This window comes from Sorex araneus, chromosome 1 (genome assembly GCF_027595985.1).
Source record: "Sorex araneus isolate mSorAra2 chromosome 1, mSorAra2.pri, whole genome shotgun sequence".
Lineage (NCBI taxonomy): Eukaryota > Metazoa > Chordata > Mammalia > Eulipotyphla > Soricidae > Sorex > Sorex araneus.
In genome coordinates, this window is record NC_073302.1 from 66,158,332 (window position 1) to 66,302,510 (window position 144,179).

Here is a 144,179-nt window from a genome sequence, read left to right on the forward strand (position 1 = left end):
GATAAGGTGGTGTCGAAGTCTCCAACTACTATTGTGTTGCTAGCGATGTCCTCTCTAAAATCTGTTAGCAGTTGTTTTAAGTATTTCGTTGGTCCCTCATTAGGTGCATATGCGTTTAGGAGTGTGAGTTTTTCCTGCTGTATGTATCCCTTGATTAGTAAGAAATGGCCTTCACTGTCCCTTCCAATCTTTTTCAACCTGAAATCTATATTGTCAGATACTAGTATGGCCACCCCGGCTTTTTTGAGGGAGTTGTTTGCTTGAAGGATTGTTTTCCATCCTTTGATTTTGAGTCTGTGTTTGCTCTGAGCATTCAGATGTGTTTCTTGTAGGCAGCAGAATGATGGATTCAGTTTCTGAATCCATTTTGCCACTCTGTGTCTCTTGATGGGTGCGTTTAGACCATTGACATTGAGAGAGATTATTGTCGCGGAGTTTTGTGCCATCTTTCTGTAGGAGTTTGTTGTGCTTGTAGGGTATTTTTTTTTCTTACAGCAGCCCCTTTAGTCCTTCTTTTAAGTTTGGTTTTGAGTCTATGAAGTTCCTTAGTTGTTGTTTATCCATGAAATTGTGTATGGTTCCTTCGAGTTTTAGTGAGAGCTTGGCCGGATAAAGTATTTGTGGTGAGGCGTTCATTTCATTGAGTTTTTTCACTATATCCCACCATTGTCTTCTGGCTTGGAGGGTTTCCTCTGATAAGTCTGCTGTGAATCTAAGGGGTGCTCCTTTGTATGTGATTACTTTTTTTGACCTTGCTGCTTGCAGTATTGTGTCCCTATCCGTAGCATCCATCATTCTGACTATGATATGTCTTGGGGTCTTTTTTGTTAGGGTCTCTTCTAGCTGCCACCCTTCAGCTCCTAGGATGTGAACATCTGCATTATCCAGCTCTGGGAACTTTTCAGCAATGATTTCTTTAACTGTGGCTTTCTCCTTAGGGTTGCCTTCCTGTCCTTCTGGAACTCCAATGATTCTTATATTATTCCTCTTGGAATCATCCCCTGTAAAAAACTAAGGCACACCGAGGGGCGTGTGCACTCGCGGGCTCTCCGGGCGGCTGTGTCTCACCGCTCTCATTCGGTGCTCTGGAACCGCTGTGTATGGGCTGGATTGGGACAGCCCTTGGCCAAGGACAGGCGAAGGAAGAATGAGGACCAAGCTGGTTGCTGATTAGTTACCGTTTATTCAATCTTCCATCTTTCTTGTTTCCCGCACTCCCAGCTTCGTCCTCTCTCTGGATCTACTGCAGCGTCTCTCCCCTTGTCTCTCCTCTCTCTTTTTCCTCTCTTGCTCTTGCGCCCAGGTTACACACTGCTGGGTAGCAAAATCATCATAAGAAAGCCCTTCCTGAGGGCTGGCATTCCAAAGTCGTTCCAGACTCTTAAGGTGTTTTTCTCCTTCCCTTAGTCCAAACACTTATTAACATCTTAATACTAGTTATTTTTGTCTGGACATAGCAAGAGATACATTGAGGCTTGCAAGGCAGCTCCCTGGGAACATCTTGCCACAGACACAGACTACAGCACTCAGGCCAGATTAATCATTCCTCACCCTAGCAGGGTCCAAATCTAGTTATCACTGTTTGGATCATGACAACATTTGTCCATGATCAAGCTCTTAACTTATAGTTAAGCATTAGGCACTTTGGCCAGGCCCATCTCAATGCCAGGGTAGCACACAACTCACCGCTTGCCCTGAGTCCGTCTCGTCCCTTGTCGGGACCCTGCTTTTGGGGGTCCTAGGAAGTAAGGGCAACTGAGGCTTAGGTCGAGGGAACAGATGCCCAGGAGGAAAATACCATGTAAAGTCAAATGACTCCCAGATTACAAAAGCATGGCATTTGCTAAGTCTTCCTGTGTCCATACAAAAAGGACATGGCTCTGAATAAACTATGCAAAGGACTCAAGGAGAAGAGAAAAACATTATTTACAAGTCAACAGAACACTAAGAAAGAAGTTACAAATAAACACAGAGAAATGAGAGCACTGTGATGGGAGTAACCCAATAAACCTAAACTATCTGAGGCTATGTAATCCTACAATCCCCTAGTCTCTGAATTGCCCTAGAGCTATTTTAAGGTCTTTTCCAATTGTTTGTTGTAGCCTGTGGGCTTTCTGTTGCTCATCTTCCAGCTCACTAATTCTATCTTCAGCTGTAGCCATTCTACTGTTGAGGGCTCCCACTGTGTTTTTTATTTCGTCTACAGTGTCTTTTATTCGTGACATTTCTGAATGTAGCTTTCCTATTTCTTCTCTCATTTCTTCCCGTAACTTCTTCACTGACTGCTCCACCCTTTCTTTAAGTTTGATGAACATTATCAGAATTTCTTCTCTGAATTCCTTATCAGCGATCATATTTGTGGGAACCCCCTGCTGAGGCTTCTGGACTCTTTTCTTCGTCCTGTCCGTGCTGTGGGGATTTGCGCTGCTTCTTCATGCTGTCACAGTTTTGTGGAGGTGGGACCTTCTAGTTCACTAGAGCTAATCTCTCTTTTAGTGAGTTTTCGATATTTTGGTGCAATTAGAGTAGGCTAGTGGTTAATTTAGCCTTTTGTGCTTAAGGTAGCTGGGAAGATCTCCACAAAGTTAGTTAATGGGGGTTGAGACATCTGTCAAGTATACTAGAACAGGGGAAAATAACTGCAGGCGGCCGCCCCTGAGATCACGCCCACTGCAGCGGAGGCCATGCCCACTACCACAGAGGCCACGCCCCTTCTGGCCACTGTACATTGGGTTGAGATCGGTCCCTGTTCTGACCGCGGAGTGCGGGCTGGGATGCTCAGTGAGGGGATCAGGTGCACCTGGATGAGGAAGCAGGAAGCACAGGGTCAGCGGTGGTGAGGGGAGGGGGCCCCTGCCCGTTGGACGCTAGCTGGAGATCTGGTCTGTGGGCCCAGAGCGAGGGGACACCGAGGGCTAGGATGCTCAGTGAGGGGATCAGATGCACCTCCGTACTTTTCTTTCAACACTCAGCTCCTATTCAAAGGAAAATCAGGGACCAGGAGGATTGTCAATGGAGGTATACTTATTTTTACATAAGAATTTCAGGCTATTGAATCATTTTATGATAAATCAACATGAACACATATTTTTACAAAGTATATTTTATTCAAGAATAAAAACTAATCAATATATTTGGATACTTAATATTTTTAGTATATCATACAGATGCATATGTTCAGATTTTTATATTTTTCAAAGGGAACAATATAATTTTTGGCTTTACAGTAAAATTATTGATGAAGTAATGAAAAAGGGATTTGTCCTCATATAGTCATTTTCAGCCACTTATCTGACATTACACCAATAGTTATGTTCAATAAGTTTTAACAAATTAAAAATTAAAATCCTGTACTTTCAGAAGTCTTATTATAATACTTGTAATAATACCTATAAGTATTATTATATATTCTAATTTGAAAAATTTAGGTATCGTGATGTTCAATGCTGTTAATGATAGGGTTTAATGCATACAGTGTTCCAACACTCCATCCTCTACCAGGGTGATAATTTCCCTCCACCATGTCTCAGTATTTCCTCCTCTTCAACCATTCATGTCATTATATTTATAATTTTCAGTTATATTTATAAAAAAACATAGTTTGACAAGTATATAAGGGTTCATCGATCCCTGTAATTCAGTGTTTTATATGTCATATGGCCTAATATGACATATAATTCATTGTTTGTATTATTGACATTGTAATGTTAACCCTGTGTCCCATCTTGGGGCTAGTAGCTCAGAGAAGTTCTGGCCTCACTATGGGACATGAATTCCTTGGAACTGAGATGCCCCAACATAGGTGGCTAAGTGATTTTTAAAAAATGAGTTCTTGGGGCTGGAGAGATAGCACAGCGGGTAGGGCGTTTGCCTTGCACGCGGTCGACCCGGGTTCAAATCCCAGCATCCCATATGGTCCCCTGAGCACGGCCAGGGGTAATTCCTGAGTGCAGAGCCAGGAGTAACCCCTGTGCATCGCCAGGTGTGACCCAAAAAATAAAAAAAAAATTAAAAAAAATGAGTTCTTGCCATTTTGGATGTCCATATGGCATTTGCCTTGCATGTAGCTCATCTGGGTTCGATCTCCAGCATCCCACATGGTTCTTCAAGGTTCTCCAGGAGTAAGGTGTCGCCCAAAACAACGCCCGGACAACAAAAAAAGTTGTTTATTGGCAAAATAAAGTTAGAAAACACATGGGCTTAGAACACAGAGCTGTAGTTACCAGAGTTGGGGAGGGATCTAGTGGACTGTGGGAGAGGGAAATTCTAAAACATATTCAGTTACGTCAACTCATGTTATCCAAAATTGAAAAATAAAATAAATAAAACTATTCTAATTTGGTAACATATGTCAGTAACTTCAATTGTATGTTTGAACAAAATTTATCTCGTTTTCTAATGTAAGAATATAAGCCATAAAAATAAGACACATACATAACGGAATATCAATCATCCATAAGAAGAATTATTTAATTTTTTAAAAATTTAAAAAATTGGGGCCGGAGTGATAGCACAGCGGGTAGGGCGTTTGCCTTGCACGTGGCCGACCCGGGTTCAATCCCCGGCATCCCATATGGTCCTCCAAGCACTGCCAGGAGTAATTCCTGAGTGCAAAGCCAGGAGTAACCCCTGAACATCGCTGGGTGTGACCCAAAAAGCAAAAAAAAAAAAAATTTAAAAAATTTTTGGGTCACACCCGGCAGTGCACAGGGGTCACTCCTGGCTCTGCACTCAGGAATTACCACTGGTGGTGCTCAGGGGACCATATAGGATGCTGGGAATTGAACCCAGGTTGGCCACGTGCAAGGCAAATGCCCTACCCACAGGCTATCACTCCAGCCCCAAGAAGAATTCTTTTATATGTCAGAACATGGATGACATTGTGGACATTAAACCAAATGAAATGCATCGCATACAGTATGATCTCTACAGTATGTACAGCATAGAAACTGCAGTTGACAACATTAAGCTGATGACTGCAACTAACGATACCATAGTGTATAGCTGAGTTTCTGAAAGAGTAGATATCAAATGTTTTTAACAAAACAGTGACCAAAAACCAGCAGTTATCTGAGGTGAAGGATGTGTTGAGTAACTTTCAGAAGCAATATTTTTTAACATATTAAATAATCATATTTGTATACCTTAAAAGGATGCAATATTGCATATCTCTTATATCGCAATAAAATGTCTATGCTCTGAGTGGAAAAAAAAGATATGAAAATGAGAATTAGGGGCAGGAGCGTTAGTACATTTGCCTTGCACACTACCATCCTGCGTTCAACCCCTGGCATCCCATATGGTTCCCCAAGAACTGACAGGAGTAATTCCTGATTACAGAGCCAGCATGAACCCCTGAGCATCACTAGAAAAAAATTAGAATTTAAGAAATAAAACTAATAAAATAAAATTATAAATTTTTACGAGTTCTGCTTTTCTGTTTTTCTTTTTTTTCCTTTTCTTAGGTGGTGGTGGTGGGTAGCGTGTTTAGGCCACACTGGACAGTGCTTGGGGCTTACTGCTGGCTTTGTGCTCAGAGCTCACTCCTGGTCATGGTCCATATGTGGTACTGAGGATTGAACCAGTCTGCCATGTGCCAAGCAAGTGCCTAAACCCCTGTACTATCTCTCCAGTCCTGACTTGTTATTCTTAATTATGAAAGTTTTCTTGCCATTTTGGATGTCTATATTATGTTATATAATAACCCCTGACTAAAAGAGTTAATACAAGTATAGCGTAAAATGTCTATGAACAAACTTGCCATTTTATTCCAGTTGTGAACATCTGTTTGTCTTTTTTATCTCTTTTGTTTATTGCTGGTGGGGCTCAGTGGACCATATGCAATGCTTGGGAGCAGGCTTGGCTCCTCTCTCTTTCTCTCTTTTTTCTCTCTTTCTCTCTTTTTTTTCTCTCTTTCTCTCTTTTTTTTCTCTCTTTCTCTTTCTTTCTTTCTTTCTTTCTTTCTTTCTTTCTTTCTTTCTTTCTTTCTTTCTTTCTTTCTTTCTTTCTTTCTTTCTTTCTTTCTTTCTTTCTTTCTTTCTTTCTTTCTTTCTTTCTTTCTTTCTTTCTTTCTTTCTTTCTTTCTTTCTTTCTTTCTTTCTTCCTCCATATCAGAGCAAGTACCACGTCATAGCAAATACCCTACCCGCTGAACTTCTGCTCCAGCCCTATTTGCCTTTTAATCATCCACATTAGTATTGGAGCCTGTTGTTTGGAACCAGGGGAAACTGTTTCCTGTGTAGTTCTTTAAATGGATTTTTAGCTAAAGTGATACATGGGCTGGGCCCTTGCTTCTGTGTAGAAGTCTCAGTCTTAACTATAAAGACCTCAATCTTTAGCCTAAACTGAAAGTTGAAAAAAGTAAAGGCCAGTCTGAATCTCTTCAGGATGTTGGCAACTCCTTTTTTTTTTAAATCAATATCCTTTTTAATATATTGCTACGTATGTTTAAGATACAGTAATTCAGAGAGAAATAATAAATATAACCAGGGCTGGGGAGATGGCTCAAAGGTCTTGCGCACATGTTTTGCATGTGGGAACTGATGACTTTATCCTCAGCAGCACATGGTCTCCTGAGCCCTACCTAGACTGACCTCTGAGTAATGTGCGGAAAGTAACCATTAGGCACTGACAGGTGTGGTTCAGAAACAAATAAAACTAAGGAAAATAATTTATACATAATAAAAAAAATGTTGTCCTGCTAGCTAATCACTTTGTTTCCCTTAATTGGTATGTCTCTTACTTAGCTTATCTCTCATTCTTTTTTCCTTGGGCTGCTCCACCCATAAGCTGCTATATTATGCTAGCATAATATACCCATATAATGCTAAATCTTAGGGATATCAGAGATCCTAGAGATCTTAAATACAGTGTTCATTTCCATAGTTTCGTCTTCTTTTTTAATTAGAGTAAGTTGATTGTCCTTTACTCCTATGTACACTCCAGGATTGTTCTTGCATTCAAACTTAACGAATGGGAAGGAGTTCACATGGAGATGAAAGAGCGCCTGGTATGGCAATGACTCTGCAACTTCTTGGAGCTGAGGAAACAAGATTCAAAAGCAGTATGTGAATGGAAGATTCAGAGTCAAATTCACTTCCCTGTATTAGAAACCACAGAAGAATAATTATTTACAACTTAGCAAACATGCTTACTATGTAGGGGATTTGTTAGGGTTAGAACAAAGATATGATTAGAAGGGCAAACTGGGGAAGTCATTTTTTTTTCCCACTATAACTCAGAATGACTGAATCTGGACACAGAAGTTCTGGATTTGTACTCCTCTTTTGCAATGTTTAATGTTAATTTTCTTTTTTTGCATAATTGAATTAGATAACTTTGTAATTTTGAGTATTTATAGAATTTATTTTATTTATTATACTCATTTATTTAGGACTGGAGCAATAGCACAGTGGGCAGGGCGTTTGCCTTGCACGCTTCTGACCCACGTTTGATTCCTCAGTCCCTCTCTGAAAGCCCAATAAACTACCAAGACTATTCTGCCCCCACGGCAGAACCTGGCAAGCTACCCATGGTGTATTCAATATGCCAAAAACAGTAACAATAAGTCTCACAATGGAGACTTATTGGTCCCCACTCGAGCAAATCGATGAACAACGGGACAACAGTGCTACCAGTGTTACTCATTTCTTCATTATACTTTCGGAGAGCGGGCAAGCTACCCAGAGCATCCCACCCACACGACAAAGCCTGGCAAGCTACCTGTGGTGTACACGATATGCCAAAAACAATAACAATGACAGTCCTCATCCCCCTGATCCTAAAAGAACCCCCAATATGCCATTGGGCTACACTAGCACATGACAGGGACGAATGGAGACGTTACTGGTCCCCGCTCGAGCAAATCAATGAACAACGGGATGACAGTGATCTAGTGGCAGTGGTTATACTCATGTTTCTTCCTAGCTTCCACCTTAGATTCCTCATGACCAGTCTACTAATGACATACACAGGCTGGAGGACAATATGCAATGAATCCTGTGACCAGAATGTGGATTATTATGATATCTATCAATCTTAGTTATGAGAATGTTTTTGACCTTACATTTAGCAGACTTAGAGTATAAAATTGCTTTGTTTTCTTAAGAACACTATGTTTTGTAGACATTTACTTCCTTTATAGAAAGAACATAGTGGTTCTTAAAGTCAAACAGAGAGGATTTGAGATCATTCTATCTAAGCAGTGCCTCTTAAAGTTTGATGAATCTGCTGGAGATTTGCTAAAATACTGATGCCGATTCAGTTGGGGAAGAACCTAAATATTCTGCATTTCTAATAAGTCCCAGAATCTGTACTGCTGCCAGAGACCAGATTTTGATTAGCAAGTCTATATATGTCAACCCCCACCCCATTTCTCATGCAAATTATTAATAGTCACTGTTTTATTTACAACAGCACCAAAATATGTCCTTCTTCAAAATATCCCAAACACCCAAATTTATGCAATGAGTGGAGTCAGTTATGGCAGTTAAATCTATTTCTCTTTACCTTGACAGACTGCTCCTCGTCATTGGTGTCGGCATGCAGGAGGAAGCGTTTGTGTTTTTCAGGGCTCAGGCTTACTATGGACCTATGGCCATCAACAACATCACCTTATAATTAAAAAAATGTAAATTATAAAGTTAATAGTGTACCTCATCTTAATTTAAATGAATGTGACACCAGGGGAAGAGCTCAAGATGTCATTTATTTATTCACATCTTCATTTACTAGTCTGGATCTTAGAAACATTGTCACCAAAATAAAACTAAAGAATCATGGGTCCAGGACATAGCGCAAGAATTAGGGTACAAGCCTAGCATGCATCCCTCCCCCTAAGGTTTGTTTCCCAGCACCACATGGTCCCTGAGTATCCCCAATACTGCAGGACTCAAGCAGCACAGTTTATTCGAGCCTTTGCACTGAACTAAGAATCTAATTGCAGGTGGAGTCCAGGGACCCTGTGAACACTGCTTGGGAGGCCTTTTCCTGCCCGAAAGTCATTAACCAGCTAGAGATAATTCTAAGTTCCTCGAAGAAGATCGAGTTCATTTTCTTCTATGCTTCCTACTGGTGAACTGTGACTCTCCTGGAGACATACTTTGAATGCTGGAAGCCTGGGTTCCAATTTCAACACTGTATGAGTAACCCCAGAAACACCTCTAGAAGTAACCCCAGAAAACAGTGGGGAGTAGCCCTTCAACACTGTCAAATGGGATTCTAAAACAAAACAACAAAATTCTGGTTTACTGCATGTTTGGGGGGGTATTTTGGGGATAACTTCACTGTATCCCTGTAAAGTCGCTGATAGTTGTTTCCTAGTACCCAGCTCCTCTAGTGTAATAATTGAGCATTTCCCACCCTGACTTACTGCAGTTAAGAGGAGCAAAGAGAATGAGTTTTTGCCAATGTGAAGTGAGTGGAGATGTGAGAAATACAAATTCTACCTTGTGTCTTTAAGCGGAAAGAAATTTATGCATTTTTTATCTTTTGCATTTGCTCATTGGACATTGCCATGGTTACAGTCTTGAACCATTTAGATGTGGACAAAGCCACAAAGCAAAAGGAGCCAAGAACCTAGAAAACCCTATGAGTATATCTACCATTTCAGCTCCACTAACAGAAAAAAAGTTTTGTGTAGCTTAAACCACTGCTGTTTCTGGATCTCTGCCAAATGTAGCAAAACTTATGTTGTATTAAACCACAAAAGGGATGGGATGACATCGATGCTCCTTGAATCTGAGATTTCACCATGTGCTTGGGTTGAAGAGAATCTCCTTACACTGGCTTCCTTTTTTTTTTCTTTTTGGTTCACATCCGGCATTGCACCAGGGTTACTCCTGGCTCTGCACTCAGGAATCACTCCTGGAAGTGCTCAAGGGACCATATGGGATGCTGGGGATTGAACCCGGGTCGACCATGTGCAAGGCAAACACCCTACCTGCTGTGCTATTGCTCCGGACCAGACTGACTTCCTTTTTTCATGGGGCATTTTGACTTACCTTTACCCAAAATTTAGAAATTCAAGCAGTATATCCACTTATCTCTGTAAATTACCTGATTCAATTGAGGGTTGAAAACAGTAGTAAGTGAGTAACACTTTGTCTGAAAGAGAACACATAAATTCATTTGGTGAGATATTATTTATTAAAATATTTCCCTACTAACACTAAAATAATGTCACAAAATACATTTCTCTTCTAATATATATATATATCAATAATAGCAAAAAGCTTTTTATGGCTTTGGGAAAGTTCAAAAAATGTTTGAATATGCTCTGATGGATTTTCCAATACAGTTGTTATTCAATATTATTCATAGCACTTATATATTCTTTTTTGGGGTGTGGGGGCACACCAAGCATTGCTTAGGACTTAGTCCTGGCTCTGCTCTCACGGATCATTCCTGGAAGAGCTTGGGAAACATATAGAATGCTGGGAATTGAATCTGGGTCAGTCACATGCAAGGCAAGCTCTCTGCCCACTGTACTATCTCTCCAGTCCCTAGCACTCATACATTCTTCATTAGAAGTTTTACTTTGGTGATATTTATAACTCTGGAAAGATCTAGTGGGTAATTCAGTGATAAGAGCATGTGATCTCTTCTTCCATCTTCCATTAAAACAATTACCACTCAATATCAGCATTCTTCCCTGATGAACTTTAAGCTTCTGAATCTTTCTCAGCTTGTAATATTCAGGCATCCAGTGCCACTGCATTAGAATTAGCATATTGAATCTACAGGATGATTTTTTTCTCTTTACTAGTTGTTATTACAACATAACAGACAAAAATAAATATTTTACCTTTTTCTTGTTCTGTAGTGAGGTCTCGAATATAGATCTCAGAATCTTTATTCTCACAAATAAAATAAACAAGCTGGTTGTCGTAGGTTCTTAAGCAAGCAGATTTCTCTGTGACTGGTAAAAATTCCATCATTAGTAATTCAAAATGCTTGTTTCCACGATCAATTTAGCAACCTTCTAAAAAATATCTCACTAAGTTTTTCCTGGAATTTTTGTTGCTGTTGTTATAATAGAGCCACATTTTATTTGTTACTGTTAGGTTGGTGAAAAATTGTTGTTCTTTTAAGTAGATGAAAACTTTTGGTCCAAACTTTATTAGCTCAAAGGATGAACTAATCTAAATGAGATTTAAAATGATGGTGTCCTCTCTGAAGGTCATGGGAGGCTATATTAATGCATCTATGGTATGTGGGGAGAAAAAAGCTGAAAGAGTGACAGACATTGCATGAAGAAACTTCTATTTTCTGACTCCATATGGTGTAAATTATCCGACTGCTGAGAAGTTACAGTATTTACTTTTTTTTTTGACAGGTTAAAATATTTTATTTGTATTTATTTTACATTTTATTTTAGGCACTTTGGTTTACAAAACTTACTAGTATGATTTAAATAAAACTAGTAGGGTTTAAATAAAACTAGTAGAGTTTAAATTAAACTGCAACTATACTCTCCACCAGAGTGTCTGTCTGCTCCCTCTACCAATGTCCCAGTGCATGCTCCACTTCTCCTCTGTTCTCAGTTTCAGTTACAGTATTTTCATAGGTATGGACAAATCATTACTCATATATAAAGAGACTGTCAGCAGTCCTGAGGTACACAAGCATGAGCCCCTTTTATCCTCTGGCTAAATAATAGTACTTAGATCAGTACTCCATCTTTTAAAAAATGTCCAATCATGTATGAAAAGTGACAGTATCTTATAGCATGCTGGGATGAGCTTTAGCATATTTAGACACCATCTACATGGGTTCTGAAGAATTTTTTTCTATGTATTACAAAATAATGCTTAAAAATATTAAGCAATGTTAAATATTGAATTTGTATATTAACTCCTGTACTAATAAGAAACTTTAATGTCTCTGGGAACTTAACATGTTTATATCAATAATGTTTGAAAGGGCAACATGCAATTCCTGATCAAGTTTTCTTTCTTTTTTTTGGGGGGGTCACACTCGGCAATGCTCAGGGGTTATTCCTGGCTTTGCACTCAGGAATTACTCCTAGTGGTTCTCAGGGGACCATGTGGGATGCTGGAAATCAAACCCGGGTTGGCTGTGTGCAAGGCAAATGCCCTACCCGCTATGCTATTGCCCCTGATCAAGTTTTCTTAATGGCGATTTTGTCACTTCCTGACAGTCACTATCAACATGAACTCTGTGCAAACAGCTAAGACTAATTTAAAATTACTTTTACATTTTTTAAAGATGTATGAGTTGGAAATACATTTGAAAAATAATAATAGCTCTTTTATGTTTATTGTTGAAACACTGAGATTTTGGAGAATGTTTTCTCCTCAAAAGATAATATAGCTATTTTTTGTATAAGTAACGTACATGGTATTTGAATTCATAGCAAACAGTTCAAAATGCTGGTAATTTTCTAACAATAGAAAGTACATGCATTGTAAGAGCAGCTACTTGCACTTAGTTTTGGATATGGATAAATGCACAAAAAAAATCATCTGCAAATGGGACAGAAATTTTGGATATACATGAAGACATATACTTAGAACTGCTTTCTGGAGCAGCACTTGCCGGTAACCTATGTCTTGTCCTTAGTCCCTTCCACCCCCTTAACCACTTATACCTTTGCTAATTCGGATACTTGTATCTGTTCTAGCACTTCTCTCAGCGGAGTTCTTCATGGCCTGTTTGGTTTTCTGTTTCTTAGGAGAGGGTGTCTGGTCACATTGTCTAGCTGCAGGGCATGGGCAGAGGTAGGCATAGATAGTCAGTCTTCACTCTACTCAGACAACAACATTGATTATCTGAAGTGATCAGTCCCTCTAAGCACTTTTATGTCCAGTAGTGCAAAACCATTGAAATCCAGCAGCAAGAAAGCTAGTCATCTAGGTCTTCACCACCCAAAAGCAACGGCTACGAATGTTTTAGTTTAAATACTTTAAATTAATATATATTTATAATTTTGTATTCTTTGTTTTCACATAGCATTATAGGATAACACTTTCTCTTATACTATTTAAAGCTCTTTTGAAAATGACTAAAAATTAGTTCATAGTCTTTACAACTTTCTAAGAGGAAAATTTGGGTAATGAAAAAATATGTGGTCAATGAAGACAGATAAACACCCATCATCATATTGATAAATTGCTAGTTTATATAGTTTCCTTATTGTTTTGGTGAATACCTCTTGGTGATTTCTTTCATAAAGTGATACACTTTAGAATACTTAAAGAGTGTAGCTGTTTTTGGATTATTTCTTTGGTAATCAGTTGGGAGTCTAAATAATAAAAAAATGAGTTTCCTTCATATATTTATCCCTTTATGAAAAGAACAATTGAGGGAGGGATTTTATGATCATATGACTTCTGAGTATATAGTGCAACTATGGGGACCAGTTGCATTTCAAAATTCAAAAATTTGGTCTTTGTTCATTGCAGTGTGTAATAAAATGATCAGGATTAAAAGTAGTCCAAGTGTCCAACATATGAATGTAGAACGAAGTTGTGGAATTTTATGCTGTAAAGTAAGATAAAATTACACAGATGAGTCAGAGGGGGAAGACAAATACTGGATGCTCTCACTTATCTGTGGAATACGGATAGAACAAACAAGAAAATAGACAGATGGAACAAATGAAAAGCTCCTTGCCTTGTATTACAGAATTTATTAACAAACCATAGGGAGTTGGAGAGATAGTACAGTGGGTATGGTGTTTACCTTGCACATGGCTGACTCGGGTTGAATCCCTGGCACCCCATGTGGTCCCCTGAGCCCCACCAGAAGTATCCCTGAGTTTAAAGCCAGAAGTAAGCCCTGAGAACAGCTGGGCATGGCCCCAAAACAAACAGAAACTGTGAAGGAAAGAGTGAACCAGAGGTGATATAAGGGACAATAGTGGAGGGTAGTGGACATTTTGGGTGGTGGTAGTTTACAATAATTTTGATTTAATACTACAAATTTTATTGTAATAATATGAAACTATAATAATTTAAAAAATTTAGATGTTTTGATATTAGAATTGTGTTGTAAAGCAAATATATATGATATATTTTCCTACACTATTTTATATAAAATTCATAGCAGAGTGTAGGAAAGAAAACATTTATATATGTAAAACATTCCTAGCAGAATATAGGAAAGTCTATCATAAAAATGATTTGTCTAATTAGTAAATCCTGAGCACAAGAAACAAAAACAAAATATAGCAAAAATATTTAACTGTCAAATGAGTTCAGATTATATTTTGCTGTCAAATGAGTTGTGAATAACTTTAGATCATTAGACAAATTTTGATTTTTGCAATTCTATATAAGAGAAAATGTTCCTTCACCAAATACATATCAGTCTTCACATAATTGAGGGAAGGGTTTTTAATGATCATATGATACTCATAATCACTTATCTATAATATACACATATATACTGATACATACTGGTTTTGAAGCCATATCCAGCAGTACACAGTGGGTAATCCCAGGGTCCTTGGGGGTAGCTCCTGGAGTTGCTCAGAGAACTGAACCCGGGCCTCCTACCTGCAAAACATGCACACTAGTCCTAGAATACATTTGTGATATCTCCCTAGTCTTAGAATATATTTTTAATAATGTTGGAGGGACAGATATAGTCTATCAAGGTTTTTGATATTAAAACATCTACCATTTACTATCTATAGTGGGGCATGCATTGTACTAATAACTTTATGTGCTATTTCATTTAGCTTTTCACAATTATTTTGCAAGGTAAAGGTTTTGGGGGGTAGGGATATTTTCAGGTACAGATAATGATCTAAACTTTTTAGCAGTCAGGCTTAGTTTCCCAAAGGTATAGGTCTGGTGAGAAGGTGTAACTCAAGTGTCTTTAATATCAAAGCTATTCTTTCTACTACTCTTAAGATAATATTGCATTGTAACTTTAGAGGCTAAAATGACAACAAAATAAAAATTCAAGTAATCATTTGAAATAGCAAAGCTAATTATTAAGAAATCCTTTCTTTATTGAGTCATTTTTAAATATTATTACTTTTCTGGGTTTGAGGGCCACATTGAGTGATGCTCAAAGTTACTCCTGGCTCTGCACTAAGGAATTACTCCTGGCAGTGCTTGGATGTGGGATGTTGGGGATTGAACCTGCTTCAGCTGCCTGCAAGGCAAGCATCCTACTCACTATATTATCTCTTCAGTCCCTTTCCAACCATTTTAAAGAAAAAATATGTATTTCATATTTAAAAAATTAGACATCATATCCAGAGACATGGTGCAGTAGTAAAGTATGTGCCTTGTATGTCCTGATTTTCATCACCAAAATAGCAATGAATAGAACATTTTTTTCTCTCAAAAGAAACATTTTAATTTATTGTTTGAAAACTTTTAAGGTTTTCAGAGTCAAATAGAAAAGGATCTTGAAATACTCAAGTCATTTAAGAAAATAAATCATCAGGAAATTTGATTATTATAGCCAAGTTTTAGTTATTTATAAGTGTTTAAAAAGTAAAATATTGTGAGTTTGCAATCTATTCTATGATTTAAAAATGGGGGGTGTGAGACTGTACTTTCTTTTAGGTTTACTTTTGGCTTACTCCTAGCTCTGAACTCAGGGATCACTCCCAGTGGAGCTTTAGGGGTCATCTGGAGTTCCCGGGAATGAATCAGCTTGGCCATATCCTATCCACTGTACTGTCTTTCTAGTACCTACAACTTAATATTTTTTAATTCTTCAAAATATTTACCTTACAAATATGCCTTTCAAAGTCAAGGGATATTCTCTCTTATTAGTCAGTTTATATTTTGAATTATCTCTATTTGCCTCTTTCAAATGGACATTTACCTTTAAGTATTTCAATTGTCTTCCCAGGTAAAGTGCAGATGATAGTACTCATATTCTTCCTGGCACTTCACAATTTTGCATCACAATTTTGAAATATCAACTGTAGTATTTTACATTTATATGTGCTTTTATAGTGACAAAACAATTTATAAAACTGTGCCACAGCCAGCATAGATCTTGGACTCCTAACAACTAATTTAATACTTCATTAATTGTAACACATTGTCTGTTCAGGGATAGAGGTATAAAACAATACTATCAACATGTTTGTTCTATATATGCTCTTCTTTATGAGATGGGGAGACAGGAACAGCATAGAAACAGTGGTAAAGGACCATTGGCACTTTGGTGTGAGGTGTAGTAGCACTGGATGCCTAAAACATTAATATTGAATATTATTCTAAGTTATGATACCTCAATAAATAATTTTAAAAACTCCATAACTTCCCCTTTCCCCAAAGTCCTTTCATGGTCATGGGGAAACTATAGGAGAAAGTCTCTGCTGAGGTCAAAAATCCACCTTCAACTTAGAGGGGGTTATTGCCACTAGGCAGTCTCCATCCTGCTTGCTTTTTTAGGGCACTGTCTCATCGTAGCTCTTAGGGGAATGTTCACAGTGAATTTCACCATAGTAACAGCATGATGAAATCCTTCCGGCATTTCTGGTGAGTTAATAGGAAGGGGCCCAGACACCATTAATTAGATTTGTCACTGAGAAAGCCAGTGACTAAAAATGAGGACTACGAAATTAATCACTTCATTTTTAATTTCTTCCCATCACTGATTTCACTCCTGTCTATTTTTCCTATATCACTGTATCACTATCATCCCGTTGCTCATCAATTTGCTTGAGCAGGCACCAGTGACATCTCCATTGTGAGACTTGTTACTATTTTTGGCTTATAGAATATACCACAGGTAGCTTGCCAGGCTCTGCTATGGGGGGCGGGATACTCTCAGTAGCTTGCCGGGTTCTCGGAGAGGGGTGGAGGAATCAAACCCAGGTTGGCCTTGTGCAAGGCAAACCCCCTACCCACTGTGCTATCACTCCAGCTCTATCTGTCTATGGTACTTGACTTATGGGACCTCATCTTTACTTGTACCCTTCTTCCCTCTTGTCACATCATTCAATTTCTTTGTTTCTTTTTTATTCTCTCTGATAAGCACATTCTTGTCTTTTGATTAGTTTTTCCATGTCTGCTTGGTTAGTTCCTCCCTATATGCCTCCTTCTAAAGTGTTAGTATTCCAGAGGACCTTTTACTTTTTCCCTCTCCCACTAGACATTTTTTTTTCTGGACAATCTTTCCTGCTTCAATGATTTCATTTGTATCATTACATGCAGGTGACTCTCCAAAGGTAACTCTTTCTTCAGTCTCCTGCTGAGCATTATGTCCTGTTTCTCCTTCTCCACAGGCATTTAGCTTTCAGCTACCTTATAGCATCTACATATGTCTGTTGAGTATCCTGAATTCTGAACCTCTTCACATGAATGGCGTGTGTCTATCTACAAGATAATAAGAAAATCATCTTTTATTTTTTTGGTTTTTTTGGGTTACTCCTGGCTCTGCACTCAGGAATTACTCCTGGCGGTTCTCAGGGGACCATATGGGATGCTGGGATTTGAACCCGGGTCGGCCGCGTGCAAGGCAAATGCCCTACCTGCTATGCTATCACTCCAGCCCCAAGAAAATCATCTTTGCCTTTCTCTACCCCAACATATCCCTTTCATTTTTAGTTACCTTGACAACTAGTATTGCCTACCCAGTTGTTACATTAGAGAACTGAAAATCATTTTTTCTCGGCACCCTTCAAAATATTGTCTTTGCCTTATTGGTTTCACCCTTAAAATGTACTGAAATTGAGTCCTTCCCTTCCGTCTGTTGTTGGGTCAGGATCACATCAATCCCCTAGATAAATTTCGTAGACCTCTGATTTACTTCTATTCCTATTCTTGTCTCCTCACTTTCCCTCTCTTGAACCACCACCAACATGCTGTCTCTAACATAAAAGTATCTCGTGGTTCTAAAAATTCAATGTTTTAAATGATTTTCCTCTGTCCATAGGATAAAGTCAAAGTTCCTTCATGGTAACAGAAGATCTATGGACAGAATCAAACTAAAGCAGCGAGCTTTACTCAGTCCTACACTACTGTTGCCATGATCTTCCAGTTTTTAAAGAGAAGTGATATATTTGTATTTTAATGCAAAACCTACCAAATGTAAAATGCTTCTCGAATTTTAAAAACATCAGTACTGTGCAGAATAAGTGAAATACTTCTATTAGATTGATGGACTATGAGACCCATACTGTGAACTCTGCCTAAGTCCATAAGGAAACTGGATTGTCAAGGAAGGGAATGGAATGATGGATATGAAGAAGAGTAAGTAGCAGTAAAAGAATGGCCGGGTCCTGAGGAACAGTTTCCTAGAAACTACAAAGGGAATAATTTGGGTAGGGACTTTTTTTCAGCTAGTAAAGTAGTGTATATTGTTGAAACTAAGTGCAAAATGCCATAATGGTGACCAGAACTCATGTGGAACCAGATGTAGTGATTGTATACTGAGTTCTGTGGCTTTTTAATTGTGTTAGATCCTGCTAGCCTCCAAAGAGGAGAAAAACTTAAAATGAGCTTTTGTTTCTTGTTGCTTTGAGAGCTCAGCATAGAATATTTAGAAAAATAAGATTTGACATTTTTTTGCACCTTGAGTTTTGAGAAATGACTCATGCCTGTCACACAACTCAGATGCTTCGAATTTTGTGCCAGGTGTGTTTAAATAATAACAACCTTAGTTAAGCCTTAGTTTAGTTTAGCCAATATTATTGTGAAGGAAGATTTGCCAAGGGACAATTAAAATAATATGATGCATTCCAAACACCTACATTATTTAGGAATTATTTTTTATCACTCTTTCTCTAAATTATTTAAGTAAACGACTGAGATAATGTATCTTAAGGGTTGAATTTTAAATTTTGCATCACTGCCAGTAACTGTGGCATGAATTCTAGCCTGTCCCCTCTCTCTCATATCTGTGAAGAACTTGCATCTTCTGGGTTACAAAGAAAATGCATTTTTTTTCTTTAAGGTTTAATTTAGGGATGCAGAACCATTTCCACTAAGTTACTATTGCTTCACATTTAACTCAGCAACAAACAAAAAGACTAATTTGAGTTCTGAGCCATTTAGAATCTATAGTCAATTTTTTTTTCTCTGATAATAAAGAAGAACATGAGTGGACTGGAGCCTCAGAAAAGACAAAAGTGATGTTCTTTAAACACTTTTAAAAATATTTTATTTTTAGATATATTCAGGGAAGTGTGACCTAGAAATTCCACTTCTTGGCACCTATCTCCCAAATACAAAAACATTAATTAAAAATATATGCACATCTATGTTCATTGTAAAAAGTAGGACAATAGCTAGAATATGGAAACAGCTTAACTGTCCAATGACTAATGAATGTATAAATAAATTGTGATACACACACTTAAATGTTATGTAGCTGTAAGAAAAGATGAAATTGTACAGTTTGCTGCAACATGAATGGAACCAATGAGATCATTTTCTATGATGTATTAAACAAAAGTTACATATGGTGAGATGGGGTTTGTTTTCTTTTGTTTTTAGGTTTTGGAGTCATCTGAAGGCATCACTAGATCCAATGCCATTAAGTGTTTTACCTATTTTTTTCAATATGATCTATGAAATTAAGTATGATATCAAGGTCCTTAATCCATTCTCTTTGACTTTTGAGGATGGTGTTAGATAGGGACTTCAGTTTATTTTTATCTACAAATGACTGATAAGTTATCCCTCACCATTTACTGAGGCTTTCATTGTTCCACTTCATACTTATTTTTCTTCTTTATCAAAAATTAACTGTCCAGATACCCTAGGATCTATTTTTTAAGACTCTCGATTCTTTTCCACTGATCTAAGAGTCTATCCTTATTCCAGTACCATACTGTCTTGCTTACTGCAGATTTATAGTATAATTTGAAGTTGGGAAAAGAAAAGCCTCCCTTCTACCTTTTTCATAGAATTACTTTGACAACTTGGCAGGAGTGGGGTGGCATTTAAATTAAACATAAAGACTCAACAGCATTTGCTCTATCAAGCTACCGAGAGTATTACGCCTGCATGGCAGAGCCTGGCAAGCTACCCATGGCATATTCTTTATGCTAAAAAACAGTAACAACAAGTCTCACAATGGAGACGTTACTGGTGCCTGCTCGAGCAAATCGATGAACAACGGGACGACAGTGCTACAGTGCTACATGGGTATTTTAGTAGAACTGCACTGATCTGCACTCTCTATCCCTCCCTCACTCCCTCTCAGTAGTACTCAGAATCTGAATGCAAAGCAAGTGCTCTAACTCCAATATTATCTCTCCAGTTCATCTATAATAAGCTTAAAATAAAAGAGTGTGTGAAGCTGAGTGATGACTTCGTAGGCTGGAGTACATATTTTACATGCTGAACACTGGGTTTGATGCTGGCACTGTGTATGGTCCCTCAAGCACCACAAGGAGTAGCCCATGACCACCATGAGGTGTGGCCCAAAAATGAAACACCAAAGTCAAAGTCAGACACTACTGTGTTACACACTTATTAGACATTCCTGAACACATCAGCTCATAATTCTTGTGGCTTTTATGAGGTGATAGTAAAACTTTTAACAGATAAAAATAGGCTATGAGTAGTGCATAAAAATTTCTTAACTCCTTCTCAGATTAGGAAATTTTTTTAGGACAGTACCACCTACCTAAAATATTGTTCTTTTCTGGAGAAGTTTTCTTGGTTGAAAGTTTTAGTAGTTTAGTCTTTATTTCCAAGTTTCTGTTGAATTAAAATATTAGTTAAGTAGTTTCAGCTTGAAAACAACAGTGACTATCACTATAAAATCTATAACATACAAACAGAAAATAATTATTTCAATGAAATTTGAACATAGTATTCACAATATATAGCTATACTGGAGTGTAGTTGAAGGACAAAAAGAACTGCAAAGAAATATAAAACTTTACTAATTAATAGAAATAATAAGTACATTATTGGTATAGGATTTTTCCTGTAGGGTAAAATAAGTACAAATAAAAAATAAAAGACATCGGGCTTCGGAGATGCTTCAAAGGGGTGACATGCATGCTTGAAAAGGAGATTCTCCCTTCAATCCCTGGCTCCTCCCCACCATCCTCTTCCTCCCCCCCCTAAGAAAAAAGATGTCATGGGAAAATCCCTTTAGTGTTTGTGACTGGGCAACACTTATACAGCAGAAATAAAAATGATCATGTTTCAGTGGAACTGAAGTGGCACACATGCCCATACTAGTTATAGCCACTGCCATGGCACAGTTCTTCAATGGTGGCACAGCTCAGAGCTCCCTGTTTTGATCCTAGGAGTGAATGTCATCGTCCCATTGGAGTGACTGCTATCTTCACTGAGATTGAGATTCTTACCAATTTTCCCATCTTTATTTAATTCTTCTGCCTTTATTGATCAAGAATATTTAGAAGCGGAGAATCTCAGATATCATTTTAGTGGGTCCGTAACTCAGGAGGTTAAGTCTGAAAGATTAAGTGCCTGTGTGGGATCACAAAAGCAGAGCTGGAAACAGAATTGGGTCTCTTGTCTTCCACCTTTATGCCAGAGCTTCACCACCTGTCGCCTCCACCTCATTCATGCCCACCACTTTCCCAACAAATGTAGTCAGGAAAAAAATGATCAAATCTGGAAATTTAACTTCAAAATCTTCATCTTCTACTTCTTTGAAAAAAATTATAAATATTATATAATTATTAATAATCTTTAATAATAATATAGATAGTGCAGTTAGGTACTCCTACTGTGGTCATATTTTAAATTGTACAGAAAATAGTTTAAATAGTACCCTAGACATGATAAATGTTCAGGTAGCACTTAGTCAATAATAAGCAATATGTGTTTCTAGATATATTTGTTCTGTCCTTTACCTAATGATCCTTATGTCCTGGACACAAAATCCTTGACATTAAAAAGTTTCACTGTGTTGATATAGTGTATTGCCATATCAGTGCAAGAGGAAAATCATATTAGCATATCAATAGTTGAAGAGAAAGAATTTGCCAATATCCAGTAACCATTCATGGTTAAAAATGCTCAATAAAATGAGGTAAAAGAAAAATTTCTCAATATAGTTAAAGTCACATACCACAAACCTACAGCTAACACCATACTGAATAGGAAAAAATTGAAAGTCTTTCCTTTAATATCAGGCACAAACTGTTTACAATAGCCAAAATCTGGAAAAAACCCGAGTGCCCAAGAACAGATGACTGGTTAAAGAAACTGGTACATTTACACAATGGATTACTATGCAGCTGTTAGAAAAGATGAAGTTATGAAATTTGCATATAGGTGGATGAACATGGAAAGTATCATGTTAAGTGAAATGAGTCAGAAAGAGAGGGACAGACATAGAAATGTTGCACTCATCTGTGGAATATAAAGTAACAGAATGGGAGACTAACATCCAAGAATAATAGAGATAAGTACCAAGCTTGGAAGCCAGCCTCAATGCTGGTGGAAAAGGCAGCTCAGATGGAGAAGGGAACACCAATTAAATGGTGTTTGGAGGACCTGCTCAGGATGGGAAATGCGTGCTGAAAGTTGACTAGAGACCGAACATGATGGCCACTCAATAACTCTATTGCAAACCATAACACCCAAAAGGAGACAGAGAACAAAAGGGAATTGCCCTGCCATAGAGGTGGGGTTGGGTGGGTGGGGGGTTGGGGTTGGGGTGATGGAAGGGATACTGGGATCATTGGTGGTGGAGAATGGGCACTGGTGGAGGGCTGGGTACTCAATCACTGTATGACTGAAACGCAAGCACAAAAGTTTGTAAGTCTGTAACTATACCTCATGGTGATTCACTAAAAAAATATTGTAGCACTGTAGCACTGTCATCCTGCTTTTCATCGATTTGCTCGAACAGGCACCAGTTATATCTTCATTGAGAGACTTCTTACTATTTTTGACATATTGAATATGCCATGTGTAGCTTGCCAGGCTCTGCTGTGCGGACGGGAGACTCTCGGTAGCTTGCCAGATTCTCTGAGAGGGATGGAGGAATCAAACCCGGGTCTGCCGCGTGCAAGGCAAACGCCCTACCCGCTGTGCTGAGTCTAGAGGTATCTTCAATAATTCAATGCCATTGCCCAAGCAAATGGAAGCGAAGATAAACAAATAGAGTTACCTCAAATTCAGAAGCATTTGTACCACAAAAAGATGATGATAAAAAATAAAAAGACAATCCACAACTGGGAGAAAATACTTATTGACCACCCTTCTGACAAAGGAATGATATCCAAGATATATAAGGCAGTGATAAAAGTTAACAAAAAGTACTAAGCAATTTCATCAAAAAGAAGGAAGAAGAGATGAACAGAAACTTCCTCAAAAAATATACCAATAGGTACATGAAAAAATGTTCTACTTCACTGATATGAGGGAAATGCAAGTCAAAGTAACATTGTGATATCATCTTGTGCCAGTGAAAATCACACAAATGAAAAAGAATGAAAACAACCATTGTTGGCATGCATGAGTGGAGCCCTTGTCTACTACTAGTGAGAATGTTGATGTGTTCAACTTTTTTGGAGAACAATTTTTAAAAAAACTAATAATTAAGTTTCCACATGACCCAACAATCTCACTTCTGGGCATCAAATTCAAGGGTCCAGATACTCTGTTCAGAAAAGGCATTTGCACTCCTGTGTTCATTGCTGCACTATTCATAACAGTTAAAATCTGGAAACTACCCAAGTTTCCCAGAATAGATGACTGGATAAAGAATCTGTAGTATATCAAAATGGAATACTATTTGAACATAAAAATTTTGCAATTTGCTACTATTTGGATAAAACTGAATGGTATCATGCTGAATGATGTAAGTCACATGGAATCATCTCTCTCATGTGTGGGATATAAAGAAGCATATCACCAGAAGTTACAAAACCCAAGAACTGGTCTATAGTAGTAGTCTATAGGAGAGTTAGAGATCACCGTGATAGTAAGACTTGGGGGTGGTGAAGAGGGAGATCCAGAGGTGGGGGGTACAGAGAGGAGATCCTAGTACTATGTGGAAGGAAATGGCCCCCTGCTGTGTAAGGTGTAGAATGTTGTATACATGAAACCCATCATCAACACTATTGTGAAATTGTCAAGCATAGTGAGAAAAAAAAAGACACAAAGATGATGGTGGAGGGAAACAGACACTCTGGTGGGGATGCCTTACTGGAACATTGTATGTATGAAACCTAATCATTGACAATATTGTAAATCATGGTGCCTCAAATAAAATTTTGTTTAGAATTTCATTCTCAAATACATTTGGATATGTTTTACTCTATTCTGCTTTCTGGAAGTCAAAACTCTCACTGGTCTAATGTTGCTAAGCCTTTGTTGAAGAATAGTGAATAGCCTTACTTAACTAATAATTTCCAACAATTATTTGATCTTGTAACCTCTCCACCCCATCTACTAACATCTTATGAACTATTTTTTGGGAATACAGCTTTTCCAAAAATGAACATTTGCTTGCAGAGTTAAATAAAGTAAGTGAAACATTGACAGATCACATTTATGATGAAGTCATTGCCACAAAAAATTTCAGCTGCTTTCTAAGAATCTCATGAGAATTTAAGAAATATGGTCATAGAATTTTGAAGACAAAGCGCTTTTTAAAAACAGCATACACATATTTTACTTAAAAATATAATTCTTTTAACCATTTGTTTAGACTTAGAATTTATTTTTTACTCTTATTTTAAATCAGAAATATTTCAGAATCTATGGCTGCATAATTGTCATTAATTTTTACAACTACTTTTCCAGTAAAGTATGGCAAATTTTTTTCGCATTGGTTTTTATACTCACCTAAATAATGAATAAAAGGGGGTAATCTCAAATGATAAAATTTTCAGTAGTTAGCACTTGGTTGTTGACCCAGTTAAATGCTAGCTCTACTTATATATACACACACTCACACACCTGAGCTAAGCAAGTCATTTATAGCATTTGAAGAATGAGGTGGTGTTACTAGAACTTGTTGAGTGGGTTTGATTATGAGGGAGCATATCATATTCCTGATCAAACTCTAAACAGCTCTTAGATTGTTTAAACTATGGCACTTTCACTGAGTTATACTTAGTTAATCATTAATTTTAATAAAACTTCATGACATAAATTCTCTGTAGTGTCTTTTACTCAGTACATATCATAAAAGGGCACAAAGTATTTGCTTTTCTCTTTTTCACATAAAACAAAAAATATTTTTTAAAATTTAATTTTATTTTTGTAAAGTTGTTCACAATAATTTATGACACTCAATATTCCAACACCAATCCCACTATCATCACACCTTTCCAGGACCGTTATTTCAAATTTTCCCACCACAACTCAAGCCTGGACCAAAGGCAGGTCCTAAATAATAAGAGATACTATACAGACCTATTTTTAATATTGAGCCACAAATTCACATTATACATTTTATTTTGTTAGCTTAAAAAAATTACAATTACTGCATTATGCACATTTTCACATTCTGGAACATTCTTCTATTTTTTTTTTTTTTTTTGGTTTTTGGGTCACACCCGGCAATGCACAGGGGTTACTCCTGGCTCATGCACTCAGGAATTACTCCTGGCGGTGCTCAGGGGACCATATGGGATGCTGGGAATTGAACCCGGGTAGGCCGCGTGCAAGGCAAACGCCCTACCCGCTGTGCTATTGCTCCAGCCCCATGGAACATTCTTTTAAAGCATTATAAACAGCATCGAATCACATAGGAATAGCATACCTACATTTTAGTGATTAATTTTGTCATTCCCTTTCTTTTGTTCTACTACCACCATTGTTGCATTCAATAACTCCCTTTATGTTGTGATTTTTTCATAAACCTCTATTAGTTTATTGATACCATAAATTACCAATAGTGTGAATAATTGTGAATCCAAGTGAATCAAAGTTTATTTGTACTTTCAGATAGATATTATACCTATTTATACTTATGTATTATATCTAGTATTACATCTAATCCACATAGATATTATACCTATTTCCAGAGGTGTAGGATAACATAGCCTCAGGTAGTTTAGGTTTATTGGGTTACTCCCGTTACAGTGCTCCTATTCCTCTTTGTTTATTTGTAGCTTCTTTCTTAGTGTTCTGTTGACTTGTAAATAATGTTTTTCTCTTCTCCTTGAGTCCTTTGCATAGTTTATTCAGAGCAAGTCCTTTTTGTATGGACACAGGAAGACTTAACAAATGTTATGCTTTTGTAACCTGGGAGTCATTTGACTCTACATGATATTTTCCTCCAGGGCATCTGTTCTCTTGACCTAAGCCTCAGCTGCCCTTACTTCCTAGCACCCCCAAAGCACGGTCCCGACGACGTGGGACATGAAGGACCCAGGGCAAGCGGTGAGTTGTGTGCTACCCTGGCATTGAGATGGGCCTGGCCAAAGTGCCTAATGCTTAACTATATAAGTTAAGAGCTTGATCATGGACAAATGTTGTCACAATCCAAACAGTGATAACTAGATTCGGACCCTGCTAGGGTGAGGAATGATTAATCTGGCCTGAGTGCTGTGGTCTGAGTCTGTGGCAAGATGTTGCCAGGAGAGCTGCCTTACAAGCCTCAATGTATCTCTTGCTATGTCCATACAAAAATAACTAGTATTAAGATGTTAATAAGTGTTTGGACTAAGGGAAGGAAAAAACCTTAAGAGTCAGGAAGGGCTTTGAAATGCCCTGCCCTCAGGAAGGGCTTTCTTATGTTGATTTTGCTACCTGGCTGGGTGTAGCCGAGAGGGCAAGGTGGGAGAGACAAGGAGGAGGAGAGAGGAGAAAAAAGGCTGGAGTCGATCGAGAAAGAGGATGGAGCTGGGAGTGCGGGAGATGAGAAAGATGGAAGATTGAATAAACGGTAACTAATCAGCAACCAGCTTGGTCCTTGTTCTTCCTTCGCCTGTCCTTAACCAACGGCTGTCCCGATCCAGCCCATACACAATGGTTCCAGAGCACCAAACTTGGGCGGTGAGACAGAGCCGCCCGGAGAGCCCGCGAGTATGCGCGCCCCTCGGCGAGCCTTAGTTTTTTACACAGAGGCTTATGTTGCTTTATAATTAAAAAAAATGCCAAGTGAGTGATTCCCCTGCCCCTCCCATTGATTTAGTACAATGGCAGTATTCCTTTAAAATATCTGAAAAAGAACGGAAACTCTCTCATAGTTTCATATTTTATTTCTTTTACTTGTAAAGATGTTTTCTTTAATTTATAAGATATTATGTAGGATTTAAAGACATTTGTTGTGAAAGTCCAAAAATTACTATATGTATAAATTCTTTGTAAATTAACAAATTTGATATATGTTCTTCGGGGGAGCCACAATCCAATTGTGCTTTGTGCTCAGGAATTCCTCCTAGCAGTGCAATGGGACCACTTTCAGTACCCAAGATCAAACCAGTATGTAAGGCTGGTTATCTCTTGTACTTTCTGCCAGACATCACAGAAAATGGGTGCAGCTTTGGTCACAGCCCCTCTAAGTTTTTCCCCCGAGATCACTGTCGAGCAAGCGAACCGAATAGTTTGGCTCGCTGCTGCAGAAAAGTTAGTTCGAAAACAATTAAAATTAGCACATATAGTGCCTTCTAATTCTCCCAGTAACTCACTTGTTTTTGTAATAAAAAAGAAATCTAGCAAATGGAGACTGTTACAAGATCTTAGAGCAGTTAATGACACACCAAGGAATGAAAAACAGCCCCACTTTGTGTCAAAAGTTTTTAGCTAAATCTATTCAGCCTGTAAGAAAATTATTTGAGCAAGTCATGATAAAACATTATATGGATGATATTCTTGTGGCTGCCAAAACTAAAGATTTAATAAAAGAAGCATATACGGTCTTACAAGATAATCTTAAGAAATGGGGACTTGTAATAGCACCAGATAAAATCCAATGGAAAGCCCCCTATGAATATTGGGGTTATAGATTTTTACAAGACCAGATTGTGCCACAGAAATTGCAAATCTGGAGAGATTGTTTGAAAACTTTAAATGATTATCAAAAATTACTTGGAGATAATAATTGGATTCGACCTGCTTTAAAATTAACCACTGGGAAGTTAAAACCTCTTTTTAATTTATTGAAAGGAGATGCTGATCCTTTATCCCCCAGGGAACTCCTGAAGTTTCCTTGGCATTAGAAGCTGTAGAGGAGGCTTTTCAAGTGGCTCAGCAAAAATACTTGAATCATAATAATCCATTTTATTCATGTATATGTCCTACCTTTGGGGACTGCTGAATGAAGGTCATCAGATGGGAATATGGAGAGTGGCCTTATTCCGCTCAAACAAAAGGACTATAAATAATATCTGGACAATGTAGAACAATTGAATTCTCCTACTGGAAATCAGAATGTACAATTCTCTCTGGGTATGGGTGCTTTACAAACTGATGGGTCTGTTAAAACTTGTGTACTGCTCCCCTGGGTTTTTATGTTTGGATATGCTAATATTACTTATATGTCAGGACTCTGGAATGTAACATGGAGTCATTGTATGATTTCTAAAACAACCTTCTTTTTTATTGATTCCTACCAATATCATGGGTCCTTGGGATGAAGAAAAATCACTGATGGCATTGCAAACTCTGTATGAACTAATTAGACCTAAGAGAGTAGTGGGATTAATTGTAGTTGGAGTTTTAGCCTTGATTAGTGTAATTGCTACTGTCACTTGGGCTGGAGCGATAGCACAGCGGGTAGGGCATTTGCCTTGCATGCGGTCGTGCACGCGGTCGACCCAGTTTTGATTCCTCTGTCCCTCTCGGAGAGCCCAGCAAGCTATGGAGAGTATCCTGCCCGCACGACTGTGACGTATGAGTATGCGTTATGCCAAAAACACTAACAACAAGTGTCACAATGGAGACTTTACTGGTGCCCACTTGAGCAAATTGATGAACAACAGGAAGGGACGACAGTGCTACAACAGTGATACTACAGCAGGAATTGCTTTATCACTTTCAATACAAACAGCTCATGTAGTCAATGAATTGTCTAAAAATGTGAATACTGGGGCTGGAGCAATAGCACAGCGGGTAGGGCATTTGCTTTGCATGCAGCCGACCTGGGTTCGATTCCCAGCATCCCATATGGTCCCCTGAGCACTGCCAGGGGTAATTCCTGAGTGCAGAACCAGGAGTAACCCCTGTGCATCGCCAGGTGTGACCCAAAAAGCAAAAAAAAAAAATTGAATACAGCTTTAAGGCTGCAAGAAAGTAAGATAGGAAGTTGGATGAAAAAAATAAATACCTTTTGGGATGTAGTCAAAGTTATGGGTAATGAGGTACAGGTATTGCAGGCACGAGGGAAATTAAGATGTCATCATACCTTTACTTGGATTTGTGTAACTAATGCTAAATACAATAATACCATGTATCCATGGGAAAAAATTAAGAAGCATGTTGAGGGTCTCTGGCATGTTGATAATGATAGTCTGGATCTTTTAACATTACATCAAGAAATCTTAGGCATACAGCAAGCTCCAAAAATTAAAGAACCAGACATTAATCCAGAAGAACTTTTGAAAGGTCTATCTTCATATGTTAAACCTACTAACTCACTGAATACTGCGTATGGCATTATTGGCTTTATTATTTTTTATATGCATGCGATTTGCTGTGATACCCTGTCTTATAAGAATGGTACTGTGGCAGTTAAAAAACATGTGGTTAATGATACATCAGATGCACTTAGCTACAGGACAAGGTCTGCCATTATAAAATAGAAAAGAGGGACATGTTGGGAGCCTGTGCTAGTTAATATTAAGAAAATTCTTGTCCTGGGGACATGTTGTCTAAAGACTGGTTTATTAGAATCCATTGTCTTGGGGTTACACAATCTAAGGGCTGACTTTCTTGTTTTTTCTAGCAGGATTTTTCGTTCTTACGGCAGAACATGTTGCTAAGACGTACCAATATATAACCAAGGAACGGTGCCAGAGATCAAACACAGGTCAGCCCCATGCAAGGCAAGTGCTTCACCTGCTATACTATCTCTTAAGCCCTTAACCAAGGAAAATATCACGGAAAAGATGTGATTATAGAAAAACATCATTGACATCTAGAAGCCCAGTACATACTAATCTTATGTATCCTGAACATTCCTGTATTTTTTTAAAATGTGTGCTTCCTTCTAGAGACCTATAAAAGTCTGTTGCTTGTTCAATAAAGATGCTGCATGAGCATTGCTTGTCAGCCCTCCTTACGCTGTTGCCTTCTCCTTCTGCCTCAGGGACCATGTTCAACTTAGCCACGTGGGACGTGGCAAGTAATAATACCTAATTTTTAAAAATTTGTTCACTACTACTTTAACTATAAAGAGTAAGTTAGGAATTTCCCTCCTGCTTCCCAACCCCAATGCTTATTCCAGCCACATTTATAATTCAATTTAAAAAAAGTGAAGTTCTGTGTGTTATGTTGGAATTAGTATATAGAGAACTATGGATACAAGAGTACGGAACTTGAATTTTATCTCATAGTAAACAGAATGTTTTCACATGAGAATATTACTAAAAAGGTTATTTTGTGTGTCTAAAGGATCATCAGAAGGAAGGAAAAAAAGGGAGAGACTTTAAAGGCTAGATAAAGACTGAAGAGATAGTATAGCAGGTGAAGCACTTGTCTTGCATGGGGCTGACCTGGGTTTGATCTCTGGTACCTTTATGGTCTTCAGTCCCCCCAGGATTGATTCCTGAGCAAGAACCAAAAGAAAGTCCTGAGCACTGCTGGGCATAGTCAAACAAACCAAAACAAAACAAAAATTACTTAGGAGGCAAATTAAATAGCCCAGGCAACATCAGTGTGGAAGTTGGTGAGAAAAGTCAAAGAGAAGGAAGGGATCAAGGATACAGACATTATTAGGAGTCTTTAAGAGTCTGAGGGTCCATTTTAGAGATTACACAATTGGGCTGTAATAGGATTTGAATCCGGATTTCAATCCCATTCAGGGTCGTGAGAATTCACAACAAATATAAATATCCCCCACTTTTTCCTTTTTTGGTTTTATGAATTCCAAACTGGGGTCAGGGAGCAGTAAAGGGAATGGAAGATGATACCAGGATAGGAAACTCATGAGTTTATTGGCAGGAATGGGTAATGAATGTGAGATGTAAGGCAGATAGAGTTTGAGACACTTGTGGAACTTTCAACAGGGACTTGGAGCTGGATTGGTGACTTCTGGATTGAGGAGACAAGGGGCAAAGACCTTGACAATGGAATTTATAGTGTTTTTGGAACCTTGAGGGTTAGTTTGGCTGGATGTGAATAGGAATGGGATAGACTACAATAGGGTCAGAGATTGAAAGAACTAGAAGTCATGCAGTCTGAGGGTATGGTGGAATCATACAAATAATATCGCTGGGAACTTGAAAAAGACTGATGATAAAAAACACCATTCTTCACTGGTTCTGGCTGGTAGAGGAAGAGGAACTGGGGTCATGAGAAAGCTTAACAATGCTATAAGGTTCATTTTGGGAGAATTCCCGGGCATCAAAGGAAGAGGGTGAGACGTGAGAATGCTCACACAATTCTTCTGCTGGATGTGGTAGTTTTACTTCTTTCTAGACTTCTTTCTTGGAAAGAATCAAAGTGAGTAATTTACGCAACAAATGAGACGCTGCTTTTTCCACCTAAATAAACCACTTCTCATTCTCCACTTATTTTTTAGTCTGGAAGAACCAGTATGGAAATTATCAGATCCTGGAGAGATAATTTCTTGAAGGGAGAGGAAACTGTTTTAAAGAAGCCTGAGAAATCAACTATGACTCAAGCCCAACCTCTGTGAGAGGAAGGGAGGGATGATAGAAATTCCCCGGAAAAGTTTCTTTTCCTTCCTCAAGTGAATAACATTTAATGTTTAAAAATTTTTTTTTTATCTTTCAACCACAGCCTCTGTGAATCACTTGAGATAATGCTGTCCTTCTCACACCTTGCACATTTTAAACACTGCACTGTTTATCATTAACTTCACCATGCAATTTCATAGATCTGTGTTTCTCTTCTTGTTGAGAGGCCTTTTCCCATTTGCCTGGGAAACTTTGCACTCAATTCAAATGCCTTTGTTTTTCTAACTAAGTACAAACAAGCAAGATTTACTGCTTCCTCTGTAACTTGCTTATCATAATCAATTCTGCTTATTTTCCTATTTTTTTTTGCACAACACTGGAATTTATTATGTTGAGATCACTAGTAATTACATAGCAGTTACTTTATTCCCAAATCCATGATGTCCACATGAACTTTTTCAAGTAAGAAACAAATGGCATGTTCAAAACTATAAGGAAATATCCTGATACCCAGGTGAAGACTGGGTAAGTGAGTCTGCACATTTACTGCACATTTATTTCAGGCTGTTGAAGAGTTTGTGGGCCACACAGTGGTCCGGTGCATGCAAGAAGTCAAAGAGCTCCTCAGTGCAATCCTCCTCTGTTTGTGACTTGAATGATACACGCTGGTCACACATCTCTAATCGCTCCCGAGCCTTTACACATTTTTCCAGTTGCTCGCACTGCTCTCTTACTTTTGTTAGGGGATCCACTAATTCCTCCTTCTCTTCCTCCTCCTGGGGGTCTTCGGACCCCGTCAACATCCTGTGCTCGTCCTCCAGCCCCATGTCTGGCGTCGGTTCCGAATTCCACGAGCTACACTAGCAGACACAACTCCACTTCAAGAGCCATTTTCCTATCTTTTCAACTAGACTGGTGGCTCCTTGGGTAGAGGAGTTGTACCCCAGATACCTTTCTACCACAAGCAGTTATCCATAGCAAGGACTCAGTACTTTGGATCAATCCTTGCAAAACACCCTGTAAATTAGCTAGGGCAGGAATCACCCACTGGACAGAATCCTTGTCTAACTTGCCTAAATCCTAAAGAACTACAGAATAGTAGAGCAAGAACCGTGACTTTGGCTGTATGAAATTGGCACAAAATTACATTTTGACTTACCAAAATGAGTTTTATATGGCAGTATAATGAACTCATATCTTCTTATACTGGATCAGTGCTTGTTCAAAGCACTTAAGGAAAATTGATTTTATATTTTTCTATAGTCTAGTGTTTTTATGTCATCAAATATTTTTTAACTATTCAGTTCAGTTTATTTGTCTTATTCCCTATCTTAAGTCTTCCCCTATGTTTCACATTCTAGCAGTGAGTTGGATTAAATATTCAGTGATTTTTGAAGAAGTGCAGGTAGATTGATTTCATATTAACCAAGCTTTAAAGCCAGGACTTGCTCCCTCCTTATTGGAACCTTCAATTCTCCAGATCTCAGTTTACTCCTTTCAAGAATAAAGAGGATTTGCACAAGACAGGGACTTTCTATTTTTTTAGACTCTTCCCAGTGCAACTATCTAGGTTCTTGATTTGGTCTCTTCCTTTCTCTTTTCCTGGGTTCAATTATTTGATTATTTTTATGAGGTAAAATTGGTTTACAACATTGTTTACACCTTAGAAGTATAATTTGACACCTCTTCAAGATATATGTTACCACATCAAGCTCACAACCAAAGTACTAATATATCTCTGCCACAGTTCACTGGACCCTCTTTATTCATTTATCCTGCCCCTTCACCTCTGATTTTCTGAGAGGTGGGGAATCCTCAGTTCTTGGTCAGAATCTAAGACTTGTTTTATTGTTTGGCTTTTTTTGTTCTTCTTTTATTTCTTTCTATACCACATCTGACTAAAATAATCTGGTATTAGTCTTTTTCCTTATGAATCTGTCAAAGGTGGCAGGGTTGAGGAAAAAGAAATGAGAAGGGACCTAAGAACAGTGGTGGAGGGATACTAACATGATGGTGGTAGGTGTGGTGGAATAACATGAATGCCTAAGGTGCAAATATTAATGCTATCCTAAAAAATTACACCTCAATTTAAAAAAGTAAATAAATGGTGCTGGGAGAACACATATAACCACATGAATGGAAGTTGCTAAACCACTCTCATGCTACACAAAAAAGTCAATTAAAATGGAATAAAGACTTGAATGTCTCACCTGACTTTTTAAAAAAATAAACACAATTAATACACTGTACAGTACTGATTTCAGTGATGTATTTGGGACAACAGCAAGGGAAACAAAAGCAAAAAGTAAACAAATGAAAATACATTATATTGCATGGAAGAATATATTTATATATCCTACATCTGACAGAAGGCATATATATAATATATATAAATATATAAAATATATAAATATATTTTATATATAAAAAACTCACAAAACAGCAATTAAAGGGCAAATAACTGCCTCAAAAAATTGAAAAAAATGCTGAACAAACACTTCTTCAAAGAAACCATACAGATGGCAAATAGATCTATAAAACATACTTATCATCATGTAGTATCAGGGAAGTATAAATCACAATAACGATGGATACAGCCTCACACTTGTGAGAATGACCTATATCCAAAAGGCAAGAAGCAACAAATTCTGAAAAGGGTGTGGTGAACTCTTATGCACCACTCTGGAAATGCAAACTTATCTAGCTTGTAGTGAAAATGCCACAGTTTTCTTGAACAGTAAACGTAAATTCACCATATGATCCAACAATTAACTTATTTATAATTGGTCTATGTGGAATGTCCATGTCTTTCTGATTGACTCTTGAAAGGGTATATATAGATCTAATTTTCTAGATTTTGAAGTTTTATTTTTTTTCTAGATTTATGAATTTTTCAGTTTATTGGCTTACACCTATCTTTTTTTCCTAGTAGGAATCTAGAGTGTTGGAGCCCCTAGATGATATTCTATCTGTGAGTAGATTTTCTAGAAGAAATTCCCCTGAAGGATGGGCTGTTCATTGTTTATGTGAATGTTAAACCACAACTCTGTGTAATTGCTGTCCTCCAACACTTCACGATTTTTCTATAATAATGCTAAGAGATTTTGAATAAATGACCACTGATTATCAACCACGAGTTACCAGCCTGTGGCCCCCGTTCCATCATCCACCTACTAGGGTGACAATCATCAGCCCCAAACTAACCAGGGGACCTTCAGATCACTGTGGGATGGTGACAATGACAATATCCCACAAATATCCCACAAATTATATCCCATAATATATTTTATATCTCACAAATATATAATATGTACCATGTATATTATAGCCCACAAATGAATGCAGTCATTCTATATCTATCCCTCTCCTGATTAATTTCACTCAGCATGATACTCTCCATCTCCATTCATTTTTAAGCAAATCTCATGACTTCATCTCTTCTAACAGCTACATAGTATTCCATTATGTAGATGTACTATAGTTTCTTTATCCAGTCATCTGTTCTCAGGCACTCAGGTTGTTTCAGGATTTGGGCTATTGTGAACAGTGCTGCAGTGTGCATAGAAGTGCAGATGATGTTTCTACTGTGTGTTTTTGGGTCTCAGAAGTGGCATTGCTGGGTAAAATGGCAGCTCAATTTCTAGTTTTTTGAGGAATGTCCATATTGTTTTCCAAATAAGGCTGGACCAGTCAACATTCCTACCAATAATGAAGGAAAATGCCTCTCTTCTCACATCCGCACCAGCACTGGTTGCTCTTGCTCTTCTGGATGTATGCCAGTCTCTGTGGTGTGAGATGATATCTCATTGTTTTTTTTGATTTGAAATTCCCTGATGATTATTGATGTAGAGCATTTTTTCATAGTGCCTTTTAACTATTTAACAATAGTTTCATAGTGCCTTTTAACTATTTAACAATAGTGCCTTTTGACTATTCAAATTTCTTTGAGAAAGTTTCTGTTCATTTCTTCTCCCCATTTGTTGATGGGATTGTTTTTTTTTCTTGTAAAGTTCTACCAATGCCTTGTATATCTTTGATGTTATCCCTTTATCAGATGTATTAGCTAACTAACTTTTCCCATTCCATGGGCTGTCTTTGCATCTTTTGAGGTGCAGAAGCTTCTTAGTTTAATGTAATCCCACTTCTTTATCTTTGCTTCCACTTGCTTGGTTAGTAGTGTTTCATCTTTGAAGATGCCTTTAGCTTCAATGTCATGGAGGGTTTTGCTAATGTTTTCTGCTGTGTAGCTTATGGACTTAGATCTGATATTGAGGTCTTTAATCCATTTTCATCTGGTTTTTGTGAATGGCTTTAGAGAGAGGTCAGAGTTCATATTTTTGCATGTAGCTGTCCAATTTTCCCAGAACCACATGTTGAAGAGGGTTTCCTTGCTCCATTTCATATTTATTGCTCCTTTATCAAAGACTAAATAATCATATATTTGAGGGCCTGTGTCAGGACATTTGATTTTATTCCATTGATCTGTGGGTCTATCTTTTTTTCCCAATACTATGCTGTCTTAATTACTACAACTTTGTAGTGCAATTTGATGTTGGAGAAGGTGCTAACCTGCCATATTTTTCCCCCAATTATTGCTTTGGCTATTTGTGGGTTTTTTATTGTTCCATATGAATTTCAGAGGTGTTTGATCTATTTATTCAAAAAATGCCATGGGTATCCTTATAGGGACCACAATGACTCTGTATAATGCTTTGGGGAATATTGCCATTTTGACAATGTTAATTCTCCCAATCCATGAGCAAGGGATGCATCTCCATTTCCTTGTGTCCTCTTATTTCTTGAAATAGTTTTTTTGTAGTTTTCTTTATACAGGTCCTTTACCTTCTTCATTTAAGTTGATTCTGAGGTACTTGATTTTCTGAGGTACACTCATGAAAGGTTTTTTTGTATCATTTTCTTCTTTTTCATTATTTGTATATGAAAAACCTGTGGACTTTGGGGTATTGATTTTATAAACTGCCACTGGATTATACAAATCTATTGTTTCTAGGAGCTTTTTGGTGGAATATTTAGGACTCTATGTATAGTATCATGTCATCTGCAAATAGTGAGAGCTTGACTTCTTCCTTTCATATCTGGATGCCCTTGATATCTCTTTCTTGCCTAACTGCTATATGCAAGTACTTCTTGTACTATATTGAAAATAAGTGGTGAGAGTAGGCAATCTTGTTTTGTGTCTGATCTTAGAGGGAAGGCTCTTAGTTTTTCCCTGTCGAGGATAATGCTCGCTGTGGGCTTGTGGAAGATGGCTTTGATGATACTGAAGAAAGTTCCTTCAACTCTCATTTTGTTGAGAGGTGTTTTTTTTTTTAAATCACGAATGGATACTGGATCTTGTGAAATGCATTTTCTGCATCTATTGATATGATCATTTAAATTTTTTTTCTTTTACTGTGATGGTTTATTATGTTGACTGACTTGTGAATGTTAAATCACCCTTGCATCCCTGAGATGAAGCCTAATTGGTCATGATGTATGATCTTTTTGATAAATTGTTGGATTCTGTTTGTTAGTATTTTGTTGAGGATTTTGCATCTGTGTTCATCAGAGAAACCGGCCTGTAATTTGTTGGGGGTGTTTTTTTGGGTGGGGGGAGGTTTCTGTCTGTTTTTGGTATCAGGGTGATAGTTGACTCATAGAAACTGTGCTATTTCTGTTTCTTCAATTTCCAGGAAAATCTGAAAAGGATTGGCATTAGGTTCTTTTTAAAAGTTTGGAAGATTTCACTAGAGAATTCATCTGGACCTGGGCTTTTGTTTTGAGGAAGACTTTTGATTAGCATTTTAACTTCCTCGATAATTATAGGTCTGTTCAGATATTTCAGATCTTCTTGATTTAGCTCTGGGAAGTTATAAGAACACAGGAATTTATCCATTTCGTCTAAGATTTCTTGCTTTGTGGCATACAGATTCTCAAAGTAATCTCTGATGATCTTTTGAATTTCTGTGCTTTCTATTGTGATGTCCCTCCCTTTCATTTCCTATTTGGTTTATTAGGGTTCTCTCTCTCTTTCTATGTGTGTGTGTGTGTGTGTGTGTGTGTGTGTGTGTGTGTGTGTGTGTCTTGCTTGTTTTGAGTGGTTTATCAATCTTATTTATTTTTTTCAAGAACCAGTTCTTAGTTTCATTAATCTTTGGAATTTTTTTTTGGGGGGAAGGGATTCTGGTTCATTAATTTCTGTTATAAGTGTTATTCTTTCTTTTCTCCTGCTTGGTTTGGGTTCCTTTTGTTGGTCATTTTCTAAGATCTTAAGCTGTGAAGTCAAGTTATTTATGTGGGCCCTTTCTTCCTTCCTGATGAATGCTTTCAGAACTATAAACTATACTCTTAACACTGCTTTTTCTGTGTCCCACAAGTCCTGGTAGCTCCTATCTTCATTCTCATTTGTTTACAGGAATCTTTTGATTTCTTTGATTTTCTCTCTAACCCACTGGTTGTCCAGCTGTGATCTGTTTAACTTCCAGGTGTTTGATTTGATTCTTGACTTCTGTGTGTGCTTTACTTCTATTTTTAGTGCATCATGGTCTGAAAAGATAGTCAATACCATTCTTATTTTCTTGATTTTATGGAGGTATGTTTTGTAGCTCAGCATCTACGAGAATGTCCATGTGCACTGGAGAAGAATGTATATTTGGCTTTTGGGGGATGAATAGCCCTGTATGTATCTACTAGCTCGCTTTCTTTTTATTTCTTCCTTCAAAGCCAGTATTTCCTTACTGAGTTTTAGCTTTGTTGATCTATCAAAAGGTGACAAGGCCATGTTGAAGTCTCCAACTACTATTTTGTTGCTGCTAGTGTCATCCTTGAGGTCTATTAGTAGTTTTTTTAAGTATTTTTGCTGGCTCCTCACTAGGTATGTATATGTTTAGGAATGTAATTTCTCCCTGATGTACATATCCCTTGATTAATAAGAAATGGCCTTTGCTGTCCCTTCTAAACCTTTACAGCCTGAAATCTATGTTGCCGAATACTGGTATGGTGACTCTGGTCTTTTTGAAGAAGTTGTTTGCTTAAAGGATTTTTTCCCAGTCTTTGACCTTGAATCTGTGTTTGTTCTAAATATTCAAATGTGTTTCTTGTAGGCAGCAGAATATTTGGTTCCATTTTTAAATCCATTTTGTCACTCTCTGTCTTTTATTTGCTGCTTTTAGTCCATTGACATCGAGAGAATTATCATGGGGTTTGGCATATACCTATTCTTAATCTCTTATGATCCTTTGTAATTCTGTGTTGTTTGCTGTACTTTCTCCCTTTTTATTCTGTATTGTATTTTTTAGAGTTTCTAATTTTTTAATAAGTGAGTCTATCTAAAGATCTGTCAATTTTGCTTATATTTTTGGAGAGCTTTGTATTGTGTTCGCTGACCTTTTGTGTTGTCCTTCTGATTTCTACTTTATTTCCAATCTAATTTTTATTATTTCCTTCTAACTGTCTTATTCTTTCTTCTTATTTCAGTTCCTGTAATGTGTGAGGTGAGGTTACTTGAGATATCTCTTATTTCACAATTAGTTCTGTATTGCTCTAAATTTCTCTTAGTACAGTTTTTGCTTCATCCATAGGTTCTTATTGCCCATGCTTGTTTTCATTTTTCTTAAATTTCCAGGTACTTTAATTTATTCTTTGATATTGACCCAATAATTATTTGGCAGTATATTATATATTATATAATAAATATTATATGTATTATATGTTACTGTTTTTGATATATCGAATATGCCACAGGTAGCTTGCCAGGCTCTGCTGTGCAGGTGAAATACTCTCAGTAACTTGCCAGGCTCTCTGAGAGGGATGGAGGAATCAAACCCAGGTCGGCCACGTGCAAGGCAAATGCCCTACCCACTGTGCTATTGCTCCAGTCCAGATCACTTTATCACTGTATCACTGTCATCCCGTTGCTCATCGATTTGCTCGAGTGGGCACCAGTAACGTCTTCATTGTGAGACTTGTTACTGTTTTTGGCATATCGAATACGCCACACATAGCTTGCCAGGCTGTGCCATGTGAGCAAGATACTCTCGGTAGCTTGCTGGGCTCTCCGAGAGTGTCAGAGGAATCGAACTTGGGTCATCTGTGTGTAAGGCAAACACTCTACCCACTGTTCTATAGCTCCGTAAAACAAAATTAAAAATAGAATTCAGTGATTTCCCAGCCCTGAGTTTGATCCCTAACACTGCAAAAGAAAAATAATACATAATTTTTTTTTGGGTCACACCCGGCTATCGACAGGGGTTATTCCTGGCTTTGCACTCAGGAATTACTCTTGACAGTGCTCAGGGGACCATATGGGATGCTGGGAATCAAACCTGGATTGGCCACATGCAAGGCAAACACCCTACCTGCTGTGCTATTGCTCCAGCCCCCAGAAAAAAAATATTTTTAAAAAGAGAATCTTAGGGTCTGGATAGATAGCAGTAGGGTGCTTGCTGTGCAAGCAGCTGACCTGGGTTTGATCCCTGGTATCCCATATGATCCTCTGAGCACTGCCATGATTCTTGAATGGGGCCAGGAGTAACCTCTGAGCACTGCTGGTGTGGTCCCTCAAACAAACAAGAATTCTAGTTAGGGCCTGGAGTGATAATACGATGAGTAGGACTCTTGCCTTGCACACAGTTGACACAGATTCAATCCCTGACACCCCACATGGTCCCTTGACAATGGAGATGTTATTGGTGGCCACTTGAGCAAATCGATGAACAACGAGATGACAGTGCTACAGTGCAGTGTTGTATTATATATATATATATATATATATATATATGTATATATATACATATATGTATTTGGCAGTATATTATACATAGAGGTTTTTATATTTTTCATTTTATGGTTTATTTCTAACTTTATACAGTTGTAATCAGGGAAGATGCTTGATATGATTTCAGTTTCCATGAGTTTTTGAAATTTATTTTATGTAAACTATTACATGTGGTCTATCCTTAAAAATGTTACATGATCTGCCCAATGGTGAGAGTAGGATATTGAAATTCTACTTTTGTATTTCTATTGATGCTTTTTTTAGGTGTCCCAAATGGATGCTTCATTTGGCGTAATATTTATTAGTGAGTGCTAAATCTTCTTGACGGATTGATATCTTAACTATTATAAAATGTTTACCCTATCTTTTGTTATCTTTTTAAGCAGGAGGAATATTTTATCTGATCTAAATGTGATAAGTTCCTGCCTCTTTTTTGAGTTATCATTTATTTATAAAAAATTGTTTCCCAATATTTTGCTTTAATGTCATATTTATTTTGGGGGTTCAGTTGTGTGTTCTAGAGCATCCAAAATTTGAACTTTATCAAAAATAATCATAAATCATGATCATATGAGATTCATTTGAGGTTTATAAGGATAGTGCATTATACACAAATAAATTAATACATTATAGCACATCTATAAAAGTAAGGATAAAATTCATATGGTCTTATCAATACATGCAGAGAAGGCTTTGATAGGATTCAATACCCATTAATCATAAATGAACTTACTAAGATGGACGTAGTAGGAACTTACCTCAATATAGTATAGGCCATATAGAGCAAGCCCGCTGCTAGCATCATCCTCCATGATGAAATAAAATTCTCCTCTCTAAAAGCAGGAACAAGGCAAAAATGCCCTTCTTTTATGCTGTAATTTAACATAGTATTGGATGTCGTAGACACAGCAACTAGGGAAGAAAAATAAAGATATTTTAATTGTTATAGAAAACATCATATGACATAATAATATGTCATATTATTTCATTAACATGAAAACCTTAAAAAGTCCCTAAGATACTTTAAGAAACAGAAGTTAGTACAGTAAAATAGCTGACTTAAAAACCAACAGAAAATATCTATTGCATTTTTGTATACAAAAGATACCATTTTTTGGAGAGTGCACAAATTCTGACTTATCTATGTACCCTCTTCCTCTCCTTTGTACAAACTTAACAGCAGGTGGGTGGATAAGGGGGGAATTAATAAACCTGGAGTCATGTCTTAGGTGGAAGTGTATCTGAAAATCAGGTAAAATATGGAATTGCCTGCATTTTGTCTTGCAGTAAAATTACAGTGAAAAGGAATATCTATTAAAGCTCCCTATTTGATTTTGTTGTTATAGATTCAGAAATGTCTCAAGTGCTAGAAGAAAACAATATATGGAAAAGAAATACACATATAGATCTTTGGTTTTAGTTTAATACTGAAGCTTAAAATTGAGATCATTTTTATTTTACTTTTAAACTTTTTTATTCAGCAATTTAAGTTTAATAAATGTAGATAGTTTCACATGAAAAGGCTCCTAGGCTTTTAGGAATAATTTTGTACATGTTAAAGGTAACCACATCTCTGAAACATTTTCATCTCTGCTTTTAAAAATATGCATAAAACAAAAGTTTCCAGTTTCAAAATGGCAACAGATGCTGAGGAAGTTCATTTTTCATCTGCTTGCTAATGACCTTCATATATCTAATTGAGAATCATCTTGAACTATAAAAACATAAAGATGTTTATCATTTGTATAGAAAAGTGAACTCAAAGGGGGATTCTGTTGGCAGATCCAAGAGTCAGCCCAGTAGCTCACAGTGAATGCTGAGGTTCCAGATCCCCTTCCTTTCTCTACCATCTACACTTTTTCTCCTTGCACACAGGGTCCAATGTTGAATCTATCACAGAGAAGGTACAGTAAATATTTTCTGACTGAATGAATACCTAAAACAATGATGATTTAATTTGCCTTGGCCTCCTTTGCTTCTTTTTCTCATGATTCTTTATTGAACAGGTGAGATTTAGGTAATTATCCCCTAGGTCCCTGAATTGTAAATGATAATTAAGACAAATCAGAGAAGCCAAATTAGGGTGGTATTTTGAACAGGAACAATACAAACAGGCTCTGGGGGTATGGTGTTGCCAAAAGATCAACCTGTACCTGCAGGATGAGTGCATCAGCAGCCTAATGATGCCTTCAGGCTTCCTGACACCCTAAAATTGCCGCTGTGCCTTTGGCCGGACCCCAACAACTTGGGTCCAAGTTTATCAAGAAATCCACTGTCGCTTTTTTTTGGACCCGGCTGTGGAGCGAACACGATGGAGGGGCCCGAGGGAGCGCCCCCGGACCCCAAGCAGCCCACTGAACTAATTCCGGCATGGGACCAGAGACCCTACGGCGTGCTGAAGCAGTGGGACCCGGGCATCCCCCAATTCTTTTAACCTGTCTCTCTCTCAACTCCTCCCTCCTGAGCACAGCGCAGGGGCCGCGGTTTTCCTGAGCGCAAAAGGGAGGCGCCGATCCAGCCAAAACAGGACGTGAGCGCGCTTGCGGGAGTCCCCAGGGGGCGGGGGCGGCGACCCCCGCCCACCGCAGTTAGATACTTAAACCCACCTCCCCCACGTGTGCTTCCTTTTGGACCCGGCTGTGGAGCGAGCATGATGGAGGGGCCCGAGGGAGCGCCCTCGGACCCCAAGCAGCCCACTGAACTAATTCCGGCATGGGACCAGAGACCCCACGGCGTGCTGAAGCAGTGGGACCCGGGCATCCCCCAATTCTTTTAACCTGTCTCTCTCTCAACTCCTCCCTCCTGAGCACAGCGCAGGGGCCGCGGTTTTCCTGAGCGCAAAAGGGAGACGCCGAGCCTCTCTCTAGGTTTCTCCATCTTATGAGCACCATAAAAGGGTAAAAGTTTGTAGTGATGTTATTTCTGGTTGTACTTTCCCTGGACTTTATACAGAAACCCAAAACCGCGCGGCCGGTTGACTTAATGTCATCTTAGTATGAGCAATATGTAATGGTTCCTTTCTAATGGGGCGGACTTTTGTGGGAGATCCTAATAGTAAGTCTGTTGCTGAAATATTGAAGGCAATCAAAGTGGTAGCCATCTCACTAGACTGAACTAAGCTATATCCCCACGCTGGTTGAGAAGAAATTTTCTTCTTTCTCGGGAAGAAACGCGGTGTGTCATCAACTAGAGTGTGATGTCCATTAAGCAAGCAGACCTGGTGGCGTGGGAATGGGATATAAGGGGAAAAATTATGTACAAGGAACAGCGGGACGCTGGTGGAATCTCGAGCCGGAGCCGATACCAGCGCAAGACCTTCGGGTCCAGAGACTGCTTGGAGACACTCTACTAGTCTATCAACTAAGCCAGAGCCCCACGCCTGCTGATGACGGGAAATAACCATCCTTTTCGGTTTTTTTCCCTTGTCAGGCAGCGTGGCGATTACTAAAACAGGCGTGAACTCGGTGGCGCGGGGCAAGGGGGAAAAAGAAAAACTATGTAACAAACAGCGGGACTTAATATCTCTATATTCTTAGCAATGGAGAACTATCAAATGCCTCCTTGGCAATAGGACTGCTTTTCTTTTTTGGGGGAAACCCCAACAACGGTAGTGAGTTGTGTGTCGAAACATGGAATGTAATCGAAATAAGGCGTAAACGAAGTGAAACATATCATGTGCAAGGGTTGGGACTGGGGAGGTGGGAGGGGGCGGCAGGTATACTGGGGGGGTTGGTGATGGAAGATGGGCACTGGTGAAGTGAAGGGTGTTTGAGAATTGTATAACCGACATAATCCTGAGAACTATGTAACCCTCCACATGGTGATTCAATAAAATTAAAAAAAAAAAAAAAAAGAAATCCACTGTCACTGTCACTGTCATCCTGTTGCTCATCGATTTGTTCGAGCAGGCACTAGTAACATCTCTATTGTGAGACTTATTGTTACTGTTTTTGGCATATCCAATATGCCACGGGTAGCTTGTCAGGCTCTGCAGTGTGGGCGTGATACTCTCAGTAGCTTGCCGGGCTCTCCGAGAGGGGCGGAGGAATTGCACATGGGTTGGCCATATGAAAGGTGAACACCTTACCGCTGTGCTATCGCTTCAGCCCATCAAGAAATTAAACAGCCAAAGTTAGGTATGTGAGGAGAGTCTTGCCTACAAACCACCTCCGGCTCAGCTATACAAGCTCAATTATTGGCCTTATTTCAGAGACACATAGATAAATCTCAAAAGAGATCAAAAGCCACAGTTAATGCCAGCCCAGCACATGGCTGAACAGACTGGGGTAAATTGGAGGGGGGCAGGTTGGCCTGTGCCTACCCAAGGAGAGCCCCCAGCAGCTGCTTGCTTCCACAATCCAAAATCACCACCAAACTCCCGGCCTAACTCCACCATTTCCGAACAGACATCACCAAGATATAATCTGCTAAAAATTAGGGTATGCGGGTTTTGTGACTGAAATCTTTAGGCTTTCACAGAGTTGGGGTGGGCTACCTCTGGCACTTCCCAACACACATGGAAACACTGGCAGTCACCCCAAGAACCAACTCCAGCGCCATCCTGTAAACTCTATTACTGGCTTTGCTTCAGAGACTCACAAATAAATCTTGAAAGAGAGCAAAAGGTAGAGACACAGCAGCAAGTCCTGGAAGACATCATAGAGCCAGAGATCTTTCCGAGCCCCATACCAAGCCAATTTCACTGGGGCACCCAAGATGGAGCAGGTGCAGACTCCCCGCCTACTCCAGATGGAATCCTGGCGACCAAGAGTTTCCACAAGCAAGGCCCAGGACTAAATCTCCATGCCACATGGTGGTAGAGGTGTCAGCTGTCCCTCCCCAGCTCTCTGCCCTCTTGTTGGCCTGGCTGTCACACTCACAATGTTCCTTGGGGCTCCATCTTAGCACACCAACAGCCCTGATCCAGAGATTTGCAATTGAGTCCCAAAATGGATTAGTGCCCTACAGAAATGTCTTTGAACTCAATCATCTACAATCTAGGATTCCAGAATCACATGACTGTGCACCCATGATATTCAAAATGAATAAAGAGCAATAAATGATCTAGCATCTCTCCCTAGCAGGCAGGCTTGAATGGTGGTGGGAAAGTTAGAGTAAAACATAATGCCCCAAAATAGAGACAGAGTAGTGGGGAAATTGCCTGCCATGGAGGCAGGGTGAGGACTGGGATGGAGGGGGATATACTGGGGATACTGGTGGTAGAAAGTGTGCACTGGTGGTGGGATTGGTGTTCAATCATTGTATGGCTGAATCTCGAACATGAAGGCTTAGTAACTGTGTTTCACAGTGATTCATTAAAAAAAAAGTAATGTGGAGTTCAAGCCCAATTCAATCAGCTTAATCAATGGCTGAATAAATATCAGTACTCCTAATTTTTTTTTCTTTTTGGGTCACACCCAGCGATGCTCAGGCTTACTCCTGGCTTTGCACTCAGGAATTACTCCTGGCAGTGCTTGGGGGACCATATGGGATGCCGGGGATCGAACCCAGGTCGGCCGCGTGCAAGACAAATGCCCTACCCTCTGTGCTATCGCTCCGGCCCCAGTACTCCTAATTTTTTTTTAAAAAAATACAAGCAGGCTCTGACATAATAGGCCCTTTATATTGTTCACCTACTCAAAACAGTTGCCTGGAATCTCTATTTGTTAATGACAGGGAATCATTACTCTGGAGAGGATACCATTGGAATTACAATTAAGTCCTGTGTTGCTATGACTCAGTCACACTAAGTGTCCTCTGCTAATAGCAGCGTAGGTGAGGTGGAGTGCATAACAAAGTCATTCTCCTGCATGTTACAGATCACGGGCGGGTGTGCAGGGAGGGAGGTGGGGGGAAGGCAGCCTTATTTGGCAGGATGGTTGTGCAAATGGTAAGATATCAAATAAGGATCATGACTGCTATTTATATTGAAATAACAATAATAATAATTTAAAAATCAAGTCATTATGCCAGTGCCTTGAACGTTGACAAAAAAGTTGATGTTAGCGAGCTTGCTGGATCAGGGAAGCAATATGTAATAGCAACTGCTGTTTAAAAACCATTACTCCCTTCAATTGCTATCTTCTTCATTCATATATTTTTGGAGGCATCTTTTAAGGAACTACAGTGATAGAATCATTGTCAGTGAAAGAGTAAATGTCAAAGGCCAAGCCTGCTTTCTCCATGGCAGGATGCCAGTGTAAAAGACAGTACAATACTTATTCTATTTCATATAAGGTCCATTTGCTTATATGTGAAAAATGCAAAAAATTTATATATTTATCAATTATTCTATTTTTACTTTCTTTTTAAAAAATTAATTTTTTAAATTGAAACTTAATGAAATATAGTTACAAAGTTCATGATTGGGTTTCAGTCACATAATATTCCAACACCTGTTCCTTCACCAGTGTGAGTTTCCCTCACGAATGTCCCCAGTTTCCCTCCCACTACCCCCGTTAAAATTTACTTAAGTACAATTGAAAATCGAAAGAGCTATCACGTTTCACTCAAGTGAGGGAAGGAATCCGGAGTTCTGACCTCCGTCGATGGTCAAGTATCAGGGACTCTGTCTTGCTTGCCAAGGAGTCAAAAATCAGATGGGCCACACACGTAATGAGTTGTTACCGACTGAATTCCACGGGACGTCAGGGGAAGACTGCATGGCCACCCATCTACGAGATGGTCAGACTTCTTTGTCAAAACCCTGAATGAACGGTTTGAGGCTCTTCCTGTTCCTGGAGCGAGCAGATATCATTGAACTACACTAGCACACGGCAGGGATGAATGGAGACATTGCTGGAGCAAATCAAAGATCAATGGGATGACAAGTAATACAAGTGATCCATGTCATACTAAACTATAGGAAATGTGAAATGTTTATTCAGAGAAGTGAAAAATAATTCATTGCCCTTTTCAAAATAGAGCATAAGAATATCCACAGGGAGTATCTAAAGCCCAACGAGTTCCCATACTTATGTAGGAGCAGAAGGTTTTGGAGATCTATGCTTATGATTGTTCACTTGTATCACTTGTATCACTTGTCATCCCATTGCTCATCGATTTGATCGAGTGGGCGCCAGTAACATCTCCATTCGTCCCTGTTGTGTGCATGCAGGAGACCCAGGTTTTATACTAGCACTGCATGGTCCCGATTGCCTCCAGGAAGTGACCTCCTAGAAGAAAGTTGAAAGTAACCTGCAAACAACACTTAGTAGGTTCAAAACCCCCAAATAAATTTTTTAAAAAACACATACTACCCACTTACTTCTTAAAGTCTAAGATGGAAAATTAAACATAAAATTATTTTAGGTTGATAGTGTTCCAAGAGAAATGAGAAAGGAAAACAAATTTTATCTTTTGGGGTTTGTGTGTGTGTGTGTGTGTGTGTGTGTGTGTTGTTTTTGGCTCACACCAGGCCATGCCTAGATCTTACTCCTGGCTCTGTATTGAGGGGTCACTTCTGATAGTGCTTATTGCTGGGGACTGAATCAGGGATAGCTGTGTACAAAGCAAGTTAAATCCTATACTATCTCGCTTGTACATACCATAACCTTATCATAAAAAAAACTCAGGTGCAGCCCAAACCATAATGTATTCACTCAGGAAAATTTCTAGTACAAATTAATAGAGTCGAGGTTTTGAAGCAAATAATACTAGACACCATGGTATTAATAGTGATATGTTATCTCCTTCTCAGAAGATGACAAGAGGAGATGACAGCAAAAGCTAGTCTGTAAAGGCTACATGTACTAGTATAGGGAACAAGAAATGAAAAGTATTAATTAAAATTAGGCTCCTAATTTCATTGATTAAATAGCAGATTCCATATAGGTGAAGAGTGTCAGTAAGTTAGGAAATTTATCAAAATGTGACATTTAGTTCTTCTGGCAAAGCTGGCCATGATTTTTTTTTTTTTTAGCTATTTCTTGTCTGTGAAGTTTTGTGTTAATCCTTGAAATTTCAGCAATAGCTTATTTGGCTAGAGTATTTAAAAAAAATTTTTTTTGAGTCATTGTGAGAAACTGAGTTACAAAGCTGATCATGGTTGGGTTTCAGTACAGTGTTACAAAACCCATATCTCTACCAGTGTACATTTCCCACCACCAGTTCCCCAGTTTCCCTCCCACCACCCTCCTCCCAGTCTATCTATCTCTATGGCAGGCACTTTCCTTCTCTCTCTCTCTCTCTCTCTCTCTCTCTCTCTCTCTCTCTCTCTCTTTCTCTCTCTTTTTTCTCTCTCCATTATTCTTGTTGGTATATATATTTCACCCAGCATAATGTATTTGTTATGTCCAGCCACTCTCTTCTGACCTACAGTGTTTCATTTAATAGGTATTTTGTGATTTTTATGGGATTCTTTATATGTAAGTTTCTCCTTTGATCTCGCTTCTCTCAGAATTCTATCTCTCTTTGCTTTTTCGTCATTTTAATTACAACATGTCTTTGAGTTCTTCTGTTTGGGTTTATTTTATGTGGAGCTCTCTGAGCTTCTTGGATCTGATGTCTGACTCAGTTCTCGGGTTGGGGAAGTTCTCAGTGTGACCCAATACATGTAACATTTGATCTCAACTCTCACTTTTTTCTTCCTTGGGGACTCCCACAATTTAGGGGATATTATTCCTCTTCAAATGGTTGCATAATTCTCTGACATTGTCTTAATTTATTCCTCATATTTTCCCTTATTCTATTCTTTATTGATGCTTTCTTGCATCTTATCCTTCAGCTGACTTAGTCTTCAGATTCTGTCCTGCATCTCAAGCCTACCAGTAAGTTTCTTTAGTTTATCTACCATGCTTTTTGGTTTAGTGACTTCCGATTCAAGTGTTCTCATACTCTCATACTTTCTTTTTCTTTGTCTTTTCTACCATTTCCTTCAGTTAACTAAATGGCCTTATCATTACTACTTTGAATTTGTTATCTAAAAGGTTAAAAAGCTGATAAAAGTTACTGAGTTACTCTGCTTCTTCGCTATGTTTACTTTGAGGTAAGAGCTATGAATGAGGCTGTCTCTGAAAAGACATAGGTAGCAATTTAGAGTTCATATTTTCCAATTCCACCCAGAGCTTATACTGTTGTGTTTAAGCTGCATCCCTCCATTGTTGAAATTTAGCAGCACAAATAAGCTCTGACTCCCTGTCCTGACAGTTCCTGGCTCCAGGCACATCTAGCTTGATTCCTTCTTTTCCTTTATTTTTTTTTGGGGGGGTGGGGGGTCACACCCAGTGATGCTCAGGAGTTATTCCTGGCTCTATGCTAAGAATTACTCCTGATCATGCTTGAGGGACCATATGAGATGCCAGGGATCAAACCCTTGGCCACGTGCAAGGCAAAGGCCCTACCCACCATACTATCTGTTTGACCCTGCTTGATTATTTCTTGAATCAGTTTCTTTTGAGACTCATATACTTTGGGGAGAGGGTTGGTCTTTATCTTCAACCTGGAATACCTGAGATGTTTTTCCCCTTCCCGCTTTATTTAAATACCATGTTTTACAAAGTTGTTCATGATGTTTTTTTACAGTCATTCACTATTCTAAGATCAATCCCACATCACTGTCACCTTCCCTTCACCACCACCATGTAAGTGCATCTACTGGCTTTGTTCCAGAGATTCATAAACAAATCTTGAAAGAGATCAACTGACTGCAAAACTTTCTCAGATACCCTGTGGGAGACTGCCTTGACCTTGGCATCCAGAATGGATGCACACTTCACAGAAAGACAAAATGATTAGTCAATTAGAATTCACCTAGTGAATCAATAAAGAATGTGTGTATGTGTGTGTGTGTGTATGTGTGTATGAGTATGTGCACGCGAGGAGGGGGGAGGAATTGATGGGGAAATGCTCGAGATAAAACAAGATGAGGTAAATGGGGAAGAAGGCAAAAGTTAAACTCTTAATAAACTCTTGGTCATTTGTCACAAGAATCTTGAACTTTTATTAAATCATTTGAATTGCAAAAAAAATAGAATGTTAAAGAACGAATGTAGCTAACTGTATTAAAAATATAGCTAACCATTTTTTGTTTTCATTTTTTCTCACACTAATCAATTGGTTGTTTGAGTATCTTATTGCTGTTTAACTGTCACTTTCCTTGTATAACTACTTAACTCTTTGTTTCATCTTTTAACCATCTAAGTCTTTATTAATCACTCAACCACTTGACTGTTTAACTACTTACATTTTAGTTCTTGTTTTACTAATTATTTTTGGTTTCTGTGTTAATCAATGAATTGTTTAATTAACTGCTTTTTGGCTTCTGTAAATTTGCTTGCTTGCTTAAAAAAATTCCAAGAAAGTGGTTTGGCCCTTTAAGAAAACCTTGGGACACTGGTGCTAGGAAATGTCCACTGGTGTAGGAATGGGTGTTGGATTACTGTATGACTGAAACTTAACCATGAACAGCTTTGTAGGGATATAATTCACAGTGATTCAATTAAAAAAATCTTGGATAATAAATAAATCTTGCTTTTTAGTCTCAGGGGCTGCCTCTGTCATTTAGGCTGGGCTTGAGAGAGCAGTCACAGACCAGTTAATAAAGGCTCCATGATTTGAGATATAATTCTGACTTTGTGGAGCATTTTTGGAGTGCCTAGCCTGTAACAACTCGTTCCCAGCTGAGACCTTCAGGGGATTCTTGACAGGGGGTCAAACCAGTTCCCCACCTACCAAAGCCCTGGCAGCCACTCCCACACCCGAAATCCTCGACCATGCCTCTGGCTGGACTGTCCACTTAAATATTCTGCATCTTCTGTACCATGCATCCACATTTGTGGCTGTGCAACATCTTCAAACTCTACCACACTGAGGCTTTTTACTTGCTATCTCAGCCTCAAGACCTGTTGGGTTACTTCCTTCCTGGGGCTACAGGTGTAAGCCCCAATACAATTGCTGGTCTAGCATCCTAGCCCCAGATCTGCCCACTGAATCTACAGTTCAGTCGCTATAGATTCATAAGGCTGTGGCCTGTTCAGATGCCTACTGTTTGGAAAGTACTTGTGGGAAAAGTCTCCCAGAGCTCTTTGCTGGTTAATTCTTCACACTTTCTCTCTGAGATTCCTTGTAGGAGCCTTTGATCATTTCTGTGTTTTACTGCATTTTGGATCCAGTATGATTTGATAGGGCACTCTTCTTTGCTATTTTGGCCCTCTAGGAAATGCACTTAAGTATATTCTTTGGAATAAAATGAATACAATTCGGGAACACACATAGTGGAGACTGTGATAAGGGGGTAAGAGACATAGGAGACATAATAAAATAGTCTGTTTGTCACCCTGGAACTTTAGAAGGAGATAATGATATAAGAAGGAAAAGAAACAGTATTTGAAGATATGTGGATGAGAACTTTCTAAAATTATTGGAAAGTTACATGAATCCCAGCAAGTTAAAATACAGAAGGAAGTCCACGTTTTAGTATTTTAGTATTTCAAATGTGAAATTTCAGAACACTCAAAAAGGGGGATTATAATATTAGTCACTAAGGACATTGAAAGCATATGGATGAGCAAAAGTCAAATTTGATTTGTCATATGGATGAATATTTAAACTTAGAATAACCCCAGAATATTTGAAAACAACACTAGCTATTTCTAGAACCACCAATGCATCTCTTGGTTTACCAAGCACTGTTAAAAATTGCAGACCTGTGGCTAGAGAGATAGTTCAGGGGACTGTAACACATTCTTTTTCTAATTTTTATTTATCTATCTATTTTTTATAAGAGCTGAAACACAGTCTTTGCAGGCAAGAGGCTTGTGTTCTATTCCTGGCATGGAATAGCCCTTCAAGTCCCTAAAGAATAGGAAGGTAAATTCGATGATGAACCAATAGTTGAAGAAATAACAGATAAGAATTTCCCAGAGTTGAGGAGTACAGGCAACCAGATTCAAAAAGTCTGAAGTGTCCCAGTGAAAATGAACCCAAAAAGAAAAACTACAAACACATTATAATCAGAATGACAAAAACCAAAGACAGAGACAGAATAATGAAAGCAGCAAGATCAGAAACTTATGTACAAAGGAAATTCATAGCAGAAATTCAAGCTGTGTGATTCATAGCAGATCTCTCAAACAAGACTCTATGAGTCAGAAGAGCATGATGGGATATAGTGGGGTAAAAAAAACCCTCAGTGAAATAAGCACCACAAAGAGTACTTGCCAAGTTATCATTCAGATTTGAGAAAGTGATACAGAGGTTTATGGACAAGCAACAGCTTAGAGGATTCAAAGCCTTGAAACTAGTTTTTCTGGAAGCATTAATGGACCTTCTGTGGGGAAAGAACAAACTTCCCAGCACATGGAACTAAGTTTAACACTCACTCATAGCACTTATGGTTGCTCTCTACCAGATTAAGAAAGATTTATTTGCTCCTTGTTACTTGCTGAAAGATTTTATTCTTTTAAAACAATGAATTAATGTTTCACTTATATTGAATGTTCTATGTTTGTTCCGGTGATTTTTTTGCATCCATAGGAATTTTTATCCTAATCTTTTACTTATTAATGCAGATGCTTAAATGTTATCTATAACAATATTTTCTAATCCAAAGTCAGTATTCTCTCTTTTGGATAAAACAACACACTTTTTATATTTTTATAGGCCTATTCAGAAATCTCCCTAAAATTTTCTTAATTCTTCTCTCCTCACTCTTACTAAATTGTATATTTATAAAATATATCTATTTCATGTAAATGTTAAAATATGTCAGTGGAGAATTATTTATATTATTAATTTTAAATGTATATACCATTTTTAAGAAAAAATTCTTGAAAAATTTTTAATTAATTTATCACTGATATATCGCTTTGTGAAATTTTAGGAGTTTAGTTTTATTCATCTAGGTGTGTGAAAGAGTCAGCATCTTCACAGTAAATTTTAAAATCTCTCTCTCTGTGTGCTGAAATTAGACTAAGGACAAAACATGATGGCCTCTCTGTATCTGTGTTGCAAACTATGGTGCCCAAAAGTAGAAAGAGAGTAAGAAGAAAGGTGCCTGTCACAGATGCAGCCGATGGGATGGGATGGGGGTGTCGGAAAGGATACTGGGGACATTGGTGGTGGAAAATGTGCACAGGTGGAGGGATAGGTGTTCCATCATTGTATGACTGAAACTCAATCATAAAAGCTTTGCAAATGTTTTTCACAGTGATTCAATAAAATTTAAAAAATCTCATATGTGGGATGTAAAAAATATTAAGGTAACAACAAATCATCATATAAAAACCATATTAAGGTAATAGCCAAAGTCTTAAGAAGTGGGGACTTTGACTATAGAGCTGAACTTAGATGAAAGGAGGGGTGACTGAGACGGGTCCTTGGGACACTGTAGAGGGAATCTCTCTGGCAATAGGTGTGATATTGGAATGATGAATGCATGAGAATCATAATTGAACAGTATTATAAATCCTAGTACCTCAGTAAATGCATTGTAACACTGTAGCACTGTTGTCCCATTTTCCATTGGTCATCAATTTGCTTGAGCGGGCACCAGTAACTTCTCCATTGTGAGACTTGTTGTTACTGTTTTTGGCATATTGAATATGCCATGGTAGCTTGCCAGACTCTGCTGTGTGGGCAAGATATTCTCAGTAGCTTGCCAGGCTCTCCGAGAGGGGCAGAGGTATCGAACCTGGGATGGGCACGTACAAGTAAACGCCCTACCCGCTGTGCTATCAATTCAGTCCACCTCAATAAATATTGTTTAAAAAAGGAAAGTGCAGGGAATGGTTTCAGTTTAACAAAACATTTTGATGTATCTTCTGGCTCATGTATGGACTTTAATATCTTTGAATATATTCTTATAAAAAAGAATATATTCTTATACAATACAATGCTGTGATTTCTAGAATCCAATTAAACTGCTCACTTTTGAGGGGTGGGGATGGATCCTTGATTTATTTCCTAATAGCTTGTAAGAATATATAAGGATAGTGTGAGAAAGGTTTTAGAATAAGCAGTTAAGACAGTTAGAGAAAACTAATTATAACATATCATTTTGTAGAATTTGGTAAGATTTGGAGTGATAGTACAGCAGGTAGCTCAAGGGCAGACTTGGGTTAGATGCTCAGCATCCCATATGGTCCCATGAGCACTGCTAGGAGTAATTCCTGAGTGCAAGCCAGGAGTAACCTTTGAACATTACCAGTTGTGACACACAAAAATCAAACAAAAGAAGAGTTGGGGTGAAATTTCTCACCTTTGATAAGGTGAGAAATGCACAAGGAAGAAACAGGTGCCAAACCAACGAACATGACTATACCTTAGTTATTAGGTTAAAAAACAGCCCTCAAAATTGGAAATAAAGTTCTGTCTGTTTGGCCTTATTTCAGTGCTCTTGGAAGTGCTTTAGGAAGCTATACTTCCTAAAACAAAAATACTTAGATGCACAAAGAAAGATTACTTACAAGGGAAGGTAATGCCAATATATTAAATTATCGTCTTTGTTATATGATAAGATAATAGATTAATCTATGTATATGTATGTATGGAATAGTTATTTTTGTGTCTTGCCTAATTCTACAGATATATATGGCAGTAGGTGGGAATGCATCTGTAATCAGAAACAATATAAGCAAAGCAGATTGCTTAACTGCATGTAGTATGAACTTGCCTATTCATGTTAGCTAACTCTGGAACAGTCTAAAGGAAGAATGTTTGCTTTGAAAGTGTGTTCTCTTGTGTAACTCAAGTTTAAGGGAAACTAGTGGTTACCCCATATCAGTATAATATATTGGTAGAAATGATAAATAAAACATATGCTTTAGGGGCTGGAGCAATAGCACAGCGGGTAGGGCGTTTGCCTTGCATGTGGCTCGACCCGGGTTTGATTCCCAGCATCCCATATGGTCCCCTGAGCACCGCCAGGAGTCATTCCTGAGTGCAGAGCCAGGAGTGACCCCTGTGTATCGCCAGGTGTGACCCAAAAAGCAAAAAAACAAAAACAAAAACAAAAACATATGCTTTAAAATTGAAGGAGAAGCACACCTATCAGAATACTAAAAATAAGGAATACTGAAAATACTAGTTTATTTACAAAGGATTTGGCACAACTGTAATTCATACACTACTTTGAACAATAATTTGGTGATATTAACTAACCCTGAATTATAGGTATACTTTTGGCCCAGCCATTCTATTTGAAGCTGTATACTCAAAATAAAGTTCTAAAGAAGTATTAGTTCTAATCATATAACTCCAAGTTTAACTTCAAGATGAACATAAATGTTCATCTATAGCATATTGGATAAATTGTGTAATATTTACTTAGATGAATTCTAATCAATAAAGAGAATAGACAAGTTGCATATGTGTGTGAGAACACAGATATGTCTCACAAATACAACATTGAATGGGTATATAAAGCTTGCATTCATTTATAAATAGTTTTTTATTCGCATCATCACTGTATCACTGTCATCCCATAGCTCATGGATTTGCTCGAGTGGGCACCAGTAAAGTCTCCATTGTGAGACTTGTTGTTACTGTTTTTGGCATATCGAATACACCATGGGTAGCTTGCCAGGCTCTGCTGTTTGGGCAAGATATTCTCGGTAACTTTCAGGGCTCTCCGAGAGGGCTGGAGGAATCGAACCCCGGTCTGCCGCATGGAAGGCAAATGCCCTACTCACTGTGCTATTGCTCCATGATATTAGAATCATAATAATGACTGTCCTTGAGATAGAGAATAATTTCTAGAAGAGGGCATGAGGAGGAACCTGGAGTCCTGTGCACTGCTATTTCTTTATCTAGTTATATAGTTTTATAATAGTAACAATTTGTTAAACTATACAGTCATGATAAGCACAGTTTTCTGTGTATATGCTATATGTTAAAAAATTCTCAGTGAAAGCTAAGAGACTGCTCATGAATTACAAAATATATGTGGTGGAACAAAAAGGATAACTGATAGCTGATAACTGATAACTGATAGAATTAAGTATTTCTGCAGGGTTAAAGATGTTACAGGCATTTCAATGTCTGTTTTTAAGGATGAATTGAACAGACTACAAGATGGTCAAATTGGAAATGAACACATTCCCCCCTGCCATAACATGAAATAAGTGCCTCTGATATGTCTGGTCAAAGACTTAGTTTTCTATTCTGAACGTCTGGAAAATTAATTGAATTAAAAAATATTTCAAAGGTTTTTTTTTTTTTTTTTGCTTTTTGGGTCACACCTGGCGATGCACAGGAGTTACTCCTGGCTTTGCACTCAGGAATTACTCCTGGCAGTGCTCAGGGGACCATATGGGATGCTGGGAATCGAACCCGGTTGGCCGCATGCAAGGCAAACGCCCTACCCGCTGTGCTATCACTCCAGCCCCTCAAAGGTCTTTTAGACTAAGGTAAAACTCTCAGATAACTTGAGTAGATCCAGTATTTTTGGGTAATTATGGTGGATAATGGTGTTTGGGGTCACACTTGTGATGTACATGCTTATGTACAAAGGAAAGCCTGTGAGATTCATAGCAGATCTATCAAATGAGACTATGAGTCAGAATAGAATGATGGGATATAGTGGGGAAAACAAAACCCCCAAGAATATTCTATCCAGCTAGGTTATCAGGGTCTTGCACTTTGTTGATGTATGTGGGGGGAGCACACATTTAGTTGTAGTGGCAGGAGTTACACACTTTGTTGGCTAAGGGTTGCACTTACTGCGCTGCCAGAAATCACACTCTCAGATTCGGTGATCAAACTTGGGGCCTCCTGCACGAGAGGCAGCCACTCTATCACTGAGTCACATCCCTGAGCCCCTCCAAATTAATTTTATTGAAGTAACATTAGTTTAGACATGTATATGTTTTCCAAGTATACATAATTACAAACATGCTTATATGCTAGCTTGTGCTCACACTAGATATAGAATTCTATTCTTCACCATACAAATTGGTCATTCAAGGCAACTTTGAGAAGAGTTTTACTGTCCATCTAAGGCATGAACAAGATGTCCTGAAATACCGAAAATGGTTGAAATTCCACAGGAATTAGATAATGTTGGGTGTTACCTAGGATGAATTTTGTTTCATAACATCTTTTATTTCCCCAAAGAAAAATGAAAATTAGAACTACAGAACCATAAATATAAAACTTTAAGTCAATCCTATTTCAATCCACCAGTAAGGGGGAGTGAGTGGACATATGATCCAAATATTACCAATAAACTGTGTATCTCACTGCTATTCAATTAAAAAAATTTAAACCCTTTAATATGAATTAAATTATATATGGTCTTTAAAAATATCCAAATATTACCAATGAGATGAAAGGGAAGGTGTAACTGAGGCATCTGGGAAATGTTTACTCTTTAAAAGTACTTTTCTTTGAATTATTTAGGGAAACCACAACCACAACTTATGGTGTTTGGCCCCATGCTTCCCCAAAGGCCATTTTTTTCATTAATTAAGAAAGATAGGATTTATAAGAAATATTTTTCCCAACTGTCTCATCATAGTATAAATAACCTAAATCTTCTAAGTACTAAGACTTATTCTATTGTTTTCATAGAATTGAGGAAAAATCCTTTCACTTGGTATAAACTATATGAAGCTTAAGTAAAACAGTAAAGAAAAATTATGCACTCTTTAATATAGTAATGCTCAATATACATTCAGGTAATATGGATAAAATACACATCACAGTGAGGCGGAAAAACAGATGCTGAAGATAGCTTTAGAGTGAGATACTTTAGAGTGAAAGTTAACTATGTGGTTGAAATTTAAAAAATAAAAGAAACAATTTTTTAAAAAGAAGTTCTGCATTATTCATTTGGTGATGGAATAAACACTGAGGAAAATTTAAAACTATTACTACTACTAATTTACAATATGATGCAGGTATGCTTGCTACTGATAAAGTACTGCTTAAACAGGATTATTAAAGAATGTGAGCAAGTAAAAGATATATGTGTGGGGCTGGAGCGATAGCACAGCGGGTAGGGCGTTTGCCTTGCACGCGGCCGACCCGGGTTCGAATCCCAGCATCCCATATGGTCCCCTGAGCACCGCCAGGGGTAATTCCTGAGTGAAGAGCCAGGAGTAACCCCTGTGCATCGCTGGGTGTGACCCCCCCCCAAAAAAGATATATGTGTGTGAAAGAGTGTAAAAAATAAAACACCAGTAAAAAATTGAAATTAACAAAGTCAAGTTTAAGAAAAAGTGTACCTGTGTGTAATAAGCCACTAGGTTATGGGAAAACACATATTTTTCTCTTCAAAAAGAAAATAGAAGCCAGAGATAGTACCGTGGCTAATAGGCTTGCCTTATTTGTAGCAGATCAAGGTTAGATCCTTGGCACCACATATGGGCCCCAACCCCCACCAGGAAACATCTCTGAGCACAGGTCTAAAAGTCATACCTGGTCAAAGCCAGGTTTGACCCAAAACCAAAAATAAATTTAAAAAGAATTAAGAGAAAAACAAAACAGAGGGCTAGGGGATATAATACTTAGCTTAGGGTATATTTCTTGTATGTACCCAACCTACCCTGGATTAATCTCAGGCACCACATGGCCTCCTGAATATCATGGGGTATATATAGCCCTAACAGAACCCAGCACCATAGGGCTGGCCCTTATGGTCACTGATGCTGCAGCAGTGCTGCTTCCTTGGGGCTTAGCACTGAACCATTAACCCAGCTAAGAATTGTCCCCAGACTTCTTGAATACAGCTTGGGAGACCTCCCCAGGATAAATAACATTATTTCATTCTGTGTCATGATAAACTCTTAAATTTGATGTAGTCCCATTTATTTTTGTTTCTTTGGCCTTTGCCAATAGCATCATATCATTGAAAACACTGTCAAGATCCAAGTCTTGGAGCATTCTGCCTATATTTTCTTCATTGCATTTTATGGATTCTGGTCTGATCTTGAGGTCTTTAATCTACTTTGAATTGACTTTTGTGTGAAGTGTTAGATATGGATCTAGCTTCAGTTTTGTTTTTTTACATTAGGTTATCCAATTTTTCCTGTACCATTTGTTTAAGGAACTGTCTCAACTCCACTTTATGTACTTAGTTCCTTTATCAAAAACTACTTGACCATAGATCTGGGGATTTGTCTTTGGACACTCAGTTCTAAAAGTAGCTAGGTTATATAATCAACCTAGGTGTGTCCAATTACAGACAAATGGATAATGAAGTCATGATATATATGCATATATACATATATGCGTGCATATGTATATACACACAATAGAATGCTGTGCATATGCAAGGAATGATTAAATTATTCAGTTTGCTGCAATCTGGATAGAGCTGGAAGATTTTTATGTTAAGTGAAGTGAATCAGAAGAAGGACAAGCACTGAATGGTCTCACTTATCTGTGGTATATAGAATAACAGGATGAAGGAATTTAAGTTATCAAATGGGAATGTATAGATTACCCTTGACCCTTGAGTATGGAAATTAGAAGTTCAGAGAAGGGAAGAAATTGGAGAGTAAGAAGATAAGGACAGAAGGGAATGGGCAGGGGTGAGGGATCTCTGTCACATCCTTAGTATTAAGATATAGTATAGGCATATAGATATAGATATAGTATAGTATATATACTATATAGAGAGATATATATAGATATATGCTATATATAGATATAGTATAGTACAGAGCCAACAACACTGAAAGCATGAGATCCAAATCACCACAACCTAACTTAAAAATGTAGCTGACTGGCTGGAGCAATAGCACAGTGTGTAGGGAGTTCGCCTTGCACGCGGCCAACCCGGGTTTGATTCCCAGCATCCCATATGGTCCCCCGAGCACCACCAGGAGTAATTCCTAAGTGCAGAGCCAGAGGTAACCCCTGAGCATTGCCGGGTGTGACCCAAAAAGCAAAAAAAAAAAAGTACCTGAGGGAACCTGTTGGACACTAGTAGAGAGAAGTTGCCTTTGGTGGTGGTATTGATACTGGAATATTCAATCCTGGAACAACTGTGAATAGCTTTGTAAATTATGGTATGTTAATTAAAAATTAAGTTTAAATAAGTAAATAAAATGAAAAAAAATAGAGCTGAGGATGTGACTAAAGAGTACTTGTCTTGCAAATGTGAGATCCTAGGTTTGATCCCAGGTACTGTTTGACCCTCTTGCTGTAGGTATGGCTTTGGTGACCCCCAGGCTCTACCAGCCGGGTGGTGTGCCTAGTAACCCCAATAATATTTTTTAAAGACAATAATATAGAAGCTATTTTAGCAATATTTCCTGAACAACTGCTATGGACAGAGTCAGTAAGCTAAGAATGTTAGGGTGGTTGAGATTTGAACTCGGCAGACATGAAACCATGAAGTTCTATTAAAGCATTTTAAAAAATGATTCAATCTTCAGTAGAATCAAAAAGGAAAATAATGAGCAAAACATTTTTATAGCTGTGAAAGATCTCAGATGCACTAGTATTACTAGGGAAAACTGTAATGATCCTTGATGAGCTGTGCAAAGTGAAGAATTGGATGCAGACTGGAGTGCTGACTGAAAGTAGGAGACCCAGCCAAGTCTGTGGGTGGACCCCTTTTGGTTCTGGCAATATTTATGAAAGTTCAGAAGAAAGTTGTATAAGAAAATGGCATTGGCAGATCCCTTTTTCTTGATGGCAATGAATGCCATCCTCAAATAAGAGGATGTTTTTATTGCCCTCTCACTATTTTAGGTTTAAAAATAATACAACTTTTGTCAGGCTGGATCTTCAGCAGCACGTGGCCTCCTGGAAAACCCCGAGGTTCCATAAGCACTGCTGCAGTATCCCTGGTGTCCCCAGCAGCACTGCATCCCCAGACCCTCGCACTGAACTCCTGGTCAGGTTGACTGTGTATTGCTGGGAGTACGGGAATAGCCCTGTTGGAAGCACGAGCCCTCCTCCTCGGGGAAAAAAAAAAGGTAGAAGCTTGAACAGAAAGTTTCTTCACAAAGAAAATAAGAGACACACTAAATAAGGTCACTTGGAATATTTTCTTCTTGATTATTTTTCCTTCTGGACTTGAATCTGTTTTGAAATGGACTTATTGTATCATCTGGGGTGAGGACAATTTTTTCAAATCCCACGGGCTCATTTTATAAATGGAGAAGGTAAAAATTTTTCCACAGTATTGGGGAGATAGCTCAAAGGGCTAGTGTCCATGCTTTGCACGTGGGCGGCCCAGGCTCTATCTCTAACACTGTATGGATCCCTGTGTACTCCCAGAAGCAGCCTCTGAACACCAAGCTGGTGTAGCTTCTGTGTAGTGAAAGGAATGGTATAAACAAACAGAGGTTCTGTAAGGATTAAATGAATAATGCAGAACTTTTTTTCATATGTAGTAAATATTCAGTGATTAGTATCTTTAACAACTGCTAATTTGTTTTGCCTTCATAAATCATCACACCTCTGTAGGTTAGATTTTCCTTTTTCTCTATCTCCCTCCTCCTCTTCATGCAGAATTTTATTTTTGTGTTCCTCCTCCTTCTTCTTCTCATTTTACACCTTAAATAATTCACACTCGGAAAAGTTAAATAAGATCCCCAATCATGTAACTAGTCAATGGTAGATGGCACATATGAGGCCAGTGGACTAAAAATCTATTTTTTGTTATTGTTATATCACATTCTTTAGTTAAAACAAGCAAACAAAAATCTTTACAGATATAACATGACAATAACAAGGACAGCATGTGACAGTGACAGAAGTCTGTGAGAGGGAGGAACTCCTTCGTTATCACACCCCTGACAATGAACTCTGTCTGTCTTAACAATGAAACTCTTGTTTCTTTTCATGCAGTATCAGCACCAGTGAACCCAGCGGGCCAAACCCAAAATAGACTAGAAGTTCTATCACAATTTCTGAAGTCCCATAGCAAGTTTTTGAGGTGAATTGGGGTTCTTTCTGCTATTCAAGGAGATTGTTTTTGGTCTTAATATTTCCAAATGTCCTGGATGAAAATTTAGATAAAAGAATAATAATTCTGGCTAATACTCTCAATTCCTATTAGGAATTTTTTTACAGGATGTTCACTATGTTGAGTGAAAGGTACATTGATTTTTGGCGCAATCACCCTAACATATGAAATTTAGACCTTATATTATCAGATTTACTGACAAAAAATTTTGCTGATACTTTTATTGTGTGAGTGCTGCCTCCTCTGTAGCACTTCTGTGTAATGATTTAATTCTTCATGAAAATCTCCAAAAATTACTTCATTCATTTCCAGACAAAAACAGTCTTAGGTATTCTTTCTTAATACTTCCCTCCCCAATCCTCATGGCTATCTAAGCCCTCTAAACAACTCCCCAATACCCAACCCCTGTCCCTATAATGATGTAATTCTTCCACAGGGAAGAACATTTTACAACTGATGGTCATGTATATTCCTTGAAGTTAGTCATAAACCCTTTCTTTAATCCTCTACAACCTTGCTCAGGAGAACAGCTCCTATCTCTGAATCATATTTCCTTTATTTCCTACCGTGTTGTAACCACGAAGTAAAAGCTCTCAGAATTCTTCTGTCTCTATAAATAGGAAGGGGCAGCATGTACATTTTTACTAAAGATATTCTATGTTAAACAATGATGAAGAAAAATGAACATAAATTATTTTGCTAGGTAATATTAGTAGGAAATTTCAGCTCCTTTTGTAGAAGCACTCAGAAAATGTGAAAACTGAGTTATAAAGCGATGCCTGTGCTGAGTGAGAGTGAGCTGTTTCAGAATATGGCCTGACTGTGTGATTCAGTTCAAGCACACCAAACTTCAGGAAATAGAGGATTATAAGATTTTCTGAACACAGACTATACCTTTTTTAGGATAAATTTTAAAAGGAGCATAGAATATTCAAAAGACAACTGTGAGATGCAATAGATGAGGATGTTGAGAAAGCATAGGATCGCAGGGCAACAAGAATTACCATGCTAAAGATAGATTAAACGGTAGATTTGGCCTTGCCAGATTCTTGACACTTCATTCTCAAATTTCCAAAGACCTTCTGGAGTCAACTTGTGTGCAGTTCCAATGCTTTTATATTTTGTGTCATTAGAGGGTAGGAATGTTGGGATTGAGGGCTACACCATACACACATGGACTATTGCTGGCTCTGTGCTTAGGCCTGACCCTTAGCGATGCTGAGGGACCATATGACATACCAGGGATTAGAACTGAGATTGACAGAATGCCAGGCCAGCATCTTAACCCCTGTGCTATCTCTCTGGCTCCACATTCTCTCTCTCTCTCTCTCTCTCTCTCTCTCTCTCTCTCTCTCTCTCTCTCTCTCTCTCTCTCTCCTTCTCTCTCTCTCTCCTATGTAGGATAACATTGGTAAGTTCAATCTGCCTTGCCACAGGGAGCTTAGGTTTGTTGGGTTACTCCCATCACAGTGCTCCTATCCCTCTGTGTTTATTTGTAACCTCTTTATTTGTGCACTGTTAACTTGTAAATATTGTTTTTCTCTTCTCCTTAATTCCTTTGCATAGTTAATTCAGAGCAACGTCCTTTTTGTATAGACACAGGAAGACAGTTAATATTATGCTTTTGTAACTTGGGAATTAATTGATTCTGAATGATATTCATTCCTGGGCATCTGTTCTCTTGACTTAAGCCTCAGTTGCCCTTACTTCCTAGCACCCCAAAAGCAGGGTCTCAATGAGGGACTGGATGAACCCAGGGCAAGCAGTGAGCTACCCTGCATCAAAATGGGCCTGGCCAAAGCACCATAATGCTTATCTATAAGTTAAGAGCATGGTCATGGACAAATTCTGTCATGATCCAAAAAGTAATAACTAGATTCGGACCCTGCTAGGGTTAGGAATGATTAATTCAGCATGAGCACTGTAGTCTGAGTCTATATCAAGATGTCCCCAGGAGAGCCACCCTACAAGCTCAATGTATGTATCTCTTACTGTGCCCATGCAAAATAACTAATATTAAGAAGTAGAACTAAGATGTTAATTAAGATTTTATTAATTTATTGGACTAAGGTGAGGAGAAACACCCCTAAACACCCCTAGGTGATATTTCCCTCCCTTGAGCCTAATCAGCCCTCAGGAAGGGCTTTTGATATGCTTATTGTGCTACTAGATAGGGTGTGTTGTCTACCCTGAATTGGGGGAGTTGGTGAGAGACCGGAGAGAGAGTAGGGCAGCAAGATGGAGCGCAAAGACTCTAGAAGGGGGACAGAGGGAGAAGAATGTAGGGGAAGAATGCAGAAGTAGGCATGTGGAGAGATGAGAGACCTGACTGCAAGAGGGAGCATGGAGAGATGAGTGGGAGAGACAGGAGGAGACAGAAATGAGGAGCAGTGTGAGACTAGAATGGGGAACTTAGTAAGACTGAAACAGCAACTGATCATCAATCAACCAGCCTGGTGACCCTCGTTTTCTTCTTTGTCTGCCCATGGCACTGGCCGTCCTTCATGGGGAAGTGGAGATTGGAGATTTCTCTTTCTATCTCTTTCTCTCTCTCTCTTTCTCTCTCTCTCTCTCTCTCTCTCTCTCTCTCTCTCTCTCTCTCTCTCTCCCTCCCTCCCTCTCTCTCTCCTTCTTTAACTTAAGACCAGAAAAAACATATATATCCACATGTTGTAAAAAAGGCAAGACTATTTTTTTCAAGAATTATTACAAGATAGACAAGTAACAAAGAGAATAAAAGACAAAAAAATTCTCTAAAGAATAGTAGTAAAACCAATACACTTTTGAATGTACCTAATTAGTATATAAATTCATTGGTTTTCACAAATAGTTTTTTAGCAGAAAATTTTGAGAAGTGACACCTCTCAGTTTTTCTTTCTTCTCTTGTAAACTGAAATCCACTTGTAAACAGCTGTTAATTTTGTCTTGGATAAACATTTAGACTATGAGGTAGAGCTATGAACATGCTTTTTAAAGTTTCATGACGGGCACACTTTATCATAAAGACAGCTCACAATAAATATTAAGAATTTAAAAATAAGTTTAAAATCAAAGGAAAGCAAAATGGAATTATGTCCATAAAAATTGTCATCAATTTTATTCCTATTGTTAGTAATGACAGCCTAAACCTTCATCATCACAGAAATAAAAATACAGTTCTCCATGGTTCCTAACAACTTTGCAAAACCTGACTAAAAGTCTACCAACATAATTTCTGTCTTACCTTGTGATCTTGTTTTGAAGTTTCCTGAACAGCTGCAGCTCTGTGTTCAGCGAACTTGCAAACTATTTATTACTAAAACCTTGGCAGGGAATCAAATTTATGTAGAAGGGAGGGTCTGAGTGGGTGAGCTTCTAACAGGACTTTCCCCGAGTTTAAAGAGGAAATAGAGTCACAATTTTGTTGACACTAAAGATGCTTTGTTTTTTTTCCCTCCCCATCTCCACCTTAATATTCAATCCAGCAATTCTGAATTAAGATATTAATTAACTAAGGCGAGAAACACCCCTAAACATCCCTAGGTGATGTTTCCCTCTCTTGAGCCTAATCAAAGCCTACAACTGAACTTCTTCAACTTTTCCCACTCAGTGTTATGCTCAGTGTTTTTAATTTAGTTTAATTTTATTTTATGTTTGTATCATTGAATCCCCATGAATAAATGACAAATCTATAAAGTTATTAGTGACCCCCCCACTTTGGCACTTGTGATTTACAATGCTAGTACTGAAAAGGTTTCTTTCAGCACCCAGTTCTGATCCAGAATGACCACCTCCCCCTGTCATTGTTCTAGTGGTCCTTGGGGTTTTAGTTTTTCCACTACCATGTTTCTCCGTACCCTGCAAAGTTTGTTTGTCCCTCTCCCTCTGACTCATTTAACTCTTCTATATATTTTTAAATGTCAGCTCATATCAAATCTGCTCATCTATTCAGATGAGGGTTAGGCAACCCTCATCTTCACCTGGTAGGCGTGGTGCTGTAGTGTTGTAAGCCTAAAAATATGAATATTAATACTATAATACTATTGAAACTCAAGATACCTCAAATTTTATTTAATTGGAAAAAATGTTCTAAATCACAGCCTTATCCCCTAATCTTCTCTCTCACACTTTCTAAGTTGACACTCTTCATCCTACGGTCATTCATTTAAAGGAAGTTTGAAGTTTGCTTTGGTTTGTAGTGAGATACTGTGATAAGACTGTTAATATACTTTAATTAACATTAATATTATGACTTTAATTAATATACTTTAATTAACTTTAATATACTTTAATTAACATAATAATATTATGACTACCCAACTGGAGCGATAGCACAGCAGGTAGGGTGTTTATCTTGCACACGGCCGACAAGGGTTCGATTTCTTCGTCCCTCTCAGAGAGTCTGGCAAGCTACCGAGAGTATCCTGCACACACAGCAGAGCCAGGCAAGCTACCCGTGGCATATTCGATATGCCAAAAACAATAACAACAAGGCTCACAATGGAGACATTACTGGTGCCCGCTCAAGTAAGTTGATGAACAATGGGACAACAGTGCGGTGCTACCCAATCATTGAGTTTAGAAAAGGTGAGAAAGAGATGGAAAATATATTTTGAAATTAAGTAACAGGAACTTTAACTGACCTTGATGAACTGAGGGATACCATGTTAGGATTCTGAAATGAAGGAGTGAAGAGGAGGGCAGGTTAAGGGTTAAAAACTTCTGCTAACCGCTGAATTTGCCCTTTGTAACTGCTTGGCTGCTTTGAAAGATGTTTTTGCGACCTACTTTCTTGCGACTGGGCAGGAAACTGTCACCAAATGGGCCAACAAACTGCCCTAGGAACTGTAAGCAAACATTTGTGAAGAAACAGTTAACAGTCAACAAATGTTGAGATTCGCAAATTAAGTGACATAGGTGTAATTCCCTTTGATCCAATAGGTGTGATTTCCTTTGATCCAATATGTGTGATTCTCTTTGATCCAATATGTGTGATTTCCCCTTTTTTCTTCCAAAATGGTACAAAAACTGTTTGGTTTTGGGTTCTGGACCCTAGGCTCTGTAGTTGTAGGGTCCCGACATGTTGGCTTGAATAAACCTCGTGCATTTGCAGAAAGAGTTGCCTCGGTCTCCCTCCTCTCTTCACACCTCCCCAGGTAGAGATCTGCTTGAGGTCTCTTCGACCTTAACAGGAGAATGGAATCCTGAGATGGTTATAGATGCCTGATTGCACTTTGGGAAATGTAGAGATCAAGTGCTCCCATGAGAAAAAAGGCCGAGATACTCTGAGGATAATTGAGATCTGTTCTCTGTTATTCAGCTATTTCTAGTTTGTGCAACAATACCTTTCTTCATCCCCAAACCTGAACAAATGGCAGTTGTCTGCTACAACTAAACTTCTTCAACTTTTCATGCTCAGACCTCAGATTGATAAGTAGTTGTTTTTGAATTGATCTTTTGTCCTTGCACATTTAGAAAACCTTTAAAGTTGTCACATTTTTTTTCAGCCCCCACATTCAGTTCTCCAGAGGGGGTGATGATGTTAGATGTTACAAGATAGTGATTGTGAGGAATAAAACAAAAATAAAACCAAAATTGCACATCTAGTTTTAGTTCACACATATTTTAATTGTGGTGCTTTCTACTCTTGGGACAGTCAAGAAAGAAGACATGCTGGCAGGGAACCAAGATGACCAGTGCTAATGGGAAGCCAACTTGTGTGGTATAAGTGGGAGGGAAGGAACGCAAGAAACAAACAACCAAGGGAGTGTCAGCACTCTGCATCCTGGAGATAAATGGAAATACTGAGATTAGCAGAAAGTGTGATTAGTGATGTATATCACTTCATTATTATTTCCCTTTCTATTCATTTTTAAAGTATCTCTGTAACCATTATAGCTTGACTGACATTTGTCCTTGAACTGAAACATAGAGTCTATTTTCATATAATCACTGATATACTTGGATTTATTTCTACTACTTTGCTTATGTCTCTATTTTGTTCCCCCCTTTATGTTTCACTTTCTTTTCATGATTCTTTCCTGTTTAATCACACAAAAAAAAAAAGATGATGATCCTCGGGTGGCTGCAGCTTCTGCTGGATACCTGTGTGTGTTTGGTAACCCCGAGATGCCTCCCCACCTCCCCATCTCCCCAGGGCCCCCCAACAAAGACACAGAGGGACAGGGAGACAGGGAGGCTGGGGACTACAGTCAGTGGGTGAAAATGCAGAGTTTAATGTATTTTAATGTTTAATGCAGAGTTGCTAGCATACTTATAGAACATCTGAAGGGGGGTTGAGGTAAGGACTGGTATGCTGGTCATTTACATAGACAAACATTTGGCTGAGGAAATCCTCTTAGGGAGATTACTCAAGGAGACAGACTGTCTCCCAGGGACAATTACATTGCTTTTATGTTTCCCTCTAATTGTAAAAGTTATTGATACCTGCAGTTGTTTGGATAAACACAGTAAGAGACAAAGATCCCAACACTTAGTTCTCTGGGCTGAGAGCAAACAAGGCTTTAAACACTTGGTTGTCTGGGCTCTGAGTGCAAGCAAGGCTTTTACCATAAATCCCAGACTAAGTCCTCAGGCTAGTTCAGCTAGTCCTTTCCCAGGGGGTCCTGTCTCTAAAGTTCTAACAGTTTGCATGAAAACCACGCATTTATGCTTTCTAGAATGTCCCATTTCGTTGCCGGGTAGTTTTGCCACTCGCCCTAGGTTCATCCCAGTCCCATGGTGGGACCTCCCCTTTGGGGTGTCAGGAACTAAAGAAACTGAAGCCTGAGTTATGATCAAGTAATTATACCCAGGAGCATATATATTTCAGAGTCAATCAACTCCCAAATATTAGAAACATAGCAGTAATGGTCTTTCTGTGTTTAAACAAAGAACATTGCTCTATGGTAACATATAAAAAGACTATAGGGGAAACAGAAAAGCAAGTACAAATATACAGCATTTCAAATACAAAGCAGTATCAATACAAATTCAGAATTACCAAAAAGTTTTGTTTTACAAGCAATCGAGATTAACATGGGGGACTGTGACAATTCGAGGTAATATACAAGGGAAAGATTACAAATAAACTTTAACTAAATTAGGGATGCTAGCAAGGGTAATATAAATTCCTCTAGGAGGAGGAAAGGAGACAATACACTGATTAAGCCTAAAGCACTTAAGGTTAATATCCAACACAAAAGGGAGGTTGAGGACAGACTTTGGCTAAATTAAGGATGTTAGCAAGGGCATGGTAAGCTTCTCTGGGAGAAGGAAAATGGGCAATTCACTGATAAAGCCTAAAGCACTTAGGGTTGATATCCAACATTTCCCGTTATATATTATTCAAATTTCCCATGACAGTTATAGTTCCCTTGATTATAACTCTCATTTCCTCGCTAGATTAAGAGCAAGAAAACAAAAATGCTGCCAAAATTTCAGCCCTTCTAAGAGACTTTACTATTCCCCCCTCTCCCTTTCTGCTATTGTAAGTATAAACAACGGCCAGGGGTCACACACACTCAATTATGGCCCATGGCAGGAGTTGCACACCTAGCTTTAGTGCTCACCCATATTTTGATTGTGGTACTTACCAAAGACTACACACTTGTATCACCCATATCTCAATGGCTGCGCTCCCAGGATCACACCAAGCATGTGGAATGGTGCTAGAGATCAAACTCAAACTTGTGGCCTTGTGCCCGCAAGGAAAACTCTTGCCACTGAGCCATAGCCCTGGGGCCCTTTCTGATTTTAAAAAAACAAGAAAGCGGTGCTGGAGCCATAGCACAGCGGGTAGGGCATTTGCCTTGCACGCGGCTGACCTGGGTTCGATTCCCAGCATCCCATATGGTCCCCTAGCACCGCCAGGAGTAATTCCTAAGTGCAGAGCCAGGAGGAACCCTGTGCATCGCCGAGCGTGACCCGAAAAGCAAAAAAACTAAAAAAACAAAAAAACCCCAAAAAACAAGAAAGCAACCTCCACCTCATTCCACTGCTTAGTTTGGAAGATGTTTGGAGGAGGTGGGGGATTTTTTTGTAGGTCAAATTCAGTCTTTTTTTTCCCCTCTGAGCTGTTGGCCCTTCAAACATTCAATTTTGTCTCATCATCCCCATTAGACTACCAAAGGTTCTGACTCCTAGCACTGGCTTTCTGCCCAAACAAAATCCAGATTTTCTGCCTCTTGCTACTCACAGAAAATTGGGAAATATCTCAGAAAGAGAATAGCTATAACTGTGACCTCATCTTTCCTCAGATTCTTGGCTCCTATCATAAATTCTTCAGCAATTTTCTTTCTCCTCTCTCCAAACTTTTTCTTCTTGGTACTTTTTCTCTCCTTCCTGTTTATTCTCAGTGGTAACAAATGGACCCCTCTAAATTTTCCCAATTGACTGAACATAAAAGTTCCTACCTATTCAAGTTAAGTTCCTAACTATTCAAGTTAAGTTCCTAGCTATTCAAGTTGAATGCAAATGAAAGCCTGACTCCAGTTGCCAGGGCATAATAGATTATTGGGGTTTTTCCCAGTGTTACCATTGGTCAAATGACTCGATTATCATTCAAACTGTGAAACTTTTTTTTTTCTTTTTGGGTCACACCTGGCAATGTTCAGGGGTTACTCCTGGCTCTGCACTCAGGAATCACTCCTGGGGGTGCTTGGGGAACCATATGGGATGCTGGGAATCTAACCTGGGTCAGCCGCATGCAAGGAAAAAGCCCTACCCGCTGTGCTATCTCTCTAGCCCCAAACTGTGAAACTTTTGAGAATAAAGAATGTTATTGAAAAGAAGACCAGAATAACAGGTAAACATTGAGATAAGGCCACCAGATTTTATAAATTTTATATTTCTCCTTTCCTTCTGTTCATTCTCAAATATCCTGCTTTAACAACTGAGATAAGGCCACCCCAGATTTTTTTACTTTTATATTGTTCTTTCTGCCTCTTGTTCTTTCTCAAATACCCTATCTGCTTTCCTATTTCTCAGTGGTAGGAATATTCCATTTGTTCTCAGTGGTAACAAATGGACCCCTATAAATTTTTCCAATTGACTGAACATAAAAGTTCCTAGCTATTCAAGTTAAGTTCCTAGCTACTCAAGTTGAATGCAAATGAAAGCCTGACTCTAGCCACCAGGGCACTATAGATTATTGGGGTTTTCCACAGTGTTACCATTGGTCAAATGACCAGATAATTATTTAAACTGTGAAACTTTTGAGAATAAAAAATGTTATTGAAAAGAAGACCAGAATAACAGGTGAACATTAAGATAAGGCCACCAGATTTTATAACTTTTATATTTCTTCCTTTCTTCTGTTCATTCTCAAATATCCTGCTTTAACAACTAAGATAAGGCCACCCCAGATTTTTTAACTTTTATATTGTTCTTTCTGTCTCCTGTTCTTCTCAAATACCCTATCTACTTTAGCAACTATATGTAATTGACTATCTGAGATTTTGTTGATTCTCAGACATATATAATTTAATCCCTTAAAAAGAGAAAGGAAACTAAAACTTTGAGTTTTCTACCAATAGACATTTAAGCTTGGCAAGCTACCCGTGATGTATTCTATATATCCCAAAAGCAGTAACAAGTCTCACAATGTAGACGTTACTGGTGCCCGCTTGAGCAAATCGATGAACAACAGGATGACAGTGCTACAGTGCTACAGACATTTAAGAATGAAATTGTGAAAGATAAGCCTCAAGTAGAGGAAATTAACCTCAAACATTATATCTGAGATTCAAGAGGAATTGAGGAATAAAATGTATAATATAAAGGAATGCTAAATAAAACTTAACTGTAAATGATGACAATGATACCATGTAAGGTTAAGAAAAATGAATGAACTAAAACTAAATATAAGACAAAATAGTCTATCCTTCTGGAAATGTGATCCTAGCAATGAGAGCTTCTTAAGATACTGTATTGGTGAGAGACAGTATTAAAATATTGCTGAATTTAGTAAGTAAAAATAAATATTGCTGATATATTAAGTCTCACCTTCACCAGGAGGATTTTTTTTTCATATTTTTTTTATTTTAAATTTATTTATTTTTAATTAGAGAATCACCGTGAGGGTACAGTTACAGATTTATACACTTTTGTGCTTATACTTCCCTCATACAAAGTTTGGGAACCCATCCCTTCACCAGTGCCCATTCTCCACCACCCGTAAACCCAGTGTCCCTCCCACCCTCCCCAATCCCATCTCCCCCCCACCCCACCCTGCCACTGTGGCAACACCAGGAGGATTTTTGACATAAAATATATTGGTCATATTTTTAACTCCAAAACTCTTGAATACAAAAAAGAAGAGGAAAAAGTAGAAATCTGTATAGTGGAATCAATAAAGGAGAGAGGACAATAGATAGGAAAAGCAAAACAAAAACGTAAGAAAAAATAAATAGGCTTAAACTAAACATATCAGTAATTTTATTATACCAATAAAATGGATCTGTTAAGATTTTATTAGAACCAAAAAGAAAAGATCTACATTTGAGCAATATTTTGAGAAATAAAAAGTCTACATGTTGGAATTAAAGGATAGAATATGGTATTGGAAAATTCTAATCAATATAACATTGAGACTACTTAATTTATGTTGCATCTTTTAAAAAATAGGGGTCATCCACGGCTTCTCGGCTGGCCTCACGTTCCGGGGAAAGGGCAACTCAGAGAAGCGATCACCAACTACATTGTAGTTGAAGGCCATGTGGGGGAAGGGAGTTGCGGGCTGAATGAGGGCTAGAGACTGAGCACAGCGGCCACTCAACACCTTTATTGCAAACCACAACAGCTAATTAGAGAGAGAGAACAGAAGGGAATGCCTTGCCACAGTGGCAGGGTGGGGTGGGGGGAGATGGGATTGGGGAGGGTGGGAGGGATGCCGGGTTTACGGGTGGTGGAGAATGGGCACTGGTGAAGGGATGGGTTCCCAAACTTTGTATGAGGGAAGTATAAGCACAAAAGTGTATAAATCTGTAACTGTACCCTCACGGTGATTCTCTAATTAAAAATAAATAAATTATAAAAAAAAATAATAACAATAATTATGCTGTAAAAACAAAAAAAAAATAGGGGTCACCCTCCAATAGTGCTGAGAGCAGGACTCATGTTACCTTTTCAGGTAAAAAAAAAATCATCTAAAGATAGACACTTACTATATAATGATGAACATTTTAATTCAAAGGAGGGGACCATATTTGAGCTAAAAATATATTAATGTAATCTAAAGTAATTAAGACAAAATGGACAGAATTACGGGGAAAATAATTTTATCTATTCTAGTGGTTGATTATATTTATCTCAGTCAATTATTGATACAGTCAAAGTAGAGAAATGTTGAATGGCATAACAAAATGACTACATAAATAGGACTTCATCTAAGAATGGAAAACATACACTTTTTCAGTTATAAATACAAGGACATTACAAAATTAAGCATTCTTGCCCACAGAGTAAGTTGTAGAACCATTTAAATTGATGTCACCAAATATATTAGAATAGGGAGTTCTAGGTTTCATTTTTAAGAAAAAGCAATCAATGATGTGGCCAAACTATTAGAATAAAATTTTACATAACTATATAAAATTTTACATAACTTTTATTTTAAAATAAAATAACTATATAAGAAAGTTATGTAAATAAAAAAAGAAAGTTATGTAAAATAAAATTTTACATAACTATATAAGCTGTAAGAAAGCTTACAGCTATCAAGAACTTCATGAAGAAAGAAGTTGATTACTTGCAATAGGAGAATGCTGAGTGCTAGGACAATTAAAACATCATACTTGCCATCCTCCATTCCCCCACGTCAATGGTATCCATGAAGACAGGCATCATGAATGCTTGATGCAGATAACAGGGTCAGAGAGAGAGAGAAAAAAAATGAATCTTATTCTGAAAGAATTGTAGTTATGTACTTTCACCTGCCTGGAGGCTTTATATAAAGAAACTTGGACTTTGCCTTTCTAATTGAGTTAAAGTGTACCTATTGAGGAGGCTGACTTCCTGGGAAGTTTTTTCCAATAACTCTTAAAGGTTAAAGTATTGAATGAGGAAAAGGTTAAAGTATTGAATGGGGAATGAGCGTTATAAAGATCAAAAATAAAAGAAAGGACGGAAGATGTTGAGAAAGGAGATACATGAAAGATAAGGAATTTTTACTTAATTTGTATTTAGTCACTGTAAAAATGAAAAGTTATTCATGATTTTATTTTAGACATACAACACGATATTCTCCACCAATGCCTCCGTACCCCCCATTTTCGTCTCACCCACCAGTATGGTTCTATGAGACGTGCCTTAAAAAACAAAATATGTATGTGTGTGTATGTGTGTGTGTATTGCAATGTGATTTACAATACTACTGTTGATAGGGTTTCACACATAATACTTACCACTTTCAGCACCACCTCCATGGAAGATAAGGACTTTTAAATGTTCCCATGTATACTGAGGAATCAGTGTAAGTTTGCTTATACCAAAGTCTGGACACATGCTCAGAACAGACCTGGAAGGACTTTTATCTCTGTCTGACCTTGATTTTCCAAGCCAGTATGAAGTTAAGATTGAGTTATAAATGAACATATAAGCACTGAAACAATATTCATACACAATACAAATTGCATAACCTGGGGAAAATAATTTTTCTTTTTCTCATTTTTTTTAGGTTTGGCTCTATTTATTGAAATCATAGTCATTAGTTTACTATCAAGCTAATAGAACATAGTTGTCAAGTGGCCACACACAACAAAGGATACAGACTATAGAAAAGTACCATTCAAGTAGGATGAACTCAGAAATCCACACTGAGACACATTATAATCAAATTGTAAAAGACAAAAGATCTTAAAAGCAATGTGTGTGTATGTGTGTGTGAGAGAGAGAGAGAGAAAGAGAGAGAGAGAGTATATGTGTGTGTATTTTGTTTGGAACCACACCCAACAACACTCAGGGTTTATTACTGGCTCTTTACTCAGGAATCTCTCTTGGCAGTGCTCAGGGAACATATGAGGTGCCAGGGATTGAACCCAGGTTGATGACATACAAAGCAAGTGCCTTACCCACTGTACTTTCTAAGAGAGAAGGTGTTTTTCCTTTCTGATTTTTATTTTACTAAGGCATCATGGTTAAAATACTTTCTTTATTAAAGTTATCCATAGTTGGGCTATACACATGCAGTGTTCTGATCCCACCACCAGTGTTAATTTCCCTTGACCAGTGTTACAGATTCCTCTCCAATTCCTTACCCCCAGCCTGCCATCCTAACATGCACCTTTTTTTAGTTTGGTTATTGAAATCTGGGTCTCATGATTTCAGTGTTGTATACTCTGTGTTTTGAATATTTAACTCTCTTATTACTCAACACCACTGATGTACCTGGACCCTTACCCTCTGTTGCTTCTCATCTGTCTCTTCTCCTGCCATCCCTCCACTTGTCTTTCCTTCTCCTCCCTATACTTTGGGACCAAGGATGATCTAGGCATTCCCCCTTTAGACCACTGCATTTCCCATCCAGATAAATACCACACATAAGTAGTATTTTTAATCTTGTATTCTTTTTTTTTCTTCTTGGGTCACACCTGGCGATGCACAAGGGTTACTCCTGGCTCTGCACTCAGGAATTACTCCTGGTGGTGCTGATCACGAAGTCAGTAATGGTTGGAGGGATCACTAGGGATGGGAGATGTGTGCTGAAAGTAGATAAAGGGTCAAACATTTTCTGTATTGTAAGCCATAATGCCCATACGTAGAGAGAAATAGTGAAATTGCCATAGATGCGGGGGGGGGGGGCGAAGGCAGAGAGGGTGGGGAAGGGATATTGTGGATATTGGTGGTGGAAAATGTGCACTGGTCAAGGAATGGGTGTTCAATCATTGTATGACTGAAACTCAAACATGAAAGTTTTGAAACAGTAACTCATGCTGATTCAATTAAAAAATAAAAAAGAGTGCTCAGGATTTCTGAGAAAACACTCATATGGAACAACCATAACTGGTGATTTAAAAAAAAACAAAACGTTTTGGCATTGTGTTTTATAATGTTATTCATGATTGAATTTCAGGTGAACGGTGTTCTAACACCAGTCCCTTTACTGGTGTCCACTTCCCTCCACCAATGTCCTGATTCCCTTCGGCCTCCCATCCTGTCTTTATGTCACTCACTTTTTTCCATCTTTTGACACTGTAGTTTGCAAAACTGCTATGTGTTTTTAAAAAACTGAAAGAAAACAAACTTTAAAAAATAATTATTTGCTGACAGTGTTCATTGAATATGGATTAAAAAATAAGAGAAGAAATACTGAACTCAAGGAGATTCAAGATATAAAAAGTATAATAACAAGAAAATGAATGAGAGGTGTTTGTAGTAGATTTAGACAGGCAGAAGAAAGACCCCATGAATTTAATGATAGATTGATTTAAGATCTGAAGACCAGGGAGTAAACAATTCAAATAATGAACAGAGCTTCAGAGAAACGTGAGACATTATGAACTGTCCAAATAAATGTATGATAGGAGTGTAAATGGAATAGAGAGGAAGAAACTAAAATATATTCAAAGATTAGTGGGTGAAATTTCCTCAATTTTTTGAAAAGCATTAATCTACACATCCAAGCAAGGTGTGCAATTAACTTAAAGTGCGATAAATGCAAAGCTATCCACAAAGAAGATATATAATAAAAGTGTTGAAAGCCAAAGCTAAAACCTCAAAAGTATAAGAAAATGTATTTGATTGCATAGAGTGAAATACTAATTGGGTTCACAACTGAGTTCTCATAAGGAACAATAAACAATTGAAGTCAGTGTGAAGACTTTTTGAAAGTACTGACAATAAAGAAAAGCAAAGACAATGTTTCAAGGAAAATAAACAAGCAGTGCTCGCTTCGGCAGCACATATACTAAAATTGGAACGATACAGAGAAGATTAGCATGGCCCCTGCGCAAGGATGACATGCAAATTCGTGAAGCATTCCATATTTTTTGGACGATTCTCAAAAAACTAGAGGTTGAGCTCCCATTTGACCCAGCAATACCACTGCTGGGAATATATCCCAGAAAAGCCAAAAAGTATAGTCGAAGTGACATATGCACTTATATGTTCACCGCAGCACTGTTTACAATAGCCAGAATCTGGAAAAAACCCGAGTGCCCTAGAACAGATGACTGGTTGAAGAAACTCTGGTACATCTATACAATGGAATACTATGCAGCGGTTAGAAAAAATGAGGTCATGACGTTTGCATATAAGTGGATCAACATGGAAAGTATCATGCTAAGTGAAATGAGTCAGAAAGAGACAGACATAGAAAGATTGCACTCATCTGTGGAATATAGAATAATAGACTATAAGACTAACGCCCAAGAATAGTAGAAATAAGTACCAGGAGATTGTTTCCATGGCTTGGAGGCTGGTCTCTCATTCTGGGTAACTCAGGGAAGGGACCACCAAGTAAAATGTGGTGGGAGGTCATGTGGGGGAAGGGTGAGGTGGGTGGAATACAGACTAGAGACTGAACACAATGGCCACTCAACACCTTTATTGCAAACCACAACACCTAATCAGAGAGAGAGAACAAAAGGGAATTCCCTGCCATAGTGGCAGGGTAGGGTGGGGGGAGACGGGACTGGGGAGGGGGGGAGGGATGTTGGGTTTACTGGTGGTGGAGAATGGGCACTGGTGAAGGGATGGGTTATTGAACTTTGTATGGGGGAAGCATGAGCACAAAGATGTATGGATCCGTAACTGTACCCTCACGATGACTCTCTAATTAAAAATAAACTAATAAAAAAAATGAAAATAAACAAGCAGCCAACAAACACATGTCTAGATTCAACAACATGATAAATCAGGAAATGTAAATAAAAACATACTTTATACACAGAAAGATGGCTAATAAAGATAGGGAGAGGGAGAGAGAGAGAGAGAGAGAGAGAGAGAGAGAGAGAGAGAGAGAGACGTAATAACAAGTATTAGAAAGTGTGTGTAGAGTTTAAATTCTCAGATTCCTCTGGTGGGATTGTAGAGTGGTGCAACCACTTCATAAAACCATCTGAAGAGGGATCATGAAATGGCCCAGTGACTAAAGCACCTGCAACACCATTCTTTCAAGCATGAGGCTACCCCAATGCTGCTATACATGCACCATGAAATCTTGGTAGTTTTGTTGTTGTGCTATTCCATCACACACACACACACACAAATCTTTTTACTCATTTCTTCTTCCCACCTTCCTTTTCTTCCACTAGACAGTATAATTTTATGAGTCTAGGAATCATCTTTGTTGCCCCCCTTTTTAAAAAAAATATTTATTGTATCACTGTGAGATAGTTACAAGCTTTTGTGTTTGGGTTACAATTATACAATGATCAAGTACCCATCCCTCCACCAGTGCATAATATCGTTGCCCTTTTTTTGTCTGCTTATTTGACTTGTAGCATTGCAGCACTGTCATCCTGTTGTTCATTGATTTGCTCGAGCAGGCACCAGTAGCGTCTCCATTGTGAAATTTGTTACTGTTTTTGGCATATCTAATATGCCACGGGGAGCTTGCCAGGCTCTGCCGCTCAGGCGGGATACTCTTGGTAGCTTGCTGGGCTCTCTGAGAGGGACGGAGGAATCGAACCCGAGTTGGTTGTGTGCAAGGCAAACATTAGTCACTTATATTTCAAATGTGAGTGAAACCATCTGATAATTGTTTTTTCACAACCTTACCTATTCTACATAACCTCAAGTTCTATCAATTTTGCCCCACAAGTATCAATTCACTTTTAATGACTTAGTAGTATCCCATTGAGTGTATATATGAGAGCTTCTTGGTCTCATCATTGTATGATGGATATTTAGGATACTTGCAGCAAAGACATTGTTAGGTGAATAAAAAACATGACACAAAAGAGTATGAGTGAGTCAGCTGTTTTGTGAGTTCATATCTATGGAGTCCATCCGATTAACCAGAATAAGTGGCTGCATAGAGACAAAAAGTAGGTTAATGGTTACTAAAGTCTGGAATGCAATCATAGAAGAATGGGGAATGAGTAGAAACAAGTGCAAGATATCATGGGGGGAAATCAAAAAGTGTTCTAAAATTGACCAGGGTTAACGCATTATGTGTCACTGCCTTGTATCCTTTGAAATGGGCAACTTTTATGTATGCAATTATATTTTAATAAAGCTACTTTTTAAACCTAGAGTTTAAAAACAATAGCAACAGTCACTAAAAAAATTTGATTTTTAGGTTAACATTAATGCTTTGTGTCCTCTTTAATTTGTCTTGGCTTAAATCTCATGATGATGACATCCTAACATCACTTGTCGTGTTCAAAGATCAAGGGAAGTTAGAATTTTTCTTGACCATTTTGTTTAGATTACTTTGGCCTGCTTTCCAGTGCATTGTTTAAGTTTTTAAGAATAAATAATTTTATGATAATCCTTTGTAGCCATTAGTGTAAGATAAAAATATTTATCTTAAATTCTTCTGTACATTTTAGAAATTTACACATTTTTTAACAACTCTTTTCAAGGGAGAAAAAATCAGCTTATCAAATCCAGGTCGAGCACCATATTTTAATACTTTTTGATATATTATTATTATTATTATTATTATTATTATTATTAAGTTCATGGGCCATATCCCATGGTGCTCAGTGATTTCTCCTGGCTTTGTGCTCAGGGATCACACCTGGTGGGGCTTGGGTGATTATATAAGTTGGCAAGGATTGAACCTGGTCAGCTGCATGCAAGGCAAGCATCTCACCCACTGGCTCCTAGATATTATTGTGATTGGAATGTTGGGGACAGTGGAAAGAATATTAGGTTGAATATAAAAACTGTGATTTCTGGGCAAGTCTTTGATCTTTGATCTTTGCTAGAGAGAAGCAACCACTCCTCAGTTTTGTGCAATCTTAAAAATGGGGACTTTTTGACCACTTATAGTTATGAGAGTTGTGAATTTTATGTAAAATATATTGGAAGGCTCATGAATGTGGTTCACAGGGTAGAGCACTTGCTTTACATGTGGGAGTCCCAGGTGTAATCCCTGGCACTACTTAGTCCTTTGAGCACTGCAGAAATGATCCATGAGCACTAAGCATTGCTATGTGTGCCCCCAAATAAAACAAACAGAAAATATATAGATACACACACATGCACGTGAAAAGAAGGATCTGTTTATTCAACCCTAAATCAAAACATTTGTGGTTAGTTTAAAAGGGCAAGAATAAAAATATACAAGGTTTACTACCAGCAAATGACTACCAGTGATTTGGCTTTCACTTGCAGTCTCACCTTGGAGACCAAAGGCACTGGCAGAGGCCATACTAGCAGACAGACAAAAGAGAGCACCTTTTTGGAGTCTTTCTGAAGTATATGCAGCCTGGTTCTAAATCTGTGTGGCATATGAAAAAATCTTATTGTCTCTGAACTGAGGTTCCCTTGTATTAAAAAAAAACAATAAGATGCTGAAGATGAAGATATTTAATACATCATATAAAACTAGTATGGTATAATTCTACTTTAACCTAAATATTTTTGGTTTCTTATCCGTCATAATGAAAATCTTGTCATACTATTTCAGTCATTTTTTTTCCTCTTTGGTACTTTAGAAATACAGTGCTCCAAAGGATTAAAGGGGGTTGTATGAAAAAGAATATTTTGAGGCCAGAGAGATAGTAAAGTGGGTAAGGCACTTACTTGTCTTGCATGCGATTGACCTGTGTTTGATCCTTAGCACCCCATCTAGTACCAAAAGTGATGCCAGGAGTAAGCTCTGAGCACAGATGAGTGTAGCCCAACTCTGCCACCTCCTCCCAAAGAAAAGAAATATTTTATGTTAATATCCATGTCATGATAGTAACATGTCCACTCCCAGTGGACAACAAAATTGACCACATCATAATCAATCGACGGGTTTGCTTGACCAATGTTACTGTTGTCCCAAAATTTCAAACGGGATCAGACCACCATCTCCTTTGTGCGAAGTTCTACTTCACGGAGTGAGGAGAAAGGGCTGCAAAGTTTAAGAAGAGAACTCCCAGAACGACCACCAACTGGGAGCTCTTTAGCACTATTGCGGCAATATGGGAAGATGCTATTGTTGAAAACATCGACAAGGAATATGATCGGCTGATCCAACACCTCCATTATTGTGCGAGGAATGCAAAGAGAGAGAAAGCCACAAGAAGTCCCCTGTCTTCGGAAACTTTTGAGCTCATTCACCAACGTGGTCTGGCGCAAGCCTCGGGCAATCATGAGCTAATGTATGAGCTCGCAAAGCTGTGCAGAGAAGCAATAAAGGAAGACTTCAAAGAGAGAAGAGCAGCAGTGTTGACCTATGCAGCAGAAGCTGGAAAAGATACCTTTTTGCAATACCCACCTGTCCTTAGCCAACTACAAGACCAAGATGACTGCCCTCCGACGTCCTGATGGATCTATCACATCTTCCAGAAGGGCAATGGAGAGGATAATTCATGACTTCTACTCGGATCTCTTTGACAGCCATGTCCACCTATCCACATACCAAATTCCTCAGGATGGATATGTCGTTCCCAGCGTTCTCTCTTCTGAAATCTGACACGCCATTTTGTCGGTAAAGACACATACAGCACCCAGTCCAGACAAGATCAGACCTGAACACCTGAAGAATTTTCCGCCAGTACTTGTGAATACACTGGGTTGGCTCTTCACATGCTACCTGTCTGTATGCAAGGTTCCGTCCCAATGGAAAACCAGCAGGACCGTTCTGTTGTACAAGAAGGGAGACATCCACGACACATCGTCAACTATCGCCCAATCTGCCTCTTGTTCGTCATCTACAAGTTGTTCACTTGAGTCATCCTGAATAGGATTGACAGAACACTAGATGAAGGACAACCATGTGAGTGAGACAGGTTCCAAAAAGGATTCAGCACAATCGACCATATCCACACGGTGACCAAGCTCATTGAGGTCTCTCAAGAGTTCAAGATGCTGCTCTGTCTAACGTTCATTGATTTAAAGAAGACCTTCGATTCTGTTGAGACTGAAGCAGTCATCGAAGCCCTAGCCAAACAGGGCATTCAAACTCAGTACATCAGGATCCTCCATGAGCTATACTATGGATTCACCACAAGGATCTCACCATTCTACAAGGAAGTGATCATTGATGTAAAGAGAGGGATTCGGCAGGGCAATACCATTTCTCTGAAAATCTTCAGTGCCACTCTCGAGAACATTATGGGATGACTGAAATGGGAAGGAATGGAAGTGAAGATAGACAGTTGGCAACTATACCACCTTCGCTTTGTTGATGACATCGTTCTCATAACACCAAACATTAGCTAAGCGGCACAAATGCTGACTGACTTTGGCTGCGAGTGTGGAAAGGTCAGACTGCAGCTAAATCTCACCAAGACAATGTTCATGAGAAACAGACTAGTTCCTGGCATTCCATTTGCCCTGAATGGAATGAACATCTCCTAATGCAGCAGTTACGTGTACATAGGTCAAGAACTCAACATGACGAATGACCTGGCACCTGAACTCGCAGGAGGAAGAGAGCAGTGTGGGATGCCGTTAAGAGCTGTTGGAGTCTCTGCAGCTGGCCTGAAATCCTGGCCAAATCCCCTCTCCTTAGAAACAGGAGCAGGCTTTATTCACAGGGGCCTAAGGCCCTAGCACTCCACCCAGAAAGGCGCTCTGGTTGAGGAGATAATGGAATGAAACCTGAAAGTTACCACTTGTCTGAGCTAACATACCCGGCTTTGAGAAGCAGGAAACATAAATCATTAGCTAACATCTGTAAAGGGTCCAGCAAAGTGTATCATAACCAGGTGACCACAACATCCAAGCCACCCTGAAATTGTGTATAAATATCAGTATGTGAGAGCCAATAAAGTGAGAGTTGCTTGACCTCCAGCTCTCCCCACTCTGTGTGATTATTTCTCAGTGGTGGCTGTGGGGTGGTCATGGTGTGCAGAGGGGCTGGGCAGAGGCTTCTCCCTCCCACACTCCCTCTCCAATAGGGAGTAAATCCAGCAGCTTGGGGGATCATACTCCAGTGTGCTGGGGTTGACTGGCCAGGACCCTGACAAAGAGCGTCAATGAACTGGTTAAGAGGACAAAGAACCTCCAGCTCCGGGCACGTCATTTCGACTCCACCCTAACTAACATACGCCTGCACTAACATACACCTCAGAGACCTGGGCCCTGTGAAAACAGGATGAGAACGCTATTCGGGTATCCCAGAGAGGAATTGGAAAGAGCTATCTATGCTTGGAGTATCACGTTTCGCTCAAGTGAGAGAAGGAATCCGGAGTTCCAACCTTCATCGATGATCAAGAATCAGGGACGCTGTATTGTTTGCCAAGATGTCGAAAATCAGATGGGCCGGACACGTAATGTGAGTTGGAGATGACTGCTGGACTAGAGCTGTTACCAACTGGATTCCACAGGATGTCAAGAGACCGCATGGCCGCCCACTTACAAGATAGTCAGACTTCTTCACCAAGACCCTGAATAAACGGTTTGAGGCTCTTCATGTTTATGGAGCAAGCAGACACCATTGGGCTACACTAGCACATGACAGGAATGAATGGAGACTTTACTGGCGCCCGCTCGAGCAAATCGACGTATAACAAGATGACTAGTGATACAAGTGGTCCATGTCATACTAAACTATAGGAAATGTGAAATGTTTATTCAGAGAAGTGAAAAATAATTCATTGCCCTTTTCAAAATAGAGCATAAGAATATCCACAGGAGTATCTAAAGCCCAATGAGTTCCCGTACTTATGTAGGAGCAGAAGTTTTTGGAGACCTATGCTTATGATTATTCACTTGTATCACTTGTTTCACTTGTCATCCCGTTGCTCATCGATTTGCTTGAGCGGGCACCAGTAACATCTCCATTCGTCCCTGTCGCATGCTAGTGTAGTCCAATGGCGTCTGTTAGCTCCAGGAACATGAAAAGCAAAAATCAGATGAGCCGTACACATAATGCAATTTGGAGACAACCGCTGGACTAGAGCTTTTACTGACTGGATTGCACGGGACGTCAAAAGAACTCCTGGCAGCCCACCTACAAGATGGTCGGGCATTTTCATCAAGGCCCTGAATGAATGGTTATGATTATTAATTCGAGTAAATGTTTTGAATTTTTTTGCATAATAGTTCTCTTAAGATAAACATCCCTTCTGGAGATAAGGTTAAAATTCATATTAACATACAATTATGTTGGTTAGTATTTTGAGATAATTTTGTTAGAAGTGAAAAATCTCTGATTGTGTTTCTATGCACATGCCTAAGGCACACTTTTGCAACTGCTAGGAGAGGGATTTGTACAGGAAAGTAAAATTTATTGAGTACCTACTAAGTGTCAGGTCCTTTGCATACATTTTATCACATATACAATATTATGGGCTGGAGCGATAGCACAGTGGTTGGGCGTTCGCCTTTCACGAGGCCGACCCGAGTTCGATTCCTCCGCCCCTCTCGGAGAGCCCAGCAAGCTACGAAGAGTATCGAGCCCTTGTGGCAGAGCCTGGCAAGCTACTCGTGCGTACTGGATATGCCAAAAACAGTAAGGATAAGTCTCTCAATGAGAGACGTTACTGGTGCTTGCTCGAACAAACCGATGAGCAACAGGATACAATATTATATAATTTAGCCCGCATAAAATGTCACTTGGATGAATTCTATCATCTCCATTTTAGGGATAAAGAAACTGAGTTATGGATGTTACTTTCATAACATAACACAACTGATACGTGGGAGACTCAGGTCTCAACACAATCTGGTATGTCTGACTAAACCACACCTTTCTGATTCTACTTACATTCCCACCAAAAGCTTAAAATGAAATGATTCAGTTACCAGTCAGTGTCGATCAGAAAAGCTGAATTACGCTGAATTTCAAGCAGAAATCCCTAAGGATCCAAAGAAGTCAGGACAAGGACTGCCGTTGCTTAGGCAACACTACTGGAGACTCTCTGTTGTTCTGTTACTCTTGCCACAATTGCAGCTGTTGATTTTCAGGACACTGGAGCACGCACTCATTCATACTCATTCCTTAAGAACCTGGGAGCCAGTAGTTGCACTGATGCTAGTTTCATTGCCAAGACTTCCCTTGATAGATTCAAAGTTAGAAAATGGGAAAAATGTCTTGCATTCTAGACATTTTTCATAATCTACCTTTGATTATTTCTAACTGGAAATGATCCAGCAAGGAAACTTAATTTGTGAGTCTCCAGTACTCTGTAATATAAAGGTAAGGGAGTAGGAATAAAGTTAAAAATCAGCTTTCCCAGGGAATTTTATCATGTTTACTGTCATAGTTTTCTTTATGTTACTTTTTTAATAAACTTTGTTGTGGTTCAATACTATGACCAAGAGCTGGATTTCAAGCTCTGATGTCTGTCAGATTTGAATTGAATCCTGGATAATGCAGTTCAGGAAAACAGCCGGCCCTGGAAACAAGGACTAATGAAAGTTGAGAAGACTGGAGCTCTGTAAGGCCTGCTGCTTAGCGTAATTCAATACAAACATTTTTAAATTTTTCAGTTTCTACTGAATACCCAAAAACTGGGGAAGAGGATTAAACTGGTCACTCCTGGTAAGGACAGGACCTTGATGAACTTTGAACCTTTCTGACTGATGACTCTTTTTTTTTTATTAGTTTATTTTTAATTAGAGAGTCATCGTGAGGGTACAGTTACAGATCCGTACATCTTTGTGCTCATGTTTCCCCCATACAAAGTTCGATAACCCATCCCTTCACCAGTGCCCATTCTCCACCACCAGTAAACCCAACATCCCTCCCCCCCTCCCCAGTCCCGTCTCCCCCCACCCCACCCTGCCACTATGGCAGGGAATTCCCTTTTGTTCTCTCTCTCTGATTAGGTGTTGTGGTTTGCAATAGAGGTGTTGAGTGGCCATTGTGTTCAGTCTCTAGTCTGTATTCCACCCGCCTCACCCTTCCCCCACATGTCCTCCAACCACATTTTACTTGGTGGTCCCTTCCCTGAGTTACCCAGAATGAGAGACCACCCTCCAAGCCATGGAAACAATCTCCTGGTACTTATTTCTACTATTCTTGGGTGTTAGTCTTATAGTCTATTATTCTATATTCCACAGATGAGTGCAATCTTTCTATGTCTGTCTCTCTCTTTCTGACTCATTTCACTTAGCATGATACTTTCCATGTTGATCCACTTATATGCAAACGTCATGACCTCATTTTTTCTAACCGCTGCATAGTATTCCATTGTATAGATGTACCAGAGTTTCTTCAACCAGTCATCTGTTCTAGGGCACTCGGGTTTTTTCCAGATTTTGGCTATTGTAAATAGTGCTGCGGTGAACATATAAGTGCATATGTCACTTCGACTATACTTTTTGGCTTTTCTGGGATATATTTCCAGCAGTTCTGCCTGATGACTCTTAGTATCCTCTGTGTTCAGGACAGCTCTCCTAGTGACCCTTCCATCCTTGTAGTCTCTTTTAGCTTTCCTGAGAATTGAGTAAGAAGCCATGACATGTTGTTACCATGCAGTCTAGTCATCATTTACTTTCTTCCTCCCGTGGGATGATACTGAGTATCTACTTTTTCTGGACCTGTTATATTCTTGTGACTAGTTTTAACTCCATAACTAATATCACCATGGCTAACTGTTTCCTGGGAAGTTACTATGTACCTGGGCATAATATACACTATTCATCCAGGACCTCTCACTATACAGACAGAGAAACTAAGGTGAAGGCCGTTCTAGAGGCTGATCCAAGGCCATGTGGTTACTTGTGAAATTCATATTTGTGTCCAAATCTGCTTTGTTTCAAAACTTGCATTCCTTTCATAAAATTATGGGACATTTCATGCCTTCAAATGTGTTTTTAGGAGGTGAAAAAGTCTATTTAGGCTCCTTGCCAGATACATAGTTTTCTTAGACTAACCAATGGGAAGTGAAATGTATACAGAACTAGAAAATGAGAAAAATCTCATCATTATCAGATTGCTTTAATCTCATTTTATCAGATAAAGTCACGTGCAGTGAGCCTGTATTTCTCAATCCTAAGGAATTTGGCATTCTTCTTAGTTCAGCTAACAAAGAAAATAGAAGATTATTTTAAAGTTCAAAAAAATTATTCTGCAATTTTATTAAGAGGTGTAATGCCTCTTCCTTGAGCAAGCATCTTAGTCCAGCTTCATTTCATGATACTGTCTGTTGCCATTTAGGTGAGATAATTTGTAAACCAAAAGAAATAATTTTAGACAAAATTAATATAATTGTACAGAAAAATTTATTCCAAGAAACATGTCCTATGAAATTTTGGTGATATCTGCTTTCATATAGCTACAGTTTGTTATTATCCAGATATTTTGATCAACTCAGGTTTATTATTACAACCCTGAGAGATATACAGCGTTTAAAAGAAAGATGTTTGGGGCTGGAGAGATAGCACAGCGGGTAGGGCGTTTGCCTTGCACGCGGCCAACCCGGGTTCAAATCCCAGCATCCCATATGGTCCCCTGAGCATGGCCAGGGGTAATTCCTGAGTGCAGAGCCAGGAGTAACCCCTGTGCATCGCCAGGTGTGACCCAAAAAAAAGCAAAAAAAAAAAAAAGATGTTTACATTTACTGAGTATCTGCTTCTCGGGTTTTGTGACAGTTTAATTTATCAACATTTTTCTCACTTAATATGAAATGTTATAAAGGTAAGTGCATTATTATTCCTGTTTTCAGACTAAAAAAACCCTTAAAGGGTTCAACTCTGCATTTTATTTGTTCCTTTGCTCATTAGAGAGTCCCAAAGGAGGAGAGGACAGGATTATGTGCTTCTATGGAAAGGAGACAGAAGAGACAGCCTGCTGGAATCTATTATCATTCAGTTCTAGGGCGATGAGTTGATGGTAGCAAGTGAGGGTAGAGGACAATATCCAGGCCAAAGTAGAGCAGGGGTGAAGAAACTCACCCTATATTTTGGTCCCCCATTATAACCCGTTATCTCTGATATATCCAGTAAGTTTTAAAAAGAGGTTTGATCAACTAAGAAAATAAAAGCACCAAACTTATCTGGAGAATCCAAATAGTTCACCTTTTAAGTTTTAAATTATTCTTCAATTTTTTAGTTTTCAATACTATTAATAATGGTTTCTCATGTACATAATTCTAGCACCACATCCACCATCAGTGTACAGGGTCTCTTCCTCAAGGACCCTGCCCTCTACCTCTCACCCAGCACTACAACTCAACTGTGTGTATCAATTTCTCCATTACGTTGCCTTTGGATCTTTGTTGCTACTTCATTGTGTATCTTTAAGTCCCACATATGAGAGATGTCATTTGCATCTGTCCCTTTCACTCTTTCACTCAACATGCTCTGTATTATCCCAGACCCATTTTATCCATGTCCATTGCTGCCCCCTTTTCCTTCATCTTCTTCTCCTCCTCTTTCTTCTTTTTCCACTTCTCCTTATTCTTTTTCTCCTTCCTCGCCTTCTCCTTCCTCTTCCTCCTCTTTCCTCTTCTTCATTTCCTTCTTCCTTTTCTCTTTATTCCTCTCCCTCAACTCCTCCTCCTTCTCTTTCTTCCTCTTTTTCCTACTCTTCCTTCCTCCTCTGCCGCCCCTTCTCCCTCCCTCTCTATACACAAGGATCACTCCTGGGGGTGCCCCCAGGATCATATGTGGTGCTAAAATTTAAACCCAGGTCACCTCATGTAAAGGAAGTGCCTTATCCACAGTACTTTTCCTTCAGCCCCTATAATTATAATTTACAAATCACTAGCTCTCAAATATTATTATGTCAATATCCATACCTCTTCCCTGAATTTCTTTTTCCACCTACCTTTCGAACATCTCACTTGGATTGCCCACAGGTTCCAAGTAGAATTTCCCCACTACTCTGCTGCAGCTGTGTTCCAGTGAATGGCAGAACCATGTTCTTCCTACTGCCAGTAATAACCCCCAGCATCACTGGATGTAGCCCAAACCAAGCAAGTGAACAAACAAAAAGTCTGAAACACTCATTTTCAAAATAAGAAACATAGGTAGATTTCTTGGCTTCTGACTATTCATTAGTGTTATTTGAAGCCAGGTGCCACCCTGGAACTGGTCATGCCAGTAACTTCAACTCTGTTCAGCAGAATCTGTCACAGAGAAGATAGACATGTGAACTGTTAAGGTAGAAGCTCACCTTAGCAACCCAGAACAAGGGGACATTTGATATGTATTTCCCTGGTTTCTAGAACATATACAATTTTTTATGAGTTAGTACATATTTGTAGAATGAAGGATAAGATGCTTACACAATTGTGGGTATCAACTTGCACATTTAATGTATATGTGAGGTTATATGAAATTCCTGCCCTTTTGCAAGACTGTCTTGCCACCCCTATAAATCTGAGTTTGAATCTTGCTAGCAAGACATTTTCTGCTTGGCCATATGTTTGCAGCTCTTGTGATCCTATCCTAAGTTCACTTTATCTGGAGTATTATCTAGACCTTAGGGCTGTAAGATAACTTATATTCTGCATTTGTAAGATAACTTACAGCAGTTATCTATAAATCCGACCCCAAATCTAATCAATAGTCAAACCTATCAATTATTTTTCAAATATCTCTGAAAAATTTATATGTATTTTTTTTCAGGAATACAAATGAACTGGAGACAGTTAAGTATTCAAGTTGTTGGTGTAGCTGATCTAAAATGAACGAAAATCAACATAAGGGCCAAGTCTATAATCACTGTAGTAGTACAAGAACTTAAAACCACAAAAAGTACTTTTCGTTTATCACCCTCCCACCCCCGCCACACACACACACACACACACACACACACACACACACACACACGTGCACTGAAAGGTATAAAGGTTGGAGAATTCCAAAACAAAAAGGCCCTACAAGAACTTTTGGATCTTCAGACCATAAGAAAAGAAAATGGGGTGGGGGTGGGGAGAATGAGAAGTTTGTTTTGTCAAAAAATATCCTCACAGAAATACTGAATATTTGGTCATCTGGAATGCAGCACCTCTATGGAAAGCAATAAGGTGATTTCTTGAAAAATTAAGAATAGATTTCTATATGATTTTCCATATGATCCAGCAATATTATGTCTTGGTACCTAGCCCCAAACACAAAAGCATTAATTCTGGAGGATACATGTACATCTGTGTTCATTTCAGCACTTAGTACAATAACTATGATTTAGTTTTTACTAAAGTAAATATTTGACTTTTATGATTTTAACATCTTCAGTTAAGAGATTTGTAAGTGATCACACCTTTCCTTAATGTGTTTGAATAAAAGGTATTTTAAGGTGGAAGCTACCTTGTAGAGTGCCTAACTACTTGGCATTTGTCTCAACCTGACTTTGTTATTGAGTGTTAGAGTATTGGTATATACTTGTGATAACATGTTACATTTGTGAAAATATGGAAACAAATTTTGGAATTTCAGATATCCTCAATGTTCTACAACCAACACTGCCATGGGAGCAAGTTATAATATATTTTTTAAATGGTTCAACAAAAGACAAAATTTAATGAAAGGAAATTGAAGCATTTGCTATGTGTTACTCAGAGAAAACATGAGGCTCCCAGTGGCAACAACAATCTAAAAGCCAGCAACTTGCATAAACATTTCTTTGTTTGCAATTTGAAGATTTATGATCATCTTGAAATGAGTCCATCGTGAATGTTAATGTGCTATTGTTTTGAGCTATAATTTCTTAGTAGATAGCTGCATGCACATATGTAATAAAACTAATAAAGCTCCTATTAGCAAGATAGTATTATTTCTTCACTCCTTTGCAAAATTTTGTCTTTTTAGCTCATTTTGACCAGGTTATTTGCAGATTTGCTTTTCACAAAAAGAAATACCTTACAAGTACATGTGACCCATAGTTTCATGAAGTCTGTTCTGACAGTTATTGAAACAGTATTCTATTCTATTCACTTCACTTCAAGACTTAACAGTATGCAGATTTTTGTTTATCAGTATGCTTTTGTTTATCAACTAGCCATTGACTCTTTTAGAAGGGTGGAAAGGAATGAGAAGGTAGATCTTCCTATAGCCAGAGTGTTCCTACCTTCTTAGATGGGAGAGTTGTGTTTAATTTTTTTGTGTATTTTAGGGCAGAATTGCTACATGATAGACTTAAAGGGCCCAATAAACATATGCCTTCATATATCCTTCTAAATTAATGTTTTTGTGTTTTGGAGGTAGATGCCAAGAACTTATATTGATGAAAATATGGGAGTTCTATTCTTACTTTTTAAGAAATCTCCGTATTGCTTTCCATAGAGAGCAAACCAGATTACATTCCCACCAATAGTAAATGAGGGTACCTTTAGAACCAAATCTGCACCAATACTGGCTATTTCCAGACATTTTTTATACATACCATACTCACTAGTATGAGATATCTCATTGTTCTTTTGATTTATTTTTATTTATATTCTTTTGATTTATTGTTTCTCTTGATATCTTCTCCCCATTTTTGGATGCGTTTTTTGTATTTTATGTTTTTGTTTTACTCTGTGTGTGTATGTGTGTGTGTGCGCACGTGCGTGGGAAGTGGAGGGTATTGGACCATATCTAGTTGTTCTTGGAGGCTATTCCTGGCATGGTGCTGGAGTGGGGGTGTGTGGGAGGTGTTACTACCAACAGTTTTCTGGTACCATAAGGTACCATAAATCAAGCATTGCCCGCTCCCAAGCAAAACATACCCTCCAGCTCTTTAGCCTCCTTTTACCTAAGTCTAGATAAAAAGTTGCCAGTTATATCTTAAAAAAAAATATTCTCAGGGCTGGAGATATAGTACAGAGGTTATAGAGCTTGCTTTGAACAAACCCAGTTCAATCCCTGGCACCACCTACTGTCCCTTGAATATTGTCAGAAATGATCCCTATGTGCAGAGCCATGAATAAGCCCTGAGCATCATTCAGTGTCACCCAGTCCCCTAGCCCCCACAATAAAAAATGTCCTCAGTTGGACAGATTGGAAGAGACAGTACAGCAGTGAAAGTGCTTCCCTGGCATGAGCTGGTTCAGTTCCCAGCACTGCACAGTGACTGTGCTGGGCGGAGCGATTTCCCAGCACAAAGCCAAGAGTAATCGCTGAGTATCACCTGTTCTGTCACAACTCCTTCTCCCCATAGTTCTTGTTTTTTTTCATCTTTTAAATGGCATTTTAAGTTCTATCTCATTTATTTCTGCTATAATCTTTTTTTTTTCACAAATATCCTCATTTATGAGAAAATATATATATCCTCAGGGCTGGGACGAATGGAGGTGTTACTGGCACCCGCTCGACCAAATCTATGAACAACAGGATGACAGTAATATAGTGATATATATTATTTTATTTTCATAAAAGTAGTTCACAATAGTTCATTACAGATAGTATTCAAACACCAGTCCCACTACAGAGCACCTTCCGACCACAATAAGAGGTAAATGTGTGAGGTTGTAGTATTTCATTCTGGAGCCATTTAAACTTGAATATAAGAGAATACAAGCAAGTATGTTAGAAACCAAACAAATGTGTGATATTTTTGATAAGTTAGTGAGGTAGAGTATAAGAGGTCACGTGGCCATGAATGTGACCTATGCACTCTGGAAATTCTGTATCTCTCTCTTCTGGGAGCTTTAGTTTATAGTCTCTGGGTCTTGGCCATTGAGATTACATGGCGCTGGGGGCAGTTTGTGGGTGTGACTGCCAAGCTACTGGAAAACTGGGGAGCTGGAAGGAGGAGGCCCAGTCCTGATCTGAGCTGGCTTAGAGATCTCAGTCATGGGTTCCCACGTATCTGGGTTTTCCTGCTGGTCCACTCTCTGGTGAGGTTCATCCCATCTTGGGTGAGGTCGTCTGAGTGTGTGGAAAGTGGACTTGAGCTGTGTCTGGGTTCTGGAGGTTTTTGGCTGTCAGGGTTCTGCTTGGGCCAGGGAGGGAGACTCAACCACCCCCTTCTGAGATGCCCGGTGAAGACAGCCTGGCACAGGGTCAGGAGATTCTGCCTCTACTCTAATCTTATTATTTTCTTCCTCCTGCTAGTTTTTGGTTTGCTTTTACTAGTCTTTTCGGGTGGAAAGTTGTTTGAGGCGGGTTTGGGGAGTGGGTTGGGGTGGTGATATTTATTCTTTTGAAATTTTGGTTTGGGACCATACTCAATGGTGCTAACAGGATACTCCTGACTTTCTTTAGGGTTGCTTCTGGCAGTGCTTAGGGGAACCATGTGATGACAGAAATCCAACAGAGGGCTTCCACATGCAAAGCATGCACTCAGCCCATTCGAGCTATCTCTCCAGCCTCTATTTCTTCTTAATAAAGGCAATTCCTCCTTTGATCTGCTTTTGCTACATTTCAGAAGATATGGTTTGTTGTGTTTATATTTGTATTTGTCTAAAGTTATATTATCTTGGGGCTGGGGCAATAGCACAGCGAGTAGCACAGCCTTGCACGCGGCTGACCCAAGCTCGATTCCCAGCATCCCATATGGTCCCCTGAGCACCGCCAGGAGTAATTCCTGAGTGCAGAGCCAGGAGTAATCCCTGTGCATGGCCGGTGTGACCCAAAAAGCAAAAAAGAAAAAAAAGTTATATTATCTTTATGTAGCACTGTAGCACTGTCATCCCATCGTTCATCAATTTGCTTGAGCAGACACTAGAAACATCTCTATTGTGGGACTTGTTGTTACTGTTTTTGGTACATGGACCATGGTAGCTTGCCAGGCTCTGCCGTGTGGGCGGGATACTCTCAGTAGCTTGCCGGGCTCTCCCAGAGGGATGGAGGAATCAAACCCAGGTTTTGCCGCGTGCAAGGCAAATGCCCTACCTGCTCTTTGTAAGTGTTGAAATCAGAGTAACAAAAAGAAATTTCCTAGATGCCTAGAGGCACCATGAAATATGGAAAACAGGGGTGAACTGACAAACACAAGGATGTATGTTTATACGAAGCAATTTGTCACTGAAAGAGCCTCTGAGTCATAATTCCCTATAGTCAGAACTCAGGAAGAAGTAAAGGATAATACAGATCATTCCCCTTCCCTTTGTCTCATCCCCCTTACACACACTCTCCCTCTCCTCTCTCTCTCTTTTTTCTCTCTCTCTGTTCTCTCTCACTTTCACTTTCTTTCTCTCCTGCTCTCTCTTCCCCTCTCCTCCCTTCTTCTCTTTCATAATGGGCTCTGCTGAGAGCCACAGAGAAGTCCTGCTGTTCTGCAATATCCCTGGGTTCTGCCTCTGCATTAACTATCTGCAAACAGGAGATCCAGGAAGAATTCCCTCCTCTTTTTCTTCTGAACATGAGTGGTAACAATAATCAAAATAATTAATCAATTCAGTGTCTGTACAAAAATGCAAAAATATGAGAGGGGTGGGGAGGGAGAGAGACACAGAGAGAGAGCGAGAGAGAGAGATGAGAGAGAGAGAAAGAGAGAGAGGGAGAGGAGACTGGGGGAAGAAAGTGACAGAGCAGATAAATATTTATCAGAAAAGCATTGCCAAGATATAAAAGTAGTCTTTTTGTTTGGGGAAAGTTCTCAGACCACTCCCAGGAGTACTTGGGGGACCATGTGGTACAGATCCCAGGGGCTCTGAGCTCTCTTCCCAGCTCAAAGCAATGGAAATCTTAACTCTACCACTCCAACATAAACTCAAAGAACATAACTGAAGAAAACCAGTAAGGAGGACAAAACAAACATTCAGGAATGCACAGAAGATATAAGAAAGCAGAAGAGATGAAAATTTTATATATACCTTCAGTAAATAATTACTGAGTTTCAATTTTTCTATAAGCTGAGCATCCTGTAGTGAGCAAGGCCAGTGCAGGCCACTCACAGGGAAATACAAAGATGAAGGAAATCTGAAGTCAGGCAGTGATGAGGTAGGAATAGGTAGAAAAGCAGGAGAGATAGAGCAATGGGGATGAGCAGCCTGCAGACAAGGAGCTAAGGGCTGGCCTCACTAAGGAAATGACAAGTAAGCATAGTTCTAGGATTATATTATATCTTTAGTGTTACCTCACTATTCTTTTTATCTTGGAATAAGTTGTTTGGGAGCATGTTGTTTCATTTCTGTGTGTTCCAGGAATGAGACAATTTTCCTCTTTTCCTTTATCTCTACTTTTATATTATTGTGGTGAAAAAGATCCCTATCACTGACATCCTGTTGCTCTTCAATTTGCTCGAGCGGGCACCAGTAACCTCTCCATTGTGAGATTTGTTGTTACTGTTTTTGGCATGTCGAATACTCCACAGGTAGCTTGCCAGGCTCTCCGAGAGGGATGAGGGAATGAAACCTGGGTCGGCCACATGCAAGGCAAATGCCCTACCCACTGTGCTATTGCTCCAGCCTGGTGATAAAAGATACTGGAATATATTTCAATCTTCTTAAATTAGTTGAGACTTATAATGCAGCAAATGTTTCTCCTGGACAGTGGTTTTTGTGTGTATTCTTTTGCTATCAGATAGATTGTTCTCTTTATATGTTTATCTGTTCAGTCCATTTAAAGTAGAGCTCATATTTATCGTTTCATTATGGATGTTCTGATCAGATAATGTACTTATTGTTAGAAAGGGAATTGAAAACTTTAACTGTTGTTACTTTGTCATTTCTGTCTTCAGCTCTGTTAAAAATTGTTTACAGCCTTTTTAATTTACTATGTATTCAATTTTCAGGTATATGTCTTTCAATTTGCCAATACTTGTAATTAGGAAACTTTTTCTTCTTAATAAGAATGGGTTTGGGAGTTTGGATGAACATTGGATGAACTTTGTATGCTTATGTGAGGATCTAAACTTAAAAATTTACTTCATGGTGAATTGTCACTGTCACTGTCATCCCGTTGCTCGTCGATTTGCTCAAGCGGGCACCAGTAACGTCTCCATGATAAGACTTGTTACTGTTTTTGGCATATTGAATATGCACCGGGGAGCTTACCAGGCTCTACCGTGCTGGCGAGATACTCTTGGTAGCTGGCTGGGCTCTCCAAGAGAGGCGGAGGAATCGAACCTGAATCTGCCGCATGCAAGGCGAATGCCCTACCCGCTGTGCTATCACTCCAGCCCCTCATGGTGAATTAAGAGGAAATAATAAAAGTGTCCATCTCTCTGAAGAGTTAATTATCCCATAATTGTGTTTAACTGCAAGAGAAAGAGAATAGGTTACATCCTTATTGAATAAAAAATTTTAATAACATTATAACATTCTGTTTAAAAATCTAAAAGCATCAATAACCAATACCAGGGGTGAATCAGAAAATTTGAATATTAGAAAATATCAGAAAAATTAGAATTAGAAATGGTAATATCTCTTAAGGGGTTATACGTTGCCAAGAATCTGTTTCAAGTGTTTTACATTAATTTTTTAACACTTTCCAAAATTAACATTGTTATTAACCCTGTTTCACAAGTGAGAAAACTAAGAGTGAATGGACTAACCCAAAACTATACAGCTGAAAACCAGTAAAACTAAGGTTTGAAGCAAAAGTCTGACTCACAATACATGCTCTTCATTGTATTTAGGACATATCAACATCTTTATTTGTATAATTAACATTCTAACTTCTAACATCTCCACCTACAAATGGCCAGTAATCTATTTAACCCTGGTACAGAGAGGTAATTTAACAGTAAATGCATAAATCCTGAAGTTTCAGAATCTTATAAATTCTCTGATTTTGGTAAAATTACAGTACTGTACTTTAGTGTATATATGTAGCACTGGTGTCCTGTTGTTCATCATCGATTTGCTAATAGTTATAATTGCATCCACCTCTAAGGTTATTGTGAGAATTAAGAATTTAATTCTTAATTAATTTTCACAATCTAAATGTGAGTTTAGAATTTATGGTACCCACAACTTAGTATTAGTAGTATATCCTCTCACCCAGATTTAATATAATTATTATTTCTAATCAGCTGTAAGATGTTCTTAAATTTGTGTCTTGCAATAGTTTTCTAAGATGGCTTTGGGAATTTAAATTTATTGAAAATTAAAAACATTTTTGAGGTCGGAGCAATAGTATTGGCACATAGGGTGTTTGCCTTGCACCTAGCTAAACTGGATTCAGTCCATGGCATCCTATGTGGTCTCCTTAGAACTGTCAGGAGTAATTCCTGAGTGCAGAGCCAGGAGTAATCCCTAAGCATTACTGACATGACCCAAAGGCCAAAAAAATTAATTAAATTAAAACATTTGCAAGGCCATCCCTAAAGCTCACCTCTTATCTTATGACTATTTAAGCTAGTCTATTCAAATGTTGCAGGAAGATTAGTTAGCCTTCCTAATAACAGCAGTTATTTACTAATATTTTGGATTTTATTCTTCTGATAAAAACAAAAACATAGTTTTTTCATATACATGGAAGTTCTTTCTTGTGCTCTTTCCTGCAATCAAGATTTCTTCTGCCAGATAAAGCCTTTACTTGTTTCCTTTTCAGTTTTAAATTTGAAACATCACCTATGCCCCCACTTTTCTTTAAAAGAAAAAAACTTCCTCTTTCCACCAACTAATTAGTTTTCTGGGAATTCTCTGAGTTTTCACAAATTCCTTCTTGTTCATGACTTGCTACTGAGTCTGCCAAAGCAGGGCTTCAAAAACATAGTTTCAGAAATAAATGATATCATTGAATACATGCATAAAATAGTTTCACTAAAGGTTACGACCTCTTCCAGAAAGACACTGTTTTAGGGATGGGGGTGTGCAATAGCTCAAAAGGCCAGCGTGCATGCTTTGCAGGCAGGAGGCCAGGGCTTGATTGCCTGTACAGCATGCTTCTGCAAGCACCACCGGAAATGACTCTTGAACACTGAGCTGGGAGTAATCACTGAACATCAGGTGTAGCCTACAAAACAAACAAAGGCATTATTTCTCTCATTTTTTGATATTTAAAATATACAAAATAAAAATTAAAAACAGACTTCTTAAGCCTCAGGGAACCATGTAGGATGCCAGGGATTGAATTGGGTCAGACTTGTGCAGGGCGAGAGCTTTATCTGCTGTACTGTGTCTCCAGCCCCATCACTATTTCTACTTTGTGAAAAAAAATTGCTGGGCTGGAAAGGTAGAATGGTATTTAAGGCACAGGCATTGGACTAGAGCAATAGCACAAAGGGTAGGGCATTTGCCTTGCATGAAGCCGACCCAGGTTTAATTCCTTCATCCCTCTCAGAGAGCCCGGCAAGCTACAGAGAGTATCCCACCCACACAGCAGAGCCTGGCAAGCTACCTGTGGCGTATTTGATATGCCAAAAACAGTAACAAGTCTCACAATGGAGATGTTACTGGTGCCCACTCGAGCAAATCGATGAACAACGGGATGACAGTGCTATAGTACTTAAACCAGCCACTAAATATATCATAGAAAACTAGTGCATACTTTAAAACTGCCCCACTGCCTTTTATCAAGTATATATGATTCATTTTCCTGTTTGATCTGAAGTTCTAGAACTTATCCTATCATTTACATGTTAATTAATGGAAAGAATAAAGCACTTTATAATTTCTCATTTGAACATACAGCAGTCTTTGCAGAAGAAAATGAATTCCCACATCATGAGGACACATTTGTGATGATTAGGCACAATTGAAGTTTATAATAGTGAAATTTTAAGTGAAAAATGTCCACATGGCTGAGTGTGAGAAATCCAAAATGCAGAAATGGTGAAAACTTAAATTTAAAAATTCATCTTTTTTCTTCAATAGCAGTTCTTCCAACTGATTCTAGGAACTTTTAATGATTTAAAACCACATTTGTCTGAAGAAGCCAGTCAAATAACTAAATGATTCAGAAATAAAATTAGGTATGATGGAGGTTAAGAAGATGCTTTACTTACAATCATGGTGGTGTTTGACTATCAATATAGTTTCTGCCAAATTTATTGTCTGTATGCATGTGGCACAGCATATGGAGAAATTTGGGTGTGGTGTTGGAACTGTGTGTACCGGAAACCATTATAAATCAAACAAGTCTGTGCCACAACTTCTGAACCTCTGCTTGCTACTCCACCCTTTGATAATAATATCTGACTGAGATCACCAACTAGTCTCAGAATGGGAGACCATGCAAAAGATCGACTCAGCAAATTTTACAGTGCTCATAGTTCTACTTCCTGACACTGGATGAAGACAGACAGAATAGGAAAAGAGAAGCTCCAAACCTAATCCTTCAGAGTCTCTCAAAGGTTCTAATTACAAAGACTCACCTTCAGCACAGTAGGAATACTGAAAAACAAATGGGAGATATCCATAGAATCCACCAGTTCAATGAGCAAAGTCAACATGAAGGCACAACCAACACCAACCAGCTCTGTAAACCCTCAGAATATGACTTCATTGTGACCCCCACAATGGTGAGGATATTTAACAAACTTAAAGAAATGATGGCATAGGTAGTCAGCAAAACACAAGGAAATATGGAGAGCCAAAATGAGAAAACTACAATTAGAATACATGACAGAAATGAAGAGTATGGTAGATGATATATATTTTTTAAAAACTCATTAGAATATCTGAATAACAGCAAAATAATAGCAGCTAAGCAAAAAAAATGAAAAGCTCTAAGATGAGATGGAGGAAACCTCTAGAAAACAGCAGAAGATGGAGGAAATCTAAAAAAAAAAAATGAACAGCACACCAGAAAACTTTGGGATGAGCTCAAGAGGAACATATAAGAGTTATCTGAGTCCCTGAGGACCAGGGAGGCAAATTTGATGAAGAACTTATTGTTAAAGAAATCATAGTTAAGAATGTGCCAGATGAAAGGCACATGAGAAAATGTTCAACATCACTAATCATCAGGGAGATGTAGATCAAAACAACAATGAGATATCATCTCACACCACAGAAACTGGCCCACATCCCAAAAAACAAAAGCAACTGGTATTGGCATGGATGTGGGGAGAAAGGGACTCTCCACTGCTGGTGGGAATGCTGACTGGTTCAGCCTTTTTCCATATTGGAAAACAATATGGACAATTCTCAAAAAATTAAAAATTGAGCTTCCATTTGACCCAGCAATACCACTTCTGGGAATATATCCCGGAGAGGCAAAAAGGTATAGTAGAGATGACATCTGCATTTCTGTGTTCATTGTAGCACTGTTTACAATAGCCACAATCTGGAAAAAAACAGAGTGCCCAAAAACAGATGACTGGTTAAAGAAACTCTGGTACATCTACACAATGGAATACTGTGTAGCTGTCAGAAAACATCAAGTCATGAAATTTGCATATAAGTGGATCAACATGGAAAGTATCATGCTGAGTGAAATGAGTCAGAAAGAAAGAGACAGATATAGAAAGATTGCACTCCTATGTGGAATATAAAATAGCTGAGAGGTACAAGCTTGCAATGATGCAATTTCTGGCAGATATTTCTCTGGACTTAGTTACTAAAATACTAAAATACAGAAATCCAGGGACCGGAGCGATAGCACAGAGGGTAGGGCGTTTGCCTTGCACGCGGCCGACCCGGGTTCGATCCCCGGCATCCCATATGGTCCCCCAAGCACCGCCAGGAGTAATTCCTGAGTGCAAAGCCAGGAGTAACCCCTGAGCATCGCTGGGTGTGACCCAAAAAGCAAAAAAAAAAAAAAAAATACAGAAATCCAAAACTGTGCAGCCACTAGTGTGGCCACTAGACCTCATATCTCTTCATTCTCAGCAATGGAAAACAAATTATCAAATGCTTCCTTTTCAGCAGGTCCGACTTTAGGGGGGAGAAACTCCAAACAGTAATAGTGAGTTTTTTGTTTAAATATTGAATATAATCAAAGTAAAGTGAAAGTGAAGTGAAATTTATCAGTTACACAGGTGAGGTGGGGGGCTGGGGAGATATGGGGGAGGGGGGAGGTATACTGTGATTCTTGGTGGTGGAATATGTGCACTGGTGAAGGGATGGGTGTTCGAGCATTGTATAACTGAGACTTAAACCTGAAAACTTTGTAACTTTCCACATGGTGATTCAATAAAAGAATAAATTAATTAAAAAAAGAATGTGCCAGAGTTGAGGAATCTATGCAACCAAATACAAGAAACCCAAAGGGTTCCAGAAAAATTAGCCTCAACTAAGAGAACTCCAAGACACATTGTTCTTAGAATGACAAAAACCAGAATATTGAAAGCAGCAAGACCCAGAAAAGAACTTACATACAAAAGAAAGCCCATAAGATTTGCAACAAATCTATTGTATAAGACTTTATGAGTCAGATGATGGGAGAAATATAGCAAAAAAACTCAACAAAATGAACACCTCACCAAGAATATGCTATCTAGCCACATTATCATTCATATTTGCAGGAACGATACAGAGCTTCATGAACAGGCAATAGCTTGGGGGAATTCATAGCCTTGAAAGTGGATTTGCAAGGAACATTAAAGGACTTTCTTTAGAAGACAAACTTTCCAACACATGGAACTGAATATGGCACTCACTCGTGGCACTTACATTTGCCCTCTAGAAGATAAAGAAAGGTATGTTTACTCCTAGCTTGCTAAAAGATTTTATGCATTTTCAATAATGAATTTATGTCTCATCTATATTGAATGTTCTATATATTATTAGGCTTTTAAAATATCCAGAGATTTTACCTATTAGTGCAGACACATAAGCTATATCTATAATATAGTATTTTCTAATGCAAAACCAATATTCTCTTTAAGATAAAGCACAGTTATTTTATAGATCTATTCAGATTTTTCCCTTTAAATTTTCTTAATTTTCTTCACTCCTACTAAATTTCATATTTGTACAATGTACCCATATCATGTAAACTCTAAATGTATTACCACAGAATTATCCACAATAGTCTTTAAATTATATAACTAAGAAAATTTAATTTTTGAAGAGGAATTTTATTTTTTGTTACAATTTTGTAGAATTTTAGTAAATTAGCTCTATTCATCTATATATGTGTATGTATTTCCTCCTCCACATACACACAAAAGAATGAACGGAAGAGAGATACATCCTATATACATAGAGTGGAACTAAACATAGCATAAGAACAGCAAATGGTCAAAATCATTGAAACAGAAAGTATTGTCTGTTAATCTGAGCATACATAGGGTAGGGGTTGGGGGTCTGGGATGGGTCCCTGGAACATCCTTGAAGGGAAGCCAGCTCTCTGGTGTGGTGGTTGAATGATGTGTGCATGCAAAATGTGATGAACCATTTTGTAAGTCCTGGTACCCCAATAAAAATGGATTATAAATAAATAATCCATGTGCAAAAATATATTGTAACTTGAAGTACCTCATAGTCAATACTTTTTTTAAGAACTAAATACAGGAGTTTTAATAAGGTTTCCCATATACGAATCTATTGAATTGTAGAAAATTCTCAAAAAGAGAAGCATCACACTAGAAAATTATGTATTCCATGAGGAAATTCATGTCCTAAATAAGCAAAACAACTCTTATTCTGGATGCATCAAGACTTCAAAATATACTTAATGATTATGAAAGTAAGATAGCTCTTATGGTACCTTTATGCAATTTATCATAATCTATGCTTGTAGTATCTTCTTTTAGTATTTTTTAGTAAAAAATACTAAAATATTTTTAGTATTTTTTTAAATTAGTGAAGCACAGTTACAGACTTACAAACTTATATGCTTGTGTTTCAGTCATACAATGCTTGAGTACCCATCCCTCCACCAGTGTCCATTATCCTGCCCTGATGATCCCAGTATCCCTCCCACCCTCATCACATCCCCCACCCCCACCCCACCTCTGTGGCAGGGCATTCCCTTTTGTTCTCTCTCTCTCTCTCTCTCTCTCTCTCTCTCTCTCTCTCTCCTTTTGGGTGTTGTGGCTTGCAATAGAGGTATTCAGTGGCCATTGTGTTTGATCTATAGTCTACTTTCAGCACACAGATCTACTTTCAGCACCCATCTCCCATACCAAGCACGTCTTCCAACCACACTTTACCTGGTGTTCCCTTCTCTATCTGAGCTGCCTTTTCTTCCAACATGTGAGGCCGGCTTCAAAGACATGGAGCAAACTTCCTGGTACTTATCTCTACTATTCTTGGGTGCTAGTCTCCCATTCTGTTATTTTATATTCCACAGATAAGTGCAATCTTTCTATGTCTGTCTCTCTTTTTGACTCATTTCACTTAGCATGATACTTTCAATGTTGATCCACTTATATGCAAAGTTCATGACTTCATCTTTCTAACAGCTGCATAGTATTCCACTGTGTAAATGTACCAAAGTTTCTTTAACCAGTCATCTGTTCTTGGGCACTCTGGTTTTTTCCAGATTCTGGCTATTGTAAATAGTGCTTATTTTTAGTATATTTTATTTAATATTTTTTTAAAAATATTTTTCTATTAACTATGTAGCATTTTATTGTTGTTGCTTGCATTTTGGCACCTCCCACACTGTGCCCAAAGAGTGTATTAAGCTACTCCCAGCGTTACTTAACTTAGTTGTGCTGGACCCCAAGGATGTGGTACTACAGGGAGACCCTGCAGTGCTGGGGTCAGTAGGACTACCCAGGTGGTACTCTGTGTTCTCCAGGATCACATCTGGTTATGTTCAAACCATTTGGTGCCAGGAATCCAACTAAAGCAAATTGTATGCAAGATATATGTCCTACCCCCTGTACTATCACCTTGGGCCTTAGGAATATGTTTTCCAGAAGTAACAGGGAAAACCAGAAATAGTGTGACCATATCATCAAAGAGCTAAGAAAAAATAACTGAAATTTTTAATTATTTAACTACAACTTTGTCTTTGAAGAATAAAACAAGATTCAATTCAGATAACTTTAAAATAGAAAATACTAAGGATATATTCACCAAAGGAAAAAAATGACACAGAAGCATGGTTAAAATTCAATAGGAAAGGCAGGTGTCTTTAAATGAAGAGGAGCTGAGCTTGAGGGATAAAGCTGACAAATCACTGTATCACTGTTATCCCGTTGCTCATCGATTTGCTTGAGCAGGCACCAGTAATATCTCCATTGTGAGACTTGCTGTTGCTGATTTTGGCATACCGAATATACCACAGGTCGCTTGCCAGGCTCTGCCGTGTGGTCCAGATCTCTCGGTAGCTGGCCGAGCTCCCTGAGAGAGATGGAGGAATTGAACCCGGGTTGGCCGCATGCAAGGCAAACACTCTACTCACTGCACTATAGCTCCAACCCTTGAGCTGACAAATGGTAGAACAAAAATTATGGAAAAAATCTAAATTCTTTATGACGTTATTATATCAGTAAAACAAGGAATCAAAATTCACCCTATTTTATTTATTTCTTATTTTCTTTTTTTTTTGGGGGGGTCACGCACAGATGTACTCAGGACTTACTTCTGGTTCTGCATTAGGTATCTCTCCTGGTGGGGCTCAGAGAACCATATGTGGCACCAGAGATCATACTTAGGTCTGCCACATGCAAGGCAAGTACCATACCCCCTGTTCAATTGTTCCACCCCTTGAAGTCACCCTATTTTGTAACTTTTAATTCACTTGTATCACTTATATCACTTGTCACCCCGTTGCTCATAATTTGCTTGAGCGGGTGCCAGTAATGTCTCCATTTGTCCCTGTTGCATGATGGTGTATAGCCCAATGACATCGGCTCGTTCCAAGAACATGAAGAACATAAAACTGTTTGTTCAGGGTTTGAGGTTCAACGGTGCCAACGGGCGAAGAACAAACCAACAGGTGCTGCCCAGAGACACAGGTAGGTGCAGGGCTAGACTCCTTGCATCGACTGTTGTCAATCTGGCCAGTACTTTCTATACATGAGCAGCACATCCATGCACAAGGTGTGTTGTAGGATGACATTACTTTGTCCTCTCCCCGCTTGCCACAAGTAGCTTGTCCCGATTTTCCCCGGAGTTTAGGCTTACCCCAGTCACACCCATCAAGGTGTTCCCGAATCTCTCCCATCCCTTTGTTTAGCTATAATCACTTCTCCATGCTCTCTTCCCCAAAACAGTTAATCCGCAGCTTTCCCTTAATCTGACTTGCTAATTTGTAAGGTCAGACCTCCTAGGATACTGAATTTATATTATATAAGTTAATATTGCCATTCTCCTCTTCTTGTGCCTTTTGAATAATTTACTTTAAAGCAATGTCCTTTTTGTATGGACACGAGAAGACAATATAATGCTTTTGTAACTTGGGATTTAATTGGCCCCGAATATTATTCCCTCCCGGGCATCTGCTTTCTCCACTTAAGCTTCAGTTGCCCTCAGTTCCTAGCACCCTAAAAGCAGGGTCCCGACGAGGGATGGGACGGATCCAGAGCAAGCGGTGAGTTATGTGCTACCCTGGCATCGAGATGGGCCTGGCCAAAGTGCCTAATTCTAAACTATAAGTTAAGAGCTTGATCATAGACAAATGCTGTCATGATCCAAAAGTAATGATGAGACTAGGACCCTGCTAGGGATAGGAAAGACTGATCTGGCCTTAGCACTGTAGTCTGAGATTGAGATCGCCCCAGGAGAGCAATTCTATAAGCTTTAATGCATCTCTTATTGTGTCCATACAAAATGATTATATTATGAATTCTTATGTTTGCTGGCTGAGGAGAAGAGAAACACACTCATGGGACTCCGCCCTTGGGTGGATCCTCCTGCTGAAAGAGAGTCAATCCAGGGGAAGCATCCCCTGAGGGAAAGGAACCTTACCCTATTGATGAACCACACTTATGTGTACACCACAACCCCCTCATGCTGGGGGGATTTAACTATGCTGTAAGAGTGGGTTGGGGGCCAGATCCAGAGATCCTGAGAGAGACCGAGAGCCGGGGGAGAAGCAGAGAGAGAGAGAGAGAGAGAATGACATAAACCGATCGAGCAACCAGTTTGGCCTTCTTCCTTCCATCACCTGCCCTCGACCGACAGCACACACAGCGGTTCCAGGGCACCGAACTCGGGCGGTGAGACAGAGCCGCCCGGAGAGCCCGCGAGTGCGCGCACCCCGTCGGCGAGCCTTAGTTTTTTACAGTGTGTGGCATGTTTGTCAGCGTGCAGATCGTTACAACATGCCAGTCAACCAAAAGCTTGCATTCGGTCGACTTGGAACACCTGTAAGGACAATTAGAGGCCACCCGACAAAAGCCTCCATCCTTCCGTCTCGGAGAATTTTTAATTATTTAAAGTAGCACTGCACTGTCACTGTCCTCCCATTGTTCATCGATTTGCTCGAGTAGGCACCAGTAACGTCTCCATTGTGAGACTTTTTGCTACTGTTGTTGGCATATTGAATATGCCACGGGTAGCTTGCCAAGCTCTGCCTTGTGGGTGAGATACTCTCTGTAGCTTGCAGGGCTCTCCAAGAGGGACGAAGAAATCGAACCCAGGTCGGCCGCGTGCAAGGCAAATGCCCTACCGGCTGTGCTATTACTTAGCCCATTATTTAAAGTAATTGTCCCAAATTTGAGAGACTGAGAAGATATGCATGTGTGTGACTCAAGAAAGTAATAATAAGGTCAGGAAGATAGCTCAGAGGGCTGGAGCACTGCTTTGTATTTGGGAGGCCTGGATTTGATCTCTGACACCTCAAAGTCACTCTTGAGAACTATCAGGCATGGTGCAAACACCTCCAAAAATGTTTCAAAAGTAATATTAATTTTAAAAAGAAAATGATAATTATTTCAAATTCTAAGATTTGCAAGGTAAGATAAGGATGTAAGTAGTCTTTTTGTTTGTTTGTTTGTTTGTTTGTTTTGGTTTTGGGTTTTGTTTTGGGGCCACACCTGGCAATACTCGGTGTTACTCCTGGCTCTGCACTCAGGAATTATCCCTGATGATGTTTAGGGACCACATGGGATGCCAGGGATCCAACCCAGGTCAGCCACGTGCAGAAGAACCACTGTACTCATTGTACTATTGCTCTAGCCCTAAAGGATGGTAAAAACTCTTTTGGTTTTGACTATTGGGAGTTTATGGCTGATAATGACGATTACTTCATTTTTTTTTCCTCTTTAGGTCACACCCGGCAATTTACAGGGGTTATTCCTGGCTCTACACTCAGGAATTACCCCTTGCGGTGCTCGGGGACCATATGAGATGCTGGGAATTGAATCCGGGTTGGCTGCATGCAAGACAAATGCCCTATCTGCTGTGCTAATGCTCCAGCCCCAAAATTACTTCATTCTTTCACAAGACTTGGCTATGCACCCTTATCATAAATTCTTCTTGTAAAATTGTTTGTGTAAAATTTTTCTTTTTGCTTATAACCAGAAGAGTCTTGAAATAAGAAAAAAAATTTGTTTGTTTGGGGCCATACCCAGCAGTGCTCAGAGTTTACTCTGTGTTCAGGAATTACTCCTGGAAAAGTACAGGAGACCCTATGCAATGCTGTAAATCAAACCCCATCTACACTCAAGACAGATGGCTTCCCTACTATATAATATCTCTCCGGCACACACACACAAAATATAATTTTTGTAAATGTGAAGAAAGTTACGTTGATGTGACTTAGTGAATGATTGCCATGGATTATAGGAAAAGATATAGGCATGACTGGTTTCTTTCTATTAACATGGCTTCAGTATTCATTCATGTTGTGGCATGTATCAATTGCCATATCTTATTATTTTAAATGATATCCATTATGTGGAATATCAAACAACATTTTCTTTATGCATTCATCAATAAGTGTTTGAGTTGTTTCTATCTTTTGACTATAATGGATAATGCTGGTATCAACATATGATGGAGTATATCTCTAAACATTTTAGGATAACATTGGTATGTCCTTTCCCCCTTGCCACAGGGAGCTTAGGTTTAAGCACTCTGCAGACACTCCCATTCCTCTGTTTATTTGTAAACTCTTCTCTGTGCTCTCTTCCACAACCAGTTAATCACCTTCTTCCCTACTCAGATTCTGTTAACTTATAAGATCAGATCCTTCTAGGACATTGAACTTGTATTGTAAGTTAAATATTGCTATTCTTCTTTTTTTTTTTGCATAGTTTACTTTAAAGCAATGTCCTTTTGTATGGACACAGCAAGACAGTTAATATTATGCTTTTGTTACTTGGGAGTTAATTGAATACAAATAATATTCACTCCTAGACATCTGTTTTCTCAAAGTAAGCCTCAGTTGCCCTTAGTTGCCTTGAACCCCAAAGGCAAGGTCCCGATGAGGGACAGAATGGACCCAGGGCAGCTGTGAACTACCCTGGCATCGCAATGGGCCAGGTCAAAGCACCACAATACTCAGCTATAAATCAAGAGCATGGTCGTGGACAAATGCTGTCATGATCAAAAAGTAACAATGAGATTTGGACCCTGCTGGGGTTAGGAAGACTAACCTGGCCTGAGGACTGTGGTCTAGTATATATAGTGAGATGTCCTCAGGAAGAACCAAACTTTAAGTTTGATATATCTCTTACTGTGCTCATACAGAATGACATTGCTAGAAATATTAGAAGTAGATTTACTACAACTATTTAAGTGGATTACTTGCTGAGGAAAGAAGAAAGCTACACATCCTGTTGGGATCCCACCCTTGAGCGAATCTCCTAGTAATCTGGAGTAATCTCCTCAAATGAGATTTTGTCCTTGAGTTAATCTCCTGGAGGAGTGGTCTTACCTACCTTTATTGATTTGTTAATGTTCAACCCACCTTTGTATCACCACCCTACTGTAACTAAGACTAAGATCAGAGGGGGATCCAGAGAGAGAAGCAGGAGGGGAATCAGAGGAGAATGGAGAGGAAACTGGAATAAACTGCAATTGAGACCAACCAGCCTGGCCCTCCTTCCTTCCTTGGCCTACCCATCGCTATCGGCCTCCAAGGGGGTGTAGGAAATGGAGATCACTGAACACAAGCAGCCGAGAGAGAGATAGAGCGCCGCCACCCTTTGGTAATTACACAAACATACATGTGTTCTTTGTCATATTCATATGTGTTTTTTGTTTTTCAGTTATATTCTAGGAGTAGAATTGCTAGATCATTTGATGATCTTTAATTATTTAAGGAACTATCATTGCTAATTTTGGGGTAGTGAGTGATCAGTTCTTTGAAGAACTAAAATTTGAAACTATGTGGTAGGAAGGACTACATTTTATAAAATGTTACAGTGAAGATCACAACTGACCTTTGACTGATAGGAGTTCTAACTGTGTAAACACAATGGGGCAGTGGCACTCTATCTCTCCCGGCGCCCATGTTCTGTAGTCTCGAGCTGCTTCCCTTGCCCCAGGGAGGCTGATGGTGATGGGCAGGCTATGGCGATGGGCAGGCGAAAGGGGGACGAATGAGGGCCAGGCTGGTTGGTCTCAGTTGCAGTTTATTCCATTCTCATCTTCATTCTCCTCTGATTCTCCTTCTGCTTCTCTCTCCCCCATGCTACTTCATTCTCCTTCTCTATCTGTCATCAGTCTCCTTCTGCCTCTCTCACATTCTCCTTCTCCTCTGGCTCTGGATCTAGATCCTCCAGCCCACTCTTATAGCCTAGTTAAATTCCCAAGCATGAGGGGTGGGGCTTACATATAGGTGTGGTCACAATCAATAGGGTTAAAGTTCTTCGCTCAAGGGATGCTGCTTCTAGACAGATTCTCATACAGCAAGATAACCCACTTAAGGGTGAAATACCATCTAGGGGTGTGTTTCTCCTTTCCTTAGTCCAACAATTATTTAAACATACATCTTAATTCTATTTCTTAATATTATTCATTTTGTATGGACACAGTAAAAGATACATCAAGCTTATAGAATTGCTCTCGTGAGGTCATTTTGATCTCAGACTACAGTGCTCAGTCCAGATTAGTCTTTCCTAACCCTAGCAGGGTCCTAATCTCGTCATTACTTTTGGATCATGACAGCATTTGTCGATGACCATGCTCTCAACTTATAGTTGAGTATCGTGGCGCTTTGGCCTGGCCATTTCAATGCCAGGGTAGCTCACAATTTGCCCTGGGTCCTTTCAGTCCCTCATCGGGACCCTGCCTTTGGGGTGCTAGGCAACTAAGGGCAACTGAGGCTTACGTCAAGAAAGCAGATGTCTAGGAGTGAATATTATTTGGACTCAATTAACTCCCAAGTTACAAAAGCATAATATTAACTGTCTTTCTGTGTCTATACAAAAAGGACATTGCTTTAAAGTACACTATTCAAAAGACATAAGGAGAGGAGAAAGGCAATATTAACTTACAAGTTCAGTGTCCTAGAAGGATCTGACCTTACAAATTAACAGAGTCTGATTAGGGGGAAAAGCTGATTAATTGATTGATTGGAGAAGAGAGCATAGAGAAGTGGTTACAGATAGACAAAGGAATAGGAGTGACTCAGGAACACTGTGATGGGTGTGACTTAATAAACCTAAACTCCTTGAGGCAAGGGGGAAAGGACAAACCAACGTTAGACCTAAAATATTTAGAGCTATATTCCAACACTAAGTAGTACTGTTAAAAATCTGCAATGGAAAAAAATATGTAATGGCGAATTAAGAGAATTGCCAGAGAAATGTGATCTTGCTTGCCAAAGTGTAGATTTTCACCGTATATTTTGTCGTTAGCAAATGAACTCAAAGGAAAAAATTACAGTTTGAATGGGTACATCTGCCATTGTTCCATATCTGGTTATTTGTTGAGCCTACATACAAAAGCTTTTAGCTGATCAGGCAAGCAGGTAGGGAAGGACATCCGTGATCATGGAACTTCTGGGAAGTAAAAATTAACTAGCCCTAAAACTCTCAGGACCCAGCTTGTGGACACAGAAACTAAGGCCTGATAGAATCTTTACCTGGAGCCATCATAAACCAGAAAAGACTAGGACCTCCCTCTCTGTCACTCCCTGTGCCTCCCAAGAGAGCTCCAGCAGGAACTAAGGTCAAGAAATGGAATTTCCAAAAAGAACATCAGCCAGCTCCTAACACTGCCCCCTTTGGCAACCACCCTAGCTACAGACTCTTACCTAGGTAGAAAACCACCTGAGGGACAGCTTCAGAAAAACCCTAAAAAGGCCAACTTGAAAAAAGGAAATGCATGCATACACTACCCAAACCCATGTGCTGCTTGTGCCCGTTGTGCTGTAGCTAAGCACACGTGGTGCCCAAGCACATGTGTTGCCTGTATCTCTGCCCTTGAGATGTTTACTTTCATACTGAATGCTGGGATGTGTTCTGGGGCTCTCTCTGCCTTTAAAGAAGCCTATGTTCTCTCTTGAGCAGGTCTCTCTCTTTGTCTGTCTCTGTCTTTCTAGCTCTGTCTCTCTGTCTCTCTCCCCCTCCAAACTCTTCCTCAAAAACCTCCCAAAACAATCTGTTTCACTTCAGTGCCTATCTGCTGAGATTTTTTTCTGTGAGAAGGCAAGGACCTAAAAGACCTTGATAAGGACTAGAACTGACTTTCCTTTCCTGCAAAGAGCAATTCCTTGCTCCAGTTTGAGTACACGGCTTCTAGAGAAATCGGGTGGTGGGGATTAACTCCCATGCTGCACAGAGCAAGTGAACGTCAGGTGTTTGACAGTTACCTAGTGGGGCTAGCAGAACTCGAGGGTCTGTCTTTCATCACAGTCTTTATCAGTTTTAGCCTTCCTAGCCGATCTCGGGTGGCAGAGGTGGAACGGGAGAAAGTGACTGTCTCTCTCCTCTCCACTTCACTTAAGTCATCCCAGGGGTTCACTGGCAACATAGGTATTTATTGAACATTTCCGTTTCATGGTCAATATAGAATCAGAGGTCCTGGATAGTGACAACTGATTTGTTTTGTTTTCTTCTGTCTATTCCCCATGACTGCATCTACTGCCACCTCTTGATTTATAAGCAAAAGTTGGAAAACCTACAAGAATTATTGTTTTGTGGATTTCCCAGAAATAATATGAAAATATTCTAGCTTATTTTGACCTAAATGAAATTGAATTCTGTTTAAAAAAATTTAAAAAGCCATTATTAGGGCGTTGCCAAAGAACAGAATTTTATTAGTTCCAGTGATATTTTGCATCTTATCAGATCTTTGTTGCTGTTGAATTGTCTCATGATGGGAGTCAGCCAATGAGTTTTGCAAAGTCCTGAGTTATCTTGAATTCAGGTTCAACTTTGGATCAGATTTAAGTATTGGCCTGCTCATTTGAGTTTTGAACCTAAGACTGAAAAAAAGATAACTCCTCTTTAGGCTACATCTTGGTTTTCTTATGTTATTGGTTTTTATTTTTCCTGAAATATTTTGCCAAGGGATCCTTCATAACTATGTACTTTATTACTTACCTCTGTAAGTGATATTCCACTGTAGGAGCTTGGTGTTCTATGGAGAGCACAGGTAGAAGCTCTCCGAAGACTCTTATTTTACCTCTCCTGGCAAATAGCTGCCATTTCTAGAGCCTCCAAGGCTACTGAGCCCCAAGGTTCTCAGCACACTGTTTAGCATAAGCCTCTGTGTCCTAAAATAGTACCATGAGAAAAAGAGCCCACACCTCTCAACCACAATTGCCTCTATATTACAAAAGGTAAATTAGACCAAAGGTGAACTCCCACAAAGGTTTTCTTCTTATACAAAAATAAAGCCTTCCCTTTGAGTATAGAAGTACTGATATATCTCCACCCAATGGTCCACTCTTTTGTTGGAGTCATTCTGGCTACAAGGTTGACCATTAAATGGGCTGGGCAGTTTTGTAACATATTTTAATGAATGTTATCTCTGACATCTCTCAAACTTCAAATAGTTCCTGTCTCAACCCCCATAGTCTCCATGCAAGTTTTTTTTGTTCATCCAGGATGCTGGCCAAATGACAAATATCTTTTCTCTTCTGCAGTCAGGGAAACTCTGGGAAGATTGAGGGTTTCTTTGGTTTTTACTTTCACTGAAATGCAGAAATATTTTATCTTTGTTTTTAGGTATTGTGAGTCAATGAAGGACCAGAGCAAGTTTATTCCACTGCTTGGAGTCAAGTGGAATTCAAGTGCAGATAAATTTTCACGCCAATCACTGCCCAGCTCTGAAGCTATGAGTGGGTGGTAAGTAAAAGTACCTCAGGCAAAACTTCAGGACCTCCCAGGCCTAAAAATTGTAATTTTTCGAAAGGTATTCCTTACATTCTTTCCCTCCTTCCTTTCCTGCTAAGGGAAGAACTTTTTACTAATAAGTTATTTTTCTAAACTTATTGGTAAGAAGTTATTTGTCCAAATCCTCTCACTGATTTACATGGAAATTGGTGTTCTCACTAGTTCACCAACAGCAGAAGGAATTTTAAAAAGTTTCTTTCATCCTCTAGAAAAAAAGGGATTAAAAGAAAATTCCTCCTGTCAGTCCCACCAGTGATTAAATGAAGGAATTTTTTTTTCTCCTTGGAAATTCACTGGTTGTTGAGCAAGATGAACAGAATTCTCTGGTAAGACTAAAACCCTTTTAGTAGGCCAGAGAGAGTGTGAGATTTTCTTCTTTCCTTGAGTGAAAATACAGTAAGAAGAAGTTATTTCTGATTATACAAACAACAGCAACAAAAATCAACCACGTTGTAATTTTTTCTCCCTTGCCTTTAAGAAGCAGGAAGAAATATTTTTGAGTGATAGGGACTGAAAATAATAGGAAGAAAGAGCCAAGTGCTGGCTGTGTTCAGTGTTTTCCCTTTCCTAAACTATTGCAGATTCAATAAGACAAACTCACTAAAAATGAGAGCCAGACAGTCAGCCCCAAAGATACTGCTCAGTCCACCAATATCAGAGGCAAGTGCCATGGACATCAAGTGGTCTTGCAGGACAATCCAACCCATAGTAATTAATATGGGTTTGTCAAGCAGATATATAAAGGCCTGATCACCAGCACTCCTGGTCCCTGTTGTTAGAGACAATCTTAGGAGAAAACAAAGTCATCCAGGAGGGCAACAGCTGATTCTTATAAGCAGTTCAAAACAGAGCATTTTGATCCAAAGTATCTGCCTCTAGTTCTTTGTCTTGCTGAATGCAATATTATTTGTTTTTAGGATGAAATAGTCATCAAAAGTTGAAAAGAGGAGTGGATAAGAAATGGTTTCAAGACACGTGTGACATGAAGTTCATGCTTACACAATTTCTAGGGTTTCACCAAAGGACATTGCATACTAAAATGACCAAAATGAAGTATCTGTGACCCCTTCCTAGACCAAAAACTAAGTTTTGCATACATAAAAAAATCCGATCTTCAAGGTACATGGCTAAAATAAATCACATCATTCAAAATTTTCCTCGAAAGTGGTAGGGAAAAAAGTGATTAGAGTGTGAGTTCCTAATGGGAAATGTTAAGTAAATTCTTGACTTTACAAGAATCTATCACTTAATATTGAAAAATTATTTCTAGTCATTCTTAAAGCATTATTTTCAAATCCTGTTCCTTGGTCTTGGTTGAATAGCACAGGATTTTTATGTCTTGAGTCTTTGGTGGAAAATGAAATTTAAAAATAGTGAAGATAGTGTTTTAGAGAGGCAACTCCCTCGGCTGAGAAATATGTTTCTTAACATATTGACTGAATCCTAATTCTTTTCTTCTCAGGACTTTGACTTACTCAGTGAAAGATAATACTCTCTTGTCTTTTCTTTTGGTCTCTCTGAAAACCTTGTTTTGACTATGCCGTGTCTTCTTTACATTCATGGTATGTACTATAATTGTGGGTGTTTCCATTGTTAGTCTTTCTGGTTTTCACCAGCTGAAGGATACATGTTCAGGCATGCAGTTGAACAGGAGATGGTTACAATCATTTGGAGTTCTTAATAATCTTCAAGGTGGTGGAAGATCATAGGTACTCCATCCCATGGTTACGATATTTTTCCATATGGGTCTAGCCTTGAGGATCATGTCTCTCTGGTTCTTCTCTCTTTTTTAAAAAAAAATATATATGTGTCATTGTTAGAAGGAAGATTTTAATGTGTTCTTAATCTCATCAACAGCCAAGATCCAGGGACTCTGAAATAAAGCTCTCCGGAAGAGAATGACAAAGAATGTCCTGACCCCACGCCAGGCTGTCTTCACTGCGGCAACTCAGAGTGGGGAGGGTTGAGTTTCCCTCCCCACTTCAGCAGAACCCTGGCAGCCAAAAACCTCTAGAACTCAACCACAGCCATGCTCAAGGCCTCTCTCCATAGGCTCGGATGAGTCTCACTCATGAGGAAACCTGCAGAAAAACCCCAGTATGTGGGACCCATGACTGAAATCTCTGATCCCACTTGGAGTGGGACTGGGCCTCCTCTTCCCCCCTTCTCACGCCCCACTGGTTTTCCAGTCGCTTGGCAGTCACACCCACAAGCTGTGCCTCCACCCCTCACCCCTGGCACCATATAATCTCATCAATGGACAAGACTGACATAGGCCTTACCCATAAGTGAATCTGCTTTATAATCATATCCTAAATATCAGAATTCCTGGAACTCTTGGCCACATTTTTGGCCTTGTGACCTCTCATACTCTAGCCTTCTGATGTGCCAAAAGCAGTACACATTTGTTTGGGTTTAACATACATGCTGTAATCTCTTATACAAGGGCTTAAATCACTCCAGGATGAAATATAATAATGTTCACACACTTTCCTCTTATGATGGTCGGAAGGTGCATGGAGGAGGGATTGGTGGTTGAATATTAAATGTAATGAACTATTATGAACACTGTAGCACTGTTGTCCCTTGTTCATTGATTTGCTCGAGCAGGCACCAGTAACATCTCCATTGTGAGACTTGTTGTTACTGTTTTTGGCATATAGAATATGCCACAGGTAGCTTGCCAGGCTCTGCTGTGCGGGCGAGATACTCTCGGCAGTTTGCCCAGCTTTCCGAGAGGGGCAGAGGAATTGAACCCGGGTCAGCCACATGCAAGGAAAACGCCCTACCACTGTGCTATTTCTCTAGCCCATGAAAAACTATATAAAAATAAAATGAACATTTAAAAAATGTTTTAATGTGTTCTGAGGTAAAATGTATTGTGCATGAAAATCTTAAAAGCCAAGGCTACAAGAAAAATTAGTGGACAACAGTCAAGCATTTAAATACTGGTAGAATGCTTGATATCTCACAGAGAAATTTCTCATGAAAGGATAAGTTGGGGATAAGTTGGTCATGGAACAGGATCAGACTGGCATCTGACTACTGTAAGAAAATTCCCATGCATCGAGAGACATACATAATAAAACAACACACTCTCTACCCCAAGATTTATCCCTCCTAGTTATAAGTTTTCACTCTAGGAAATTCAAGTCTTAGCTGAATATTTTGTTTGTTAGTTTGGTTTTGGTCTTGTTTCATCCCTGGACAGGCAGTAGTGAGGATGGAACCCAGGTTTCCAGCATGTGAACCATGCATGACAGCCCTTTGGATTCTTTCTGGAACTCAGTTTGCAAATTTCTATATTTATAGTGCTATAAATACTATAACTGGATATGTAAGCTGTATATTTTTCATTTTGTCATGCTTTACGATGAAAGTATACTACTTTGACTCTGTCAGAATATGGAAAAAATAAATTTAGAGAATTCTCAATCTAAATTTTGTATTGGAAAGGTATTGAAAATAAGTGAACTAATTAAATATATTAATAACTAAAAACAAAATATAAAAACTGACTGTACAATTTAAGGGCTTTATACCACAACCCTATATACAGAACACAACCCATGTGTAAGGAATTTGACTGCCTTTATGTTACAAATAAAGGTGTGGTTTCAGAAATGTTCTATCTCTGAATTTTCTGCCACTATCATTTTTTAAGCAGAAATAAGAAACTAAAACTGTTTTAAAGTTGAATCAATGAAAGTCTTTTTACTCAATTTCTATTTAATGGGGGACTCCCAAATGATATTCAGGAAGCCCAGGGTACCCTATGAGCAATTTTCAGCCAAGCAGAAGATCAATGAAAGAGCCCCAGAATATAGTGTTGCCCTGGCCCTGCAGTGTGGGGAATTAATGGGCTCATCCAGTAAGATTTGGGAGTCTCCAGGGCAGTGCTTTAAGTACCACTGTACAGGAATCAAGCTGAGGTCAGCCACCTGCAATACATGTTATCCTCCTGACCCCTGAAAGTTCTAATTTAAAAAAAAAATGTCATGGAGCTAGATAGTGCAGCAGGTGAGGTGCTTGCCTTTGCCTTCACATGTGGTTGACCCCAGTTTTTTACTCAACACCATATTTTACCCCCAGCACCACAAATGGTCTCCCAAGTGCTTCCTGATGTGGCTCAAAAAAATACATATATATGAAATTCAGTAGGCTGTATTAAAATTTTACACTTATCTAAAGTTTTATTATCATTGCTGTTGCTTTGTTTTGTATTGTCAGGAATCAAATACAAATTCTCACACATTCAAGTACTAGACTGCAGAGTCACAACCCTGGCTGACTCAAGACCAAATATTTTCCAGAAAATTTGAGGGAGCTTCGCAACTGTATTCAGGATGTTGAGAAGGGTCATGCTCGTGATTCTCAGCTAACCAGTTGAATGTAGGAGGTTGAATGTAGGACCTGCGGATGTGGTGTTGCTCAGACTGTGGTGCCAGTGAGTCACCAGGCCACTCCAGTGATATTGGGGCCCCTCAGGGTCACATCTGGAAGCTGCTTAGCTAAGGGCTCCAGAACTAAAGTTGTGATGCTGGGTAGTGGGCGCTCATGTGGTGCCTGAGATCAAACCAGGTTGGGTGCATTCCAGGTAAGAGACCTGACAGTTGTACTACTGCCCACTCTCAACACTGGAACTTAATGGGCACCAAGGAGAAAGCTCAAAGGAGGGGTGAAATGCATGCTGAGTTGCTTGTGTTTTCATTATTTTTTTTTGTTCAAGCGGGCACCAGTAACGTCTCTCATTGAGAGACTTATTGTTACTGTTTTTGGCATATCCAATACACATGTAAAGCTTGCCAGGCTCTGCCATGGGGGCAAGATACTCTCGGTAGCTTGCTAGGCTCTCTGAGAGGGGCAGAGGAATCGAACACCGGTAGGCCGAGTGAAAGGCAAACGCCCAACCACTGTGCTAAAAAAGTTTTGATATGTCTTAAAAAATGGATTACAACATTTTCTCATTGTCTCTAATTTGTCATTCATTTTTATTTAGAAAATAGCCTTATTTAGAAATAATTTATGTATTGTACAGATAGACTATCCATTTAAAGTGAACTTAACAGCAGATGATGTTTAGACCATTGTAAACAAGGTCTAATTTTCTTTATTCAAAGACCCAACTGCCTGAAACTGAGACCTCACTTTTCCTCTGAGGAAACAAACAAACAAAAACAACAAAATAGGGTCACAGCAGAAGTGATGCCTCGAGTTTAGTGAATTCATGTGTTCACTGGGCATGCAGACTAATCAGTGCTTTCTGTGCCAACAGCGGCTGTTTGACGAAGCACCCTGTGCTGGGAATTCAAGATGGAAAGAAAGAGTGGACCCAAAACCTCTTTTGGCAACTGGTCTCTCACCTCAAACCCAAGGCAAAGCAGCAATGGTCAGAAAGCCCAACACTTGTTAATGTCGTTTCAGTCAGTCTCTGGAATTCTGGGAAGCAGGCGTTTCTCCTTTGTTTTATGGCTGTTTGGGTGATGCCAGGGTTTTATTTATTTATTTACATTTTTTTATTTTATAAGTTAGTTCACAATATTTGATTACATTTAATATTCAAACACTAATCCCACCACCATTACACCTTCCCACCACTAAATTCGGGATGCTTCTATCCCAAGCCCCAAGCAAGCCCTGTCCCAAAACACAACCAAAAGAATGTTTTGTGGAGGTTGCTGCCGGGGTTGGGTCTGTTGGGGCGGGGAGGGCTCTCACCCGCCCCCCACCCCGGGGTGCCCTGAGTGAAAGCAGCCTGGCGTGGAGTCCAGTGGCATGGCTATGGGGCCTCATGTTATGCTGCCTTCCGGGAAAAGCAGCTGTGGGATCTGGATGATGGCCAGTGATGAGAGTATCTGGCTCCAGCAGGAGGTAGCTTATGGGAGTGACTCACACATTTCTTCTCCCACTTTGTCGTGGGTTCAGTCACCATGCCCTGCAACCTGACCAACAGTCTCTTTTTATCGGAAACCTGTTGCTAAAGATTCTGATTATGCATTTCAATTTCCCGTTGCAGACTGCATTTAGATTCTACACCTATAGCAGTTACTTTCTCTAGGATTTCATTCTGAAAAGGTAGACATATTCAATATTGGCTATGTAAAACATCATGCAGCTAAAAATCATAATTGATATCCTTGGAAAATTACCTTTTCCCTAATTTAATGCCTAAAACTACTATTTAAGCTATTTTTAGAATAGACTCCTGCCTAAGTCAGAGATACAGTCCAGGGGTAAGGCACTTGCCTTGCATGCAGTGAACCTAAGTTTGCTCTTACACCCGATATGGTCCCCAGGGAACAGAGCCTGGAGTAAGCCCTAAGTATTGCCGGATGTGGCTCAAAACCAAAATCAGAATATAAACTACTGTGTTGAGATTGGTTTCTCTCCAGAAAGAGTATATGCCCCTAAATAATCCTCAGAGATTAAGAGAGAACAAACATATTGCAAGTTATAGTCAAAAAGCACATTGTTACCAAAGCTAAACTCTGAAAAACTCTTCTAGGAGCTCCCTTGTTAGGGCCAGAGGAACTACTCTTAAATTTCTGCAGTCTAACTCATAAAAAATTTATCTTAAACTAAATTTTAAAACATGTGAGTTAAAAAAATGTGAGTCTAAATGTGAGAAATGTAAACATAAAAAAATTAGTTCTCATAAAAACAGTCTATAAAACCAAGCTCCTGGACATTTAATAGCCTAGTTCTCCCTCTTGGAGATCCTGACAAACTACTAAGACTCTATTGCCTGCACGGGAGAGCCTGGCAAGCTCCCTGTGGTGTATTCATATCCCAAATGCAGTAAAAGACATATTCATACTTCTCGGAGAGCCTGGCAAGCTACGGAGAGTATCCCACCCGCATGGCAGAGCCTGGCAAGCTGTGACATATTTGATATGCCAAAACCAGTAATGATAGGTCTCATTCCCCTGACCCTGAAAGAGCCTCCAATCCACTGGGAAAGACGAGTAAAGAGATGCTGCTAAAATATCAGGGCTGAGTGTAATAGAAACGTTACTGGTGCCCACTGGAGGAAATCAACAAACAATGGGATGACAGTGATACAGTGATACAGTGATGGTTAGTGTAACCACAAATTTTTAAAACTATTGACATAATTTAAAAATATTTATATCATCTTTTAAAGAAACCTCAAGTACCTAAACCATTCAAGGCCACAAAATGTTCTGCATGTGGGTTTTTTTTTCCGTAAGGATTTTAGTTTTATTTCTGAAATTTAGTTTTTAATCCATTTTGGGTTTTTTGTTTGGATTTTTTGTTGACGTTGTTGTTGGTTTTATTCTTCTCTTTTTTTGTTTCTGGTTCAATATTTTTCTTATTAATTTATTTTGCCTCTACCTTTTTTAAAGGTTCTTGTTCAGTTTTTTCTTTTTTGTCCCATCCTGAAGTGCCTGGAAGACAGGGGTTACTCCTCCCTCTGTGCTTAGGGGCAGCTCTTAGTTTGTGCTCAGAAAGCCACGTGGTGGCAGGGCTGAACTAAGGTTGACTGCCTGCAAACCAAGCACTTACACTGTCTCTCTGGCTTTTCAAAAGAATTTTTTATGCATCTTTCTAAGGTCATTTTCTTCTGTCTGCTGAGTGTGGCTTGAAAACAATAAATAAATAACCAAATAAATTGTTGTTATCTTCCAGTACACTAAAGATATCTTTGTTTTATAATCTGATATTTCTCCTGGGAAGCATGCACTAGCTTGTTTGCTCACTGAAAGAAATCTCCCCCTTTTCATCACTGCTTTTTCTTCTTGTTTTGTTTGGGAGAGACACACCTGACTGTGCTCAGGGCTTACTTTTGACTCTGCATTCAGAGATCACTCTTGGTGGGGCTTGGGGAACCAAATGGTGTGTCAGGGATTGAATCCATGTCAACTACATGCAGGGCAAGCACCCTGCCCACTCTGGCCCAGTGACTGTGTTAAAAGTACTTTCTTGATGTATTGATTCTGCCTTTCTATTTCCTGTCTCTTTGATGCTTTAACATCTGAGGCCTTTTGTTGACCTTGAAGGCTTGCCTCTGTGCGAGCTGGCCACTTCCTAGAGACAGTATATATTTTCCCTAGGAGTTGCCTAATGTTTCTGGTTTGTTTGGTTTTGTTTGGGAGCCACATCTGATGGTTCTCAGGGGTTACTCCTGGCTCTGCACTCAGGAATCAATCCTGGCTGTTTTGGAGGACCTTATGAAATGCCGGAAATCAAACCCAGGTTGGCCACATGCAAGGCAAGCACCCTGTCTACTGTACTATCTCACCAGCCCAAGCTTAGTGTTTCCTTTGCACACTAATTAATTCAGAGTCTGACTACTTCTTTTACTGGACTCTCTCTCTCTCTCTCACTATACCAAGTTATTATTACCCCCACTCCCTCCCGAGTCATTCTTAGGGTCAGGAATTAGATAAGTATAGATAGTACCTGTACCCCAGAACTCACTAGAACTATTCAACTAACCAAATTCTAAGCTGTTTACACTGTCCTGTTTCTTTTCACAGAAATCACCACATAGACTTTTGCCTGCCCACCTTTCATTTTCTGACTTACTATTTGCTATTTTCCTGTGTACATGGTGTGGCATGCTCATGTCTGTAAATAATGAATTGTCTTTCGAATGGCAAATCTTCTGACCTGCTGGCTTCCCTATAATTATTAATAATAAAACTATATTTTTAAGCATTTCTGTTTTGATCTCCAAGGAGCAATTTCAGTATGCTGAAATTGCTCCTTGGAGACACCTTCCCCTCTGTGCTCGAAAGTGAAAGGCGAACGATGTGTGTGTCACCCTAGTATTCTGGAGTTACATAGCTAGCGCCTGGTGTGTGTGTGTGTGTGTGTGTGTGTGTGTGTGTGTGTGTGTGTGTGTGTGTGTGTGTGCGCGCGCGCGTCTGTAAGGACGGTGAGAAATGGGAGGACAGGACATGCCTTTGTTCATGGGAACTCTTCTAGGAGCTTCGCTGCATTCTTAGCTGATACCAGGTACTGGCTTGCAAGGAAGGATTAGCCTACCAGTGTGTGGTGATGGTGTGAGAATCAAACCCTAGGCGGGACCCTCGTGCCTTGTCAGCGGGCTCCAGTGCCTGGTCCCTGCCACCTCCCGGAGCTCTCCTGAACCCTCAAGTTGGCCATGCGGGAAGCTGGGCTGAGCTTGCTGCTCCGAGCCCCGTTCCACTCTCAGCCCAACCAAGCAGGAACTGTGCCTCTGTCTAGGGCGGCCCCGGATGCGTTCTGGCGTCCCTGCAGGAAGGACGGCTGGGGCCACGGGACGTGTTTTGGTCTCATATCTGGACGCGGGATGTGCCCACGAGCTGGGAGCAGCGGATCTAGCTGGACACTCTGAGGAATGGGGAGATGCGTTTCCTGCCTCTGTCCCTACTTTGGGGCTGCCCCGGCCTGGCTGCCTTTGACCCCTGAACCCAGCCCGGCTGCCGTCTTCTCTCCTCCTCACCCCTTCTCAGAGCTTCTCTTCCCAACACGGACCCCTGGCGCTGGGTTCCGGGGCCCTTGTCCAGCCCCTTAGTGACCAGGGCCTGGAGGGTGAGGAGGAGCTGGTCGGGGCCCCCAAGTACAGCTTCCGGCCAGGTTGTGTCCCACCAGATCCTCATCTCGCTGTGGAGCTGTGCACAGTGCTCGGCCTGCTAGTGGGAGACAGGGCTGCACTGGACGGGGCCCCACTGCTCTGGCCCCGCAGCTCCTGGGAAGAAGCTCAAGGGGGCAAGATGCTGATGTCTGCTAAGCTGGGCCCCTGCCGAGAGCACTGAAGGCAGCAAGAGAGCACCAGGGTGATCGGCATGGAAAGTATCATGCTAAGTGAAATGAGTCAGAAAGAGAAAGACAGACATAGAAAGATTGCACTCATCTGTGGAATATAGAATAACAGAGTAGGAGACTAACACCCAAGAATAGAAGAATAGTAGAAATAAGTACCAGGAGGTTGACTCCATGGCTTGGAAGCTGGCCTCACATTCTGGGGAGAGGGCAACTCAGAGAAGGGATCACCAAGTATAATGAGGTCTGAGGCCATGCAGGGGAAGGGTGATGCGGGCTGAATGTGGTCTAGAGACTGAACAGAGTGGCCACTCAACACCTCTATTGCAAACACGACACCTAATGAGAGAGAGAGAACAAAAGGAAATGCCCTGCCACAGTGGCAGGGTGGGGTGGGGGGAGATGGGATTGGGGAGGGTAGGAGGGATGTTGGGTGTATCGGTGGTGGAGAATGGGCAATGGTGAAGGGATGGGTTCTCAAACTTTGTATGGGGGTAACATGAGCACAAAAATGTATAAATCTATAACTGTACCCTCATGGTGATTCACCAATTAAAAATAAATAAATTAAATTTAAAAAAAAAAAAAGAGAGAGCACCAGGGTGGGACTATTGCACCCGGGCTCAGCTTGTTGCTGCAGAAAATAAGGAGGGTGGGAGAGAGGGGGGAGGGAGGGAGAGAGAGAGAGGGAGGAGAGAGAGAGAGAGGGAGAGAGGGAGAAAGGGCAAGGGCGGGAGACAGAGAGAGGGAGGGAGAGAGTGGGAGGGACGGAGGGAGAGAGAGAAGGAGGTAGGTAGGAAGGAAGGGAGGGAGGGAGGGAGGGAGGGAGACAGGCAGGGAGAGAGGGAGTGCACATGTGCATGGATTGGAAGAGGAAGGAGCGAAGGAGAGCCGGTTTTATTTTATTTTATTTATTATTTATGTATTCGTTTTGGGGGCTGGGGCGATAGCACAGTGGGTAGGGCGTTTGCTTTGCATGCAGCAAACCTGGGCTCGATTCCTCTGCCCCTCTCAGAGAGCCTGGCAAGCTACCTGTGGCATATTTGATCTGCCAAAAACAGTAACAAGTCTCACAATGGACACATTACTGGTGCCTGCTCGAACAAATCGGTGAGCAACGGGATGACAGTGACAGTGACAGTGATGTTTTGATCTTATTTTTGTTGTGTCTTGGTACTCTAAAGTTTTAGTAAGACCTACATAAGTTTGATTTTCTTTTTAGGTCTTAAAGATTGCTTGGAACTCATAGGACTTTTTTCAAAGTATATCATGATGCCATTTTTTCAGTGTGATTGATGTATATCTGTTTTCAATTATTTATACTTTCAAATATCTATATACTTTTCCAGATAATTTTACAGCTATTCCCATTAGAGATTAAATGCATTTGATGCCTCTGACCTTGAGCTCGCCAATCACTCGCTTTAGTTAATAATATTGTTGTAGGTGAGAGAAGTGACTCCCCAAGAGAAATAAATCTCCTGGGTAACTCATGAAAAGTTGACAGTCATCTGACTTTTACCTGTCTCACCTAAAATATTGGGGGAGGGGACACATCAAGCAGCACTCAGTACTTACTCCTAGCTCTGTGCTCAGGGATTACTATTGGCAGACACTGGGAACCATATGGGGTGCCCAAGGCCAAGCTTAGGTCTGCGTCATGCAAGGAAGCATCTTGCCTGCTGTACTATAGCTCTGCCCCCCTCCCCAATGTTGTATTTGCAAGATACTTTAGTGAAGTAGTGAGCAGAGGGTGAGGGAGGTAATATTCTCAAGAGTCAAGTGCTACTGCCTTCCTTTTGGCTCACCTTAGTCGTCCTGGGGGGAGTGTCTAGGGAGAGGAGTGCAGACTGGTAAAACATGTCATGATCACCTGTCTTTTGTGTAGACACTAGTATCCTACCAGCCTCACTAGGCAGCCATCAAGCTGTACTCAAGTTCTGCTTGGTTTTCACAGCGTGGGAACTGGATTCCACCACCTCAGTTCTTGGAAAGTCGTTGCCTCAAGCTGGACCAAGTGATTGCTTTTGCAGGAAAAGGAAAGTCATTCCTGACCCCTACCAAGTTTCTCAGGTTCCAGTTCTGTAATCTAGTTTCATAGAAAAGAATAGCAGAAAGTAGACAATAGGGAAGCAAAATATTCATAAAATATGAGGTAAGAAAAAGACAGAGATGTTAAGAGGTTTTATGGGCTTCTTCAGAGAGGAGAAGAGTGCCCATATCTCAAGCTAGAGAGACAGCACAGTGGGTAAGATGCTCACTTTGTATATGCCCAAGCCGGGTTCAGTCTCCGACATGGTATATGATGCCCTGAGACTACCAGAAATGATTCCTGAATACAGAAGTAGAAATTATCCCTGAGCATTGCTAGGTGTGGTCCACAAAGATTATACATTCCCACTTGAGAAGCAGGAGAAACCTAAGATGGGGTAATGCCTCACTTACCTTTGCGAAGTTAGTTTTATAGATTTTTCCGAATTGTCCCCACTTGGGGCTTTCTATGTAGATAAGAACCTGTTGCTAAGGCTTCAGCAAGGGGAAGGGCTAGAAACTTTTGGTGGTCTTCTTTCATGCTCTCATTGTGGTCTTTTGTCTGTTGGAGCTCCTTGTCTTAGACAATGGAGTTCAACCGAGGCTGTGCTGGAGTCAGAATTTATCTGGCCTTCATTTCAGTGTCTTACTAAGACTCCAGCCTTAATACTTTGAGCTACTTTGGGATGAAGACAGTGTAATTTCTGCAATCCCCGTCTTGGTTTTATTACTTCTCAAGGGAGTAATAACTGTCTGCTTGTCAGTCTGTCTGTCTGCCTGCTTCAAAGTGGTAGCAGACATGATACACGCAGAGAATAATAATCTATTTAGGTGACTGGGATTGCTCCTCTGGGCTTCTGTCACCTCTGTGAGAAATAATATTTGCTCAATTGACCAACTACAGCTCGAAATAAGATATAGCTAGACCGAACGAACGATAGAGAATTAAAAGTAGCTAACATCTGTTTTGTGAATGAATTAATGAGTTTAATGTTAAAATAAAATTTGATGGGCTGGATCAATAGTAAAGCAGGTCTTGTATGCACCTTACCTGGATCCTGACCCTGGCACCCCATTTGCTCCCTTAATCTCACAAGGAGTGATCCCCGAGCACAGAGCAAGGAGTAAACCCCAAGGACCAAAAAAAAAAGACTATTAAAGTCAAAAGACAGTTCTGAACCTGTATTTGTTTTTTCTCTATCCCTAAACCACAAATCAATTATTTCTGGGTAAAGAGGAGGTTGGAAAATAAATAAGGTTGGAAAATAAATAACGAAAAAATAAGATTGGAAAATAAATAATAAAATTTTTTTAAAGTTTATTTTTCTTCCTTAGATTAAGTGCCCTACTCTGACCAAGATTCTCGAGCTAAGTATGAACAGTACTGAGTCTCAAGTCTGAACATACTTGTCTTTATCTGTAAACAGGATAAAGTTCATGTTTGTTCCTGAATACCCTGATTGTCAAGTATTATAACAACAGATAATGGGAGCAGGAAATGATCTTTCTACCCTAGTTTGCACATTAGGCACAACTTAGGCAGGGCGGAAAAATGAATGAATGGAGGTATGAAGGCTTTTTTCTGAACTAAGTATGATTATAATGCAAAATATTTGGGCTCACTTACTAAACAATGTAAAAGTTTATATTTGATTGTGAATCATGTACCCTGGTCAATAACTATTTAGAAAGAAGGAAATGCCCTTGATGTCAGCGGGCCCCCTGGGGTGCTCATGTGGAGTGGGGAGGAGAAAGACGGTCACTTTCTCCTGATCTGCCTCTGCCACCAGGGACCTGGGATACAGGGTTCTTGTCTCGCTCACAGAAAGGAATTTCAGGAGTAGACAAGCAGTGAAGTAAAACAGATTTTATTTAGAGGTTTTTGAAGTGTGGAGGGAAAGGGGGGTGGGGAGAGAGAGAGAGAGAGAGAGAGAGAGAGAGAGAGAGAGAGAAAGAGAGAGAGAGAAACTTGTTTAAGAGAGAGCATGGGTTTCTCCAAGGTTGGAGAGAGCCCCTGCACATACCCTGGCATTAGACATGAAAGCACAAAAGTACATATCTCAAGTGGGGACATGCAGGGGACACATGTGCTCTGGCACCACATGTGCTCAGCCACGTGGGCACAAGCAGTACATGGGTTCAGGCAGCATATACATGCCCTTCCTTTGTTCAAGGCGGCCTTTATAGGGTTTCTCCAACTCGTCCCCATGGGCGAGGTAAAAGTCCATTGCTAAGGAGGTTACCAGGGGCATTGGTAATGGTGATGGTCTTTGAAATTCCTTTCCTGGCATTTTGTTCCTGCAGGAGCTTCTTTGGATCTGTTGCTGGTGCCAGGTGAGGGTCTTATCAGGCCTTAGTTAATGTATTTCCTGTTTTTTGCAAGGTTGGCTTTTGTCATGCCTTGGGAAGGGACCTACCCTGCCTACCTGCCTACATCACCCTTAATTTATAGCAAAAAGCCCCAACTTGAGATACTTAATCTTCCAAGTCATAGAGATGTATCTGCATGAGACACACTGTATCATTTCTTCCCATTTCTTCCCTTTTCTCAAATCCTACCGGTGGCATTGTAGGTGGCATTGTAGGTGGCATTGTAGTAACTAATTTTCATTTGGCAGAAAAACTGGTCATTTGGAGGAACTTCTTATGGGTCTTTGGAATATTCTATTTTTATTTGGAGATGGCCATGCTCTGGGGGACCATATGAGTGTGTGTGCATATGTGTCTGCGTATGTGTTTGTGTGTGTATGCATCTGTGTGTATGTGCGTGTGGGTGTGCATGTGCATGCGTGTGTGTGCACGTGTGCATGAGTGTGTGTGTGTGTGTGTTTGGGGTGGGATTGATAAAAGAAGGGAGGATAATAAGGAGGAACAAATGACACAGAGAAGCTGAATAAAAATATACAGAGTCAGAGAAATGGTTCAAGTGGAAGAGTAGCATGTGTAAACAAATAAAAAGCAAAAAACCTGACTGGTGTGATAATAGAACAGTAGGGCCCTTGCCTTACATGCAGGGCCCAGGTTCGATTCTCTCCAGAGACCATAACTAGATTCCTCAGGATGAGAAAGAGAGAGGGTTAAATGAGTGTAAAGACAGGTGACCCCATGCCTGATATCTGGGCAGAGTGCCTGGCCTACAAATAGAACACACCTAGAATATGGGGCAGAGAGGAAGGTATTAGAGTGTTGACTCCAGGGCTGTTAGGGAAACAGCAAAGACAGATAATCTGAAGCCACATAACTGGCATAAGGGACTGTGTGGTGTGTTGATAAGCATGTAGACTCTGCAGAGACATTCTGTGAGTTCCAGTACCAGCTTGTTTGGTATTTACCAACCTGTACATTTACCAGCTGGTACTTACCAGCTTTGTTCAAATCATGTATCATCTGTGGCCTTTGATTTCCTTATCAATAAAACAGAGTGAAAGAGCATTGGTTTGGAGAGTCGCTCCTTTATTTTTTTATTTTTTTCCTCAAGTATCTTCATTTTATAATAATTTATAGACTTCATCTATATTGTACTGTATCTTGCCATCTATATAAACTAGATTATTACCACTTAAAGTTTAATTTCAATTCACCGCCATACATGAACCCCATTTCCTCAATATAGCCTCCATTTTGCTTTCACAATCTAAGACTTTATTTTTTCTTTATCTACCACAAAATTGAGTGTATTGCTGGCAACTTTGTTATTGGGATTCGCAGTGCACTACAAAGAAGTGTTTGATTCCCTAAACTTTGTAACAACAATAAAAAAGAAGGAAAGAGGGAAAGCAGAGAGAATTTGTAGAATTGGAAAACATTATTCTCAATTTAATGAACTGGGAACCTAAATATTGAACAAGGATGACTGCAAACAACTCAAAGCAGTCACTATGTGTCTCTTCATACATAACACCATGTTTGAAGCAGTCAGTGCTCTAAACAGTCTAACTTTATTCTGATTATCCCTTAGATCAGTTACCTGCTACAGAAAGTATAAAAACAGAGATGTACATGTAAGTGATGAAACTATAAAGGTAAGGAAGTGATCACCTTAAAGATGGAAGAGTTTAGGATTGTATTTGAGAAGGACTTCATGGGCTGCCTCCAGGATAGCTAGCAATACTTTATTATTATTCATGGTGGGTGGTTAAAGGAATGTTTGATTTATGATAATTGTGTGCTACATTTGTTTTCTGACTTTTCTGTGTGTGTATGAAGACTTCTAATTCACCAAATTCTGAAGAAGTTTATGGCAAATTAAAACTTTCACTAATCTGTGTCCCACGATAGGTTAGAAGGAAACATGTTTTACAATAGGTAGCATAACCCTTTTGCTGGGAAATAACAAATCTCTAGAACATACTCTTGGGACTGAAAGAGAGCAGAAGAATTCTGCAAAACTCTTGGCTAGAAGAAATCAATACAGAGGGTAGCCTGACCTCTCAACATTTTTCAAAACACTCTGTCAGTAAGACTGTGGATTTCATAAATAACCAGAAACAGTTTGGCAGTTTATCAAAAAAATTAGTAACTATTTTTCATCTATTCTAACAGCTACTATCATCAAGAATTGAAAACAGTTGCTAAAGCAATTACATTTAGAGACTGGAGAGAGCAGAGAGGTAAGAGTCATATAGGAGATGAATCCTGGTTTAATCACCAGCACCACATGGCCCTACAAGCATCATAAGGTTTAGATACTGAGAGTGCTCTATCTATGGACCTAGAGTGTAAGAGTGGATGTGCAAGAATTCATTGACTTGAAGAGTTTTTATTAGAATCCAAGATTTGATATCTTAAACTAGGACCTTGGTGTGTAAAACAAACTAGCCAACATGGTGACTCTTACAAAATTGGGAGGTGATGCTGCAGTCTCCCAGATGACAACAGAGTAGAAACTTAAGAGGTTGAAGAAGAGCATGCTTATTATGTGAAAACAATAGACCCTCAGTAGATTAAGTACCATGGAAAGGATCAGAAGACATGCTGTTCAGCAAGCAACAAGAATGCACTGTTCATAAAAATACTCCAATTTTTAAGAGCAGCAGTAGCTTTCCCTGCATAACTGAGTTGATATTAGCAGCTGCAGTCAAAGATCTGGGGTTGTTAATATTCATAACAATGATGGGTTCTTGAAAAAGTGGAGGTCAAGTGGTAGTGTTTACTTACCCCAAACCCAGGGCTCAATACAGTCAGGCTGATAAAATCAGAAGGACTGACAAGAAGTCTTGATTTGTAGAAACTTACAGACCATGGTAATGGCATTCGGCATTCTATGGGCAAAATGGATAGGCAGCTACTGGGGCAGGCACAATAAACCAAAACTAAAGAAAAGAAAAAAGAACAAAAAGAACAAAAGATAAAAACAGAAAAAAAGAACAAAGAAGAAAAAGGTAAGCATGTAGGACAAGAAAGCTAAGGACACAAGTCTCCATACATTTATGATGCTTTCATTTATACTTAATCTTGAGATAATTTTCAGATCCAGAACCTATTGTCTGAAAAGATGACTGGATCCCTAGTAGGAAGGATCTGAAACGTTCTCAGGTATTTGCTATAGTGGATTCTTCAATTTTTCTTTGTTGCTATTTATAATTGGAGAAAAAGAATGGCCAAACATTCTTTTGATAACTATAACACAAATGGTTTGAGTTAACATTAGCATACGAAGACCCTGAGTTCCCAAGTAATTTCATAGCCCTTTAACAAAACTGAACACAGAAAGACAAGTAATGCATGATTTCACTTATATGTAGAATCTAGAAAACTAGAACTCAAGAAATGGAAAGTATAATAGTGATTGTCAGGTGCTGGAAACATAGAACAGGATGGACTATTCAAATGGTGAAATTTCATATATATATACATATATGATGAATTCATTCTGAAGATCTAATAACATACTGCAAACAAATATTTTTAATTTATTATCTTTTTTAACTAATGAATCACCGGGAGGGTAGTTACAGATTTACATATTTTTGTGCTTGTGTTTCAGTCATACAATGCTCTAGTACCCATCCCTCCACCAGTGCCCATTCTCCTCCACCGATGACTCCAGTATCCCTCCCACCCACCTCCATCCTATCCCCCCCACCCCACCCCGCCTCTGTGGCAGGGCATTCCCTTTTGTTCTCTCTCTCCTTTTGGGTCTTGTGGTTTGCAATAGAGGTAGTGAGTGGCCATCGTGTTCAATCTATAGTCTACTTTCAGCACGCATCTCCCATCTTGAGCAGGTAGTCCAACCACACTTTACTTGGTGTTTCCTTCTCGACCTGAGCTGCCTTTTCCCCCAGGATGTGAAGTCAAGCTTCCAAGCCATGGAACAAACCTCCTGCTACTTATTTCTACTATTCTTGGGTGTTAGTCTCCCATTATGTTATTTTATATTCCACAGATGAGTACAATCTTTCTATGTCTGTCTCTCTCTTTCTGACTCATTTCATGTTGATACTTTCCATGTTGATCCACTTATATGCAAAATTCATGACTTCATCTTTTCTAACAGCTGCAAAGTATTTCATTGTGTAGATATACTAAAGCTTATGTAACAAGTCATCTGTTCTCGGGCACTCGGGTTTTTTCCAAATTCTGGCTATTGTAAACAGTGCTGCGATGAACAAACAAGTGCAGATGTCATTTCGACTCTACTTTTTTGCCTCTCCAGGGTGTATTCCCAGAAGTAGTATTACTGGGTCAAATGGGAGCTCAATTTCTAATTTTTTGAGAATCGTCCATATTGTTTTACAAAAGGGCTGAACCAGTCAGCATTCTCACCAGCAGTGTAGGAGGGTCCCTTTCTCCCCACATCCATACCAACAGCGGTTGCTTTTGTTCTTTTCGATGTGTGCCGGTCTCTGTGGTGTGAGGTGCTATCTCATAGTTGTTTTTATCTGCTTCTCCCGATGATTAATGACGAAGAGCATTTTTTCATTTGCCTTTTGGCCATTCGTATTTCTTCCTTGAGAAAGTTTCTGTTCATTTCTTTGCCCCATTTTCTGATGGGGTTGGATCTTTTCCTCTTGTGGAGTTCAACCAGTGCCTTATATACCCTTGATATCAACCCCTTATCAGATTGGTATTAGGTGAATATCCTTTCCTATTCTGTAGATTGCCTTGTATTCTGGTCACTGTATCTTTTGTGGTGCAGAAGCTTCTTAGCTTAATGTAGTCCCATTTGTTTATCTCTGTTTCCACTTGGTTAATCAGTTGACTGTCGTCTTTGAAGATACCTTTAGCTTCAATATTGTGGAGGGTTTTGCCGACCTTGTTTTCAATGTACCACATGGATTGTGGTCTGATGTTGAGGTCTTTAATCCATTTTGATCTGACTTTTGTGCATGGTGTTAGGTCGAGGTCTAAGTCTGTTCTTTTGCATGTGGTTGTCCAGTTATGTCAGCACCATTTGTTAAAGAGGCTTTCCTTGCTCCACTTCACATTTCTTGCTCCCTTATCAAAGATTATATGATCATACATTTGGGGTTGTGTGTAGGGATATTCCACCCTGTTCCATTGGTCTGCCGCTCTGCCTTTGTTCCAGTACCATGCTGTTTTAATTGTTACCGCTTTGTAGTAGAGTTTAAGGTTGCCTCCCATCATCTTTTTCTCAAGAATTGCTTTAGCTATTCGTGGGGGCAAACTTAAAATTTTTTAATGCAATTTGAATTTTTCTTTATTTAAACACTATGGTTTACAAGGTTGTTCATAATACAGTTGTAACAGGTATTCAATGTTTCAACACCATTCCCACCACCAGTGTGACCTTCCCTCCACCATTGTCCCAGTTTCCCACCCAACCACCCCCTAAGCTTGCCCCCTTAGCAAGCACAAAATAATTTATTTTATTTTGCTTGTTAGAACTAAATGACTAATGGAATTATCAAAAAATATTCAGTACAAGAAAACTTGTAAGAATTGTTATGTTTCACCACGGGGTTATTAAGTCCTTGAAATCTGAGGATTTAATAAGGTGTTTGTTGCTAGTTGAGCCTTCTGTGTTATTGTATTTGTTTATTGAGCTAAATTAGCTTCTATGTTACTTTCACATCTAATTTGACGTGCTGCTACTGGGAATTACAGTATTGTGGAATTTGAAAGTGTGGTTCAGGTCCTCCTGGATCTATAGAAATGGGACTTGAGTTTACATGATGGCAACTATGGGATGTGGGTGCAGCTTTTTCAGTTTCTAGAGCTTCCAGAAGTATGGGGGTGGAGGAGGCTGCCCACCCCTACTCCGAGATGATCCCAGAGTTTTCAGCCTATAAACCTGTGTACCTGGAATTTGTTTTGGTTTAACATCTGCTAAGATTAGTTGTGAAGCAGTAGAGTTGGGCCATTGGCATAGTGGCAGTTGTGGGGAGTGGATATGGCTGCCAAGGGTGGGGACTCAGCCCACTCTTCTCCTGAGGGAGCCTCAGAGTTTTCACCCAAAAATAGGTGTCCCTGTGAATTTTAGAGTCATGGCTGCATGCCCTATAAACTTAAAATTTCCTAAAAAAGAAAAAACACTGGACATTTATTTGTCTGTTTGTGTAAATACCACATTTTAAAATTACTATAGCATTTACATTTATTTGAAGTTTTTGCATTTACTTTGTTCATTCTATTACATGTCAGTGAACATTTCATCCTGTTACCTTGGAAAATCCACTGGATAAATAACACAGTGGGTATGGTATTTGCCTTGCACACGGCCGACCCAGGTTTGATTCCTCCGTCCCTCTCAGAGAGCCTGGCAAGCTACCGAAAGTATCCCACCAGCACAACAGAGCCTCGCAAGTGTATTTGATATGGCGTATTTGATATGCCAAAAACAGTAACAACAAGTCTCACAGTGGAGAGTGGTACCTGCTCGAGCAAATTGATGAACAATGAGATGACAGTGCTACCTTGGAAAATAGGGTTTGTTTGTTTTTTTATTGAATCACCGTCAGATACAGTTACAAAGCTTGAGTTTGTAAAACTCATGTTTGAGTTTCATCATACAATAATTGGACATCCATCCCTCCACAAGTGTACATTTTCCACCACCAATGTTCCAAATAACCCCTACCCCCATGCCACATCTCTCCCTGCCTCTCTGGAAGTCAATTCCCCCCATATTTTCTCTCTATTTTTGGCCATTATGGTTTGCAATACAGATACTTAGAGGCTATCACGTTTGGTCCTTTATTGACTTTCAGCACACGTCTCCCATCCCAAATGATCCCTTCAACCATCATTGACTTAATGATCCCTTCTCTATTCCAGATGCCTTTTCTCTCAGCTCATGAGGCAGGATACCAATCATGGAGTAATCTTCCTGGCCCTGTCTCTACTCTCCTTGAGTGTCAGTCTCATATTACGTTATTTTATATTGCACAAATGAGTGCAGTCATTCTACGTCTGTCCCTTTCTTTTTGGCATATTTCACTTAGCATGATACTCTCCATGACCATTCACTTGTAAGCAAATTCCATGACTTCTTTTTTCCTAACAGCTGCATAGTATTCCATTGTGTAGATGTACAAATATTTCCTTATTTTTTTATTTTTTAGTTTGTTTGTTTGTTTGTTTGTTTTTGACGCTTACATAGCACCCAGACTTGAATCCCTGTACTGAGGCAGAAAACAAGAATATCATTCAGAGTCATTGTCAGGGTCTCTCAACTTTCTGACAACACCGCTGGGGAATCATTGGATAATCTCAATCTTCTGACAATGGCCCTAGACAGATTCAGATTGGGGTTTTTCTTTTTAAATTTTATTAGTGAATCACCGTGAGGCACAGAAGTTACAAACTTATAAACTTTCGTGTTTGCAATTCAGTCATACAATGATATCTTATTCATCCCTTCACCAGTTCCCATTCTCCTCCACCAATATTCCCAATAACTCCCACTCCGCTTCTGCAGCAGATAATCCCTTTTGTTCTCTCTCCTTTGGAGTGTTGTAGTAGTTTACAATAGAGGTATTGAGTGGCCATCATGTTAGGTCTATAATCTGCTTTCGGCACGCATCTTTCAACCCGAATGGGTCATCCCAACATCTTCTACTTGGTGTTCCCTTCTCTATCTAAGCTGCCTTTTTCCCCAGCATGTGAGGCGGTTTCAAGCCATGGAACAGACCTCCTGGTTCTTATCTCTACTACTCTTGGGTGTTAGTGTCCCATTCTGTTACTTTATATTCCACAGATGAGTCCCATCTTTCTATGCCTGTCTCTCTCTTCCTGACTCATTTCACTTAACATGATACTTTCCATGTTGATCCATTTATATGCAAATTTTATGACTTCATCTTTTCTAACAGCTGCATAGTATTCCACTGTGTAGATGAGATGTACCAAAGTTTCTTTAACCTGGGGGCCTGAGTGATAGCACAGCGGGTAGGGCATTTGCCTTGCATGCAGCCGACCCGGTTTTGATCCCCGGCATCCCATATGGTCCCCCAAGCACTTCCAGCAGTAATTCCTGAGTGCAAAGCCAGGAGTAACCCCTGAGCATCGCTGGGTGTGACCCAAAAAGCAAAAAAAAAAAAAAAAACAACCAAACAAAGTTTCTTTAACCAGTCGTCTGTTCTTGGGCACTAGGGTTGTTTCCAGATTCTGGCTATTGTGATCAGTGCTGCAATGAACATACAGGAACATGTGTCATTTCTACGTGCTTTTTTGCACCTTTGGGATATATTCCCAGCAGTAGTGTTGAAGGGTCATGTGGAAGATCAATTTCTTGTTTTTTAAGGAATGCACATATGTTTTCCAAAAAGCACAGTGAATGCTGCACAAGCGGCATTCTCACCAACAATGAAAGAGTTCCCTTCATCCGTGCCAGTACTGGTTGTTCTTGTTCTTTTGAATGTGTGCCAGTCTCTGTGGTGTGAGATAATATCTCACTATTATTTTGATTTGCATCTCCCTGATGACTAGCAATGTAGAGGATTTTCTCATGTGCCTTTTGGTCATTTGTATTTCTTTTTATGAGGAAGCTTCTGTTCATTTCTTCTCCCCATTTTTTGATGGGGCTGGAGGTTTTTTTCTTGTACAATTCTACTAGTGTCTTGTATATCCTGGATATTCACCCCTTATCAGTTGGGTATTGGGTAAATATCCTTTTTCATTCTGTGGGCTCTTTCTGTATTTTGGTCACTGTTTCCTTTAAGGTGAAGAAGCCTCTTAGTTTAATGTAATCCCACCTGTTTATGTTTGTTTCCACTTGCTCGGTCAGTGGTGTTTCATCCTTAAAGATGCTTTCAGCTTCAATATCGTGGAGGGTTTTGCCTACACTTTTCTCTATGTACCTTATAGATTCATATCTAATATTGAAGTATTTAATCCACTTTGATTTTACTTTTGTGCCTGGCATTAGACAGAGGTCAGAGTCCGTTTTTTGTGTTGTTGTTGTTGTTTTTGCCGATAGCTGTCCAATTTTCCCAGCATCACCTGTTGAAGAGGTTTTTGGAAAAGTTTTTAAATGTCTTTTGTGTAGCCTTTTTGTGTTACTTCAGAGTACAATACATGATAAGTTAAATTATTTGCATAGTTGCCTAAAGCACCGTTTGACAAACTTTTGTTTAGCAGCACAGGTGGAGAAACATCATATTGGGTAATCACCAGCAATAAGCAGAAGTGGCATCGCAAATTCAAATTGATCTGGGCATTCTGGTTCCCCAAAAGCCTGAGAGGATCATATGTCCATATGTCTGCAATGCTTTCAAACCACAAAAGGAGGTGAGTTCTGGAAGATGGAGACCAGTGGAAGCCGACCACGACAAAAAAAGGGGGAGGATCGAGGATAGGAAATTGTTTATAGTGATAGTAGCCTAAGCACACCATACAGCTTATCCAAGGCAATAGGTGTTAGTGTTTGAGAATACCAATTAAATGTCAATTTCACGTAGGCTCTATTTTATTGCTTTGTGACTTAATTTGTTCTCTCAGGAAATATATTATTAGCACCCACAGTGTGCCACTATTCTAGGTACTTCAGTGAGTTCACATTAGTGACCTGCCAATACACAACTATCTGCCCTCATGGAGCTTATATCACAAGACAGAGGATAGAGAAATAACACAGACCCAAAGGATGCTAAACTTATTAAGTAAATATCATAAATATGGGAGCTCAATTCTTGTTTTGAGGTGTTCATATTGTTTTTCCCTTCAAGATTGAACTGTTTGATATTCCCACTCACGTTGGACCCTTTACTCCTTGTTCATGTTGGTCTTGGTCTTTTTCATGTGTGCCAATCTCACTGGTGTGAGGTGATATCTTATTTTGATTTGCAGTTCCCTGATGGTAAGAATGAAGAGCAGTTTTTCCATAAACAGATTGACCACTTACATCTTCTTTAAGGAAGTGTTTGTTTATCTCTTCTCATTTTTTTGAGAGAAAGTCTTTTTGCATTTTTTGTTGAGATTGTTTTTACAAGTGCTTTATATGTCTTTGGATATTAACCATTTGTCAGATGAGTGGCAGGCAAATATTCTGGTCTTCGTGATGTTATTTTACTCTAGCCATCATCTCTTTTGTTGGTGCAAAGCTATCTGAGAAAAATTTCTTTGGGGGCCATACCCAACTGTGCTCAAGGCTTTTTCCTAGGTTTGTGCTCAGAGATCCCTCCTGGTTGTGCTTGGGGGTCATGTGTGATACCAAGGATCAAATCTGGTTTGGTGTATTCAAGGCAAGTGCCTTACTTACTATATTCTCTCTGGACCCAACTTTCTAATTTGAATGCAATTCCATTTGTTTATTTTTGCTTTTGTTTGACTGGCCAAAAGTATTGATCAATGAAGGTGCCTCTAATTCAGTATCACGAAGGGTTCTGCCTATGTTTTCTTCAATATAATTTATGGGTTCAGGTCGAGTATTGAGGTCTTGAATCCATTTTGAATTTATTATTGTGTGAAGTGTGAAGTGTGAAGCAGGGGTCTGATTCAGCAGTTTCATTTCCTGGCATCTTTCCTAAGGAACCCATACCACTATTTCCAAAACAAACGTGCAAATGCACAGAGGGCAAATGTGCTCTTATGTTCATTGCCACACTATTCTCAATAGCCAATATCTGGAAACAACCCAAGTGCCCCAAAACAGATGCCTGGATAAATAAATTGTTGTATGTATGCACAACAAAATAATACTCAGCTTTAAGAAAATATAAAATCATGCAATTTTCCAATGTGTGCACAGAACTGGAGGGTAACATGTTGAGTGAAATCAGTCACAAGGGGAGGAACAGACACAAAATGCTCTCTCTCTCTTATATGATCTCTCTCATAAAGAATATCAACAAGTGACCAAAGGCAACAGAACCTGAGAGTCAGTCTACAGAATTGAGCTTACTTTGAAGAGGGGGGCAGTGTGAGATGGGTCCTTGGACATTAGTGGAGGTGAATGTGGTGTTGGAACATTGTATGCATCGAACTCATCAGTACTGTAAATCACAGTGTCTCAGTAAAAATTGGGAGAATACATAAATTGTATCAGAAAAATGATAAGTGCTTTGTAAACAGGAAAGAGTATAAAAAGTAAGGAAGATTGGGAATTCAAAAATATAAAGCAGGTGGTTTACAATTTAACATTGGAATGTGAGGGTAGAACTCATTGAGAAGGTGTCATTTAAACGAATTCTTGAAGGAAATTAGTTGATCATGCTGGTATCTGGGAGGACAAATATTCCAAAAGGAAGAAACAGCTGGGACAAAGAGTGGCATATTTGGTATGGATTAGAGTGACACGTCTGATAAATATTTGCAAAACTATCATTCTAAGCAAGGATGAAGGGGTAGATGTAAAAATTCAATGGAGTATGATAAGTGGAGTATGATAAGTTTTTTTTTTCAAGTGAGTCACCGTGAGAACAGTCACAGGGCTTTTATGAGTCATACTATGCTCAAACACCCATCCCTTTACCGGTGCACATGTTCCACCACCAATAACCCCCTCCACTACCTCTCTGCCTGTGTGGCAGATGATTTTCACTTTACTCTTTCCTTACTTTGATTACGTTCAATTTTTGACAGGAAACTCACTATCATTATTTGGAGTTTTTCCGAAACAGACCTGTCAGAATGGCATCATTAGATTGTATGTTTTCTATTGTTGGTAACAAAGACCATATGATGTTGCATGGTCTTGAAAGTGGCTGCCCAGATTTGGAATTCTGGTATTAAGTCCAGAGATATTTCTGCCAGCAGCCCCTGCATTCCAAGATTGGTTTCTGTGGTGCTGGGATCATGGCTGTTCAGGAGCGGAGGAGCTGTACATGGGCAACTGCTCAGGGTCTCATTTGGGTAGAAGGCAGGGCCGGTTCTGCCTCCCCCATTGCAAGATTCCCCATGCATCCCATCCCATCACTGCAAACTCCTACCTCTCTGTCCAGTTGGTTCTGAATGGTAGCAGTCGCCATGCTGTCCAGGGGGGAAAAGGCCAAGGGATAGAGACCCTTCCGCCCCCAGAGCTGCACAGGGCCGTAGCCTAGTTCAGAGTCCAGGAGTATATCTGCCAGCAGCTGCTGCATTTCTGAGATTGGTTTCCGTGCCTCTGGGATAATGGATGCTAAGGGGTGGCGGAGCCATTCCTGATCATGTTTTTTGTATATTAGGAAAGGTCGTGTGGCCGTGCGGTTTGGAGATGTCCCAGTCCCGCATACCAGAAATGTGTTAATAGAATCTCAGTGTCGCCGGGGCTCCATCTGGAGAAGGCATGCTGGCTGTACCTTCTCCGTCTGGCACCCTGGTGTTGCTGGCCCGGTGTGGGGTCTGGAGCGATCTCCAGACTGTGGTGCTGCCAGAGCAGGCCCAATTCTTCACTGCTGGTTATGACAAGATGGCGCCTAGGGTGGGTTGAGGTGGCCGGGGGATAAGTAGAGCTTTAAGGGTCAGTGAAAGAAGTTGTCTTTCATTCAAATAAATGCAGAACCAGTTCAGGCATTTAAGCAGAGGAGAAACATTATGTGAATATACTCTAGGAAGCTAGAATAGTATCTAAGAGACCTGAAAAGAGGCTATAGCAATAATCACAGGGAAACATGTTGATGACTTGAATCAGGTAAGAGTAATGTAAAAGAGTTATGTAGCATTAAAAAAATAGCAGAAATGATAATCAATCAGTTATAGATAAAATTACGAAATCTGACTTGGACATGTAACTTTACATCTCTGAGCATTAGCTATACATAGCACTGTATAGCTGTCATCCTGAGCTTGCCAGATTAGCTATACATAAATGAAATAAAATTATGTAGCATCTGCTCTCATAAATTTGTGATATTAAATGTTATATTTTTATGATATGGCACAAAGTAAGCAATAAAGTATGAAGTAAAACAGTCTTATTAAAAGAATTCCGAAAACCATCAACCCAGTCATTTACTCATTTATAAATACTTATACTTTGATACTAGTATATTTGATACAATTAGTAAATTTGATACAAATTTGAAGGTGTTAAAGTTCTTTGCGGCAATCCCTTGGATGAACCAGAGACTTTTATAGTCTCTGAAGTGCCTTGACATTTGGTGTTGGGTAGAAGTACCCAATCACAAGGACAGTAGGAAACTGGATCCATGAAGGGAACATACCCGTGAATCTCTGCATTTTGCCAGCTTGTACTTCCTATTTCAGATCTACACAGAATCACATTACCTAAAAATAACATTAGCTCAAGAGAAACTTGGAGTAGAGAATTAGTAATGACTGATAACAGCACTTCAGGGTGTAAGCCTTAGATTTTTCTATCCCGATTAACTTCAAGACTTTTGAATTCTATTATTTATTATAGTAGAATGTCAACTGCTTTCTGTGGAACTGAAGGCCAACTAGAACTAAGAGCTATAGATTCCAGGTGGAGCATTTACTGTAACTATTGGACTAACACAGCGTTTGTCATAACACACTGCATTTTTCCCACATTCAGCTCCATGAACACAATGGAGAAAAAAGTTTTCAAATTAGTTTTTATGTTATTATACAGAGATTCATGTCTAATATTATCCTCTGAAATGAATGTGGCAGAAAATAAGTATTTTTATGTGCATATAGAACCTATCTTTATTACTACTTTATGATTAGACATAGAGCACAGCAGCTACAAAATCATTAGGAAATTTCCGTGAGAGGATCTTTGCATCTGTGTTTACCAGGGATAGTGGCCTGTAATTCTCTTTCTTTGTGTTATCTCTTTCTGCTTTCAGTATCAGGGTCATAGTTTCTTCATAGTAAATAGAAATGTTTCTGATACTTCAATTTCCTAGAAAAGCTTAAAGAGCATTGGGAGTAAGTCCTCTTTAAAGATTTGGAAGAATTCATTAGTGAATCCATCTGTGTCAGGACTTTTGTGCTTGGGGAGACTTTTTATTACCATTTCAATTTCCTTGATGGTGATAGGTCTGTTCAGGTATTCCAGGTCTTCTTGGTTCAGCCTTGAGAGGCTATAGGAATTCAAGAATTTATCCATTTCCTCGAGGTTTTCTTGTTTCGTGACATAAAGCTTCTCAAAGTAATCCCTGAGGATCCTTTAAATTTCCGTAGTTTCTGTTGTGATGTCCCTCTTTTTATTTCTGATTCGCTTTATTAGGGTTTTCTCTCTCCATTTCCTTGTGAGTCTTGCTAGAGATTTATCAATCTTCTTTATTTTCTTGAAGAACCAGCTCTTGGTTTCATTGATCTTTCAGACTGATTTTTGGATTTCCATCTTGTTAATTTCTGCTCTGAGTTTTATTATTTCCTTCCTCCTGTTCAGATATTTGCAAATAGAGTCCAACTACGCATCAAAAAGCTCATACACCATGGCCAAGTAGCATTCATCCCAGGGGATGCAAGGACAGTTTAACATTCGCAAGTCAATCAACATAATTTATCATATCAATAAAAGAAATAATAAAAATGACATCAATAGATGCAGAGAAACATTTGACAAGGTCCAGTACCGGTTTATGATGAAAACTCTCAGCAAAATGGGCATCAAAGGTACTTTCCTCAATATACTCAAAGCCATCTACCACAAGCCCACAGCAAGCATCATTCTCAATGAGGAAAAATTAAAAGCCTTTCCTCTAAGATAGGGCACAAGACAAGGTTGCCCATTTCACCACTCCTGTTCAATATAGTACTGGAAGTACTGGCCATAGCAATTAGGCAAGAAAAAGATATAAAGGGCATACAGATAGGAAAGGAAGAGGTCAAGCTATCACTATTTGCAGACGATATGATACTATACTTAGAAAACCCCAATGACTCTACAGAAAAGCTACTAGAAACAATAGCTCCGTATAGTAAAGTGGCAGGGTACAAAAATCAACACCCCCAAATCCATGGCTTTCTTATATACAAATAACGAAAGAGAAGAGACATTAAAAAACAATCCCGTTCACAATAGTACCTCAGAAAATCAAATACTTCAGAATCAGCTTAACCAAAAGGTGAAGGACCTATACAAGGAAAATCACAAAACACTACTTCAATAAATAAAAGCGGACACTAGGAAATGGAGATACACCTCCGGCTCACGGATAGGGAGGATTAACATTATCAAAATGGCAATACTGCCCAAAGCCCTATACAAATTTTATGCGGCCCCTGTCAGGATACCCATGACATTTTTCAAAGAAATTAACAAAACACTCCTGAAATTCATATGGAACAATATACCCCTACGAATAGCTAAAGCAATCCTTGAGAAAAAGAAGATGGGTGGCATCACCTTCCCCAAATTCAAACTGTACTACAAAACAGTAGTAATTAAAACAGCATGGTATTGGGTTAGAAACAAAACCGCAGACCAATGGAACAGAGTTGAGTATTCTATCACAGACTCCCAAATATACGACCGTTTAATCTTTGACAAAGGAGCAAGAAATGTGAAGCGGAACAAAGAAAGCCTCTTCAACAAGTGGTGCTGATAAAACTGGATAGCTACCTGCAAAAAAAATGAACTCTGACCTCTGTCTAATGCCAAGCACAAAAGTCAGATCAAAGTGGATTAAAGACCTTAATATCAGACATGAATCCACAAGGTACACAGAGGTAAATGTAGGCAGAACCCTCCATGACCTTGAAGCTAAAAGCATCTTTAAGGATGAAACACCACTGACCAAGCAAGTGGAAACAAACATAAACAAATGGGACTACATCAAACTAAAAAGTTTCTGCACCTCAAAGGAAACAGTGACCAAAATACAGAAAGCGCCCACAGAATGGGAAAGAATATTTATAGCGCAGTGGGTAGGGCGTTCGCCTTGTATGCGGCTGACCTTGGTTTGATTCCTCCACCCCTCTCAGAGAGCCTGGCAAGCTACTGATAGTATCCCACCCGCACAGCAGAGCCTGGCAAGCTACCCATGGCGTATTCGATATGCCAAAAACGGTAACAAGCCTCACAATGGAGATGTTACTGGTGCCCACTTGAGCAAATCAATGAGCAACACGATAACAGTGACACAGTGATACACATCTGATAAGGGATTAATATCCAGGATATACAAGACACTAGTAGAATTGTACAAGAAAAAAACTTCCAACCTCATCAAAAAATGGGGAGAAGAAATGAACAAAAGCTTCTTCAAAAAAGAATTACAAATGGCCAAAAGGCACATGAAAAAATGCTCCACATTGCTAGTCATCAGGGATATGCAAATTAAAACAACAATGAGATATCATCTCACACTACAAAGACTGGCACACATTCAAAAGAAAAAAAGCAACCAGTGTTTGGGTGGATGTGGGGAAAAAAAGACACTTTATCACTGTTGGTGGGAATGCTGACTGGTCCAGCCTTTCTGGAAAACAATATGGACAGTCCTTCAAAAACTAGAAATTGAGCTTCCATATGACCCCGCAATACCACTTCTGGGAATATATCCCGAGGATGCAAAAAAGCACAGTAGAAATGACATATGTACCTATAGTTTCATTGCAGCACTGTTCATAATAGCCAAAATCTGGAAACAATCCAAGTGCCCGAGAACAGATGACTGGTTAAAGAAACTTTGGTACATCTACACAATGGAATACTTTGCAGCTGTTAGGAGGGATGAAGTCATGAAATATAATTGGGTAGATATGGAGAGTATCATGCTAAGTGAAATGAATCAGAAAGAGAGGGACAGATATAGAAGGACTGCACTCATTTGTGGAGTATAAAATGATATAACATGAGACT

At 39.3% G+C, this 144,179-nt stretch overlaps 2 protein-coding genes and 1 non-coding gene across 5 annotated transcripts; 1 reads left to right on the plus strand and 2 right to left on the minus strand.

The window, feature by feature from the left end:
- Positions 1 to 4,012: 4,012 nt before the first annotated feature.
- On the minus strand, positions 4,013 to 65,693 carry IL33 (interleukin 33). Of its 3 annotated transcripts, XM_055118803.1 has the most exons (9): positions 65,555 to 65,693; positions 41,228 to 41,381; positions 20,571 to 20,648; positions 14,421 to 14,515; positions 12,611 to 12,721; positions 10,805 to 10,918; positions 10,057 to 10,104; positions 8,509 to 8,612; positions 4,013 to 7,039 (listed from the first exon to the last, which is right to left on the minus strand). In XM_055118803.1, the coding sequence occupies exons 2-9, from the start codon at positions 41,353 to 41,355 to the stop codon at positions 6,827 to 6,829; spliced, it is 891 nt and encodes a 296-aa protein (XP_054974778.1). In that variant the 5' UTR covers positions 41,356 to 41,381; positions 65,555 to 65,693; the 3' UTR covers positions 4,013 to 6,826. The 3 variants fall into 3 exon arrangements, with proteins under 3 accessions (XP_054974778.1, XP_054974786.1, XP_012787144.2); XM_055118811.1 differs by lacking the exon at positions 12,611 to 12,721; XM_012931690.2 differs by lacking the exons at positions 12,611 to 12,721; positions 14,421 to 14,515 and having other exon boundaries at positions 20,575 to 20,648.
- Positions 32,044 to 32,546, minus strand: LOC101552764 (cytochrome b-c1 complex subunit 6, mitochondrial-like). Its single transcript, XM_055118829.1, has one exon. The coding sequence runs from the start codon at positions 32,518 to 32,520 to the stop codon at positions 32,248 to 32,250; it is 273 nt and encodes a 90-aa protein (XP_054974804.1). The 5' UTR covers positions 32,521 to 32,546; the 3' UTR covers positions 32,044 to 32,247.
- Positions 65,694 to 77,191: 11,498 nt separating the features above from the next.
- Positions 77,192 to 77,298, plus strand: LOC129401244 (U6 spliceosomal RNA). Its single transcript, XR_008628176.1, has one exon. It is a non-coding gene; the product is annotated as a U6 spliceosomal RNA (small nuclear RNA).
- The last annotated feature ends 66,881 nt before the right edge of the window (positions 77,299 to 144,179 follow it).

Bases quoted from the DNA above. Each gene is read 5' to 3' on its own strand.
- IL33 (XM_055118803.1), bottom strand. From the start codon at position 41,355: ATGTTAAATTACAGCATAAAAGAAGGGCATTTTTGCCTTGTTCCTGCT. The intron at 8,613-10,056 runs GTAATTTACAGA...TTTAATTATAAG, and splicing joins TCAACCCTCAATTGAATCAG to GTGATGTTGTTGATGGCCAT. The intron at 7,040-8,508 runs GTAAAGAGAAAT...TTGTTTCCTCAG, and splicing joins ACGAGGAGCAGTCTGTCAAG to CTCCAAGAAGTTGCAGAGTC.
- LOC101552764 (XM_055118829.1), bottom strand. From the start codon at position 32,520: ATGGGGCTGGAGGACGAGCACAGGATGTTGACGGGGTCCGAAGACCCC.